The following is a 117,485-nucleotide window of genomic DNA, read 5'->3' as shown; positions in this document are numbered from 1 at the left end:
AGTATCAGACCTCAATTTCCTTCCCAAAAATCACTTCTTCAAGTATCATTCTTTTAATAACCCCCACTAATTTCAACACCCCCGAACAGTGAAATTTGTATTGCGAACAGTAGAATTTTATTACATAATCTGAAAGATGAAACCTTGAACTTCACAGGAAAAATACTCCCACTGCTGTGAAAAATCTTTTAAGAAAGTATCAGTTCATTATGTAAAGCCATTATTATAGCATTTTTTCAACTAAAATAGAATTTTCAGCTAAATGATAGCATCAAAGGCATAAACCTTGCTACTTAAAAGAAGCAAAAAATTCATATTTTTTCATTTTACTAATTACAAGATATTATTTAAACATATGTGTTTAAAATTTTGAAAAAACTACAAAATCCCAATTTGTGACAAAACCTCGAATTTGCTACTCAAATAAGTGATTTAAAAATCACTTATTTCAGTAAGTCCCCTGACTGATCATTAGCTCAGTAGTCAGTACATCGGTACCGACATGATTTGTAAAACTATCTAAAGTTTGCCTGTTTATATATAAAATTTTGAAATTATACTGAAATTGAGGTTTTTACTCCCTCAGAAAAATTTTTCCTAAGATGGATTTGGCTATATTTTTTTTAAAGTCCTTTTTGGTTTATAGCTCTTCCAACATTTTCAGTCCTCATACCTCCTTGGCTTTCCAATTTTTTGGCTTTGAGCATTCCTGATGAAGGCAAATCCAGAAAAGATCTTGAGACACATGAAAATCTAGACCAATTAGACAGTTTGATGCCCAATATTTCTTTTTTCTATGCAACAAGTCGCCATGGAGGCAAAAATAAAAAGAAACGTCATATTAACAGATGATGGAGGCAGTTTATTGTGTAATGTTAAACTGAAGCATGATTAAGGCTATTATCAATAAATATAAAAAATATACAAAAAATAATCAACAAAATGCAAAAAGCTGCAATAAATATAGGAAAAGTATACGAAAAATATCACAATACAATCACATTGATCTGAGGAAAGAAATTGTAATTTTTACTAAGTTTTGTATAACAAAGTAAGTGACCAAATCATTGAGCTGTAAAAAATAAATATGTTCTTTTGAATTTTGAAAGATTCTTAATGTACAATATATATGTATATATATATATATATAAATGACTGAATAAATAGTCAACGATTAATCTTGCAGGGTGATGTTCTCATCGCAAATAACTATTTTTATATGGCATATCTTTTTAATCTTTGCGCCGTGTTTGGAAATTTTAAAATTGTACCAGCGCCTGTGGTGTCCTTAAATTGTATAAACTTTCAAGATTTTGATAGTTTCTCAATTTGAATATATTGACATGATTCATTTGAAATCGTGCTATTACCGAAGAAGGATATTTGTTATCCAAAATATTTTGTATTTGTTCATTTTATAGTTATTTAATGGTGATGTTGTACCCTTTTTTTAATTTATATATATATATATATTTATATGTCTCCCTTGTATTTGTTAACGTCATACTATTGTTAACGTCAATCAATTGTTTTATTTATATACAAGTCACATTACCTGAAGATCTGCGGAAGCAGTGAAAGTACTAGTAAAAAAGTGATGCATTGAAACCGTTATTATCTTTTAATAATTTTCTTATATTTATATGTATATATATAAGTTTGTTTTTTTTCTACTTAATTTATACGTTTCTCATGCTTATTAGTTGAATCTAAAAAAAAAAGAGGAGGGCATCAACTCTTACTGTTATAATAATTTAAGTTTACCACCCTTGTATAAACGAGTTCTCAGCATTAGGGGAGTCACAAATAAACAGATTTGAGTTGCTAAAAAAAATATATTTATGAATAAACAATAATTTAAAAAAAAAAAAATTCCTCCAGTTATGTTTTGCTGCCTATAAAATGTATAAACTTACTTTTTTTTTTTAAATATATAATTATATGTAGTATAATAAGTTATCACTTGTATCTTTATACCAAGACTAATTGTTCCTCAGATCAATGCTTACAAAACAGAGTACAACAAAGGATAAATAAAAAAGATCCCAATAATTTGTCCAATTTATAATAAATAATTAATATTAACCCTTTCCTCCATAATGACGCCACCCCTTAACTCCATAATGATGCCATTTGACGCCTATGTAGTGCCTCAGTTGAAAGGTATTGCCTATGAAAAAACTTTATCAGACTTTAAAAAAATTGTATCTAATATAAAAAGGATATTCATAAGAATATCTGATTGGAAATTCACTCATGAAATATTTGTTTTAGCAATGCATTAATACTTTAAGTCTGATGATTTTTTTTTTATTGAAAAAATCCTATACAAATCAAGTATGTAAAAAAAATATTTCCATGGAGGAAAGGGTTAAAGAATATACATTTTCAAAGAAATTAATCTTGTGACCACTTAATTTTGTTCATTTATCACTAAGGAAAAAAAATCAAAGTATTTGCTATTTCTGACAGTAAGGTCATGTGACTATTCAGTTTCTGACAGTTGGGTCATGTGACTATTCAGTTTCTGACATATGGAGTCATGTGACCATACAGTTTCTGACAGTTGGAGTCATGTGACTATACAGTTTATGACAGTTGGAGTCATGTGACCATACAGTTCCTGACAGTTGGGGTCATGTGACCATTGTTCCTCACAGGTTGAGTCATGTAACCATACATTTCCTCACAGTTGGGTCATGTGACCATTTGATATCCTCAGATTCCTGATATGAAACTTCTTGCTTCAATATAACATGGTGCATTCAGAGTTCCTTATAATAGCACCATCCCATTAGGTAAACGTCAATCCAACAGCAACCCAACAAAACAAAATAAAGTATAAAAGATGTCAAAATGTAGTCTTCAATGGTACCTCTTATAGATTATCCCTGGTTTTTCTAGACAATAGGATGTTACTTAGCTACAATATGTTAATCTCACTGAAGGGTGAGAAACATCCTCAAGTTTGATAAACCATTGACAATCTGTGTAATGTCGTAGACCTAGGTATAAGACGTCATGCATTTTCTTTCTACTCAACAAAAAAAAATCATATCACTCAAGTATTCTGATAAGAAAAATTATCAAAAAACAAAAATTCAAAGCAAAATTTATATATTAGAATAGAGATAAGTAAGTTTACTTTAAACTACAGTGTGTTTATCTTACAAAATAACCTCTGAAATTTGTTTGTCTCCTTTCCATCTCAATTAATCCAAAAACCTGAGGAATTCGGTCAAAAAGACTGTATTATATGGAATCAGGCATACCACCATTGTAAAAGTAATAATTTCAGTCAACTGCAATTGTCTTCAAAAATCTGTTTTCTTTTCCTTCAAATTATTTCTTAATAAAGTCATAAAAATATGAAACATACACAAAAAAAACACAGAGAAATGTATAAAATACTGAACTATCTTTAAGTACAAATAACAATAGCCATCAACACGACAACAAAACTGAAAAAGACACAATTTCAATTATTGCTGATCACTTGTATTAGTGTATTCTTGCATTGATTCTGTCTTTTGTAACAAACTTGTGAAAGACCACTTATATTTTCCAATCCCTTATTTTGTTACAATTGAGCTTATTAAATATATAGCTGTCATTTCATATTAAACAAGAATGTGTCCCAAGTACACAGATGCCCCATCCACACTATCATTTTCTATGTTTAGTGGACCGTGAAAATGGGATAAAATCTCTAACTTGGCATTAAAATTAGAAAGATCATATCATAGGGAACATGTTTGCTAAGTTTCAAGTTGATTGGACTTCAAGTTCATCAAAAACTACCTCGACCAAAATCTTTAACCTGAAACAGGACAGACGGACGGACAAACAGACTGACGAAAAGACGGACGCAGACCAGAAAACATAATGCCCATAAATGGGGCATAAAAAACATTGTCAAATAAATTGGGAAAAACATCTTGCAGTAAATTTTAACCAGTGTCATTATTTAGAAAAAATGCAAACTTTAAGTCCTATTACAGTGACTTGACTGTTAGTGTTGCTCTCCACCAATTGCAACTCATTCAAAGTTTTGACCAAATTGCAATTTGTTTTATTTAATGAATGGCTTTTATTTATTTTGAATTTATTGAACCATAAAATTAATTTTTGACTCTTCACATTGAATAATCCGCGAAGCGGATTATGTTAAATGTGAACAGTCAAAAATTTATTTTATGGTTCAATAAATTCAAAATAAATTATTGCCATTCATTATAAATAAATTTCTATCAAAAATAATGCTCAAAGATATATATTAATACCAATAACAACGTACACAGATGTTTGCGTATGAATACACAACGTTAGAGTGGGCGTGTCTCCATAAAAATTGATAACATTGAAAATAAAGCCAATTCTTTTAGCCAATCAGAAGACAGTAAATACACCAAATGTATTTATTAAACCAAATTGTTCAACTGGTCAGAATATTGAACAAATTGTTCAGTCAAAATGTGAAAGTGCAAGCTGATAAAATAAAATATACTTACAATCCTATAAGACTTTAACTCCACTTTTATGATGTTGTGACAAAATTAGTTTATCAGTTTGTATAGTTATATTATAGTCATTTCCATGCTGAAGAGGAACTGTTTATTTTGAATTGCTATAAAATTGTCCAAACTAAGCTTTCATATAGTTTTTCTTTCTAAAAGTATTCTATATTTATAAGAATCAGATATCATTTTAAATAAAACATCATATATTCAGTACAATATGTGTGAAATAACAATATGCTATTGATAAGTTTTCAGGGGAGATAACCTAAAATATTATATTCCTTTGAATAAAGACTTTTTGAAGAAAAGTTATTATCTCCCCCATGGAAACTTCCTACAAACATATATTGCAATTTTACACATATTTTACTGAATATGAAATGTTTTAATTCACATAATGTCTGATTCTTATAAATATAGAATACTTTTAGAAAGAAAAACTATATGAAAGCTTAGTTTGGACAATTTAATAGCAATTCAAAATAAACAGTTCCCCTTCAGCATGGAAATGAATATAATATAACTATACAAACTGATAAACTAATTTTGTCACAACATCATTAAAGTGGAGTTAAAGTCTTATAGGATTGTAAGTATGTTTTATTTTATCACCTTGCACTTTCGTGACTTGGCTGTGACTTCTACAGCAGTTGGTTCAAATTTCTGACCAGTTGAACAATTTGATTTTATAAAACAAATTGCAATTTGGTCAAAATTTTGAATGAGTTGCAATTGGTGGAGAGCAACACTAACAGTCAAGTCACTGTAAATACATGCCAATATTTTCAGTTTGCAAGACAAGATGAATTTATCTTATTCTGACAAAAATTGGTCCACAAGTTTGAAACATATAAGATATTAAAATGTGTTAACAAATCATACAATGTATGTATAAGTTGATATGACTCCTATCAATGCTTACAAAAGGCCATCCTCTAACAAGTCGTGTTTGTCATGGAAAAGGTCAAAGAAAAGGTCATTGATGGATCCTTTTTTATGGTCACATTTAGTAAAACAATTATTTTGCTGTAGATAACATAAAGATGTCTCAACTTAACAATTTCAGATGCTGCTGATGCCAGAAACAGCATGCCTAAGTCGTGTTTCATCAACTCAGACATAGGGGAGACAAACAAAGTTGTTACAAGTATGAGCGATTACAAAGATATTTTACCATTTGAGACAATAAATACATATGATAATTTATGTAACACATAGAAAAAATTAATACAAACAAGAATGTGTCCACAGTACACGGATGCCCCACTCACACTATCATTTTCTATGTTTAAAGGACTGTGAAATTGGAATAAATTCTCTAATTTGGCATTAAAATTAGAATGATCTTATCAAAGGGAACATGTATACTAAGTTTCAAGTTGATTGGACTTCTACTTTATCAAAAACTACCTTGACCAAAAACTTTAACCTGAAATTTGCACTGTCATTTTCTATGTTCAGTGAACCGTAAAATTGGGGTCAAAACTCTAATTTGGCATTTAAATTAGAAAGATCATATCATAGGGCACATGTATACTAAGTTTCAAGTTGATTGGACTTCAACTTCATCAAAAACTACCTTGACCAAAAACTATAACCTGAAATTTGCACTATCATTTTATATGTTCAGTGAACCGTAAAATTGGGGTCAAAACTCTAATTTGGCATTTAAATTAGAAAGATCATATCATAGGGCACATGTATACTAAGTTTCAAGTTGATTGGACTTCAACTTCATCAAAAACTACCTTGACCAAAAACTTTAACCTGAAGCCAAAAACTTTAACCTGAAATTTGCACTATCATTTTCTATGTTCAGTGAACCGTAAAATTGGGGTCAAAACTCTAATTTGGCATTTAAATTAGAAAGATCATATCATAGGGCACATGTATACTAAGTTTCAAGTTGATTGGACTTCAACTTCATCAAAAACTACCTTGACCAAAAACTTTAACCTGAAGCCAAAAACTTTAACCTGAAATTTGCACTATCATTTTCTATCAGTGAACCGTAAAATTGGGGTCAAAACTCTAATTTGGCATTTAAATTAGAAAGATCATATCATAGGGCACATGTATACTAAGTTTCAAGTTGATTGGACTTCAACTTCATCAAAAACTACCTTGACCAAAAACTTTAACCTGAAGCCAAAAACTTTAACCTGAAATTTGCACTATCATTTTCTATCAGTGAACCGTAAAATTGGGGTCAAAACTCTAATTTGGCATTTAAATTAGAAAGATCATATCATAGGGCACATGTATACTAAGTTTCAAGTTGATTGGACTTCAACTTCATCAAAAACAACCTTGACCAAAAACTTTAACCTGAAGCGGGACAGACGGACGAACGAACGGACGAACGAACGGACGAACGAACGGACGAACGGACGCACAGACCAGAAAACATAATGCCCATAAATGGGGCATAAAAATTTAAATATTTACACACCTCATAATTTAACATTTATGCCATTTACAATTAGATCTTCTAAATTTAACAACAAGAAAAAAAACAATAACAATCAATAGTGGGAAAGTTATAAATAGGAGGAACAATATATTAATCAGAAATATACAACTTCCAAGTAAAGAGCTCACACAACAAATTTAACTTTATTTTCAGGAACCCAATCTGAATATAGATTTTTTTATTATGCAATTACTTTAAAAAAGACAAGTTTAAAATAACTTGAGACTGGCTTTTTTTCTATTTAGTGTTTTGATATCTTAAATCTTCTTAATCTTAATTATAAAGCTATCTTATATAAATTAACTCTTTTCGAGGGTTTTCCTCTCAAGTTCTAGATTTTTTCTTGTTCTTCATAAAACTACATTTCAATTTAACTCTTCTAAAAATTAATTAAATAATAAAACCGGACTGATGCTATATTTGTTTAGTGAGCTCCAAACTGTTTATATTGACTAACAAGGGAGGTAACACTAAAAATATTTAAACTTAACAGGTTATTTACAGGGAAATCTACAAAATTCTCCATTTTGTTCTTAGCTATATATAGGCTACAGTATTCGCTGAATCACCATATATTTCAAACAATAAATAACATGCATTGTCTCTAGAACAATAATTTTCTTTTCAAGACCTAATACTGAATCAATCATCATTCTTTTTGTATTACTAAATTATTTTTTTCATTACATTCAATCCATTTCCATCATTTTCTACACCAACTAGAGAATTTCTAAGAAATTAACACTAACAAATGTTGTTCTCGAGTATGTTGCTGTTAAATACAAAACGTGCAGTGACCTCGACTAAACCCAGAGGTCATATTTAATTGGTGAAGGGAACCAGAGTATAAATGGTGATTTCATTTTTACAATATTATTATATCACAAGAATTAATATTGACAAAGACTATGTATATTTGTAATGTTCTAAATATTTGTGCCAAAACTTGAAAGCACTCTCTCTCTCTCTCTTTGTCATGGTGAAATCTTATCTGTCATTAGTCAATGATATCAACAGTTAGAACATGCCAGGGCTGATCCATTAAAATGAATGTAGGAATGGATAGTTTATCTTTGGATATGGGTTATAGATCATGTATGTTTGCTTTCCCATTTGATGTTTACAAAATTACTCTAAAGTATGTCACTTGTGGACTTTTTAATAGTCCAATCATACTCTACTTTCCTAAATCTATTTTATTCTAATAGCTGTCATTTAGAAAAAGAGGTAGAGAATAATGATATTACACATTTTACAACTCAGTTTAAACAAAAATGTGTGTATTTATATAATATATTCATTAAATACTAGGTAACACATGCTATGGTATTCTATAGTAAAGGAATATATCCTATAGTAATTAAGGCAAAATTAACATGCAGCCATCAAAAGTTTGTTTAAACCAAAACTTCTTTTCATGTGGTCTATCATATTACATACAGAAAGTAAAATAATTCTGTGTTAATTTGAAAAAATACAATAATTATGTATTATAAGGGAAAAACCTGAACACATAGCACTACAAGTATAAAATTTAAAAATCCTTAACCATTCAATAGTTCATGTCTTATTCTTTGTTCATTATCTGGTTGGTTATCTTTGTTCGTAAATATTCTGTGTCAATTATTACTACTCTCCCTTGATTTCTCATCACTAGATGGAGCTGTTATGCTATCGTCTGTTAGCTGTAATATGTTGTCTGGTGAGTTGCTTTGGTCTGCTTGTGTGCTGAAAAGATAAAAAAAAAAAGTTTTCTTAATAAAGAATGAACACAAGAAAATAAAAAATATGTAAGGAACTAAAAAAAAATAATGAAACAATATATCAATTCTAATATTAATCATCAATGCTGTTACAACTCCCTTTTACTCACAAGTTTTACTTTAAATAATTTATAATTTGACCTATGTGGTTATCTTCAAAAGATGACAAGCAAATTCACACAATTTAATAAAAATACATTATTCAAAAATCAATATCCTATTACCTGAAAAGAAAACCTGTTTCAAAATTTTGGTAATCTAATTAAATTCTATATTCAATAAGAGCTTACTAGTATAACATATAGTTTTATATTCACATTTTACACTAAGTTTATATATCTGATATCTAGTATTGCATATATAGATTATGCCACTTTACTCCTTGACAAATTTAAAGTGTTGTGTATCAAAATTTGTACAACTTGTCAGACCTACTGATGGGGTAAAAAAACATCATTTATATACTCTGGCAATTTCCTGCATATATACTGACATCTCTGTGTTGTTATCCACCACACGTTACGTTTGAGTGAATTAATCCTACATTTGCCCAAAAAATCCAAGTTTGAGTGACAAAACACATTATGAGTGCACTAAATTTACCTGTTCAAAAGTCACTTCATTAGTGCAGATTAATTAACAAAATTAATTATTCCTGGACTTTTTGATAATTAACTGAGGCAAATGAAGCAAAAAAGTCCTGGATTTGTAATGGACATATTTTCTTTAATGATAGATGCTATGTTGAAACTAGAGGCTCTCAAGAGCCTGTGTCGCTCACCTGTTACTGTATTTACTGATGTCAGCCATCTTGGTTGGTAGGCGGGGTAATTAAGCACTTTTTTTTTTAAATAGATACCCTAGTAATGATTGTGGCCAAGTTTGGTTAAATTTGGCCCATAGTTTTAGAAAAGTTACAAAAATGACGAAAAGTTATTAAAATTGACTATAAAGGGCAATAACACCTTAAGGGGTTGACTGACAATTTTGGTCATGTTGACTTATTTGTAGGTCTTACTTTGCTGAACATTATTGCTGTTTACAGTTTATCTCTATCTATAATAGTATTCAAGGTAATAACTAAAAACTGCAAAATTTCCTTAAAATTACCAATTCAGGGGCAGCAACCCAACAACAGGTTGTCTAATTCGTCTGAGAATTTCAGGGCAGATAAATCTTGACCTGATCAACAATTTTACCCCTGTCAGATTTGCTCTAAATGCTTTGGTTTCAAAGATATAAGCCAAAATATACATTTTATCCCTGTGTTCTATTTTTAGCCATGGTGGCCTGCTTGGTTGGATGGCCAAGTCATCGAACACATTTTTTAAACTAGATATCCCAAGGACGATTGTGGCTAAGTTTGGTTAAATTTGGTCCAGTAGAAGATTTTTGTAAAAGTTTACAGACGACGGACGCAGGACGCTGGACGACGGACGCCAAGTGATGAGAAAAGCTCACTTGACCTTTCAGGTCAGGTGAGCTAATAATAAAGAAGTATATTTTAATATCTAATGTATTTGCGAACAAGTTTATATTAATTTTAAAACTAAAATCATGGAAATAATAAAGCTTGAGCTAGGGTAACGTTGTACCGATACAATAGGAGTAGTCTCCCTTGATATGAAATAAAATCTTAATGCAACATACAAAGCAGGACTAAGAAAATAGGACAGGTCTCAATCCAGGTTTACTCAAATAAGTTTGGTTTTTTCTCACAAAAATATCTGTAAGTATTATACTAAAGCTGTGACTGTTTGTATTTTTCTCAAAGTGACAGCACATATGATGAAAAAACAGCAAAAAACACACTAGTGACTTGTAGGCAGAATCTATAGAAAGCTTTATATTAATATAATTTAAATGGAACTTCTTATTCAGAACAGTTTATCATAAATCCTGTCATTATATACTGGGGATTCATTGATTTTCCTTTTTCTTGTGGAATGAGAAAAAAATCCATTTTTGTGGACATTTGATTCCTTGGTTTTTCACAGCTTCTGCATACTAGACTATACAACTTTATAAACATTTAAGTTCCTCATTCACTGTTATCCACAAATTCATCATATTTTAGTTTTCTATGGATAAAGAGGAATCCACAGTATTAAAAGATGCAAAGTACTACCACTAGGGGGTGTTTAAAGACTTCTAACTACCGCTAGGGAGTGTTTAAAGACTTCTAACTACCGCTAGGGAGTGTTTAAAGACTTCTAACTACCACTAGGGGGTGTTTAAAGATTTCTAACTACCACTAGGGGGTGTTTAAAGACTTCTAACTACCGCTAGGGAGTGTTTAAAGACTTCTAACTACCACTAGGGGGTGTTTAAAGACTTCTAACTACCACTAGGGGGTGTTTAAAGACTTCTAACTACCACTAGGGGGTGTTTAAAGACTTCTAACTACCACTAGGGGGTGTTTAAAGACTTCTAACTACCACTAGGGGGTGTTTAAAGATTTCTAACTACCACTAGGGGGTGTTTAAAGACTTCTAACTACCGCTAGGGAGTGTTTAAAGACTTCTAACTACCACTAGGGGGTGTTTAAAGACTTCTAACTACCACTAGGGGTGTTTAAAGACTTCTAACTACCACTAGGGGGTGTTTAAAGACTTCTAACTACCACTAGGGGGTGTTTAAAGACTTCTAACTACCACTAGGGGGTGTTTAAAGACTTCTAACTACCCATAACAGTTTTGCACAGTAAGACGCCCAGTAATAATATATAATGAACAGGTAGACATGATAACTGTACTGAATAAGAAAAGTAAGCACACACGCTATATATAGATAAAAAGGTGGAATAGATATTTAGTACCTCCAAATCACATTATATAATTCTGAAAATAAAACAACAACATTTCACAAACATGCAACATAACACACACAAACACACACATATATAGATACACATACTAAATGAAAGAGATACTGTAATTTTCACCAATATAAAGAGTATATTGTGTATAAAAAATATATACTGATATGTTCAAGTATAAAATAAAACAGTGTGAGAATACCTCCAATTTCTAACTGCAACAATGAAGAAAAACTTTCCAGTACTGCAATTTTATGTTTGCTAACATCATGAACATGTGTATTTCTTATACTTAAAAAAACTGAGAATGGAAATTGGGAATGTGTCAAAGAGACATAAACCCGACCAAAGGACAGAAAGCAGCCCCAAGCCACAAAAGGGTCTTCAAAACAGCAAGAAATTCCTGCAATGGATGGAGGCTTCAGCTGTCCTTTTTGGCATTTATTAACATTGCAATAAACTTCTTCCAATTGGACTGACCCATTTTCCCATTAAAGGGGGATTTACCCATGAGATAAGTTGACCTGACTTATGAATTCCTCATATTATATGAACTCATCAACCTCAAGTGAAGGAGTCAAAAATCCATTTGAATCATACATGTGGCCCAATTCAAATCATTATATTTGAAAAAAATATTATGATAACAAAATATTTCCAGTGTATTTTTCATAATATTTTGAAGAATATTAAGAATATATTGGATGTTAAAGTCTACTCTACTGTGACAACAACAAAAACGTACGTCATAATGATGATAACAACACTGGACATCAAATTTACATACCCTCCTAACATGGACAATTTTCCACTCTCTTTATGTATTAGTTAAATGTATTGTATTAGTAATGCAGCATCTAACAGTTTTTCATACAAACTGTCTTGTGTTTGGACATTATGATGTGAATCATGCAGATATAACCATGAGCTAGATATTTTTGTATTTTTTAGAATAAATGTAAATAACCGAATGATAATTCTTCATCAATTTTGAAATTAAGAGGCAAATTCAAACATGAAAAACATTCACCGTGGAGGTAAACTAACTTTCCAACGAATGCTATTTTAATAAAGTATATTCCAAAAAAACATACATAGGACCCAGGGAAGGCACTTTAAAAGTCATCTGTGCTGTGACTGTCAAGAACGAAGAAAATGATAGGAAATTAAAAATTGCCTTTATAGGTCACTTATTTTAAAGTGCCTTCCCTGGGTACCTATATATTTCTAAATGGAACAGTCTTTTAAAAATAAAAGAATGTAAACAATGTCAGAGCCTAAACATGCATTTATTGTTAAATCTGTAAGCCTTCAAGTAGTTAATGTCTTCTGGTAAATCAAGCACAGTATCAAACGACTAAAATATATCTAGATGATAAACAAACCTTTTATACAAGTTTATTACTCAATTCAAAGATATTGTGAAATAAAAGCAAATGTTAGTTTTTGGTTATGTTCTATATCAGAATATTGCTTTTTGTCCTACAATTCATGTAATTAGGTTACAGATACATGCCATATTAAACAGTAAAACTAAAAACATACATTCTAAGTTTCCTTTTTTTTTTAATTGTTAATCACTGTAGTTTAGTAAAATTAGTTGAAGCTAGTTATAAACTAAATACAACTAGTATGGACAAACATAAGCCTAACTGGCAAGGTTTCAGAAAAGTTTCGGTGCATGCTGTTTTATGAATATGTTTTTGTGAAATAATATTCAGGTTTGTCTTTATAAATATTTGTTACCTGTCAGGGCCCTCTGGGACAATCTGTACTATCTGTCCATCAGAATTACGTCCTACATGCTTAGGTATCCTCTGGTAATGGCTTCTGTGAAAAAAACAAGGAACTGAACATTTTAAAATGTATTGAATTAACAGAATTGATGTTGAATATCTATCACAAATGTGCCAGATATAAAACAGGATCTGCTTACCGTTTGGCAGCTCATTAGATCTCCCCGTTTTTTGTTGGGTTTGTTGTAACTTAGTTTTAAGTTTTATATGTTGTGTTTTGTATAATGTTGTTTGTCAATGCAATATCATTTTGTTTTTTTTAACTCACTAGTATGAATTTCCCTTTAGTAACGTGCACCTGTGATTTATCCAAAATAAATTATGGGAGACTCTAAAATTCTGAAAAACAATTTGCACAAATAGTCCTATAGTAGACTTTGGTTACAGAAAACTTTATATTTCGCTTTGTTACTTTTATGAATACTCTGTATTTCACTGGGTCATATTTGACCATGCTTTAGCATCTTTTAAAACTACTTCATTTCTAACAAAAATGTTAAAATCTCTTTATGAATTAGTATTTATAATTATTTGAGTAAATCATCGGAGTACAAACAAATTGCCTACAAGCTTAAAGGTTAGAGGTCAGAGGTCAAAATAAGTAGTCCCCCATTGCCTGGTTTTATCTATTAATTTTTAATGTAATAAGGTTGCTGTCTCTTTGACTTATACTTATCTCTATTTATTCATATTTAAAAAATTTGGAATTTATCAAGAATTTATTTATCTTATCTGGCAATCATAGTTTATACCTGTATCTTTGTTGTATGATGACAGATTTGTTGCCTCCCTTCTTTAGACGTTCATGTTCTTTATACGTCCTGTATTGATTTTGGATAACAACAGCTGCGTCACGACTCTTCTTGAACCGTTTCTGAGCATAATAACTTCTAAACTGACTTTGTATCAATACAGCTGCCTGGGTCATTTTCTTATAATACGCATACTACAAAATTAAAAGACCATGTTTTTACAATTAAATCAGGAAATAGTAGTTCTTGTACACCATTCAAGGGCTGTATCTTTTTATCCTCTGTATTACTTTATATATTTCAATACATAGAGAACTAACTAACCTGTTTATATCGCCTGTAATATTTCTGTATAAGAACTAACTGACCACTAACTGACCTGTTTATATCGCCTGTAATATTTCTGTATAAGAACTAACTGACCTGTTTATATCGCCTGTAATATTTCTGTATAAGAACAGCTGCCTCCATTTCTTTCTGTTGTTGAGTCATTTGTTGTTTGTTACGGAATTTTCTGTAAGTTTTTTGTATGCATTTAGCTGCCTCATAGAGTTTGCGTTGTTCTTGATCTAAAAAGAAATAGGTTCTACATGAAAGTAATGAGTCTTGGTAAACATCAACGTCAGCAACCAAACAATACAGAATTAAAGGAGAATTTCTGGTAAGGGCTAATTTTTGCCTAAAATTTTAAGTACATCTGATGAAAGATTTTTGACATTTTTTAAACACCTACAGTTGGGTGCAGACCAAGCATTACATGTAGACGGGCCGAAAAAGTTAACGCGGCGTTTACTCGCGTGCACTTCACGTAAACACCGCGTTAACTGTGCGTTAACTCCGAAATTGCAGTAGACATTAAAAGTAAACGGGCGTTTACTTTCGCGTTTACCTCCGCGTTAACGCAAAAACGGCGCGTCTTCTAATTTTGTAAAGAGTAAACGGGCGTTTACTTTCCCGTTTACCTCCGCGTTAACGTGGAAAAATGCGCGTCTTCTATTTTCGTAATAAGTAAACGCGCGTTTACTGTTTGTAGTAAACGCCCGTTAACGCAGATTATCATCGTAACCTGGATACATTGACATAAAATATGAAATGATAAGGAACATCAAAATTAATTGACCAACTTGTCATTTCCGCTTGACATATTGACGATTACAGTTATTTAAAAATGTTATCACACATTTGTATTTAATTGAACAATAATTATAGTAAATTTCTTGTTCTTCGCAAATAATAGTTTAAGTATGTTTATTCAAATAAATGTAATTTAATCCTCACCAAAATCAAACAGTTTTCTCATCTTAGACAGACTGACTCGTAAAATTAACCAAAACTGACAATATTTACCCTTTAACTGTTTAACAACTATCTTATTATATATAGTAGTAATTCAGTTATATTTTTATGCCATAATTGACCATATAATACAATTGACAGAAAAAATTTTACCAGCCTGACGGCCATGACCTCTTTTTATTTAAAATATTGAATAGTAAACAAAATTCAGTAGTTTTCATACATCAGACTTACTCGTAATATATAATTATTTGTTCGCAACAGCCAAAACTGACCATATAAGCAATTTATTATGTAAATCTATATAGCCCGCATAGTAAATGAGCTATATTTTGATATAAAGATTGATTGTTTAATAAAAAAGGAAGCAATATTTGAATATAATGACATAAAAATTTTGTTTGCATCAATTTAGAGTGCCAGCATGTTCTTTTTTATTCAAAATATTGAATCGCAAACATAATTCAATAGTTTTCTTACCTCAGACTGACTGATATAATAAAGTTATTTGCCAGCAACAACCAAAACTGACCATATATTTGAATATTATGACTCAAAAAATTTGTTCGCATCAATTAAGAGTGCCAACAAGTCCTTTCTTTATTCAAAATATTGAAGCGTAAACAAAATTCATTAGTTTTCATATCTTTGACTGACTCATATAATAAAATTATTTGTCCGCAACAACCAAAACTGACCATATCAGCATTTTATTATGTAAATCTATATAGCCGCATAGTAAATGAGTTATATTTTCATGTAACAATTGATTGTATAATAAAATAGGTAGCAATATTTGATTACTATGACTAAAAAATTTTGTTCGCATCAATTTAGAGTGACAGCATGTCCTTTTTTTATTCAAAATAATGAATCGTAAACAAAATTCAGTAGTTTTCATACCTCAGACTGACTGATATAATAAAATTATTTGTCCTCAACAACCAAAACTGACCATATAAGCATTTCATTATGTTCATCTATATAGCCGCATAGTAAATGAGTTATATTTTCATGTAAGGATTGATTGTATAATAAAAAAGGTAGCAATATTTGAATATTATGACTAAAAAATTTTGTTCGCATCAATTTAAAGTGCCAGCATGTCCTTTTTGTATTCAAGATATTGAATCGTAAACAAAATTCATTAGTTTTCATATCTCAGACTGACTCATATAATAAAATAATTTGTCCCCAACAACCAAAACTGACCATATAAGCATTTTATTATGTAAATCTATATAGCCACATAGTAGATGAGTTATATTTTCATGTAAGGATTGATTGTATAATAGAATAGGTAGCAATATTTGAATTTTATGACTAAAAAATTTTGTTCGCATCAATTTAGAGTGCCAGCATGTCCTTTTTTCTTCAAAATATTAAATTATAAACAAAATTCAGTAGTTTTCATACCTCAGACTGACTGATATAATAAAATTATTTGTCCATAACAACCAAAACTGACCATATAATAAAATTGAGAAAGGAAATGGTGAATATGTCAAAGCGACAACCACCCGACCATAGAGCAAACAACAGCCGAAGGCAACCAATGGGTCTTCAATGTAGCGAGATATACGCATTTTATTATGTAAATCTATATAGCCGCATAGTAAATGAGTTATATTTTCATGTAAGGATTGATTGTATAATAAAATAGGTAGCAATATTTGAATATTATGACTAAAAAATTTTGTTCGCATCAATTAAGAGTGCCAGCATGTCCTTTTTTTATTCAAAATATTGAATCGTAAACAAAATTCAATAGTTTTCATATCTTAGACTGACTCATATAATAAAATTATTTGTCCGCAACAACCAAAACTGACCATATAAGCATTTTATCATGTAAATCTATACAGCCTCATAGTAAATGAGTTATATTTTCATGTAAGGATTGATTGTATAATAAAATAGGTAGCAATATTTGATTATTATGACTGAAAAATTTTGTTCGCATCAATTTAGAGTGCCAGCATGTCCTTTTTTTATTCAAAATATTAAATCATAAACAAAATTCAGTAGTTTTCATACCTCAGACTGACTGATATAATAAAATTATTTGTCCGCAACAACCAAAACTGACCATATAAGCATTTTATTATGTAAATCTATATAGCCGCATAGTAAATGAGTTATATTTTCATGTAAGGATTGATTGTACAATAAAATAGGTAGCAATATTTGAATATTATGACTAAAAAATTTTGTTCGCATCAATTAAGAGTGCCATCATGTCCTTTTTTTTATTCAAAATATTGAATCGTAAACAAAATTCAGTAGTTTTCATACCTCAGACTGACTGATATGATAAAATTATTTGTCCGCAACAACCAAAACTGACCATATAAGCATTTTATTATGTAAATCTATATAGCCGCATAGTAAATGAGTTATATTTTCATGTAAGGATTGATTGTACAATAAAATAGGTAGCAATATTTGAATATTATGACTAAAAAATTTTGTTCGCATCAATTAAGAGTGCCAGCATGTCCTTTTTTTTATTCAAAATATTGAATCGTAAACAAAATTCATTAGTTTTCATATCTTAGACTGACTCATATAATAAAATTATTTGTCCGCAACAACCAAAACTGACCATATAAGCATTTTATCATGTAAATCTATACAGCCTCATAGTAAATGAGTTATATTTTCATGTAAGGATTGATTGTATAATAAAATAGGTAGCAATATTTGAATATTATGACTAAAAAATTTGTTCGCATCAATTTAGAGTGCCAGCATGTCTTTTTTTTCTTCAAAATATTGAATTGTAAACAAAATTCAGTAGTTTTCATACCTCATGCAGACTGACTAATATAATAAAATTATTTGTCTGCAACAACCAAAACTGACCATATCAGCATTTTATTATGTAAATCTACATAGCCGCATAGTAAATGAGTTATATTTTCATGTAAGGATTGACTGTATAATAAAATAGGTAGCAATATTTGAATATTATGACTAAAAAATTTTGTTCGCATCAATTTAGAGTGCCAGCATGTCTTTTTTTTCTTCAAAATATTGAATTGTAAACAAAATTCAGTAGTTTTCATACCTGAGACTGACTGATATAATAAAATTATTTGTCCGCAACAACCAAAACTGACCATATAAGCATTTTATTATGTAAATATATACAGCCTCATAGTAAATGAGTTTTATTTTCATGTAAGGATTGATTGTATAATAAAATAGGTAGCAATATTTGAATATTATGACTAAAAAATGTTGTTCGCATCAATTTAGAGTGCCAGCATGTACTTTTTTATTCAAAATATTGAATCGTAAACAAAATTCAATAGTTTTCATACCTCAGACTGACTCATATAATAAAATTATTTGTCCGCAACAACAAAAACTGACCATATCAGCATTTTATCATGTAAATCTATACAGCCGCATAGTAAATGGGTTATATTTTCATGTAAGGATTGATTGTATAATGAAAAAGGTAGCAATATTTGAATAGTATGACTAAAAAATTTTGTTCGCATCAATATTAAGAGTGCCAGCACGTCCTTTTTTTATTCAAAATATTGAATATTGAGACAAATTTCAGTAGTTTTCTAACCTCAGACTTATCGAATTATAACCAAAACAGACCATATTAGCACTATATATAGCTGCATAGTAAATTAGTTATATATCCATGTAAAGATAGCAATATTTGAACCTTTAAATTGACGAGATGGTACAAATGTACATACTTATATTACACTTTATTGATATCCCTTTCAATACACTGTACAATTTACGTTTTTTTATCATTTGTCATAATTTGCAAATGAACTTGAAGTTTATTTCTAAATTTACCCAATCAGTTAACGCGAAAAGTAAACGTGCGTTTACTTTCAAGTGCACGTAAAAATACACTTGTAAAATCTGTAGTAAACGCCCGTTTACTTTTAAGTGCACGTAAATATAAATTTGAAGAATTCTGAAGTAAACGCCCGTTTACTACTGACTAAACGGACACATAGTAAACGCCCGTTTACTAGGGTAGACATTAGAAATTTCCATTTCGACCACGTTAACGTAATTATTGTAAACGTGCGTTTACTAGTAAACGGGAGATTTGAAGTTAACTAACGAAATATGTGCACGCGGCGTTAACTTGCGTTTACTTTATGTAATGCTTGGTCTGCACCCAACTGTAAGTGTCTACTTCAGTCGATTCTATTAGTTTATATAAAAGATTTAAACTGTTTTGGTTAATAATGACACTCAAATTCAAGCTTAAGTATGAAGAATCTTTCAAACATGCCATAAAACATTTTAGATAGGTTTTGTCTAAAACAAAAAGTGGTTGCATTCTTGTTCAGTCTCAACCTTTATGTATGTTATGGATTACATGTATCATCAAATACAACATATATTAGAATATCAATACTGAACACAAGTGCGGCCACTACTATTTTAGGCAAAAAAAGTTAGAAAATTAAGTACAAATGCTAAAAAATTTGCATGAATTAACTATGCTAGTCTCTAATGCATGTGCAAGGTTTATCAAAAAGAGCCCATACTTGTGTAACAACATTACTATACTTTCCACTAAATAGCCAAAAGTTTACATTTTCAAAAAGTTTTTAAAATGCTATATTTTGGCCTTTTAAGGCCTAGCCAATTTAACTGAAACAATAATGTACAGCATTCTGATAATGTAAGAAGCGAGAAATCTTTCTCCATGAATTAAGCCGGAGCATTGAAGTATTCTGTGCATTAATTATTACCTGATAATGTAAGAAGTGAGAAATCTTTCTCCATGAATGTAGCCGGAGCATTGAAGTATTCTGTGCATTAATTATTACCTGATAATGTAAGAAGTGAGAAACCTTTCTCCATGAATGTAGCCGGAGCATTGAAGTATTCTGAGCATTAATTATTACCTGATAATGTAAGAAGAGAGAAATCTTTCTCCATGAATGTAGCCGGAGCATTGAAGTATTCTGTGAACTCTTCTGTGGTAGGAGGTGGAGAGTCTAGCTTGAAATCGTATGGACTGTAGGGACTAGGAATACAGGTAGACTCGGGACTGTTGAGAGAGGAAGCTGGTGTACCAAGGTCAGAATATCTGAAAAATACATAATGTCAATAAAATAATTGTCTGGTTAGTATTTTCATACAACAATACCATATTGTAAAAACAAAATTTTCTAGGGTTAAAATTTTTGTTTTTTTTGTCTATAACATTGATTGCGAGAGGATTATTTTTACAGGTTAAATTTTTTGTTTAGGTTTTCATTCCATAAAAAATCACTATCTGCAAAATAGGTGTATTCATAGCTGCTCAGAGGTTATATTAATAAGTGGAGCATTATAGACTTTTCAAGGCACTTGTGAAATCTTATCAACCACAAGTCTATCTAGCGTGTATGTTCAAGCTTATTGTAGTAAAGACTAAAAGCAACAATAATTTCTGCTTTCACAATATACCTGTACTCATCAAAAGCAAATCCGTCACCCATTGGAGTAGATATGCCAGAATCCTCTTCATACGACGAGGCATGGGGAGATGGCTGTGATGGTATGGAGCTGTATGAACTGCTCCTCTCACGGGCAGCAAACTCAGCAGTATCATCAACGCGACTGGGAGACAGTTTGATCCTCATTGGCATGGCGGCTATGATTTGTTGAGCTAGGTTAACCATCTGTCTTTTAGCATCCTCACTGCTGTCGCCACCTATAGGCAAATCATAAATTCAGTTTGAAAAAAAGATAACTCAAACCATCATGATAAAAAAAAAAACTATTTTTCAAAGGTATTACTTTAATTTTATACATTAAGTTATTGAAAATTATTACATTTACAGGAAATATAAATCAGATGTATTTTATATAGAGCAGTTTAATTGGAATTATTTTTTTCATGTGAGGAAAATAAGAAATCATCTTCTCTCCCTCAGATCTTTCATGAAAAAAATAAAATTTTAATAAATAACAGTCTATTGTTAACTTAATAATTATTGACGTTTGTTCTTGTAGGTTTAAATCAGTTGGTTGTCTCTGTTGTTATTCACTACTTGTCAATATTGCGTAGCATGCTTAACCAAGACATAGTTATTTGCCCTTTGTTGAAAGCCATACAATGCCATATAGTCGTTTATATCTTCATTCTTGGTCTGTTAAGTTGCTGTCTGATTGACATTAACCCTACATCTTTTTTCATATTAGAATATTTTTTTTATTCATTACAAATGTTCTATGTCCTGTGATTGTGTTACAAAGTCTGAAAGAGAAATTTTCAGAGTTTTGTCTGTTGTGTTTTTGTTCATCTGGATTTTATTCTCTCTTTCATAACGAGAGTTCTTATATTCAAAACCTACATATTTCATAAGCATTTCTTGGTAAAAAAGTAAATAGCACTAAATAGCATACATTAGTACCTCTTTATAAGCAGTTATAAGTATGTATAGCAAGGTATTAATGATTGTTAATCACACAGTGTAAATAACTCCCACACATTATATAACAAAATTCTAAATCATTCAAAAGAATATAACAACTTCTCAAGCAAATTAACCAAACACGTTTAAATCGACTGTAAGGAAAACCTCTGAAAACAGCGTAAAAATCTAAAAACATTAAAATTTCTTCAAGCAAGTTTTTTTTTAAAGTCATGTTAATAGCAAAAAGATAATTTAAGTATAATTTTAATAATAATGATCATGTTGTCAAGCTAAAGCAAGTTGGTGGCCAAATATAAAATCAGATTGTTCAGTAATATCTGAGATGAATATTATCGAAAATTTGTTGGGACTAACAAACAGACCAACCTACGGACAAGGTAAATGCAATATAGTCTCACTTTTAGATTGAGGTGTTAAATATTCTAAAAATTGTCCTTCAAGTCAAATTCCAATATAGTAAAGACTGTAATTTTAAATAAGATTAAGTAATAAAATCCTGTCAAACAGATATATATATCTCTTACTGATAGATAATCTATCTGTTCTGATTCTAGTCACACGCCCCTCGTCATCAGAAGACAAACGCTCCACATCAATGAGCGGGCTCCCTTGACTGGAGAAGGATACATCGGACATGTTGTCATCTAAATCTGAAATCAAGTGCATGCAGACACTTCAAACTGTTAATCAAGCATTGTCAAAAGAAATCTAATTAATTTTCACTATTTTAACGATTTTCTGTCAACCTTTCTATGTTTTTATTTTATTTACTATTAGACACTTATTTACTACTGAATACTGATATTGTTGACCTTTTGCTTCTATGCTGAGTTTACTGTCATTGTTTTTAATGTGTCATTTATTGATGTTATCTTATGCTACTATTTTTTGTAAGTGACCTCTACACTGTTATGTACTGTCAGTAACCTTTTTGTTGCTTATACATTTTCATTGATAGTTTGCTTCTAAAACCTATCAATGACCAATGTGCTGATATCTTCAGTCAGTACTCTTTTGTTGTTTATAAATGTCAGTGATCTTTTTTATGCTATAAACTGTCTGGGACCTATTTGATGTCAATTACTGTCAGTGACCTATTTGATGTCAATTACTGTCAGTGACCTATCTACTGCAATTAACTGTCAGTGAGCATTTTTATTACATTAACAGCCATTCTAATGCAACAACTATGTTACGTTTATTTTGATTGGATAACATCACTTCTTTACATGGCATCAATTGACAATTGATGTTATGGAACGTACGTGCAAGTGCAGATGGCATTCGACAGATTTAAAATACATGTTTTAAAGTTGTTTCCTGTCAGTTTCATTAGAATCAAGATTACAATATTGTATTTTAAGCTCCGACGGCATCAATTGGGGATTTGATGGTCACAAATACCTGTTTACTGTCTCTCTCAACATGTCGCCAGTAAACTTAATTTGCGACCATCAAATCCCCAATTGATGCTGTCGGAGCTTAAAGTATAATACAGTTATCTTCTTGCAACGATTTTTTTAATGCTATTAAGGATCAGTGACCTATATGCTGCTAACATTAAGTGACCTTTTATGCTATGACTTGTCAGTGACCTTTTAAAATAATTAATTGTCAGTGACTATTTTACACTATTAAAAATCAATGACCTTTTTGACAATGTTATGCTATTAACTGTTAGTAATTTATTTGCTGCCAATAACTGTCAATGAACTATTTATGTGTTACTATAAACTGTAGTGACCTATTTTCTGCTATTAAATGTCTGTGACCTATGTGCTGCAATTAACTGTCAGATTTACTGCTATTATCTGACAGTAACCAATTTGCTGTTATTTTCTATCAGTAACATTTAGCTGCCATAAATGATTTTCTCTTATTAAAAAAAATTAAAGAACTAGTAATGCTATTTTATACTGTTAGGGATTTCTTTCGATGTGTTGCTCGTAATAAGACACTTCACATGAATGCCAGCAATGCATGAAAACAAGGCCAGTCTATTGATTATGACAAAAATAGTGAAAATAGCTTCAATAATGACAATGTCTATATATCTAGCAAACACATGATATACTCATCACTAAAGTCACTTTGTTCTTTAAAACACTGATCAGCAGAATGAATTCTTGTAGTATAGCACTAGCACAATAATTACTTATACAAACTCATGCAATAAATGACCATAATTCAAATATCATAATGCTATGTGTATTACATCATTAAATATTTAGGATAAAACATGATGCTAAAAAGTATATCTGGTTCACAAACCAAGCTTAAAAATATCAAATGTGCTTCTTAAAGTCTTGTTTCACAAAACTATAGTTAGTAAATTTCAATTCACACGTGCTAATAAAGATGCAAATATACTAGTATATAAACCACAATGCAAAATTACCTGTATCCATTTCTACACAAGTAGTTCCTGTTACATGGACTGATGGTGTTTCAGTATGGTCCATTGCTGTTTTGTGGTCCTCGTCTGGTTTAATCAGTATGTCTGGTGAGGTCAGATCCCTCCCTGGATTGTAAAGCATTGGATTTTTTGTACTTGTCAAAGCACTGGAGACAGAACAGAGTCTGGGTTCAGAGTTTGTTTCCCGTACTGGCCTTTCGTACTGACTAGGTGGAGTATAACTGAAGTCTTCTGGTGTACAATCAATGGAGAAGTGTTTGGCAAGTTTACGTCGACTAGATTGTACGGAATGTTTGGGTCTATTGCTTTTCATTGACTGAACATACTGGCCTGGAATGTCTATATGTAGACTTCCCAACACAGAATTTGGTGACTTGAACACACTATTATCTTCCATTTTATCAGCAGGGGTATTAAAAGCCTTGGAAGAATCTTTTTGTTTTGAAGGGGAAGACAGGCTGCTAGATTTTCCTGTAAGGGAAGTCAACTCATTGACAACTGAGCTGTGACCAAATTTTTCAGCTACTGCAAAGGGAGACAATTGATCTTTGGTCATGATATGTATTGAATCAGGATTCCAATGGTAGAGGAATTGCACTGTTGATATGTAACCTTTTGCACATGCCCAGACCTGTAAAGTAAATAAATAACATAGAATGTAATACTTTGTCACATGTACATGAGAAAAAGAAGATTAAAATCAAAACAAAGTTATACTAAACAGGCAAAATTGTTGTGTCATTCAAAAGCATTTATAAAACATATCGAAACATAAACTACCCCAAAATCGTTGTTTCAAATCTGAATTGTACAAAGTCACAAAATAACCTTTGGTTTTCATTTATGTGAATTTCCTGTTTTGCCATTATCTTTACTCACCATAATCATACATGGAGTTTTGCAGAACTTTATTTAATCTTAAATTTATCGTTTTTTCCAAGCTATAATGTACAATTTCTTTTTTCAATATATTATAAAATTGAGAATGGAAATGGGGAATGTGTCAAAGAGACAACAACCCGACCAAATAAAAAACAACAGCAGAGGGTCACCAACAGGTCTTCAATGTAGCGAGAAATTCCCGCACCCGGAGGCGTCCCTCAGCTGGCCCCTAAACAAATATATACTAGTCCAGTGATAATGAACGCCATACTAATTTCCAAATTGTACACAAGAAACTAAAATTAAAATAATACAAGACTAACAAAGGCCAAAGGCTCCTGACTTGGGACAGGCGCAAAAATGCGGCGGGGTTAAACATGTTTGTGAGATCTCAACCCTCCCCCTATACCTCTAACCAATGTAGAAAAGTAAACGCATAACAATACGCACATTAAAATTCAGTTCAAGAGAAGTCCGAGTCTGATGTCAGAAGATGTAACCAAAGAAAATAAACAAAATGACAATAATACATAAATAACAACAGACTACTAGCAGTTAACTGACATGCCAGCTCCAGACTTCAATTAAACTGACTGAAAGATTATGATTTCATCATATGAACATCAGGCACAATCCTTCCCGTTAGGGGTTTAGTATCATACCATCATAACATATATGAGAAGAACATAACCCGTGTCATGCCAATAACTGTTTTTAGAATAAATGTGTTTAGCTCCGATGCAAAGACCTTATCAGTAAAATTAGTATTTTAAAAATAAAAGAGCTGAAGTTGTAAAGTTGCTGTGGTCAATTATGATATGACTGTCGCAAATATCTATGGCCAGTAAAACTGTTTTTGCTACCTTCAAATTTCCAACTGATGGCAGCAATTTCTCAACTACATTAATCGTTCAATGTGTGACTACTTACCAATGGTGTACACGACATATCATCTAATGCATGAGAATCTACTTGACAATCCAGTACCCAGGAGGGGTTATCTGTCCTGAAATTATACATCACACTTGTCATATACTAATAATACAACCTGTACTGGCCAAACACAAAGTAAGACCATCAGTGAAATAACATTGTATGTGACAAAACCAAATGTTAAACATTTTGGGATTGAAAGCTTTCAATAAATCGTGTAATGAGCACAAATATTCAATCTGCCTTGACTGCAGGATGCGAAATTTGGAAGTGAGATTTGCTTTTAAACATGAGACTTATAAAATGTACTGAAATGTGAAATTCATTACAGCAACTCAGATCTTTCAATAAATATATTGCAAAAAGAACGAGTGAAAAGCTGGCATTGCCGACTCGTGTACACTTAAATGCAAGTTTAATGAGAAAAAACATAGTTTATTTCAAAGGCATATGATACAAACATAAGTGGAAGGAAAATAGTCTATGTACTAATTTTTCTAAGTTTTTGCATTTATTGATGTTGCTTTATAATGTATGAGAAATGTTTACAAAATATCATCTAAAATACCGCTGGATTAACAACAACGCTTTAGTGAGCTGCAAGTTTATTATGCCGACTAGTTTCACCGATTAGATCGGCGTCTTCAGGACAAATTTTATATAATTTACAATGACTGAAGTACAAAAAAATGGTATCAAAATTATTACGTCATAAAGTATTTACTCCATTGTCTTTGTTGTTCCTGGTTACCAATGTATGAATGAATGAAATGAATAAATTACAAATGTATGTACATAAAGGTAGTAAATTAATGAAATAAAATGAAATAAAAAGTTAAATATTATTGTCAATTGTTTTTAAATACTGTAAATGTTGTGAATTTCCTTGACTGTTAACTGTTTGTTAAATTCCTCCTCACACGGATTTCTCTGGTTAGTACGTCCTTCATATGTTGTATAACTGTCCATAATTACTGGTGTGTCTATTTCCTCGACTACGTAACCGTAGCTGTTGGTGTGAAATTTGGGTGGTCCTGTGGTTTTGATATAGATCACTTCGTCATCCGAATCTTCCGATTCACTTATGTGTAGGTCTTCACTGCGGATGTCCACTGTAATTTCTTCTTAAAGTTTGGCTGGAGTTGGATATATATATTTTGACGGCCCTGCTACTATCTTGAATTTAGGTGTTAATTCCATTTTTGTTCGAGCTTCAACCGGTGGTGTCCACTTGACAATTGGCGTAGCTGCTTCTTTCGGTGTTGCCGTTTTCTCCATGTAATCCGTATCTAGTTTGTCTTGATGCTTCGTTGCAATATGCTTTTTTGCTGCATGTTTTCTTGTAAAGTTGGCTGGGCAGTGTAGACACTCGTAAATTGTAACGGTGGGTTCATGATAACTACGGCGGTGCCTGCGTAATGTGCTGACGCTTGCGAATTTTTTCTCACATTTGAGGCATTTTATTTTTGTCTTTAAATTTTTTCCACTGGAATTTCCGAAACATTCTGCTGGTCTTGGTGTGGTCTTTGTTCTTGCCATCTCAATTTCTTCTGTTTAAACCCCAGGGTTCAGCGGTTCCTAATTTGTGTATGATGCTTTCTTCAGTTCGTAATCTTATGTTTATGTCTTTTTTCATTGTTATGATTCCCTTAATAGTGACGTTCTCTGTATTGTGATTTTCCGACGTGAAATGGTTTGATACTGGTTTGTACTCGTTTTGTATGTTGATTACAAACAGTTAACAGTCAAGGAAATTCACAACATTTACAGTATTTAAAAACAATTGACAATAATATTTAACTTTTTATTTCATTTTATTTCATTAATTTACTACCTTTATGTACATACATTTGTAATTTATTCATTTCATTCATTCATACATTGGTAACCAGGAACAACAAAGACAATGGAGTAAATACTTTATGACGTAATAATTTTGATACCATTTTTTTGTACTTCAGTCATTGTAAATTATATAAAATTTGTCCTGAAGACGCCGATCTAATCGGTGAAACTAGTCGGCACAATAAACTTGCAGCTCACTAAAGCGTTGTTGTTAATCCAGCGGTATTTTATTTATTTTTTTATTAACAACCCTGCATACCATTGGGTATCCTCTTTAGTGACTCTACCTTCACTTCACCACTAAGGCGTTGGTTCAGCAGTTTTTTTATTTTTTATTTAAAATATCATCTAGTTACTACCTACCTCCATACAATGAGTGTATGAACCAATGCCTGATACCCAAGAGCTGCTGCTATTTGAAGTTACTACCTACCTCCATACAATGAGTGTATGGACCAATGTCTGATACCCAAGAGCTGCTGCTATATGAAGTTACTACCTACCTCCATACAATGAGTGTATGAACCAATGTCTGATACCCAAGAGCTACTGCTATATGAAGTTACTACCTACCTCCATACAATGAGTGTATGAACCAATGCCTGATACCCAAGAGCTGCTGCTATTTGAAGTTACTACCTACCTCCATACAATGAGTGTATGAACCAATGTCTGATACCCAAGAGCTGCTGCTATATGAAGTTACTACCTACCTCCATACAATGAGTGTATGAACCAATGTCTGATACCCAAGAGCTGCTGCTATATGAAGTTACTACCTACCTCCATACAATGAGTGTATGAACCAATGTCTGATACCCAAGAGCTACTGCTATATGAAGTTACTACCTACCTCCATACAATGAGTGTATGAACCAATGCCTGATACTCAAGAGCTGCTGTTATATGAAGTTACTACCTACCTCCATACAATGAGTGTATGAACCAGGGCTTCCAAAACGGTCATATATTCCGGTCATTTGTATAATGTCCGGTAAAAGTCCGGCTGGGCAAAGCATGAAACGGTCATATACTTTTTATTTTTCAAGGCTTTTTCGGTCATTTTTACATAATTCACGATCTTTTTGACCCAACCTTTTGCCTTTAACATCAACACGTTTCCGGTCATAAATGTGACATGATGATTAATTACTATCAAAACAACACCTACTTCAATACTTTCTAATTTTAATCAAGGCTAATTAGTAGTTGAACAGCTGAAATCTACCTGTTCAGGTGACAGGTGAACTATGATCAGTACCGGACATCGTATAAATTGATCGGTTTAATCACAAATATTTTCTTACATTTCAGCGGTTTGTATCTAATTGATTTCGTTCTAAAGATTAAAATTAATTAGAAATTAGTTTATCAAAATGATTTGATGAAAAATTTTAAGGTTTTAGATAAAAAATCGTCAGAACTATGTCGTATGAACTAGAACACGTGTGCGCATGTGCACAGGTGGGAAATTTAATAATGCATCCTACATTTCTTCAAAAATGCTAAAATTATCAATGATACCTGTATCTAACGTTCAATTCAAGTATTTTGTTGAAAAAATAACATGGAAAGAGCTTCTTCTCTCAGTCGTGCTTTGTAAAAATACACGGATTTTACGTATCCGTTTATGGTCCATGTTTTACCATTGTCAAGTCAACATCCGGTTGAAAACGAAAGTAGTTTTTGACAATGTCATTTTGCACAAATAAAAAGTCTATGGCAGATATGAGCACGCTGATGTGCACACTTTGAATGATGCACTGCCAATTTAATAGTAACATCCTAACATCAAATTCATATCAAAGTAAAGTTTAAAAGCGTTTTTTTTTTAATGTAATGTCAATCATTGGAATGGCCATCTGATTACCATAATTGCCTTTTGTGACTAAGTCTTAAGGGATTAAAATCGGGATCAGATATGAAATGTCCGGCTGGCTCAAATATTTTTTGGAAGCCCTGGTATGAACCAATGCCTGATACCCAAGAGCTGCTGCTATATGAAGTTACTACCTACCTCCATACAATGAGTGTATGAACCAATGCCTGATACTCAAGAGCTGCTGCTATATGAAGTTACTACCTACCTCCATACAATGAGTGTATGAACCAATGCCTGATACCCAAGAGCTGCTGCTATATGAAGTTACTACCTACCTCCATACAATGAGTGTATGAACCAATGCCTGATACACAAGAGCTGCTGCTATATGAAGTTACTACCTACCTCCATACAATGAGTGTATGAACCAATGCCTGATACCCAAGAGCTGCTGCTATATGAAGTTACTACCTACCTCCATACAATGAGTGTATGAACCAATGCCTGATACCCAAGAGCTGCTGCTATATGAAGTAATGTCATGTTACGCTTTCCTTGTTTCGGAAAAATTGTCATGTTGCCCCAAGGCTTGGAAATTAAGGATTTTACATATAAAACAACCTTTTTTTCAAAATGGTCTGCTTTTAGTTCTTCTTTCAGCTGTAACAGAAAACATAACTTATTGAATACCATTTTCATATCAATAATCAGATAAATACAATAACCATGGAGGACAAAAATGTGCAGCTTTTTTTTTTAATTTTATTTGATAATGTTATCTTTTTTAACTTTTATTTGTTGGGTCCACAGTCTTTTCTGCATTTCTTGTATAATCCACAAGACTTCAAGGTTAGCAAGCAGTATTCAATAATAGACAGGTGCCCTTTGAACAACATACCTTTTGTATAGGCTGACGTGACATTGTTTTCTTCAGTTTTTCCTGAATCACAAACAGTCTATCTAACAACAACAGCTTAAGCTCATCAACTACAAAACAAGGAAATTCTATTATAAAATTAAAGAACCTTAGTGAGCACGCTCACATACCCCACGTCCCCACATTGTCATTGGAGAAATTAAATAAGTGTAAGAAAAAAAAATTGTATAAGAAAAAATATTGAATAATAATTTCCTGTCAATATGCACATCAACATAGTATGTCCTTATTATCTACAAAATTTCATGAAATTCTGTTGTGTAGTTTCAGAGGAGTTGAGATGACAAACTGTTGCAGAAGTACATTGAAGCAAATAAGTTCAAAGGGGCGTAACTCCTAGAAAAAAAAATGGAATCGTAATTTCCTGTCGATATGCACATCTACATAGTATGTCCTTATTATCTACAAATGTTCATGAAATTCTGTTGTGTGGTTTCAGAGGAGTTGAGATGACAAACTTTGAAGTAGTACCTTAAAGCAAATAAGTTCAAAGAGATGTAACTCCTAGAAAAAAAATTGAATCTTAATTTCCTGTCGATATGCACATCTACATAGTATGTCCTTATCATCTTAAAAGGTTTCATGAAATTCTGTTGTGTAGTTTCAGAGGAGTTGCGATGACAAACTGTTGCAGTAGTACAATAAAGTAAATAAGTTCAAAGGGGGGTAACTCCTAGAAAAAAATTGAATCGTAATTTCCTGTCGATATGCACATCTACATAGTATGTCCTTATTATCTAAAAAGGTTTCGTGAAATTCTGTTGTGTAGTTTCAGAGGAGTTGCGATGACAAACTGTTGCAGTAGTACATTAAGCAAATAAGTTCAAAGGGGCGTAACTCTTATAAAAAAAATTGAATCGCAATTTCCTGTCGATATGCACAACTACATAGTATGCCCTTTTCATCTGAAAAGGTTTCGTGAAATTCTGTTGTGTGGTTTGAGAGGAGTTGCGATGACAAGAAACAGGACTGACGGATGGACGGACGGGTCATAAACATTATACCCTCCGCAGATTCGTTGCGTGGGGTATAAAAAACTTCTTGTGACAATTACAAATATATGATTTACAATAGATAATATACAATATGTATATTTGAAAAAAAATATTTGTGATTAGAATGTTTATACTAAAGTCAGAAATAATAAAAAAAAGTTTAAAATAAAAATCTCCTAACAAAAGTCCCTTTCTAAATATGATGGAATGTTTATAGCTAACATTGTCAATTTAAAAATGATGAATGATAATTCATTCAAACACAAAATATAATTTTGTCAGAAATGAGATCCCCCACTTTGAAGGTTTAAAAAGTTTTGAGATATCAACACATTAGACATTTTTGATGAGTAGAAATGTGTAAAAATAGGTCAATGAAATTATGTGTACTCTAATCATATAGAAAATAATTCTTACCAGAAATAGAGAACCAGTTATTTTTTTGTTTATTTTTATCATCATGTGACACATATTTAAATGGTACTGAGTTAGAGATCACATGACCATCACAGCTGACTTGTAATGATGCTACTCCGCCATTGTGAGCTGAAAATAAATATTTCTTGTATAATCATTAACTATTAAAAACTTATTTTGTCAGCTATATATGAAATTTCAACTCTCAAACTTGCTGTTTTGTAGTAAAAATCTCTTAGAAGGAAAACAACCATATATCCATTAGTGGTACAGAGTCAGATAGGATTTTTGAATCCTGTAAATGGGGATATTAAAACAATATACATGGGAGACAACTCAATGATGTATAATTAAGAAAATGAATACATTTTATCAACCTAAAATCAAGTTTAATAAAGGGGAGAGTTGCTGTCTCATTGCTATATACCCTATGACTCTTTTTATTTATAAAAGAAATATGAAAATGGTGACTGATAACTTAAACCTGTCCTTCTCAACCATTCAAATCTATTTTTCTCAACTTGGAAAGTTTATAAATTGTTGTATTTGACAAAAAACTTGACATTTATTTCTCTGAAGTGAACATCTTTTATCAACAAATCATTTTTGTTAAAATAAACAACATGCATGAAATATAATCTAATAAAAATCTAGCAATTACTTGAATTATGCCAAACTGTTTAATCGTATTATTCCTGTAAGGACTAACCTGGGGAAAAACACCTTAGTACACCTGGCTGTATTAATGTTGTTGGTACTGGTTTACTATCAAATAAACATAAGTAATGAGATGACAAGGAACACCATGGACCTACAACTAAAACTTTTTCTCCACCCTGCAAAATAAAATTTGACCATATCTAACATAAAGAATTCAATTTCTGAAAATAGGAACATATAAACATATTTTACACCTAAAATCAATTCATGATATCACATATATGGCAATTGCTGTGTCATTTTTTTCTTCTTTTCGACTTTAAATGTCCCTTTTGTACCTTTTGCCTCTCTTTTATCTATGAATTTTTTATTATCCCGTTGGTCTCTTCCTCTTTTTTACAATTTTCACCAAAGATTAACAATTTGCACGACACAGGTACAAAGTTTCATCTGAATTCTAACCATACTTTTGAAGACTTTGCATTCACAAAAAATAATGGTTAACAATCTGACGGACAAAGTGAATCCTACACTAAAGGGCTCTAACACTTCCTTGACCTTCATTCTTTTTGTATCTAACTTATTTGGAAAGTTATACTGGATATTTTGTATACATACATTTACTTTTGAATATGAGCATTTGTAGAGAAATGCCATAGTTTTTAGACACGAAACTTAATCAAAGAGCTGAAAGCTCTGAGGAAAAATGACGCCACTGTCTCTAATATTGGGATAGTTTTTATGCAAGTCTTGATTTTCACATACCTTAATTAGTTTAACAATGCAACATGTCTCGTAAGCATATAATTGATATTTGTATATGTGTGTGTGTGAAGTGAAGGTGACAACTGGCTGTGTTTTTTTTTAAGACAAATGAATAGGTCAAGACTACCTGAATTGTACAAATAAATACCGTAGAAAGGCTTGTATATTTCTCACTGGTACATAGTCTGAATCCGTGTTGTTCGCGCCCATTCACGTTTGCGCCCACTCATGTTCGCCCCCTTTCACTTTCACACCCTACATGTTCGCACCCAATCTTAATTGGTTTTGTGTTTAATAACTCTGTAAGCAAGTGTTTTCTTATAAGTATAATTGTTGTCATTGTCTCAAAAATAAAGTGTTGAATAAATCTTAATCATGTTTTGGATAGGGTATTGTTAAAAATAATAATAATCCTTTCTAAATAAAGTGGTATTTTGTCAACGTTTTATTTTGTATTGAATAACTCTTAATCATGTTTTTGTTAGTGTATTGCTATAACTTTGTTTCATTGACTGTTTCAAAATGAAGTGAGATTCTGACTATGTTTTTTTCTGTGTGTTGAATAAATTTTATCATGTTTTGGTTATAATAGTGGATTGCTATGTTTTAGTTCCTATATTTTATTGCTTCGTTGTTTCAGATCAAAGGGACCAAGCTGTTAAAAACAATTATCTTTTGTGTTTTTCCTTTTAAATCTTCAATGTTTTACTCATACAAAGCTATAAATACATTCAGTATTTACACCAAAGCAATTTAAAACAACAATCATGATTTTCCAATTATTCAACTTGAATTTGAATTAAAATTGGGCGCGAATGAGTAGAGTGCGAACGGACCTTGGGTGCGAACGTGCGAGCTGCGAACATGTAGGGTGCGAAAGTGTATTGGGCGCGAACAGACCTGATACCACAGTCTGAACCCCCTTCTCCCACAAAATATTAAGTAAATAATCTTTTTGTTACTGTTATCAAAGGTCTAATGAAACTCAGGTAATTTCAAACATTTGTCAAAGAATTCTAGTCAAACCGGTACCTGGTTAAATTGGCACCTGGACAAATCAGCACCTGGTTAAATCGACACCTGATATAGTCAATTTGTCACCCATGTTTAATATATATTTTTAACAGTATTTTAAGCAAAAAGAGTAAAAATAAGAAAGGGGTTGCCAGAATTTTTTTCAGTATTTAAATTCTGACTTTCACATTTTTGGGTGTTCATGTACATTTTGTATATATTTATTTTTCTCAACTAAATGACTTTTTTGGTGTATTTTTAATGATATATAATGTATATATGAGTAGTCCAAATAATTATTACGTCTGGCAAGGCTTTTTTTATTTCATTCTGGGACACCTTCCTATGACTGCAAGGCTATGTTAATTTTTTTCTGGGATGCCCAGAAAAAAATAATATCCTACCCAGACGTCATAATTATTTGGACTAATACACGAGATATTGGATATTTTTATGCATTATTTTAACCAGTTGAGCATTTTACAGGATTGTTGGTTTAATGCTGTTTAAATTTTACTGAAAAAACACCTTAAATTTGTTAATTATTTGGCATGAAAGTTTGATTTATTGAAAGGGACTCATAGTTTTCCATTTTATTTTAATAATTGTCTAATTGTTAAAACAACAGTTGGGTAAGGGATTCGTTGTTTACCTTTATACACAACAACATATTCACTTTGGTTTCCTTATTTACCTAAATACACAACAACATATTCACTATGTACTTAGTAACAGTTATTAATTAATTGAATAGAAAATATTATAACAAATATTATTAGGTGCCGATCTGACTAGATGCCAATTTAACCAGGTGCCGACTTAACTTGTACGTTTCAATTCCTCTGCGATCGTTTGCGGTATTTTCTTGAGAAAACCTATTTTCCATCATCAAAGAGAAGAAGAAACTGCTTGAAAATGATTCTGGAACGCTTCATGATTGTTAAAATAAGTTTAATTCACTCAAATAACAATTTTGAAACTTGCGATGTTTAAACAGGAAGTTTCAAAAGCACGTGTGAAAGAAGAAATTAACCGGTGAGAGTGGAAATCCGTACATGACAGATATCACTATAGTACGACTTTGAAAGTAAAACAGTTCCATCCTTTTGTAAAACAGTCTTTAATATACCTATCACATTAATGTTTGAAGGGTCTTAAGCTTATTCAAACCATATAAGTCGGTATGAAACACCAAAACGGAATGAACATTTCAATAACCGATTACGTTTTGTAGTTTACAAATTCTAAACTGGTTCCCGTCAAACTACAACACTTTGTTCGAGTGTAGTGGAATACAAGCAGGAACCAGTTTGTTTGTATAGTAAATTATGAAACCGAGTGTAAACTGGTTCCTGCTTGTATTCCACTACACAATGATCATGCATAATGATAACACAAGCAGATTCCAGTTTGTATGGAAAATAGTAAATACGAAACCAAGCGCGGTAGGCAGAGAAATGTTATGAAGTTCAGGTCGGCAGTTATGGAACAATGACTGCGTCATTTTCCAAAAATTTTACCATATAAGAGAGTTTAAAACTGAGAACTAGATCACACCCAAGATTATGATCCAGGATTTGTTCATAAATACTTGGGAATTTGACCACTCCAGAGTAATCCAGGATTTGTTGGTACATACCTGAGAATTTGACCACTCTGGAGAGTAATCCAGGATTTGTTGGTACATACCTGAGAATTTGACCACTCCGGAGAGTAATCCAGGATTTGTTGGTACATACCTGAGAATTTGACCACTCCGGAGAGTAATCCAGGATTTGTTGGTACATACCTGAGAATTTGACCACTCCGGAGAGTAATCCAGGATTTTGTGCTCCTCCCCTTTATGTCCTGACAACCCTTTACCATTATTTACAGTCTTATTATCACAGATTGTTGATATGTCTGGAAAATTTTGTTCAGGTTGAACTTGACATGACTGAACAAGGTCACTGTTAAATAAGTTAATTTCATTGGTTAATTCTTGATCACATGTATTATTTTTATGCATTCCATCCCCTTTTAAACTATTAGTATCTGGCTGTCTACTAAGATCATTGTAAAGTTTTTCTATTTCAGAAATCTCAAAATCTAAGTTATCCAGAATATTGTAGTCTGATGTTGTCAATGGCAACCCAGTATTGTTATTGTCATTCATTGCTTGTGGGAAGTTAGCGTAATTATTTGATGTTTCCACAGGAAATGATGAATGTATAAGGTCCTGTATATCATCGGCTGACACATTCCGTAGATGAGGAACGTGCCCAGTATCTGTTTTAGTCTGTGTACAGGAAGTAGGCATAAAATTCTGTGCCTCAGAATATACCATTTGTGTTTTATGAGGATCATGGTCTGTAGAGTTAGGATGAGCAAATAAATTGAGCTGCCCCGGAATATTATGAGGTACTTGGATAGGATGAGACATATGATGAATAGACTGGTCCAAAACATGAGGAATTGGTTGCTGTTGGCAACCCGATGTTACAGTGACAGATGAAACAGTGTTTGAGGCTACTCCTCCACTCAGCAGCAAATAACTCGTCGTTGGTAACTGACTCACACTGAGCAAAAAAGGAGCTTGAGTGAGATTTTCTGAGCAAGGAATAGAATCAGTGGCTTTAGGCTGGATATGTAAAACTCCTGAATGCCTTTGATGGGGTGCCTGAGGGAAAGACTGTTGAGTTTTAGCATTCAGTTGGCAAACTGTGTTCATTAATATGTCTTTACACTGAGAATCATCAGGAATAGAAGCTGAAGATGGATCCCCTGTTGAACTGGCCCCATCTTCTGGCTTGGAATGACAACTTATCTTCTTGTAACCTATATTTTGACCTTTGTTCTTGTCCTGACTTTCATGGTACTGTATAAGGTGCTTTACAAGTTTTTCTACTGTTTCTTCAAGCTGTAAATAAATTAATTCGTGTAAAAGATTGTTTTCTAAAAATCTTTCAAAAATATAATTTAAAGATATATATTTTACATAATTCCTTGTATATTTTGTTATGGAATTCTGGAACTATTTGTTTATCTTGTCAATCTAAATTCAGGGCTAGTGATATTCTATTAAAATATTACAAGAATAATTAATAAAACTGTCACCAAAATTTATCTGCATAATGTGTCTCCTGGAACTATGGTCATAACACTTTACTCAGTACTAGATGTATCAAATTTGTGCTTGTAATTATTTTGAGTGGTTTTTTTTGTGACTGTGTACAAATAAAAAAAATAGGATTGAAAGGCACTTATAAAGCTTTTACATATTAATGAGGAATGTTTTGTGCCACATAACAATCAATTTAACTATTTATATAATAAAACACTAACCATTTGATCTGAGCTTCCAGCAGAAACTGAAATGGAAAAAAAGTATGAAATGAGCTGTATGGATAGGAACTGTTTTGTTTTAAATATGAACTGAATGTGGAGTCTGTTCTTTGTGACTGGTGGTGTTGCATCTTTCAAAGTCTATGTAAATTATTTGCCCTAAACTTGCAACATAGTGAGCCTTTTTAGTTTGTTCTTTTTTACTAGACTAAACTAGTGCTGTTATATCTTTCAAAGTCTATGTAAATTATTTGCCCTAAACTTGCAACAAGGTGAGCCTTTTTAGTTTGTTCTTTTTTACTAGGCTAACCTGTTGGTGTTACATCTTTCAAAGTCTATGTAAATTATTTGCCCTACACTTTCAATGAGGCAGACTGTTTGGTCTGTGTTGAAGACCTCACTGCTGTTTTGAGATGAAAAGCAGCTAGTAATATATAAATGCACTTTTCCTTTGTTTTTGTGTTTTTCTGTGCATGTGGACATTTCATATCCTTTCTTTTCTAATTTATCCATAAATTGAAAACTTTAAAAAAAATATAACCAGTATTATTTTTTGTTTAATTATTGTGAAAACTAATCCTCAATAATTTTAGCCTTCTCATTAATGAAATGGTTGTTATATGTAATACATAACTCAGATATGTAATCTTAATTAATGAAGAGTTGAAATCTTAGAATATATCCATTTCATATTAAAGGTACACTGTTTAATCACATTTCAGTCAAAAGTTTACATTTTGCAACAATTTTCCATTTTTCAATAATTTATTATCTCCCTTTAAAATTTAAATTTTGATAAAACATTGAATAAAAATTTTTTCTTATGAAGAAAAAACATTCTACCCTAATTCTAAGATTTTAAAATTTAATGTTTTCATGTAGTTTGTGGGTTTAACTTCCAACAAAGTAAATTTTCTATAGGCTGGCAAAACCATGAAGTACAATTGTTCTTAGCAATCACAACCAGGTGCTCCGCAGGGCGCAGCTTTATACGACCGCAGAGGTCGAACCCTGAACAGTTGGGGCAAGTATGGACAAAACATTCAAGCGTGATACAGCTCTGAATTTGGATTGTGATCAAATTTTTGACATTACATGGGTTTTTTTACACAAAACAAATGTCAAGATTTTACAAATCAATTAAAGATTTCTTCTTATTTAAATCTAAAATTAAATAGTTGACACAGCATAGGTTTCTGACACAGAATGAATGTGGTCTAATGAACTTAAAAGTTTTTTTTTGCCTTTGAGCAATTCACTATGCTGTTGAATATTAATCCTCTCAAAAAAATGTTTGAAGAAATTTTCTTTTTATTTATGAAATCTGAAATGAGAAAAATTTAACCCCCCCCCCCTTTTTTTCACATCCCCGTTTCCCTTTTTCCAAAACTGATATTAATTCAAATTTCTAATGGAGTTTGCAACAATAACTACTCTTTTAAATACATCATAAAATATTTAAATGTAAAATAAAGTGCTTGTTATCACTGAATGGTAAAGATTGGTTGGTAGTAAAAGTGAATATACATTGTTTATTGTATAAAACAATAAAAAAAACTTCATCAGCAACATTTTATATTGGCAAATTTCCAATGAAGTTATTTAAATAAAGTTATTGGCAAATAAAAATAGAAAATGACATCATAGTCATGTCTGGCAAATTTCCAACATACATTATCTAAAACATTTTAGATAAGATAAGGAAAAAAAGCTTCATCAGCAACATTTTATATTGGCAAATTTCCAATGAAGTTATTTACATAAAGTTATTGGCAAATAAAAATAGAAAATGACATCATAGTCATGTCTGGCAAATTTCCAACATATATTATCAACTACTATTCTATACAAAGAAAGATAACTCCAATTGAAAATTAATTGCTATTGCACAATATTGTGCAATTAGATATTTCTTGCTATTGTGCAATACTGTGCAATTGAAAATTTCTTGCTATTGCACAATACTTGATATGGAATCCTGATTTGGACCAACTTGAAAACTGGGCCCATAATCAAAAATCAAAGTACATATTTAGATAAAGCATATCAAATAAGCCCAAGAATTTAATTTTTGTTAAAATCAAACTTAGTTTAATTTTGGACCCTTTGGACCTTAATGTAGACCAATTTGAAAACTGGACCAAAAATTAAGAATCTACATACACAGTTAGATTTGGCATATCAAAGAACCCATTTATTCAATTTTTGAAGAAATCAAACAAAGTTTAATTTTGGATCCCCATTTGGACCAACTTGAAAACTAGGCCAATAATTAAAAATCTAAGTACATTTTTAAATTCAGCATATCAAAGAACCCCAAGGATTCAATTTTTGTTAAAATCAAACTAAGTTTAATTTTAGACCCTTTGGACCTTAATGTAGACCAATTTGAAAACGGGACCAAAAATTAAGAATCTACATACATAGTTAGATTCGGCATATCAAAGAACCCCAATTATTCAATTTTTGATGAAATCACACAAAGTTCAATTTTGGACCGTTTGGGCCCCTTATTCCTAAACTGTTAGGACCAAAACTCCCAAAATCAAACCCAACCTTCCTTTTATGGTCATAAACCTTGTGTTTAAATTTCATAGATTTCTATTTACTTATACTAAGTTATGGTGCAAAAACTAAAAATAATGCTTAATAGGGCCCCTTTTTGGCCCCTAATTCATAAACTGTTATGACCTCAACTCCAAAAATCAATCCCAACCTTCCTTTTGTGGTCATAAACCTTGTGCTAAAATTTCATTGATTTCTATTTACTTATACTAAAGTTATTGTGCGAAAACCAAGAATAATGCTTATTTGGGCCCTTTTTTGGCCCTTAATTCCTAAACTGTTGGAACCAAAACCCCCAAAATCAATCCCAACCTTCCTTTTGTGGTCATAAACCTTGTGTCAAAATTTCATAGATTTCTATTCACTTAAACTAAAGTTATAGTGCGAAAACCAAGAAAATGCTTATTTGGGCCCTTTTTGGCCCCTAATTCCTAAAATGATGGGACCAAAACTCCCAAAATCAATACCAACCTTCCTTTTGTGGTCATAAACCTTGTGTTAAAATTTCATAGATTTCCATTCACTTTTACTAAAGTTAGAGTGCGAAAACGAAAAGTATTCGGACGCCGGACGACGACGACGACGACGACGACGCAGACGCCAACGTGATAGCAATATACGACGAAAAATTTTTCAAATTTTGCGGTCGTATAAAAATTGGTGTCCACGTAAAATAAAAGAATCCCCAGTATTCTATAATACCTACACATTGGTCTTAGCTGTTCTACTAGTTCTTCTTTCGTCCATTCTTTCTTCTCTACAGAACCTGGCATCATGGGAATTTTGACCTTGCCGTCATCAGGATAGGGGACATTTAAATAATGAATTAATACGATGTCAGGATTCTGAAAAAATACACATAAATCATGAAATCACATGGTCAGGATAGGGAACATTTAAATCATGAAATCACATGGTCAGGATAGGGAACATCTAAATCATGAAATCACATGGTCAGGATAGGGAACATTTAAATAATGAATTAACATGATGTCAGGATTCTGAAAAATACACATAAATCATGACATCAACATCATTACATGCTTCTTAAAGTCATAAGAAACCTCAAATTAAAAAAAATAATGCACATGTTTTTTTTATATCTCAATGGATAGTTTTCATTATAAAACTTATGTACATATACTTTTTTCTGAAGAAAATTTTTTAATTTGTTCGTATCAAGAAGAAGTTTATTTTATTTTAATTGCTTCCTTTCCAGGAAGCAATTCCTCGACATATTTTCCCGATGCAAAGTGACCTCAGTGTGACCCATCTTGTAAAAATCCAGTGATTGCAATATGCATGGATGTCCTTAAAATAAACTATTATCTGATTTTACATGTTAAACACGTGCTCAATATCCATGCATTTTTGTTGATTGTTGACAAACAGGTGGCAATCGTTAAACTTCCTTCAAAACACGAACTTTAATTACCTGCCACATTGTCAAAACAACACTGACCGATTAAAAGAAAATTGTCGATTGTACAAAATTTATGCGAAAAAAATGATAAAACGTTCACAGAAGACTAAGTTTATGATGTTTGTATGCACTGGTTCAAGAATTGAAATAACATTATTTTTCACCGGTCACTCGTTTCATAGGACTTTTTAACATACAAAGAAAACTGTGCAAATGAAAGTTTTGTTTGGATTAAATCTCTGTATTATTCAAGTTAAATAATCAAAGAGCTGAAAGCTCTGAAGAAAAATGACGCCACTGTCTCTAATATTGGGATAGTTTTTATGCAAGTCTTGATTTTCACATACCGTAATTAGTTTAACAATGCAACATGTATCGTGAGCATATAATTGATATTCGTATATGTGTGTGTGTGTGAAGTGAAGGTGACAACTGGCTGGTTTTTTAAGACAAATGAATAGGTCAAGACTAGCTGAATTGTACAAATAAATACCATAGAAAGGCTTGTATATTTCTCACTGGTACATAGTCTGAATACGGGTCTGTTCGCTTCCATTCACGTTTGCGCCCACTCATTTTCACCCCCTTTCACTTTCACACCCTACATGTTCGCACCCAATCTTAATTGGTTTTGTGTTTAATAACTCTGTAAGCAAGTGTTTTCTTATAAGTATAATTGTTGTCATTGTCTCAAAATAAAGTAAGACAGCAATTTTTTTTTTGTGTTGAATAAATCTTAATCATGTTTTGGATAGGGTATTGCTAAAAATAATAATAATCCTTTCTAAATAAAGTGGTATTTTGTTAACGTTTTATTTTGTGTTGAATAACTCTTAATCATGTTTTGGTTAGTGTATTGCTATAACTTGTTTCATTGACTTGTTTCAAAATGAAGTGAGATTCTGACTATGTTTGTTTCTGTGTGTTGAATAAATTTTATCATGTTTTGGTTATATTAGTGGATTGCTATATTTTGGTTTCTATGTTTTATTGTTTCGTTGTTTCAGATCAATGGGACCAAGCTGTTAAAAACAATTATCATTTGTGTTTTTTCCTTTAAAATCTTCAATGTTTTACTCATACCAAGCTATAAATACATTCAGTATTTACACCAAAGCAATTTAAAACAACAACCATGATTTTCCAATTATTCAACTTGAATTTGAATTAAAATTGGGCACGAATGAGTAGAGTGTGAATGTGCGAATGTGTAGGGTGCGAAAATGTATTGGGCACAAACAGACCTGATACCACAGTCTGAACCCCCTTCTCCCACAAAATATTAAGTAAATAATCTTTTTGTTACTGCTATCAAAGGTCTAATGAAACTCGGATAATTTCAAACATTTGTCAAAGAATTCTAGTCAAACCGGCACCTAGTTAAATTGGCACCTGGACAAATCATCACCTGGTTAAAATCGACACCTGATATAGTCAATTCGTCACCCATGTTAAATATATATTTTTAACAGTATTTTAAGCAATAGGGTAAAAATAAGAAAGGGCTTGCCAGAATTTTTTTCAGTATTAAAGCAAAAAGAGTTAAATACTAACTTTCACATTTTTGGGTGTTCATGTACATTTTGTATATATTTATTTTTCTCAACTAAATGACTTTTTTGGTGTAGTTTTAATGATATATATATATATATATGAGTAGTCCAAATAATTATTACGTCTGGCAAGGCTTTTTTAATTTTATTCTGGAACACTTTCCTATGATCGCAAGGCTATGTTAATTTTTTTTCTGGGACGCCTTCCTACGAACGTCGTAGGAAGGCGTCCCAGAAAAATAATAAAATAGCCTTGCCAGACGTCATAATTATTTGGACTAATACATGAGATATTGGGTATTTTTCTGCATTATTTCAAGGATTTGATTATTTTAACCAGTTGAGCATTTTACAGGATTGTTGGTTTAATGCTGTTTAAACTTTACTGAAAAAAAAACACCTTAAATTTGCTAATTATTTTGCATGAAAGTTTGATTTATTGAAAGGGACTCATAGTTTTCCATTTTATTTTAATAATTGACTTGTTTTTACAATTACACAAATTGTCTAATTGTTAAAACAACAGCTTTGGTAAGGGCTTCGTTGTTTACCTTTATACATAACAGGGCTCACGCTACCAGGCGACTTGGGCGAAGAAGTCGCCCTCCCGACCGTCACTTCGCTTTCCCCGACCCCCAAAAGCGAAAACAAGTCGCCCTGTTCTTGACGAAAGTCGCTTTCAGTCGCTTCCGTCATCGGACATTTTCAATTTTTACCAAGTTGATGACACATCAATTTTTTACTGATAATTAAAGAAATTCAGACATAAACTATTCATTATCTTTAGAAAAGAGGTTGAAGCATTGTCTTCGCAGTGTGTATCAGGTTATTTGATAAAAATACAACTTTTTATCACTTCGTGCATTTTCGCAAGTTCCGATGCTTGTTACTCGAAAACGTACATCAACCTAAATTTCGGCGGCAAAATAAGTTTGTTACTTCATTTAAACGTGATAAAAGTTGCCTCCAGTAAATGTTTAATCCATTTATTGCATTAAAACCGTCATGTTCCTTTCCAAATAACTTGTCAAACATCGTTTATTTTTGTAAATTTTCTTGCATCCGTCCGCCATTGACCGATTTCTAAACTACGGATCTGAACCGGACCAGCTATGGCCGAAATCCGTACTTTTACAATAATTACTACGGACGCACGGATGGAACAGCTGACAGAAGAATATTGATCCCAAAGGGAAAAATTACGCATCCCACACGCATTAAGAGACTTTTGGTTACATCTAATTGATTGGTGTATATAATTCCCTATATTTTTTATGAATGTTTCAAACTATTGATTAAAGTTGCTTAACTCTGAGACTATTATACTAATATCAATATATTATGGCCAAGCTTAATAACTTTAATATTTTTTTTATGAGAAACACTGAATTTCATACACAAGATAATTTTTAATTAAATTGTAATTGATATATTAATTTCTTTACATTTTTTAAAATATTTTTTTTTTTTTTTAGTGCTAGATATTTAGTTGGTAGTTTCTCACAAGAACTTTAGTAAAACTTAAACAACTTTTAATTTCAAATGTTACTTTAATTGTTATTTTTTACTCATATGAATTGAACAACATAAAAAGAACATTATTTACATATGGCCCTTTATACTATTGTAAAATCCAAACATTGTAGCGCACCCGCGCGAATGAGCACTTCTCTTTCAAATCTCACCACTTCTCCCTATCAGTTTCAAAAAGAGAAGTCACTTCTCCCTATAATTCTGAAGTAGTGTGAGCCCTGCATAACATATTCACTTTCGTTTCGTTGTTTACCAAAATACACAACAACATATTCACTATGCACTTGGTAACAGTAATTAATTAATTGAATAGAAAATATTATAACAAATATTATTGGATGCCGAATTGACGTCGAATAGGTGCCGATTTGACTAGATGCCAATTTAACCAGGTGTCGACTTGACTTGTACGTTTCAATTCCTCTGCGATCGTTTGCGGTATTTTCTTGAGAAAACCTATTTTCCATCATCAAAGAGAAGAAGAAACTGCTTTAAAATGATTCTGGAACGCTTCATGATTGTTAAAATAAGTTTAATTCACTCAAAAACAATTTTAAAACTTGCGATGTTTAAGCAGGAAGTTTCCAAAGCATGTGTAAAAGAAGAAATTAACCGGTGAGAGTGGAAATCCGTATATGACAGATATCCCTATAGTACGACTTTGAAAGTAAAACAGTTCAATCCTTTTGTAAAACAGTCTTTAATATACCTATCACATTAATGTTTGAAGGGTCTTAAGCTTATTCAAACCATATAAGTCGGTATGAAACACCAAAACGGAATGAACAATAACCGATTACGTTTTGTAGTTTACAAATTCTAAAACTGGTTTCCGTCAAACTACAACAATTTGTTCTAGTGGAATTCAAGCAGAAACCAGTGTAAACTGGGTCCTGGCTGATTTAATACTACACAATGATGCATAATGATAACACAAGCAGATTCCAGTTTGTATGGAAAATAGTAAATACGAAACCAAGCGCGGTAGGCAGAGAAATGTAATGAAGTTCAGGTCGGCAGTTATGGAACAATGACTGCGTCATTTTCCAAAAACAGAATATTTATTGTATGCACTTCTTCAAGAAATAAATTTATTTCAGATTTTTAGGATACACCAGACATGATTGATGCATGTTTTACTATACATATTAGTACAATGATCTACATCAATACTGTACAGAGATGTATTGTTGATTAAGTGACATCAACAGTGTGGAGAGTCAATTTCATATAATGTTGCCCTTCCAAAACATGAAATGGTGCTTCTACTATTTAACATATCATATATACCCTTCAAAATCTCCCAGTAGATATACTTATTTAAGTAATACTGATGTTTCATGTACAAAAAAATCATAGAATATATGAAAGAATTATCAGCAAACTCACACACTAAAACTTGTCCTTTTTTGGGTCCCTTTTTAAATGCTGTTTTGAAAGCAGTACTTTGAACTATAATGGTTTACTTTTACGAATTGTTATTTGTATGGTAAGTTGTATCATGTGCACTCATACCACATCTTTGTGAATCTATTTATTTACCTGTAACAACCAATAACATCTTCTATGGAAAGTGGGTAGAATATCTGAATGTACATAGGAACCATAAATACACTGAAAATAAAAAGATCATATATATCACAATATTTGGTAAAGGGAAACAAGATACTTCTTTATTAGGGATCATTGTGAAAAATATGTAATCTATGGTTACAAATTGCATGCAATGTTTTTTAAATTTAAGTTTGATATTGATGATTCTTGTCACAAAAATGTGAGAGACTTCCAAGATATGTGTGTCGATTGCCGTCTCCTCATAATATAAGCTGATATGGACAAATCTTAAAAAATCTCTGAGTATAAATTTAATAGTAGGTTGACAACTACATGTCCTATAGAAGAATTCCCAGCAAAGTTGGTATTTTGGAATTTTAAGGGACTGCCATACAAGTGAGAAGTTTAGCTAGCAATAAAACCAGGTTTAATTCACCATTTTCTACATAAGGAAATGCCAGTACCCTGTCAGGAATATGAAAATTGTTTACATTCATTAAATCTATTTGTTTAAGCTTTAGATTTTGCCATATTATGAAGAAAGTTCCTTGTAGTTCCTTGTAGTTCTTTTTTTTGATATTGTTTATTTACTATTTTACAGAGTTGTTCTCATAAAGTTGTAGATAAATAGTGTGATGCAGACATTGGAGAACATCTCAAGATGACATAAGTTATTCCTATGTATTGTTACAACCAACTGTCAGGTAAAACAATTTAATCAAATATTTGTCCCTCAGTGGTTGACGTTAGCTATATATATTGTTGCTGTGAACCATATTTTTTTCTTCATTATTTTGTACATTAATTAGTTAGTTTTTACATTTGTCATTTCCGGGGCCTTATACATCAAACTATGCGATATGGGCTTTGCTCTTTGTTGAATGCAGTACAGTGGCCTATAATTGTTAATTTATGTGTCATTTAGTCTCTTGTGGAGAGTTTTCTCATTGGTATTATTCCACATCTTCCTATTTTTAAACATTCTACAGATTTTGGTTTTCTTAAGTGAAATCTATGTGACTTGGGATCCTCTGTATGACATACCTTTAACCCTTGAACTTTGAGCTTCATATGGTCTTCTCGTATATTTGTAATACAGCATCTTCTTAAGGACTTACCTCTAACCCTTGAACTTTGAGCTTCATATGGTCTTCTTGTATATTTGTAACATAGCATCTTCTTAAGGACTTACCTCTAACCCTTGAACTTTGAGCTTCATATGGTCTTCTCGTATATTTTTTCCTCCTTTTCTTTTTTTCCAGCAATAACCATCTTTTTTGTATCTGACTTTCTTTCTGCTGTACAGTATCATAGAACCACTTGGGGGCCTACAAAGGACAAATAAATTATTCTTTCTGCTGTACAGTATCATAGAACCACTTGGGGGCCTACAAAGGACAAATAAATTAATTTTGGATGTAACAAGTCTGCTGATTGGCTGAAAGTTTTTTGTCTATCAGTTCATAGACATGATTTTGTCATGCGAAAGTGATGTCAGAAACCTTTTTTCATGATTTACCTGTGAGGCATTACTATTTCTGTCTTTTGGAAATCACCTCAAAAATGTGGTGCACACTTTTAAATAACCAGCTACATGGAATAACGTTCATGTGTACAGATATGTATGATTGATCACAAAGCATAAACAATTCAAACCTGACACTCTGCAAGTATTGAAAGATATTTTTTAGGTTTAAAATTGCGACAACCAATCAACAGACTTTTAATATGAAAGAGTCAGAAATATCTTCCAATCAGATAGTAAGAAAGCATTCAGTCTGAAAACTGTCAATCGTTAAACTTATTTAAAAGACAGTCTCCCACAAGACATTAATCTATTTTGATTTATCCTTAAATCTATAAGACATATTCACAGCATAATTTTAATATCATCCACAAAATTACTTTCTTTGCAGAAGTAGCTTTTAAAAAAAGCAAAATACAGCCTTGACAATCCAAGATAGATAACTCAATTTCTACATAATTCACTTAACCTTGGAATTTAAAAAACAACAAAATTATGTTGTTTCTGACACTAAAAACCTTGAATGCAAACACTTGATTTAACATAATGATAGGCATGGCTTTCATTAACGACTTTTTATTCACTTTCTGTGTTGAATGAAAAGACTAAGGAATATAATGCAACAAATGAGAAAAAGAAACTTTCCGAATAAGTTTGTTATGCACACTTAAAAGGAGTAGGTCCAGTAAGACCTCTTTTTGTCCCCAAAATATAGCAGTTTTACAAAATTGTTAAAATGTAAACTTTTATTTATTTATTGGACAGTAGAATGCTTCTGCTACATAAATATGGCCTGTTTTTGACAATACAATGCACATATATCGGGTACTAGAACCGTTAAGTCATGCTAAATTACTGAAATCTTCACTATTCAAGCATTATAGTTAAATTTTAGACGTTTTTCGTGTAAAACGAAAGTGGCCGCATTCGTGTTTATCCTTAATATTAAAATGTTAGTTGTATTTGATGATAATATATAACATATATAAATGTTGAGGATGAACACGGATGCAGCCACTTTCATTTATGACAAAAACCATCTGAAAAATGACATTTTTCAGCATATTTGGTAGATTTTTCCTATTAGAGCTTGAATCGGATCGTTTTTAATGACTAAATCAGTTAAAACTTTCTACATAAACTAATTGATTCAAATGAAATAGACACTTTAGTGTTTAAAAAGTGGTCAAAATCTTTCGTCAGATGAACCTGAAATTTGGGGCAAAAATCGGTCCTTACCGGACCTACTCCTTTATATTGTAAGAGAAACTAAGATACTCTTACTTCTAAAATCTTTCAATTTTCAGTTTTGGCAGTGGATTATAGACTTTAATGGGAATATTATATTGAATCTCTTGCCAAACCTACCTGATTTTGACTTCTAGTGACATCCATTCTTTATGCTTGTCAAATGCAGTCAACACAGCTGCCACCTCCTGAAACAAACAAAAGTGTTATTATATAACTAACACTTATGTAGATTAGATCGTTGGTTTTTCTGTTTGAATGGTTTTACACTACTTATTCTTGGGGTCTTTTATAGCTTGCTGTTCGGTGTGAGCAAATGCTCCATGCTGAAGACTGTACTTTGACTAATAATGGTTTACTTTTACAAATTATGACTTGGATAAAGAGTTTTCTCATTGGCACTCATACCACATCTTCTTATATCTACCTATTAATTAAGTAAAGCTAATGACTTTTTACCAGATCAACAGTAATACTTTGTACAGCTCATTATTCTGGTTAATAGATAAGTAAATCTTAATAAACCAGAAATATTGTGACAACACTATGTACTGTACATCTTATTTCAATAAATCAGCTTAGCTGGTCACCATGATAGAGCAAAGGTCATTGAAAGGGTCACTAACTAACACCAACAAACAAACAATTCTAAAAGACAAAATAGAACTCATCTGTTCTACCCATGCTAGAGTTCACGGGTCATGAACTTGCAGTAAGGCTAGACAGGTTACCTCAGGGTGAAGGACACTCTAGGACACTTGCTTTGAGGTTTTTTAAAGTCCTGAATAGATCCACTATATATCTGCTCTTTTCTATTACATTTACTAGTCAGACATCTAGGTTGAAAAGTGAAAAGTTCAAATTATGTCTGATTACGAAATGGTCTGTTTACACAAATGTAATATTATAAGTTTATTCAAGTTATTTTTTATTGGCTAACTAAGCCAGATTTTCTACATCTTGTTTGAAATATATTCTGTAACAGCTGCTGTTCCATGTATTACATAGCTTGTGAAAGTACTTACAAATAATCATATTAACTTGTTCTACACTTTGTACATAAGTAAGGTAAAAGCATTTTTATGTACCACAAACTATAAATGATCTATAACCACAGCACTGGTAGTCCAATAAACCATTTTTACTAGCAAATAACTAGGTTATTATAAATCCCATAAAATATTCTTATATCAATAAGAGTTTATCTTATACATACAGCAACAATCATCAATCCAACAATTTCAATGATAGTTAGTATATGTCATGGTTCCATATATTCAAAGAGATTTAAAATCTACATCAAAGAAACAGTAACCAAACAACCCTATAAATATCATAATTCTTTAGTATTGACTGCCATGAATATATCTATTTTCTATTCAAATAAACAAGGACATAAATTAATTGTGCTTTGATATCCAATGAGACAAGGTAACCCAAATGAGAGTGACCAAATTAAATGACAATGAAAGTGAAATGCTAGCATAATCACAAAGCTGACTGTTCATAATATGGCAGGCTCAGACAGAAAAGAATGTCCCACGAGGACAAAACTTTTACATTAGAAAAATGAAAATGGACAATTTAAAATAATGATTATATGTTGAGGCCAGGGATAAACATGTAAAAGACTAATTGTAAAAACATTTCAAATAGGGTCTTGCTCATTTTTGAAGGCTGCATGTACAGTGACATAGTTGTTAATTTCTGTGTCATTTGGTCTCTTAAGGATATAGTTGTCTCATTGGCTATCATACTACATCTTCTCTTTAATGTATTGACATATTTTAAAAGGAACTTACCATGTGAAATAGATTTTATAACACTTTAGATTATCATATAATTGAGATTTATGTAACACTGTTAAATTTGTTTATAACTAAATTAATTACTTATTATCTTCTTAATCTTGTCTACCTGTAAACTTGTGATAAGTTAAGCTCTATTAGAATCCAATTCATTATATCATGCTATGCATTATTATATATATAGTGAGTGAGTGAGAGTTAGAGAGAGAGTAAGAAAGAGAGAGAGGAGAGAAGCAGAAGGACAAAATAGAGATTTTGAAAAGATTTAAATTTTAGTTTTTCATATCTTTGTAAAACAGTAGTCTTTTGTCTTTATTCTTAAAACCCTGTAACACCATAGCCAGGTGCTGCTGAAAGGTTGATGTAAAATCCTGACTTTTGAAAAATATATATAAACAAAAAGTTTAATCTCATTTTAACAATGCACCATGGGTAGTTAATATGATTGTCATCATTTAGCACCTCGTTGGTATAAAGAGTTTTGACAAACTCCAAGCCTAAGTGACAGCACAAACAAGCATGTTACTTTTAAAACTTGAATTGGCAAGGTTTTAAAACCTCAAGTACATGACCTCAGTATTCTTTAAAAAAACTTAAACTAACCCAACAGCCATCAACCCAAGCTGAGACTACCTAACCACCAGTTGATTCAAACTCCAATTTGACTGACAGTAAATCGGTCATAACTGAAATCAGCAACAGCTAAAGACTGTTTTTTAGAGAACAATGCTCTAACTTCCTGGTCAGATAACTGCCAAAATAAGTCTGATTTATAAACTGTTTAAACCTCAGGTTATCAGACCTACCTGAAACTGGCAACAATGAAATGTACAAGCACCTGTCAGACTTAATTTATCACTGTTTATTACAGTTTACAATCAATCTACTTTTCTTATAACAATGTTTATACTACCTTCTCTTTCTACCTGTAAAACAATCCATTAGATATTCACTTACATAATATCTCTACAAATACAATCCTTGTTACAGAAACAAAAGCCAAGAGGAAAACCATTAATTCGTGCTTCTAAACAATTCAAAGACATAAAGTACTGTAAAGCATTGACAGTAAGACAAATAATATCCTTGAAACAATTATTGCAACTCTTATTGACTGGAGAAACAATCTCAAGGCAGCAATTAAAACTGATATATGATTAAACATTGATGTCAAAATATGATCTTTACTCAATTACTCACAGTACCAAACAAAAACATTATTGTAATTCAGATTTCACCCTACTTTCTTGGATCTAGTTGCCTTATTTTTCTTCTATATATAAAACAAACCTAGTTGTGAAAACATTAAAAACATCAAAAACACTTTTGCATTATATGTTAACTACTAAAAATTACAAAACCACAACTATATATGCAGAACTATTTTTTTTTTCAAATAGGAGATGAGATTTTTAAGACAGGTAAAATAAAACAAATTAAAATATTCGACAGTATTGGTCTTTTATCATATATAAATGTTTTTGTTATTTGGTATGCAACACTTTAGGACTTTCCTTTCACAAGCGTGCACACACTGAAATGTCTCGCCTTCTTTACTTATCATTGATATTATGTTGATAGTCCTTAAAGTATAAAGCTTTATTACAACTGTCACCAATGAACCATGAAAATGAGGTCAAGGTCAGATGAACTATGCCAGGCAGACATGTACAGCTAACAAAGCTTCCATACAACAAATATAGTTGACCTACTACTTACAGTTTAAGAAAAATAGACCAAAACACAAAAACTTAACACTGTGCAATGAACCGTGCAATTGAGGTCATGGTCAAATAAAACCTGCGGGACTGACATATAGATCATAATATAATTCCATACACCAAATATAGTTGACCTTTGGCATATAATATTAGATAAAAAGACCAAAACTTAAAAACTTATCTTTGACCACTGAACCATGAAAATGAGGTCAAGGTCAGATGACATCTGCCCGCTAGACAGGTACACCTTACAATCATTCCATACAACAAATATAGTAGACCTATTGCATAAAGTATAAGAATCAAAGAGCTGAATAGCTCTGAGGGGAAAGACGGCCCTTGTTTCTATTTCATTTTTTTTGGAGAGGGGGGGGGGGGTGGTATTGTTTGATAGTTTTCATATAAAGAATGAAAAAAAGAACAGCTAGAAACATGTAGAAAGGTTGACAATATTGAAATCAATTGTTGTTTAATGTAATTTCGTTTCTTTAGTTTAGGATTCAATTTAGACCAATGGAAGAGATCTACATCTTCTAAATCTAAACATTCAATTAAAGTTGATAGTTAATTATCTAAAATTCAACTAGTTGAATTTGGTCATTTAACAACAACTACAATATTTTTTGAAATCTTAATAGTGTACACTATTAAGATTTCAAAAAATATGTACATGTACGACTGAACTGCAGGCTAGCGCCATTTTCCATTTTTTGTGACAGTACTCTTAAGATTTTTATTTTTTTTCTTAAGAAAGTTAGGACTGAAAAATCTATTCAGTTTTAAATTTCCAGTGATAAAGTTCCCAGTTAACTCTCATCACACGGGTACAGGTACTAATAAAAAAAAACAATATGATTAATGTAAACTGTGTGAAGCTTGTTTCCAAATACTACGTTTTAAAATATTTGTAAAATTTCATGAATAAATAGGTTTAAACAACAAAATGCAACATTTGGAATTTAATTTTTCTTGTCACCATTACAATGATTATGTTGGTACACACAATTAAGTTTTAATGGAAGACTATATATAGCTACTTATCATATACTAAATGTTACATTTTAAGTGTTTATTTTAGTGGATAATTACTCATAAATTGAGGTGCTCCTGATTTGGAGGAAGATTCTCAAAACAAAGTTTTGCAGAAAAAAATGAAAAAAATCGTTTCTCTCTCCAATCTCATGTAGCCCTCGGACTTTGTTTACTTTGAAAGTTGATGACCTACAAATTAAAGTATTGCATATTGATGTTTGAATTATTTACAGCAAACATAATTATGTTTCAATTAAACAAATACGATTTTTTAATTAGTGCACAATCTTTGAGGATGTCTGTCATGTCTGAGACATGTGACAGAGTTGTCAAGTCACAACTGGAGATTTAGAAATTTTCAGCTGGAGTTTGTGCCTCATAGTGGGTCTCATTGGGGTCTAAGCGTGACGCGGGATTGCCGATTTTTTGTAAGCGTGACACGTGAAAGTCAAATTATTGTGTCGGGAAAACGGGAAATGAGGTCTAGCGGGACCCGGGAAATGACAAAAAAATAGAATTGCTTACGTACATAGTGTAAGCGGGATATGGGAATCGGACAAAACAGTAAGCGGGATCCGGGATCGAAACCCCCCAATGAGACCCCCCTCATAACTGGAGATTTTTTATCAACATTTTTATTGACGTACGCAATGGTTTTTTGGCTATTAAACTGCATATTTTCCTTTTTTGTTAATGATTCTATAACCAGCTGATAACTCCATAGCCATTTTTACTTGATAGAAATAGAAGATAAGGGTTTTTTTTAAATATTTATTTATTATATATAAAGTTCAAGATAGAGTGATTAGCCATCATATTTAGTAAAAAGTATCTCTGCTTAAGCTACATTGTCAATTTTGGTACCACTATTAAACTGAACAGTGGTGTTGACTTGATAGAGTTGTGAGCTTACTGGTGGGTTTGCTGTATCCATATGTTTGGTCAAGTCATTAAGGTCACAATAGTCAGCTTTGCAACAAGTGTAGTAGGCATACATATCATATTTGAGATCATTAAGTCATTTGTCTTGAGGTTAAGTAATATAACTGTTCAATGTTTTTAACAGTACACAAAAAAGTCGTTGTTTATACAACTTTAATTAATCCATTGTCAGTATTTCACTTTTAATCATCCAGACATGTGTCCTAAACTTGCTAGTTGATCACCAATTGCCAATACTCTTTTATTGCTGTTTTAAAATATACAGTCTAATCCTTGACACCTTCATAGATAACTCAAGGCTATTTTACCTTTTGACATCAAAACAGTTAAAGGAAACTTCCGTTTTTCTCGGATTTTTCCGATATGAATTTTGATGTTCTCGGACTTTTTCCCTGTCAGTATCAATTTTGTAAACAAAAATTTCTACTGAAGATTTTTCGAGGTTGACATTCTCAAAAAGCGGAAGATTTCAAATTTTAACGGGAGGGACGGAAGAGGGTCTTAAAAGCGGAAGATTTTGATTCCCGCCGGAAGAATCACATGCAATCATTCAATGATTTAAATAACCAGTGAAGGATATCCCTGCTTCAACGTAGTGTGGCATTCCAACAATGACGTCACTATAAAATATAATGTAGGTTGGATATATTTAGAATATCTCGTCATACTGATTTTTCCGGATTGTAAAAGAAACGTAAATAGTGTAAAGGAGAGCTCAATAAACGATAATTTCAAGAGAAACAGAAGGGAAATGTGTAAAAAAAGTGTTTACAGTCAATCTATTCATTTGTGTCTCCCTTTCTCATCAATCTCAGTAAGATTTGTTGGGGGGGTTTTCCACACTATAAAAACAAAATGAATGATGTGAGGGAATGTCACTCTTGTCAACCCCATTGGGGATTGACGGCTTGAAGCCGTCTTCCCCAAAAACAGACCAAAACACAAAAACTTAACTATAACCACTGAACAATGAAAATGAGGTCAAGGTCAGATGACACCTGCCAGTTGGACATGTACACCTTCCAGTCCTTCCATACACCAAATATACTAGCCCTATTGCTTATAGTATCTGAGATATGGACTTGACCTCCAAAACTTAACATTGTTCACTGATCAGTGAATTGAGGTTGAGGTCAAGTGAAAACTGTCTGACGGGCATGAGGACCTTGCAAGGTACGCACATACCAAATATAGTTATCCTATTACTTATAATAAGAGAGAATTCAACATTACAAAAATTCTGAACTTTTTTTTCAAGTGGTCACTGAACCATGAAAATGAGGTCAAGGACATTTGACATGTGACTGATGGAAACTTCGTAACATGAGGCATCTATATACAAAGTATGAAACATCCAGGTCTTTCACCTTCTAAAATACAAACCTTTTAAGAAGTTAGCTAACGCCGCCACCGTAGCCGCTGCCGTAGCCGCCGCCGGATCACTATCCCTATGTCAAGCTTTCTGCAACAAAAGTTGCAGGCTCGACAAAAATTACCACTGTACCAGCCCTCCAGATGGTGTTTGTAATTCGGTCATTCAATGTTACAGTAAGTGTCTGATCAAATGAGAATTTTGTTTGTCAAGTGAAAATTGTCAGTAAGCCAGACTGTTTTCAGACTAAAGATTCTAATCATCCTAACAAATCTTCTTAGTAATAAGATGACATTCTCAATCATCTTTGCTACAGTTTATCACATTTATACTGGCACTTTTATATTAACTTTCATATTAATAAAGTGTCTGATAGACAGATAATCTACAAAACAAAGTTTTCTTCTCATTTTTTTGTACTAAGATATGTCAATCAAATGCCAATTTCAAACACATATTAAACTGTAACCTCTATTATAGGTATAATTATTTTAATATAAGTAAATGATAAGTCTCAATATTAACCAGATGCTCCGCAGGGTGCAGCTTTATACGACAGCAGAGGTCGAACCCAGAACGGTTTGGGCTAGTATGGACACAACATTTAAGCTGGATACAGCTCTGAATTTTGGATTGTGATTAAATAGTTGACACAGCATAGGTTTCTGACACAGAATGAATGTGGTCTAATGGACTTACAATTTTTTTTTTTGCTTTTGAGCAATTCACTTTGCTGTTGAATATTTATCCTCTAAAAAAAAAAATATTTGAAGAAATTTTCTTTTTAGTTTCTGAAATCTGAAATGAGAAAAATTGAACCCCCTCCCCCCCCCAATTTGTTCACCTCCCCCTTTCCCTTATTCCACAAATGATCTCAATTCAAATTTCTAATGGAGTTTGCAACAATAACTACTCATTTAAATACATCATAAAATATTAAAATATAAAATGCCATACAGTCATGGTTAAAATTAATATTAACAAGTTAAACTGCGAGCTACTGCTCACTGATGATACCCCCGCCGCAAGTGGATAATTTTAATAGTGTAAAAATATGCAAGTGTTCGGTAAACAGGAAGTTGTTGAGTGATGAATCTGAAAACGCATTACAAGGTATAGCTGACTTGTATAAATCCTGAAACCAAATTTAAGAAATCCTTGTATAGTAATTCCTGAGAAAAATGTGACGAAAATTTTCAACTTGGCTATCATATGTAAAATCATACAAGTGTTCGGTAAACAGGAAGTTGTCGAGTGATGAATCTGAAAACGCATCACACAGTATTGCAGACTTATATAAACCCTGAAACCAAATTTCAGAAATCCTTGTATTGTAGTTCCTGAGAAAAATGTGACAAAAATATTCAACTTGGTTATTATGTGTAAAATAATACAAGTGTTCGGTAAACAGGAAGTTGTCGAGTGATGAATCTGAAAACGTATCACACGGTATAGCTGACTTATATCAAGTCTGAAACCAAATATCAGAAATCCTGGTAGTGCAGTTCCTGAGAAAAATGTGACGAAAAATTTTCAACTTGGCTATCAGGTGTAAAAATGATACAAGTGTTCAGTAAACAGGAAGTTGTCGAGTGATGAATCTGAAAACGCATCACACAGTATAGCTGACTTATATCAAGCCTGAAACCAAATTTCAGAAATCGTGGTAGTGTAGTTCCTGAGAAAAATGTGACGAAAAATATTTATGGGACGGATGGACTGACTGACAGACTGACGGACTGACGGAAGGACAGACAGAGGTAAAACAGTATACCCCCCTTTTTTTCAAAGCAGGGGTATAATTAATAGTAACTTCTAAAAAACAATTTATGGGGAATATGTCCAAAGGGACACAGATGATGCCCTCGCTAGCATATAACTAATAAAGGGACAGAACTCAAGAACTGTAAAAGTGAAGCTGCCAAAAATTGAACTTAAACTGAGTTTTTAGGTAATATAAGCATTATATGCACATTTCATTAAATTTAGTTGAGACAAACTTAATTTAAGAGAACAGAAACTGAATAATTCTTCAATTTTTCCATTTGTAAAGGTGCATAACCCTAGAATGGTAATCAAAGTGCTTGTAATCACTGAATGAGATTACTCCAATTTCCAAAGAAGATTTCATAAAGCATTGGTTTTAGGTGATTCAATATTTTTTCCATTCTGGACAAAGAAACATAACTCAAATTTATTGTCTTGAAACTTCAAAAATGCTTGTTTTTGGCCCCTTTTTGGCCCTTTGGGGATCATTTTAATCAAAGTCTTCCATGACAATGAGAGCTATATAAGTATTTACAATCTTGGTATATGCCTTGATCATGGCTTGATAAATACAGGGACTAAATATAACAGTTATCCAAGTTCAAAGCCCAGAAAGTCCAATCATAAATTGATACAATTCACCAAAGTTTTTGATAGGGTTAACCCTTTCCTCCATGGAATTTTTTTTTACATACTTGATTCGCATAGGATTTTTTCAATGAAAAATAATCATCAGGTTTAAAGTATTAATGCATTGCGAAAACAAATTTTTCATCAATGAAATTCCAGTCAGATGTTCTCATGAATATCCTTTTTATATTAGATACATTTTTTTTAAAGTCTGATGAAGTTTTATCCTAGGTAATACGTTTCAACTGAGGCACTACACAGGCGTCAAAAGGCGTCATTATGGAGTAAAGGAGGTGGCGTCAAAAGGTGTCATTATGGAGGAAAGGGTTATAGATCTTAATATTGAATGAAGTAAACACATTGAATTCGAAAATTGAATCATTAATATATAAAACAAAATCAATAAGGTTTCCTTTATACTAGATATATATATTTCTTTTTATACAATACAAAATCAATTGGGTTTTTATACTATACACAATTAATCTGCCTTTTTAATATTTCATAAAAATAATATATATCTCATGAAAGTTGACACTAAGTTCACCAAAATAAAGATATGAAAAGCTTACATTTTTTCAATCATAAATTTACCACATATATAATTCTTTTCAAATATCAATAAACATATCAAAAGTCTAAAAGGATTGGAGAATTTTACTTTCATTTTTCTATTTCAGGAATAAAGGAAGAATTAAGTACCGGTAAATGGACTGATTTTTCTGTTACACATGACAATTCAAAATACTCAGGTCTTCAAAATTACTGAACTTTTCCTCTGTCTCAATATTAGCAATTAGACCAGTTGTTTAATATATATGTAAATTCCTCATAGAAATCTGAACTACACCACCTAACCATTAGTTTCTAATGATAAATGGACTTAAATGTGATGACATGTTGAGTGTTTGACCTGTCACCAGTTAATAGCATAGTCTAGTTCTATATATATGAGATTGCTCTCTATCTTTTCCAATAAAATAGCAAGATTTTTGTTCATTTTTGTAACATGTAATTAACATGCTTCTCAACATGCTGTAAATAGAGGGTTGCTTTTAAAAAGTTTAAACTTTGAGAGTTGCTGTTTTGGAGGTTTTATTCTTTAAATTTTCTTGTACACTATTTGAGTCTTCTTTGAAAAACAAATTTAAGCAAAAGTAAATTTTAGTGATTCTATCTTCATGAAATTATGTACCGTTGGCGTTTACGAAATAAAATACATTTTCCTAGATCTTTTCTTTTTATTTAATGCCTTTATAGTGACAACTCTTTCAACATCTATTTAAAATTAATCATATATAAGCAAAGATCATCATTTGTTAAAAAGTTCATCCTATCATATATTTATACCATTCCCTAATAAGAGCATTCAGGAAATGTGATTAGATATCTTAAAGATCTTAGAAAATTTTGTCTTCAATATAGCTTTATATGAACCATTCTCGATCACAACAAAAGAAGCTGCCTATGTTACATTAGCACTACTTCCTGACAAAACTCTGTAATTACTGGATGTTAACGTCTAACATCATGTGATTACGGTGATTTCCTGTTTCATTACGGACAGGAGTTAATATGACAGGATGCCATGTATGTTCTACACCCAGCTCTTCATTCCATTATGTCTGGAGTATTCTGTAACAACTAATTATTACTGTTTGATGGTAATAGAGAGGTGAAGGATGTTCAGATTATATACTCTGTTCTCTATACTCCTTTGTTTCACATTTTTTACAGTCACTATAGGATTGGGTGCACAATCCGATCAAAATACAGAGACTATGTACATATTTTGCTTGCATAATGATCTGACAACATTACAATCTACTTTTTGATCTAGATTTTATAACATCCACCAATGAAATTCCTGCCTACAAACTTTTAAAGGTGAATATCATTATGACAAAACCTGAGGATCTCGCAAGGTCTTTAAAGCAGAAAGTGGAATGAAATTATCAGATTATTGTAAGGCAAAAGTGGACATGTAGGATATGCTTTTTAGTCATATTAATGAGTGCACAGACTGTTTCATTCAATAAATATGGTACCAATATTGCACTTGTGGCATTTTGAAAAAAAGCACAAAGAAATTATCTCCCTTGGGTAGCTTGGTCACAATATAACTAATGAACTTCTACTATTATAGACACGACTAACAAATCTTTATCTCTTAGTTAAGCTCATAATTTTTGGAGAAGATAATTGAAGAATTATCGAAACAGGGGTTTGCAATTCTGTGCAATATTGACCAGAATTTATTTAAAAGTATGAAACAAAGTCATCATTAACTTTAGGAAAATGTCAAGTTAATTTCTAATCAATTCAAACAATTGTTGTTTTCCTATAATTGTATATAGTAATACATACAAATCTCTTAGTCGACTGAGCGCATTGTAATAAACCATCATGCATCAAAACCAAAATAGTATTCCCACTCAATAAGATGGGTTATAAACATTATAGTTATCATCCCCACTCAATAACCACAATAAGATGGGCTATAAACATTATATTAATCCCCAGCAGTTATTAACTAGCTGTGACATAATTAATGACATACTACAATCAGATCTTACTTCATTGGAATTCCAGCGGTGTCGGAACAACGGAAATTCATTTGCAGACGGGATTTCATCAAGCTGCTTCGGAAGTTTGGGGAAATCACAACCTGCAATAGATTAATCAATTCATGAATAAACTTAGTTGGACAAATTCTTTACAACTAAAATCAGAATTTTATGAATAACCCTTAGAGAATGGTATTTCATTAGGCTGTTACCAATAGAACATACATTGCTATTACAGAATCAAAAAAAGACATTTGTAAATGAAGGTTCATTTCCCTCCACTATAGTTTTGATTAATTTAATCATTAATGTATTTGGTTTTTTTAAATATGGGTTAATGCATCTCATCATCATTAGTCAAGGTATCAGGAGGACATAAGGTTATAGACAACATCACTGAAGAGAAATTAATGAAATAACTAAAGACAAAATAAGTCAGATTGTCATCTAGGTTCACTAATGATACATACCACCATTACAAGAATTCGGTAATCATGATGAGTGATCGATGTGAAAAAACACATAACCCAGTAAAGCAAGCTCACATGAACCTTGATACTAAAGTTCAAGAAAGCTCTAAATTGTAATTCATCAGAGAGATGCAACAAAACTTTCGTTGGGACATAAAGACAAACAATCATAAAGAATACTTTTAAAAACTTAATATGATCAGTTGGGTAAAATGGAAATTATAAGTATATAAGGTGTAAGACGGATCTTAACAAACTAAAAACTTCATTAAGTCAGTATTTTTGTATATACTATACTATACTATTAATTTGACATTTACTCGGATCATTCATGTTGAATTTTAACAATATTTTGGAAAAGAAGACCTGAAAAGAGTATGAATGTTTTAAACATATATCCTTGTTCTTCTAGTCAGATAAGCCAGAAATGAAGACAATTAATAGTTTTCTTTCATTCATTCTGACTACATAAATCAATGATTTAATGAATTTGGAGATGGATTAATTAGAAGTTGTTTATTTATCATAAATCTATATGTTATGTATTGAAGTATCTTTTAATACATAAAGTTCGAGAGGTTTGTAGAATATAAAATCTTTGTTAACTGACTATATATAATCGAGAATCTATACTGTAATGAAGTGTTTTAATCATCCCTAACTTGACTTTATTTATAGCAAGAAGGAAGACATTATAAGGTATCTGATTAATGAAAGGAAATATCAATTATATCACTTCCCTAGTGCAGCCAAGTCAAGGGTTTCTTTCTTACAGAAATATACCATTAATGTAGGTAATGGATATACTAATTTGAAACTTTCCATTCTTAAGATGGCGATATCAAGTTAGGTTTTAATATTGTATAAGGACATATATAAACTATGAATATAAAGGTTACAAAGTGAAAGTAATAGGCAAAATTGGATAGCAAAATAAAGAAATACATGCTAAATAAATTGAAAAAGATAAATGATACATTTTGTGCATTATTCATTCATTTCTTTATCAATTCACCCATATAAAACAGCTTAGACTGGATTCTTGTAAGCTCTCCATTATATAAACTAAATACCTCAAAACAAGCTTTCAAGGAACTTTAAATGGAATTTAAGTAACAATACAAAGCTCACTGATGGTGTTACCCCAGCCAAAATGTAAGTGTTTGGTTAACATGAAGTTGTTGAGTGATTAAACTGAAAATGCATCACATGGTATAGCTGACTTATAGAAACCAAATTTCAGAAATCCTTGTATTGTAGTTCCTGAGAAAGATGTGACCAAAATTTTCAACTTAACTTGGATGTCATGTGTAAAATGAAACCAGCGTTCAGTAAACAGGAAACTGTTGATTGATGAATCCAAAAATGCAACACATAGTAAATCTGTATTATACAAACCCTGAAACCAAATTTCAGAAATCTTTCTGATGTAGTTCCTGAGAAAGATGTGACAAAATATATTCATAAGACTGATGGACCGATAGACAGACAGATGTAAAACAGTATAGCCCTGCTTTTTTAAATCAGGGGTATAATAAAAAAAAAATGGAGAATGTGTCCATGAGACACAAATGATCCCCCTGCTTGCATATAATGTTATAAAGGGACATAACTCTATCACTCCACTCTACTGAGAAAGGAAATTATCAATCAGAAAGATCAAAATTTCGTAAAATAGTGATAATTCATATTATTTGGTTGAGACAAACTTAAGTTTGAGAACAGAAACCAATTTCAGGAAATTCTTGTGGATTCACAGAAACAAGTACCGAAATTTAAGGCAAAGGTAACACTGCAGTTGGGGCATAAAAAATAACAGTCTATTTCTCAGAAATATGGGATAACTTAATTTATATACCTCCGATGGAAGAAAGAGTAAGCACTTTATAAAGAATTCACCATTAATTAACTGGAAGTGTTATGTAGGTCTGATGTTTCTGTCAATAATATCTTTATATATTCCGATACTTTGATACTTGTTAATTCTGATGTTTCTGTCAATAATATCTTTATATATTCCAATACTTTGATACTTGTTAATGACCGGAAAAAAGGAATGGGAATTGGTTATTAAACCTGGGTAAATTACGACAATAACCAGACTTGTCAAGCTGACAGCCATTTAAACCCAGGGATAGGAAAGATACATATTTCATAGTGATCAATTGATCTCCTATTCAAATTAATCGTTATTCTGTCTCTATGCTAAGTCTTGCTTATCAAATATGATAATATTCGTTATTTGAGTGTTGAAGTCTACAAATTTTAAATAATGGATTTATCATCATAACTTTGACGAAAATCACAAATTGTGAAATTATTGATATATATATATATATATGCTATTTTTTATTGCTTTTTCTGTGAACTGAATAAAAAAACAATGCTGTTTATAGATCAGATCAAATTATGTACATTTTTGCAGATTTTATGAAATATTCATAACAGCACTATTTAATGTAATATAAGCAATACCACATCACTTGATATTTAGAAATAAGGTCAACATGATTTATATTGATATTGTAGTAACTAAACTAAGGTTAAGAATCAGGTTTCTCAATACAATGTTTCATATTTTTGAATGTCAGGGCCTTTAACAGGCCTCTTTACATAATTGTTTTTTCTTATTGATGAATAAAATTGAGAATGGAAATGGGGAATATATATGTTAAAGAGACAATAACCCAAAGAGCAAATAACAGCTGTAGGCCACCAATGGGTCTTCAACCCAGATTGAAAATCCCAAACCCAGAGGTGGGCCTCAACTGGTCCCTAAATAAAAATGTGTACTTCTTCAGTGAAAATGGACGTCGTAATGAAGTATGTACAGTGGCCTATAATTGCTTACATTTTGTGGTGGGTAGTCGTCTCATGGCAATCATACCACATCTCTTTATTCTATTAGAATGAAATAATTTAATATTCTGTAGCTCTGAAACAAAGTGGAGATAACTCTGTACAATGAGAGATAACTTACTTGGAACTCTGACATGATGGTTGCAAGGCGATGGATAGTCCATCTTCATTGAATCTGTATATCACATGATCATCTGAAAAAAATAAAAGGAATTATCTGTAATCAAGCTTCGTTATAACTAAATAACAATTTCTTTCCTCATTGACACTTGATGTTTGTAAAAATGATCTTCATATAGAAAGAAAGTATAAGCGCAAATAAAATAATGGCAAATAGAAAAATAAGTAAGGCCTTCTCAAAATCAGGCATTAATTAAGTTGCAAATACACTATAGTGGGTCTTCTGTTCCCTATCTGATAATAATCTCAGTTACAAAAAAACATTAATGGGCATAGTGCATACTTTTCCTGGAGTTCCTGAATGTTCTCTAAGTTAGGAAAGACACTTGTAGACTTGCTGGAGTCAGTTTCACCAAAAAAACTTGATCATACTTATGACTAATATTAATCTCTTCTTTTTTTGTGAAACCAACTCCAATCTCCTAATTTAGGACACAAAGTGGGCCTCCTGTTGCCATAAATATTATAGCACAGTTGATTATATTACCATTTTTAAGACTAGTTCAATAATTCCTTTGTATGACACCAGTAAATATGGACAACACTAAAACAAGTATATCTCAAATCAATCATCATTTTAACATCATTACCCAGAATTCAGACAAAAAAGTGAGCAATAATCAGTAAAATAACCATATCTCTATGTCTCTCCTATTAAAACCATAAAATCAATAAGATTAACACAAAAATGTATCAGCAATTATACCATATGTAACTAGCAATTATTGCTATGTATATTTTCTGCTTTATATTTTATTACTCTATTGAACAAAATCCATATCCAATTAATGCAAACAAACAAAATTTGAAAAGTAGAATGCGTAACATCATGTTTGTTATATATGCTTCAAATTATAACACTTCTAAAACTGATTTAAATTAGTTTTCATCTCAGTCACAACATTAAGTTCTTCAAACTAAAATCTCCTGTAGCCTTAAAGTCTGACAGTAAATGGAAGGGAACCACAGTATTTGGAGCTTTTAGTAATGGAGTTTTATACATGTTATAATTATGTCATCAATATACTATAATCTGGATACTTCAAATTCATCATTTATATTATCATAATTGTACACTTTGGTTTCTTAAAAGCCTTTTCATTTTAACAAACATGATAAAGAAGAAATAGAACATTTTTATTAACCATTCGTTGTACAAAACAACAGAGAACCATAAACTGAGCAAACTTTCAATAAGTTTTAAATTTGCATATGGCATTGAGACTTAGTGTTTTCCATAAAGGAAAATGCTTGGGGTTGAAGCTGTAATATTAACTTTCAAAACATAGCTTATAAACATTTTGATAAAGGTAATTCTTTTGTAATTCAGCATTATAGTTTCTGAAGATGGTGAAAACAATTAAAGGTCAAATTTAGAACATGACCTTGACCTCACATTTTTTTTGGATGTCAGAAAATAAAAGGAAATGAAATAATGATCAAAACAAAACCAAGAGGTTTTTCCACTGATAAAGAGAAACAATATAAATGTTTAGCTGACTTCGCATTTATTCAATGCAATAAGGAATATGTATCATAAATAATTAAACAATCAAAATATTAATGTCCTTATAGCTTATTTCTCAATATATATTAGGGGTCATCCATAATTGTCAACCATTTTCCAAAGTGTACAAAACGTACACTTGGGGGGAGGGGGTTAAAAAATCAACATTTTTACCGTACGCTTTTTTTTTTAATCTCCGGAATTTATATCGTTTCCGTAGGGAAAGTCGATTTATAAAATCGAGAATTGGCTTGGGTATGTTTCTCTTCTTATTTCTTCTTTATTATTTTCACTTGATGATATTGATTTCGATATCATAATTCTACTCAATCGGGATTGAACGATTAAAAGATCAAATCATATGAAAACTAAATCTTTCAAAAATGTGAACTAGTAAAATTATTTAAACAAAAAGTTTGCAAGCATTTCTCAGTACCCCCGATTGTCAATTTCACCTGCTTTGTCGTTATCGTTATCGTTTTACTCTGTTTAATAAACAAAATTGATGGAAACACTAAATTCTTTGAATTTTTTGATTTTGACAAGACGCCATTTTGTGAAAAGATTTTAAACTGGTCTTTAGATTAATTTCCTTGTAATGCATTCCAAAATAGTAAACCAGTAAACCGGAAGTAAACTTATTTTTCTTAGTATAAGCCTCCTTTAATAAGAAGCACCCCCATATGAAGTCTAACCTTAACTTAAAAAATATCCAATATATGTACACGTTACAGTATATATATATATATATATACATCAACGATAATAGTGCCATGAATGGCATATTTACAGGGACCTATTAAATAGAAATACAGGCGGGAAATTTAAAAACTCAAAATGTTTTAAAACATTACACTTTTATTGATTGATGTCTTGAGCTTTGATTCCATCAACAACTGTCAGTCCATACTTTACCAATGCAATATAACCATGCATTTCCCTTTCTTTGATTCTTAGCATAATTTATGTGCCCCTTTGTTAATCTTTTGAATGCTCTAGGTGCCCTTTTTATTGGAGTTACCATTCCCACTGTGTGATAGGGGAAACACTAATCTTTGTACCTTATTCTGACAAAACACAAGCATCACAGATAGATGTCATCAAATAAAACAGTCAGATATATTTTAGTTTTTTTCAATGCAAATTTCGAAATTAAACTAAAATATAATGGACAGGATCCGGATCTTCTTTTTATTAAGAATGACTGATTCTTCTCTTGAAATCTGAAAATGGTTGATGTACACTTTTTGAGGGAGGGTGGGGGGTCTGAAAAAGTGTACGCTTTGTACACTTTGGAAAATGGTTGACAATTATGGATGACCCCTTAACATGTTTAATGTAACAGAGATTCTTCGATCTGTTACACTAAAACAGGAAGAAAACTTATTGTAGGGGTAAATTCAGTAAAAAATCTCCCATTGACTTTAATGCTAATCACTGTATGGAATTAAATTCATACCTGATTTACCTTTAGAAATTAGAAACTTTCATATATATATCGATCTTTCATGAAAGTACAAATGTAGCCTATCTTTTGCAACAATAAAAACATAGGGTCATGCTGCATTTTTGGGCATTCACATGGCCTTGTTTACAATTAACAATGTAGATTCACACTGAATTCTTATACTGACCCCCATTACTTTTCAACCCTGTAGTAAAAACAAGTGAAACTGTGAGCTACTGCTCACTGATGATACCCCCGTCGCAAGTGGATAATATAAATAGCGTAAAAAAATGCATGTGTTCGGTAAACAGGAAGTTGTTGAGTGATGAATCTGAAAACGCATCACACAGTATAGCGGACTTATATCAAGCCTGAAACCAAATTTTAGAAATCCATTTAGTATATAGTTCCTGAGAAAAATGAGATGAAAACTTTTTTTTTTAAACTCTAGTTTTGATCCATCTACCAAAAAATATATATATCAAACATTATCTACAAATCAGAAGAGCACATGAAAGCTTTCCCCCGAATGGGAGGTCCCTGATGACGTATATTTATTTACTGAATTTACCCCTGTAAAACATCTACATCAAGCACTTCTCATTGTACTGTATAAACAAGAATGCATGCCCACTCCTCCACATCGTTGTCACAAAAACTTAAGATAAATTTAAAAATTGTTGATCTGAACAAAGATGATCCCTGGAGTAAATCTAAATTTTATTGTGGTGAATTCAATGAATATTTTATGACATCAAATACAATAAACAAGAAACATAATATAACAAAACATTATCATTGTGGTGTAAATAAATGAGAAACAACATATAACATAGTCGTTAACATGTTAAACAATATATCTATACCAGCAACACAATATAACATGTTAAACAATATATCTATACCAGCAACACAATATAACAAACCTTTTAACTCAAAAAATATGAAGGGATTATGTTTCATAGCCTTCCGTAATTTTGTCACAATGCAGATTAAATTTTTTTCTGACAAGTAACACTATGTCTTATTTTCCTCTGACACGTAGGCTATTAAAAATTTATTAAAAATTTGTAATGTTTTATTTTCTTAAAATATTGATTGCAGTTTCTTTATTTCAATTTTATTAGAATTTAAGGTAAATGACACTTAGATAAAATAGGATTCCCCACTCTTATTTCAAATAAATTTCGAACAATAGCATCCAATTATTATCATTACAGATCTTTGAAATAAAATATTTCTGTTATTGACATTTTGAATCTGACATAAGGTTTATTGAGAAACAAAACTTTAGCAGACAGTATTTAGTGATATATGAAAGTAGTATTAACCCACATGCAATCATTGGTACTTCTCATTTTTCAAAATAGCTAGATCATAAAATATATCTTTTTTGAATTACAATAATTGCTACAATTAAGCCATGTTGATTGATGGCATCAAGACCTAAAATATATGCACATAATATTGATACCTTATTAGGACTTCACATATTATGTTATTTGTTTCTTATGGAACTTTAAATTGTGGTTAATATTCAATATGGTTTAGCAGTGACTGCCCCTATAATAAATTTTTGAACATTTAATAACTTTATAAAAAAGTCTATGATATAAATAGCCAAGGATATATAACTATTGTTAGTTAATCTTATTATTAAACAGACTTTCAACAGGTGTACAAAATGTCCAGTATTACATACATGTACTATAAAAAGAAACATTTAACCATGCAGTTGTATCATTTGATTAGTATACATTTGAAACTCAAAGTTTTGAAACTTTCATAAAGGCAAATTGTACTAAAGCATTCTTAGAATCATAATCATATGCAACTATAAAATTGCATTTTGTAGCTTTTGAGAACAAGTTTGTATTCTAGGTGGTATCAATGATTTGTCAATTCTTTGAAAAAATAGCAAATAATAAAAATAAATACAATTTTAATGAAATTTTATAAACTATCATCTGAAATTCAGCAAACGCGTCTGAGTGCTTGTCACATTGACCAGTGTATACCAAATATCTTCTATATATATATATGATTGTCATTGACCAGTGTATACCAAATATCTTCTATATATATATATGATTGTCATTGACCAGTGTATACCAAATATCTTCTATATATATATATGATTGTCATTGACCAGTGTATACCAAATATCTTCTATATATATATGATTGTCAGGCTAAACATAGATGTAATGGGTATTACATCTATGGGCTAAATAATGACAGTAAATGTATATTTCTTTGCCAGGATTGTTTTAGTGATATTACTCCATGGCTAACATTAATCATGTTCTTTAATTCACAGTTAATGCAGTTTATGCAGTTTGTCAAGACTTCCTCTCTTTAAAGGGGTCATCTTAAACTTGCAGTGAGGTGAGAGTTTTTGTTCTGTGTTGAAGGCCTCATGATAATTGTGATTTTGAGGTGAAGGACAGCAATACATTTAGTGCAGTTCCTAATTGCTGTTATTTTTTTTTCTGTGTGCATATATATACTGATTTGTTATGTCTACTATGAGGGAGAGGACAGGGGGTACCCTTCTCCCTTCTCCCACCCCTCTTCTCCTTTCTCCTACCCCTCTTCTCCTTATTTTTTTTTTTAATTTACCGGAAAAAAAAGAGATATTTTATTTTTTCATATTTTATTTTTTTCTCCAACTTTTTCTCCTTTCTCCCAGCCTTCCTCTCCTTCCCCCTTTCTCCTTTCTCCCTGTCTCCCTTACCCCTGTCCTCCCCCTCTACTATGGATCCCCGGATTATATCTTTTTTTTTTTTAATAGGTGGAATTTTAGCCAAAAGAAAGATATAACTATGGTTCATGAAGTCCATACTTACATAAGTAATGTGTTGAATAACTAAACTAAAAGCTTGTAGTACATTTAGTTATGTTTTATCAATGAATTGTCTATAAAAATTTAAAACATAACGAACAAACAGATTCTGAATGATACTTTGCCTCAGACATACTAATAATATAGTGTGTTAGACACAATTATATCTGATTAAGTTAATTAACTAGGAGTTATAATTTGTACTGATACATGTACTATGCACATTATCTAATTATTCTATTATACTGTCTGCATAACTAAATATTCTCTCTTAGTATTTCTGATACCTACAATAATTAATAAGTGTTTGGGAATCTAATTCATTTTAGGTTCATCATCAGTAATGTTGTTATTGGTCAATAATTTCCTGAAGTGAATACTGCGCATATGTACTATAAATTTCAGCCTTAAAATTAAAGACCATTAATCCATTTTGCCACAGAGACGGTCTATTTTAATTGGCTTCTGAAGTTCTGTAAAATTTCATAAATCCAACAAAGGTTGGACAAAGTTCTTGATGTCTAAAAATCTTTAACCATGGACTAAAAAAAATCCTAAATGTTGATGCCCCTACACTGTAGGCAGATATAGGCTGTAGTCTGCTGTACATGTGAGACAACGGATTCTAAGATTGCTATGTCTCACTTTCTCCTCATAAAATGCAGGCTTGACAAAAAGCACATAATTAATTTATGATATACAATGTTGCATAACATAAATATTTTGTAATACATTAGTCATTGGGTCAAAAAATCTATTGCTAGCTAGTATTATACAATTCGACAAAAATAATCATATAATTTCCTCAAAATAGACATCTTAGTATTATGATGAAAACAATTTTGTTGGTAACAAAATATGTGCACATATTAGTACAAAACTTTGCACAGGACAAACACTAAACGCTGATGTAACAGTATAATACTCAATAACAAAAACAAAAACATGATGGCACAAACAAAACAATAATAAACTATATATATACTACAAAGTGTGTCATTTGTTGCTGTATATCATATTTGTTTTTCGTTCATTATTTGTTCATAAATCAGTTTCTCGTTTCATTTGTTTTACATTTGTAATTTGGGGCCTGTATAGCTGACTATGTGAAATGGGCTTTGCTCATTGTTGAAGGCCTAACACAGTGACCTATAGTTGTTATCTAATCTATGTCATTTGTTCTCTTGTGGAGAGTTGTCATCTTATTGGCAATCATTACAGTAACCACATCTTGTATAATCTTTATGTTATTGAGCCAGCTCAAACTAAAATTACCAGTATAATAGAATCATGCCATTTTACTATCCTGAAATAATTCGTTTCGTCTTTAACTATAACTTACCACAAAGTTTTTTTAATATACATTGTACATCCTAGAAAAACAGAATAGTATATTCCAATGCATTATAATACTTCCTACAGAAAACAGTCTTGAGTCTATTCTAATGCATTATATACTTCCTACCAAAAAAAGAATAGTATATTCCAATGCATTAAATAAATTCCCTATTCACACAAAACATTTGCAACTGAGCAATAATTGAAATCAAAATGTGCAATCTGTTACATTTGTTCATTTACAATAAGTGCAGACATTTCTTTACAGTATTTTATGGATCATAGTCCCTAAAGAATAAATATTATGAAAATATATATAAATAAAAAGTCTGAACATTAATGAATAGTTATCCTTATTACTTAAATCCATACAAATTAAAATACCATTATATAGTATCAAATATTAAGTGTTATATAAAAGCTACATACTTATTAATCTATAGAAGTTTCTGCGACCCTATATGATGGTAATGAATACCTATAATGATATAGATATAATGTATTTGTAGGACTGTAGAAGGCTATTGGTTAATCAGCCACTTAACCAAGCTAACACGGCAATCATAACTGTATTCAGACTTTTACAATTATTATTGATATCTACAAAATATCTATTTGATTCTATGTATAAGAAGTAAAAACTCATCAGGGATACAAGTGTTATGATTGATTACTTGTACATTGTTCATGTATCCTGTCTTTTGTACCTACAATGCCTTATATTCACCAATTCCAAGTATTATATAACCCTAGACCAGATGAAAATTCTGTCAAACAACCATCAGCACAATTAATTATGTACATATATATAATTATGTAAAAAAAAATGAAATAATTTTTTGCAAGGCAATTAGACGAGCCTCATGGAACTAGCTAGAGATGGAAATAAATATTCTATCCACAGACAAATCTCCTGCCCAACCCCAGGGCCAACACCAGGCCCAACATCAAAATTGTAACCTCCTTACCTTAAAAACGTTTTACAGGAAATTACAGCTATAAGATTGATGTCACTTTTAAATATACATCCTATACTAATTATTGCATTCACATGCATGTTTTATTGTATACAGATATATCATGTATATATACAAATAATGTGTATTCTCTGTGTACTCTCAGAATGATTTAATGATTGGTGAATGAATTTTGTTGTAAATACACAGCATTCTAACATATATATATATACAACTCGTCTAAACATCAACCCAACAATGTTAGATCTGTAAATTTGCTTTCGCAAATTTTTTGTTCTTGACCCTCGCCGGGATTTGAACCCATATATATATAGCAGTGCAAATAAAAGAATCATTTGTTCAAAATGTTTTAAATTTCATTTAAATTTTGTCCAAGTAAATTAAAACTTATAGATTTTAATGTATCACCATCACAAACTGAGAGAAAAACGATAGCTCTCTGTTAAAACTATAATGTAATTGTCACGATTGTCTGATCAATTAAAAGTATCTACTAGATCCCACTGGTTCAATATGATACAGAATGCTTATTTATAAACTGTGTTAGGGTAAAAGTTTAAAAAGAATAAATATAACAGTATCCAAATAAAATCAAAACCAAATCAATAGCCAAGAGATATTTGAGTGGTTTTAATGACCACAGTCATCACAACCACAATAATCAAATCACTCAATGTTACTACTTCTCTGCATACTGATGGGAAATGTTATCAATGAAAGTGCTGATGAAAGTGCCGCTAAGGATATGACGACTTCCATATAAGTCTGATCAAAGCTGGAAATTATACAAAGCATCTAAAATCAATGTTGGGTAGATATAAACAATAGACTATTCAGATGGGAGACAATATGGTTATGTTTAAACTGTTATGATAGCCCCAATACCCTCTATATAACTAGATATGGGAAATCATATATAATTTATCCCTGACAGTTAACATTGCCATTGTCAGTTGTCTAAAATTTCTTTACGCAAATAAACCAATAAAACATATTCCTGATAACCAAGTTTGGCACTAACAAATATAGTCAAATGTCTGATATTATTACTTAATACCAGGTTTGCATGTCTTAAAAGACGGAAACTCAGTCTTTCTACAAACTTTAATATCCCAATTTATTTCATGTAAATAAAATGCTAGGAATTATGTCAGAAGTAAGATGGATTGTGTCTGAAAATGTATTGATTTCACTGTATACATGATTATATAGTACAACGTCCTATTTATTGCAGTTCTTTATTAAGTTTTTACTTATTGAGCTCCATGGGGTTAACAGTATACCATAGAAATGCTTTTATGACCTGCTTTAAGTGTATACTTGAGCTTCAGTAAAGATGTATTTCCTAAACTGCTCATTTAGGTTTTATGGTATGGTCCTAATGGCCATTTATGTATAAGGAACAGAGAAAACCATTAATAAACGTTACTTCACAAATTAAGTCACAATTGATTATGAGAACTTTTCAAAGAAAATGAGCAACAACCAACTTCATTTTTTGGCTGATTCATTTGTCTGTCCTAGTTTAACATTGTGTGCTGATGACAGCAAGTGTAGAACTATATGATAATGGAAGGATGTATCTATTTATATATGTCCACTCATAAATCTGTTTATAGTGACCTGGGTGACATAAACTTCATCTTCATTTGCCAAGGGTTACAATCTTGTTCCCTCCTGTGGAGAGGAGGAATCCTACAGATCCTGGCTAGAGAGGAAACCTCAACCTTTGTCTGGCTATCTGGACCATGCACAATTCTTTGTAGACTGTCTTAATTGATTGTAACATATTGTCCAGTCGTCAAGAGTTGACTGTGGGTGCTGTCAGATGTGCCGTCACATTTTAGATATTTCTTCATTCATATTTGTGTATACATATGTATAACCATTATATTCATGTCTTAAAGCCTAAGAATAAAAATAAAATAGAGATATGAAATGGGGTACATTTCAAACAGACAACAATCTGACCTTAGAGTAAAATATCAACAGCCAAAGGCAACCTATAGGTCTTCAACACAGCAAGAAAACCCTGCACCCAAAGGTAAATTCAAGTTCATTCTAAGATATAATGTTAGGTGCAGTTCAAGAGCACCTATTATCTTTTCCTTAAAGATTTGTCACAATATCATGGATTAAGTGAGAAACAGTAACAATAGTAAAATTGAGGTGAACAAAAGAAACAAGAGAAGCATGGAGGAAGTGAGAAGAATTTGAAAGGTTATACTAATTAGCCTGATCATAGAGGTTCTTGCCAACTGCTTAAGTAATTATGCACACATGTGTTTCTTAATTAGATTAATCATCTATCAGCAGGTTAGATTATTTCTCCATTAATCTTCTTTTTAAAAATCTACCTGCTGTAATCAAATTATCATCTTTTTAAAAATATCAATTTACATGATATATCAATTTGTCTTTCATGCTTTCTCTAATAGATATAGCATGTACATGTATAGATCAAAGACTCAAACATCTGGGTTGTACAGAATGTTTCTAAAACAATGATGAAAGCTCTATACTGAACATTTATATATTTGAAAAATACCATTAGATCCTAAGTCAGGAAAAATGAGAACAATTTTTTAAAAGCAGGTGCACAACTTCAACATGTGGGCAATCTTCCTCAATAGATTGTTTCAGGGATTTGGGTTGAAAACTGTAGGACAAGTTTTATCCACAATTAATAAACCAACATGTTCATGCCTTACCCATGCAACCTCACTATACTATAAGCTTGTGTTGGACTTCAGGAAACCCAGCAGTTACCATGTCATGCATGTTTGTATCAAAAATCAGACTTTCCTCTAAACTAGCCCTTTTTTCAACTATAGATGTATTGAGTTTTATCACTTGCAAAACATACAATAATGAGTCATCAGGGATAATACTAGTAGTTGGTTTCTTACAAATATTCCATCCTTTATGGGCCTTCATAACATGATATTATAGTTGAGTCTAAGAATGGAAATAGGGAATATGTCAAAGGGACAACAACCCAACCAAAGAGCAGATGACAGCCAACTCAGGCCACCAATGTGACTTCAATGATGCATTAGCTAGTTTCCACAAATCAAATTCACACAGCATCATTGATATTGTTACACCACTCTCTTTCTACATGAATATAACATTATGCTATTACAATACCTATGTAAAAGATATAATACAGAAAATTGAGAATGGAAATGGGGAATGTGCCAAAGAGACAACAACCCGACCATAGAAAAAAACAACAGCAGAAGGTCACCAACAGGTCTTCAATGTAGAGAGAAATTCCCGCACCCGGAGGCGTCCTTCAGCTGGCCCCTAAACAAATATATACTAGTTCAGTGATAATGAACGCCATATTAATTTCCAAATAGTACACAAGAAACTAAAATTAAAATAACACAAGACTAACAAAGTCCAGAGGCTCCTGACTTGGGACCGGCGCAAAAATGCGGTGGGGTTAAACATGTTTGTGAGATTTCAACCCTCCCCCTATACCTCTAGCCAATGTAGAAAAGTAAACGCATAACAATACGCACATTAAAATTCAGTTCAAGAGAAGTCCGAGTCTGATGTCAGAAGATGTAACTAAAGAAAATAAACGAAATGACAATAATACATAAATAACAGCAGACTACTAGCAGTTAACTGACATGCCAGCTCCAGACATCAATTAAACTGACTGAAAGATTATGATTTCATCATATGAACATCACATGTACAGTACTACAGACACCCATTAAACTCATGACATTATAATACATGTACAGTACTACAGACACCCATTAAACTCATGAAATTATAATACATGTACAGTACTACAGACACCCATTTAACTCTGTCATGACATTATAATTGTTGTATACTTATAAGATATAATACATGTACAGTACAACAGACACCCATTAAACTGTGTCATGACATTATAATTGTTGTATACTTATAAGATATAATACATGTACAGTACAACAGACACCCATTAAACTCATGACATTATAATACATGTACAGTACTACAGACACCAATTAAACTCATGACATTATAATACATGTACAGTACTACAGACACCCATTAAACTCATGACATTATAATACATGTACAGTACTACAGACACCCATTAAACTGTGTCATGACATTATAATTGTTGTATACTTATAAGATATAATACATGTACAGTATAACAGACACCCATTAAACTCATGACATTATAATACATGTACAGTACTACAGACACCAATTAAACTCATGAAATTATAATACATGTACAGTACTACAGACACCAATTAAACTCATGACATTATAATACATGTACAGTACTACAGACACCCATTTAACTCTGTCATGACATTATAATTGTTGTATACTTATAAGATATAATACATGTACAGTACAATAGACACCCATTAAACTGTGTCATGACATTATAATTGTTGTATACTTATAAGATATAATACATGTACAGTACTACAGACACCCATAAAACTCATGACATTATAATACATGTACAGTACTACAGACACCCATTAAACTCATGACATTATAATACATGTACAGTACTACAGACACCCATTTAACTCTGTCATGACATTATAATTGTTGTATACTTATAAGATATAATACATGTACAGTACAACAGACACCCATTAAACTGTGTCATGACATTATAATTGTTGTATAATTATAAGATATAATACATGTACAGTACAACAGACACCCATTAAACTCATGACATTATAATACATGTACAGTGCTACAGACACCCATTAAACTCATGACATTATAATACATGTACAGTACTACAGACACCCATTAAAATCATGACATTATAATACATGTACAGTACTACAGACACCCATTAAACTCATGACATTATAATACATGTATAGTACTACAGACACCCATTAAACTCATGACATTATAATTGTTGTATACTTATAAGATATAATACATGTACAGTACTACAGACACCCATTAAACTCATGACATTATAATACATGTACAGTACTACAGACACCCATTTAACTCTGTCATGACATTATAATTGTTGTATACTTATAGTTTATTACACTAAACACTTACTTTCTGCTCTTATATAACAGTAAGTAATTATTGAAAGTAATGAGTTCATACTTATCAAAATTATCATGATTCAATCTATAATATTCTGACTCCTTTATACTACAGTCCTCCCCATTAAACAATACAAGACGTTACCTTGTCAGATTATTACATTGGTTAAACAAAGATGTCTTAAACATTTTAAGCAACTGCGGTCTGAGAATGATTCTGGCTTAAGTCTTTAACTTATACAATTCTATTAGAAATGATTAGATGATATTATAAAATATATAAAAAAGAAGATGTGGTATGATTACCAATGAGACAACTCTCCACACGAGACCAAATGACACAGAAATTAATAAACAACTATAGGTCACTGTTTGGTGTACAGCATTCAACAATGAGCAAAGACAGTCTCAATTACACTGAAGTTTATCGTTTTTCTTTTTTATGACCACCGATATAAAACAATTGTACAGTATAGGAGAGTAATGTGAACCATACAAAATATGAAATATGAAAAAGACAAGATAACATGATCAATTGCCTTTGATGTGATACCGCAGAAAGGCTTGTATATAAAACCAACATGTAAAGATGGAAAACTTTTCAACAGTGGACTAAAATCAATTCTAACAAAATGTTAAATTGTAATATTCATGGTTTTATTAAATAATACTATTGGTCACTAAAATTCCTTCCTTTATTATACAGCAATGTCGACTTTATTATTTATAAGTAAATTTAATTCGTTTAAGACTATCTTTGCCAACACTGTTAACCAATTATGAGAGATTACTTTTCATAGTAAAAAATTTACAACCTTCCACACTAGATATTGAAAATCAAAAGTAGAATAGTTAACCAATTTACAGCAGTTCAGTGGTGACAGGCTTACATGTAGACTTTACTTAACCCTTTCCTCCATAAACGACGCCTTTTGACGCCACCCCCTTTACTCCATAATTAGCCTTTTGACGCCTGTGTAGTACCTCAGTTGAAATGCTTGGACCATGAAATGTCTGCATCAGTCTTAATAAAATTTGTATCCAATATGAAAAGAATATTCAATATATTAATATTCATATTAAATTTATTTGATGAAATATTTGTTTTCGCATTGCATGAATACTTTAAAGCATATTTTCAAGATTTTATTGAAAAATCCTATGTGAATCAAGTATGCAAAAAAAATATTTCCATTGAGGAATTTTAATATGTGAGGCATATGTATAATACAATTGTAACAAACTTTTTAAATATCCGGTCCTCATGATCAATTCTGCTCCAAAGACTCCATATGAGAGTTATTTCCCCTTATATATCAAAATAAGTGAAATATAACTGTTGAAGAATCAGAGAAAAACACTTGTTAATCTGATAATTATCCTGACACAAAAGTTGACAAACAATGTATCTAGAATGGTAACAGAATTACTCCTTAAATTGTCAAGTGTCAAATGGACAACTAGTAACCCATCCAAGAACTCTGACAGAAAATCTTAAGAATCTGATCGGTATCGGTGTAATTATGTCAGTTTCTATGATGAAATAATATTTATGCATGTCTAACAATATACAATGGTATTTATTTTGGGTTAATGACTGGCTGTGCATGACTTAAGCATATTTCCTGCTTAACAGATGATGATTAATTTAATTAGTGTCACAAAGTAAAGATTTCTGTCCTATCTGCTTATAATTTCTACGATTGAAGGTTTCCAGGCACATGTAACTTCAGGGAGTCATGGAGTTTGCATGCAGTCATGATTTATAAAAACATATATTTCTGTTTCAATTTAAAACTCTTCCTTCTTCAAGTATGACACCAGAAAGCTGTGAAAGACTAGTCATGCATGTCAGGGTTCTCCCAAACTGAAGTGGAGTACAAGAGTCCTGGACACATGAAAATCTGTCTGGACTGACCATTTTCAAACTGGTGAGTCCATACGGCATCAAGATTGTAAAATTGTGTATGACTGAACACACATTTAAAAGTAGTCTGAATTTAATGTCATTTCATTGGCTCATTGCTCAATTAATAAAATCAAGGAGTAATAATAATTCATATTGTAATAAAATACCTTCATCTTTATGTTGGACTATCCATTACCAAAAATGATTAGTCTCTGGACTTGTCTTCATAAAGCCTTAGTGAGAACCATGGTTTCATATCACATAAATTTACCCACTGCTATTAAAGACCCAACCCAACTTTTCTATAAAACTTGATTGAGTTGCAAGGTTCTGCTGAATATAAAAAAGAAGATGTAGTATGATTGCCAATGACATGAATGAGACACCTATCCACAAGAGACAAAATTGACACCGAGATTAACAACTATAGGTCACTGTACGGCCTTCAACAATGAGCAAAGCCCATACCGCATAGTCAGCTATAAAAGGCCCTGATATGACAATTGTAAAACAATTCAAACGAGAAAACTAATGGCCTTATTTATATATGAAGCCTGTATATTCTACACCACATACAAGTGACATGGAGTTTTCATTCACTATAGATTTCACTTCTTTAAAACATAATTGTTTTAATGTAAAGAAACAGGTTTTCTTATCTTTCAACTAGTAAAGTTAAAAAATGTCCCTATTTTTCAATTTCCCACACATACAGTGCATTAGTGTCTTGTGCAGTTGATGCACTTGACGTTTACACATGGATCGAAGACATGAACTTGTTAAGAATTAAATAGTCTAATTACTGGATATAAAATCAACAAAACTAATAATGACAATACTACAGACACATGTGTTACAGTTATTAACAAATCAATATTTATATATATAATAATGGAACATGCATTCATTTACCACACATTCACTAGTATGTAAAATAAATATGGTGTTTTGGTAGTACTATTATATTAGTACTACAATATAAAAAAAAGATGTGGTAAGATTGCCAATGAGACAACTTTCCACAAGAGACCAATGACACAGAAATAAGCAATTATAGGTCAGCATATGGCCTTCAACAATGAGCCAAGCCCATACCGCATAGTCAGCAAGTTCCTTTTGGAAAGCAAATGATTATGAATAACATAAATGACATTTTGTTTCTTGTGTGACCTGATGCTTTAGTTCTGACAAGAGTAATTGTTAACTACTGTGTTTTCTATTATTTTGTTTATATTATTTTCAGGTACATGTTACTTGGTGGGTTTAGTTTATAGTTTAGTAAAGACATTAGAATAGACAATAGAATTATATTGAAGCCATAAATAGCCAATCAACAGTGGTAGCAGAGCTTATAAAGATGGCAACAGCACCTAGTTACAAGAACCCACCAGGTTTGACCAAAGATAAAAGTTATCAACAATGGAAAAATGAAGTTAAAATGTGGCAACTCGTGACAGATCTTGACAAGAAGAAGAGAGGTTTGGCTTTAGCTTTGTCGCTACAAGGAAAACCAAGGGAAGTAGCCCTAGAAGTAGATCCCACTGATTTAAATGTTGATGAAGGAGTAGATAAGCTGATAACTGAGTTGGACAAGCTTTTTGAGAAGGATAAAATAGATCAGGCTTATGCTGCATATACTGTATTTGATAAGTTCCACAGAATAGATGATGTAAGCATGTCTGATTATATCATTGAGTTTGAGCAGAGATGCAATAAATGTAAGAAATATGAAATGGTACTCCCAGATGCAATTCTAGCTTTTAAACTTCTTGACAATGCTGGGTTAAGTCAAAGTAATCGTCAGCTGGCATTAACTGCATGTTCTGACCTTAAATTCGACACAATGAAATCTGCTTTGAATAGGATATTTGCATCAAAATCTCAAAATTTTCCTGGAGAACAAGACTCTGTTGTAACTGTTAAAGAAGAATCAGCTTTTGTCAGTGATGGGTATTATCAGAGAGGTCGAAGTTCAAGAAGAAATTTTCCTCGTAATCGAGCTGATAGATCAACCAACTCTAGTAGACTTAAGACTAAAATGAATCCAGTCTTTAATGGAAATGTCTCAAGATGTAAAATATGTGATTCCAAATTTCATTGGGTCAAGGATTGTCCTCACAAGCAGCTAGATGTGAATTTAACAGAACATGAGAGTGATGAGTTAAATGAAATTGTAAATATAACATTATTTACCTCCGCACAAGAATTTAAGCCTCTAACAGTGTTTGTTGCAGAAGCCTTCAATGCTGCAGTTATTGATACTGCATGTTCCAAGACAGTGTGTGGTTCTAAATGGTTATACGAATTTGTAGAATCACTTGATCCAGGACTTGATCAACTTACTTGTAATGAAAGTCATGTACCATTCAAATTTGGTGATGGACAAACAGTATATTCATATCAGAAAGTGAAAATTCCAGCACTTATTGGATCAGTTAAGTGCTCAATTGAAACAGAAGTGGTGGATTGTGAAATACCGTTATTGTTAAGTAAAACCTCTCTGAAAAGAGCAAGCACTATCCTAGATCTCAAAAATGACAAGGTTACCATGTTTGGACAATTAGTGGATGTAAACCTAACTTCAAGTGGTCATTACTGTATCAACATTAAAGACAAGCAATTCACAAACAGAAATAAGAATGAGAGTGAGGAGGTTTTGATCATTGACACAAAATTATCTTTTAAGAAGAAAAAGGAGATTCTTTTAAAGTTGCATAAGCAGTTTGGACATGCATCATCAGATAAACTTTTATCCCTGTTGCAAAGTACTGGTTCTGTTGATTCTGAAACAAAGACCATTCTTAAAGATATCTGCACAAAGTGTTTAATTTGCCATAAGTTCAAGCATCCAAAAGCTAAACCAGTGGTTGCCTTTTCACATGCAAATGATTTCAATCAAATTGTGGCAATGGACCTTCATGAAATTGACCATAACTTTTATTATCTACATGTTATTGACTTATTTAGCAGATTGAGTGCAGCTGCAATCATCAGAAGAAAGGACTCTAAAGTCATTGTAGATAAGTTCATGCAGATATGGGTTGGCGTTTATGGTGCACCTGAAATTGGTGTTTACACAGATAATGGAGGTGAATTTAATTCACAGATATTTAGAGACATGGCAGAAAACTTGAACATGTCAGTTAAAACAACAGCAGGATATAGTCCTTGGTCCAATGGTGTAGTGGAAAGACACAACGCAACGCTTACAGAAACAATCAATAAAATGAGAGAAAGCTCTAACCTTTCATGGGAGACTTCCGTCAGTTGGGCAGTTCATGCTAAGAACAGTTTGTTGAATGTCTATGGCTACAGTCCATATCAAATAGTTTTTGGAAGGAACCCAAACATGCCATCGTCTATAGTTAACAAGCCTCCTGCATTAGAAGGTACAACAATTAGTAATGTTATGGGAAAGCATTTAGTTGGCTTACATGAAGCTAGAAAAGCATTTATTGCCGCAGAATCCTCTGAGAAAGTAAGAAGGGCACTACGTAAGCAAATCCGGCCTTCAGGAGAAAAATTCAAAAATGGTGACAAAGTTTTCTTCCTACGAGACAATCAGTGGAAAGGACCAGGCTGGGTAATTGGTCAAGATAACGTAGTTGTTTTTGTAAGATATGGAGGTACATATGTGCGTGTACATGAAAGTAGAATAAAAAGAGACATTGATGTTGAAAGAAAACAAAAGATTATTCATAAGCATACAGCAAAGTCAACTCCTGTGCGTAAGCCTCAAGCTGCAACATATAACAACACTGAACCAGATCATGACTTAGTATACTATGAGAGTGACGATGAAGAGCCTCATCAAAATGATACTGAGAATGATGAAAATCAAGAAAATGTTGTAGAATCTGCAGACGAAAATGCTGATCAAGATGATAGTCATGCTGGTAGCTTGAATGGTAGTTTGAATGGTGAAGATGGTCCTGAGTCTGAAGGGAGAGACAGTTTTGATTTGGAAAATCAGGCAGATAATGATATACATGAGGAAAGTATGGAACATAATCCTGAGTCCCAGGAAAATGATTGTATGAAATTAAAGAAGGATCAGATAGTGAATTTTAAAATCCCTGGTGAAAATGACACAAGAGAAGCAATAATTTTAGGCAGGGCAGGAAAGGCTACAACTGTTAAAAAGAGCTGGTATAATATAGAATACAATCAGCCAGAAAATATGAGAGGTGATCAGATATCAATTGATCTAAGAACAGTCAATGATTTGAAAGTTGTTAACCAGTCAGATGACTTGAATGAAGATGTACTTTTAAGTGATATTGATTTTACTGAGGCTAGAGAGGCAGAACTGGATAACTGGAGAAAGCACAATGTTTTTGAAGAAGTTGAAGACAATGGTCAAAACTGTATTTCAACAAGATGGGTTTACACTATGAAAGAATTAGAGAACGAATTTCATAGAAAAGCTAGATTGGTAGCAAAAGGTTTTGAAGAAGACAGTCTAGATGAGATACCAAAGAATTCACCAACATGTGAAAAGCAGTCTCTACGACTAATTTTATCAATTATTGCTAGTAAAAGATGGTCAATTAATTCTGTGGACATTAAAACTGCTTTTCTTCAAGGAGAGAAAATGCAAAGAGAAGTCTACTTGAGACCTCCTAAAGAAGTTAAAGCAACTGGTAAAGTCTGGCGCCTTAACAAATGTGTATATGGTCTTGTTGATGCATCCTTAAAGTGGTATGAAAAAGTTAAAGCAACATTGCTAGATTGTGGAGGAACAGTGTCCAAAATTGATTCAGCAGTTTTTTATTGGTATAATGAAAAAGGTTTGACTGGTGTCCTAGCAGTTCATGTAGATGACTTTCTTTGGGCAGGATCCAGTACCTTTGAGAAAAGTGTTGTGTCCAGAATTAGGGATATGTTTAAGGTAGGGAAAGAATCCTGTGAGTCTTTCAAATATTTAGGTCTTGACCTCAGCCAAGAAAATGAAACTATTGTTCTCAGCCAGCAAGACTATGTCAGAATGTTAAAGACTGTTTTAATAGATAAAGACAGAGTTAAAACATCTCCTCTTTCATCATCAGAACAGACACTATTGAGGTCAAAAATAGGACAATTATTATGGTTAGCAAGACAAACACGTCCAGACATTGCATTTGATGTTGCTGCTATTTCATCAAAAATTAAGTCTAGCACTATTGAAGATCTAAAGAAAGTCAATAAAATAATTAGGAAGGTGCAAAACGATCCCGTTTCACTGCAATTCCAGAATCTTGGACATGATGTGAAATTTATTTTGTTCAGTGATGCATCATTTGGAAATCTTCCAGATGGTGGAAGTCAGGGTGGTTATGTTGTGTTTTTGATGGGCGATGATGGTAAAGTGAACCCAATCACTTGGCAGTCTAAGAAATTAAGAAGAGTTGTACGTAGTACTTTAGCAAGTGAAGCCTTGGCCTTAGCTGATGGTGTGGACTGTGTTATATCTTTAGCAGCTCTGTTGAAGGAATTAATGCATAATGAGAACGATTTGATGCATACTCCAGTAGATTGTTTCGTTGACAACAAAGACCTTTATCATGCAATATACTCTGATAAACCTGTTGGAGAAAAGAGATTGAGGGTGGAGATCAATGTAATAAAGCAATTACTTCAAGGTGGAGAGCTTAAAGAAGTAAAATGGATTCAGACAAATGAACAAATCGCCAATATTCTTACAAAGCATGGTGCTTCTGGACAAGACATTTTACGTTGTTTTGAAAAAGGACTTTTGAATTCAAGCCTTTTGTAATTAGTGCAACTGACAATAAAAAAAAAAAGGAGAAGAAAGATCAGATAAATACTTGATACTATGACATTTTAATTGCCTTCATTTTCATTTTTATTTGGACATTAACATTTCTAGTGAAAAGAGAAAAGGATTAGATTGTTAACTACTGTGTTTTCTATTATTTTGTTTATATTATTTTCAGGTACATGTTACTTGGTGGGTTTAGTTTATAGTTTAGTAAAGACATTAGAATAGACAATAGAATTATATTGAAGCCATAAATAGCCAATCAACAGTAATGGCTATATGTGTTATCTCCCTTTTTTATCCAGAGATTAACTTATTCTAATTACTCCGCATGTGGAGCAGGATCTGCTTACCCTTCCGGAGCACCTGAGATCACCCCTAGTTTTTGGTGGGGTTCGTGTTGTTTATTCTTTAGTTTTCTATGTTGTGTCATGTGTACTATTGTTTTTCTGTTTGTCTTTTTCATTTTTAGCCATGGCGTTGTCAGTTTGTTTTAGATTTATGAGTTTGACTGTCCCTTTGGTATCTTTCGTCCCTCTTTTATAAACTTTCTGATGTGTTTTTCATGAAATAGAGGGGTACTTTTATTTACTATGAGTATTATGGAAAAAAGTATGATATTAAATGATAAAACCAAAACATGTTTTTCGTTTTTCATTTAAAAGAAAATATTGAAATATTAAAGCCATTTGCACAAAGGACATTCCACAATAATAATTAACAATCAACCAATCATTTTCAAAACTTGAAATAATTCATTTGGTAAAATTAGAAAAATTAAAAACAACAAAGCGACCAACTCAACAACACTTTTTTTATTCAAAATCTAGAAAATATATTTCTTTGGCCTATATAGCTAACCATAAATTATAAAACTGTCTTCTCCCACAAGAAAAACAGATTTCAAAAACAGTTCAAAGAGTAAAATTACTTAGAAATTTATTTTCTTAACTGTAAAAATGTAAAATTGATCTGAAGATTATTATTACTTACCATGCTTACAAGTTGTTAAATTTCCTTGTAGTCAACCTAAATCTTCTCAGACAAAATATTGCACTTAGAGACTTGTAAAAAGATTTATTTATATAAACCTTCCTATCTATCAATAAAACAAATCAATTGAAAATTCAACTGTTTTTAATAAATACAGCTGTAAATCATTGTACTTTCTATAATGCCCTATTGGTTTTGTACTTAGCCAGTATTATAGTGTTGAGATAAAAATGAATTCCACAATGGTGTGACATATGTGTCTTGTTAAATATTAAGTTGACAGCACAGTATGAGCACAAGAGTTTGCTCATGGTATACTTTATAATTTCAGTACTTTTAGATAAATTATAGAATGGTTTGACACATGCATCAATATTAAGTTGACAACTCAGTAAGAGCACAACAGTTAGCTATAGGTATAATTTCAATACTTATCATAATCATAATGCCTGGCAGGATCTTTGAAATCCATTCTATCCTCTACTATTCAGGCCATTAAATTTTCTCATATGTCACAACCTTTGATAGCTATCTATACATAATGGAGGTTTCTCATTGTTAAAGGTGGATGGATGACAAAACTTGCATCCACTAAATTGGTATGTGGTGGCTAGTTGTGGCATTTTATCACATTATTTTTGTATGAAAGACTAACTTTTATATAGCAAGGTATTGATGTGTATATAAAGGTATTGTTTTAACACATATTATAAACATAAAGGTCTTTTTTCTTCACTCTCCAAATGTTTAAAACTGCTGGTTTTACAGGAAAGGTAACTTTTGTCATTTCTGGTACATGTACTAGATTTCCTATTACTTTTATTTAAGACAATGATGACCAATAACATTAAGCCATATTGTTCGTTATATAACAAACAGATTTTTTAAAGTTATTTCAAAACTCAAATTAGTATTAGTTAATACACACCTAGGCAATTTATCAAAAGTTTTCTTCTATTAGAAAGTTTGAAAGGATAGATAATAAAAAATGTTTCGGCAGATACAATGTTTTACATAATATCAATCAAAATAACCCAAAAGATATACAAAAGACTATTATAAGGTTACAAAGAGTAGTCAGAACAGCTCTTAAATCAATACAACTTAATATTAGTTAAATCATAATCAAAATCAAATAATTTTATTGCCATATAAATCAAAAACATGATCTGTGACAAACATAACATATATACAAAAATAAACAATATACAATATTGAAATACAAAATGTATCAGTTCAAATTATTGTTTGGGTCCCCAGTGATACATATGAAAAACCACTCAAATCACATATATCTAGTTACACTGCTTCACACGGGCGTATGACATTTGCGCCGATTTTGAAAATTTCCATTCTTTCATTTGCGCCGATTTCATTTTTTCATTTGCGCCGATTTTATAATTTCTCCTAATTGGATTTACAGGTAAAAATAAGTTAATACTTTTACATGTACTATAAAACTTGAAGGTTTATTGGTATATCTGATTATAAACGTTGTTCACTTATGTTTAATAGATATAGGAAGATGTGGTATGAATGCAAATGAGACAATTCTCCATCCAAGCTGATTGGAAGACTATTTATGAAAGTAAACCATTTTTAAGTTTATTTTGATTCTAATTGTTCTGGAAATTCGTTGTAACACGATGGACATATTGTAACGACCCGATGAGTCAATTCTTTAATCTTCGACAGCCATACATATCGGAGGGTCAGTGTCCAGAAAAATAACATATCTTACCGATGTACCATTAAATCGTGTAAAGCCAGAGTCACAACGGATTCTGATTGGGAGACTATTGTCAAAACACAGAAAGAACATAACCATGTGGCAGTTGACCGAAAGACCGAGGCTGAAGATGTATCTTCAAAGACTGGGATGAAAAGTTATCTCATTGGCACTAATACCATATCCTCTTATATCTGTTTACCTGTAATTTACCTGTAATTTACCTGTAAAAAAATCGGCGCAAATGAAAAAAAAAATCGGCGCAAATGAAAGAAAAAATCGGCGCAAATGAAATGCAGATCGGCGCAAATGCAAAACGCCGCTTCACACAGATACAATCAGGGTTCAAATAAATCTGATTGATTGATTGATGTTAGCTCTACAGGGACTCTTATAAAAGGCTAAACAGAAGGGATTTAGCACATTTATATATATATGTTATGGCAAAAGGTGTTGTTTATTTAAATCTGAAATAAAGCAACCTTCATAATATTAACATTAGAGTTAATGTTCAATAAGACTTAACAGTTAACTTAGGAGAATCAAAGAGCTGAAAGCTCTGAGGAAAAATGACGCCACTGTCTCTAATATTGGGATAGTTTTTATGCAAGCACATACCGTAATTAGTTTAACAATGCAACATGTCTCGTAAGCATATAATTGATATTCGTATATGTGTGTGTGTGAAGTGAAGGTGCCAACTGGCTGGGTTTTTTTTAAGACAAATGAATAGGTCAAGACTACCTGAATTGTACAAATAAATACTGTAGAAAGGCTTCTATATTTCTCACTGGTACATAGGCTGAATCCGGGTCCGTTCACGCCCATTCACGTTTGCGCCAACTCATGTTCGCCCCCTTTCACTTTCACACCCTACATGTTCGCAACTAATCTTAATTGGTTTTGTGTTTAATAACTCTGTTAGCAAGTGTTTTCTTATAAGTATAATTGTTGTCATTGTCTCAAAATAAAGTGAGACAGCATTTTTTTTTTGTGTTGAATAAATCTTAATCATGTTTTGGATAGCGTATTGTTAAAGATAATAATAATCCTTTCTAAATAAAGTGGTATTTTGTCAACGTTTTATTTAGCGTTGAATAACTCTTAATCATGTTTTGGTTAGTGTATTGCTATACTTTGTTTCATTGACCTCTTTCATAATGAAGTGAGATTCTGACTAATATTTTTTCTGTGTGTTGAATAAATTTTATCATGTTTTGGTTATAATAGTGGATTGCTATATTTTGGTTCCTATATTTTATTGTTTCGTTGTTTCAGATCAAAGGGCTTAAAAACAATTATCTTTTGTGTTTTTCCTTTAAAATCTTCAATGTTTTACTCATACCAAGCTATAAATACATTCAGTATTTACACCAAAGCAATTTAAAACAACAATCATGATTTTCCAATTATTCAACTTGAATTTGAATTAAAATTGGGCGCGAATGAGTAGAGTGCGAACGGACCTTGGGTGTGAACGTGCGAGGTGCGAAAGTGTATTGGGCGCAAACAGACCTGATACCACATAGTCTGAACCCCCTTCTCCCACAATATATGAAGTAAATTAAAAACAAATTGTTCAGAGAACAATTGAAGTCTTTCCACTAGAAAAGATCTATTTTTATATTGAAATATGAAAAATCAGTTTAAAATGTTAGTTCCTATGGCTTTATGACGTCCTATTAACCTATGACCTTGACCTCAATTTCAAGGTCACAAACCATGGACCTTGAATCAAAATATCCTAGGTCTTTAATATGTTTGGTTAATGAGTACTACCACTTGACGCGTAATTTTAAATGTAAGATGGACAAAAACTCCCTTTTATTGTATGCGCAGCCTTTCAACCAAAATATACAAGTAAGGACATGTCGCAACTAATAATTTATGAAAAATTATTTGTCAAAATGTCATACAGTATTTGAAAAGAAGTGAAAATAAGCCAAAATCAAAATTTATAATATGACCTTGACCTTTGACATTGACCTCATTTTCATTTTTAGTACCAATGACCTCATGAAGACCCTAGGTCTCTATCAGTTATGGTTTACCAGTTGAAAATGCATATCGCTTGAATCAAATGAAAAAGGGGGAATAACTCTCATATGGCTATGGTTCAAACGAATATTCTTATCCTAAATATGTAACGAGCAATTTGGTAAAATAAAATCTTTTACGGTTACGAAGGAGAGGTGGCCACAAGAAAAACAGTGTTTGGGGAGATAACTCTTACAACGTAATGTATTTTGTTATAATTACATTTGATATATGTTTCATTATAATACTTTATTCTGATTGGCTAACTGCACATCACATGTTATTCCTCAAGCAATTGCATCACTCAATAAAACTTTTCATTCATGATAACACGTGGTCCCACAATAAAGTGCACAGATGAATTGAATAAAAAAGTTATAAAATTCGTGTTTTCATGATCCTAGCTAAAAAAAGTAATTATAAGTATTGAATGTTTCTTTTTGTAACCTCATAGGGTTGCAAAAGCGTTGACCATGTGCACATTTTTAGAATGAAGCGCTATGCTTACGCGCTTCATACAAAAAGTACTTAGGTCAACGCTTTTACACCTCAATGAATTTACAAAAAAAAAGCATTCAATACTTAAATGCAGTTGTAAATTTTTAAAGCAAAAAGAGTTAATACTAACTTGCACTTTTTTGGATGTTCATGTACATTTTGTATGTATTTATTTTTCTCAACTACATGAATTTTTTGGTGTATTTTTAATGATATATATGAGTAGTCCAAATAATTATTACGTCTGGCAAGGCTTTTTAAATTTTATTCTGGGACACCTTCCTATGACCACAAGGCTATGTTAATTTTTTTCTGGGACGCCTTCTTAGGAAGCCTTCCTACGAACGTCTTAGGAAGGCGTCCCAGAAAAAAATAAAATAGCCTTGTCAGACGTCATTATTATTTGGACTAATACATGAGATATTGGATATTTTTATGCATTATTTAACCAGTTGAGTCTTTTACAGGATTGTTTGTTTAATGCTGTTTAAACATTACTGAAAAAAAACCACCTTAAATTTGCTAATTATTTGGCATGAAAGTTTGATTTATTGAAAGGGACTCATAGTTTTCCATTTAATTTTAATAATTGTCTAATGGTTAAAACAATAGCTTCGTTGTTTACTTTTATACACAACAACATATTCACTTTGGTTTCGTTGTTTACCTAATATTCACTATGTACTTGGTAACAGTTATTAATTAATTGAATAGAAAATATTATAATAAATATTATTGGAAGCCGAATTGACGTCAAATAGGTGCCGATTTGACTAGATGCCAATTTAACCAGGTGCCGACTTGACTTGTACGTTTCAATTCCTCTGCGATCGTTTGCGGTATTTTCTTGAGAAAACCTATTTTCCATCATCAAAGAGAAGAAGAAACTGCTTGAAATGATTCCCGAACGCTTCGTGATTGTTAAAATAAGTTTAATTCACTCAAAAAACAATTTTAAAACTTGCCATGTTTAAACAGGAAGTTTCAAAAGCACGTGTAAAAGAAGAAATTAACCGGTGAGAGTGGAAATCCGTACATAACATATATCACTATAGTACGACTTTTAAAGCAAAACAGTTTCATCCTTTTGTAAAACAGTCTTTAATATACCTATCACATTAATGTTTGAAGGGTCTTAAGCTTATTCAAACCATATAAGTCGGTATGAAACACCAAAACGGAATGATAATAACCGATTACGTTTTGTAGTTTACAAAATTCTGGACTGGTTCCTGTCAAACTACAACACTTTGTTCGACTGTAGTGGAATACAAACAGAAACCAGTTAGTTTGTAAACTGGTTCCTGGCTGATTACTACACAATGCTCATGCATATTAATGATAACACAAGCACATTCCAGTTTGTATTGAAATTAGTAAATACGAAACCAAGCGCGGTAGGCAGAGAAATCAGGTCGGCAGTTATGGAACAATGACTGCGTCATTTTCCAAAAACAAAATTCAATAACTAAGACTTTTGGATAAAAAATTCAAACAATAAACATGTTTACAATATTCATGATATTCATACAATTAGATTCCAATATCCATTTAAAATAAAACAATCCTATGGTCTGACATAAACAGAAATAAATCACACATTGTTTAAATAAAAATATTTCTGCTACTTTCACAAAATCAATATATTCAACTAAAACATGTTTTGATTGTATTACTTGCAATTACAAGGTTGAATTTTAAAAGGATTTGTATGTTATTCTAGTCAGACCTCAATTCAGATTCTAGAATTACCAAGATGATATTTCCTGAATATAAATAATTAAAGTTTTAAATGAAATTGAAAAGATCTAGATATATTTTTCAGATTATTTGTACAGTCTTTAACTGAGTAAAAGCCCACATAATGCAGCTATAAATTTGGACTTTGTTACTTTATACATATCAATTGGATAATACATATCTTTCTCAAAGTAAACTTTAAAATTCTCCATGCAACAAATATATGCACACTGCAAAAAAAAAAAAGTTATTGATAAAAGTTTAAAAGAATATCAATATTTGCACTGGCGTCATTTATTAATCATATTCATTAAAACTTCATCCTATTGAGTTTATGTAAATAATCACCTGTATTGAAGTTCATTTTGATTTTTTTTAACTTCAGTGAAGACAAAATTTATTTTCATGCATATATGTTATAAAGATTTTGTATTTTTTCACATGTTTCATTTATGAGGCCCTCATAATATAGCTAACTGTTTGGTGTGAGCCCTAAGGCTAAATTTTGAAGGCCTTACCTTGACCTATATGGTTTTTCTTTTACAAATTCTGACTTGGATGGAGAGTTGTCTCATTGGTACTCATACCAGATCTTCTTATATATTTTATAAGGCCAGAACTGGCCCTGCAGTTACATGCATCCATACTCTGGTGGAAAGTTGTCTCTTTGAAAACATACTATATTTCCTTATTTTTATATTCATCTATATAATCCACTTATTTTCCACTTTGCTAGTTATATAATCAAGAGTCATCTTATTGAAATTATCTAACCATAAACCTGTCTAGACCGAAAATTTCATCTTTCCATCAAATAATAATTATTTTGATATTTACAATTCTTCATAGGCTCATATATATATTACCATAAACATACTGGAAAAAATTGGTACCCTTTGTTTTATCATGTTTATCAGTAGGTTGTTTTTTTTCTCTGCACAAATAAATGTGCAAAATTATGACGATTCAAGTCAGTTTCAACTGATTTTTTACATTCTTGTATGGAATTGTTCCCACTTTGTTATGTCTGCCTATTATAGCTATACATAATTGGGTTTTGCTTTTTGATGAAGGCCATACATTGTAAGTTGAACAATACAAATTTTCTGAAGCCCTTGATTTGGATAGTTGTCTCATTGGCAGTCATACCACATCTGATTATTGTATATAAAGTTTCAAATGAATAAAAAGATGTGAGGCATATAAATCAAATCGACAGCAACCCAGGCCAATGGTTAAAATCAATAGTTTAAGTTGTTATTCTCCAGGATAAATACAATATATATGAATGATATGATTACATATGTCATGTGTATGGTCAAATTCTTATCCATCAAATTTGACCCTAACTATATATCTTATTCTATTCAAGCATACATGTACATGCTTAACAACTAAATATCATCATATGTACTGTGGATTCATTATTTTTCATTGGATACCAATTGTCATGGATTTTGTTGGTACAGTTGAACCATGAATTTAAATGTTTAACGAATTACAAATTTTCTATTAGGTATATATATATGTAATCAGACTTGGGGTAATTGTAATTGTAATCGTTAATCAGCTGTAATTGATTACAATTTTTCAAGTAATCATCGTAATCATTAATCAGCCAAAAATCTGATTACATGTAATTTAATTTAATCAATTACTTTTCAAAATGCCCTGTAATCCTGATTACTTTATGATTACATTCTGATTACAATGGAAAAAATCTTGAACTGTGTTATGGTCAATAAATGATCCTTTTTGTTATTCTTATTTAATGAATATTTAACAAGTTAAGATAGTTTGGTTTACTTTATAAAGCATGTTAATTGATTTGTATACTTCAGTGAAATATAAACTGTTACAGTATTGAAAAGTCATCATTAGCCTAAGAAGAGACATATATAATTCAATTTTATGTCTCTTGCCATAGTAAAAGATATTGCTCATATATTCACGATTTTAAGATGTAAATATATATATTTGGTAAAAACCTGTTTTATTTAAGTTATATTATACTTTTCTTTAACCCTGCATTATAATCTTTTGTTAATATTGTGATTTTTGTTAACTCTGAATTGACAGGTAGGAAACCAATTAAGGTTTGTTTTTATTGCAATTTCCAATTGAGTATAGCTGTAGGACAATATATATATATGATAAAAGATTAATCAGACATGTGAAAATGTATCTAATTAGCACAAACTAAATTAAAAGTTGGCCAAATATCTTGTTTAAAATAAGTAAATTTTTGGTATGTACTTGGACTGGACATGTAAAATGCATTGATTTATAATACATGTATTTTGTTTACAATCTGTTTGAACAATTCTATTAAAATTTTACATAGTTTTTATCTGGTAACTATATTTCATCCATATTTTAACTTCCACAAACTGCACCTTGAAATACATATATAGTTTGGAAGAGGTCAGAAGACAAACAGCAAACTTTTTATAAAGCCATATTCAATTGAAGTCAAAATAATTCAGAGATCAATGATGATTAAGTGTAATGGGTGACACAATGTTCATGTATGTATGTAGTGAACTTTTGTGGTTTATTAAATAGATGAAGTTTGAAGTTATCATTTTAAAATATATAAAACAAAATCCTTTCTAAAAAGCGCTATAGTTATATTTAACGTTAATAGACCACTTTCGAGTTCATCCGTCACCGGAAAAAACTTGTCAATTATACACGCTTTTATCACCGTCATTTGTGCGTTTTGGGGCGTCGTCACTTCCCTTCCAATGTTGAGCGAGTGGTTGGAAAACTATAATTCTATATTATACGAATTTTTTCGGCAAATTGAATTCTCAAAATTGACAATCAACACTGCTGTCATTAGGGAATTGTCAGTAAGTACCTACAGAGCAACCATTATTTCTAGTTTATCCTGCACAAAGACGATCACTAAGACGCTTGATGAACGTAAATAGTGCAGGGATACAGGCGACCCCCTCTATCTGGTAAATGACGTCATAAAGGCGTGCATAATTGACGAGTTTTTGCCAGTGACGGATGAACTCGAAAGTGGTCTATTCATTCACATCATTTAAAATGTTTTTGTTTTTTTAGTTCATTGTAATCAGATGTAATCATGATTACTTTTCCAATGTAATCATTAATTTAATTAGAGACTTTCAGAAATGATGTAATCATTAATTTAATTTAATCGTACAAATGACAAAGTAATTGTAATTTAATCAATTACATTGAAAGTAATTGGACCCATCTCTGTATGTAATGTACAGACTTTGGCAAAACCACAAAATTAAATTAATGTCCATGAAAATACAAGTTTTCATCAATCCACGAAAATTGGTACCCACGAAAATAATTGAATCCACATGTACAGTATATAAGAAAATCAAAAGTCAAGATGGACAATCTACAATTCATGGAATTGTAAAAAAAATAAACATTGCTGCAATTGGTGCCATTTAATTAACCACTGACATGACCTTGGAAGACTGTAGATGGGCATGTGGTCCAAATAATTAAAGACAGATATATATATATCAGTGGTCTCGCTAGCCCAAAATAGAAGGGCGCCGCGCCCTGGGTGCCCTCAGCCGCGCCCTGGGTGCCTTCATCCGCGCCCTGCTGCCCTGACGTCTTTTTCCAAAATTATCTTGTGCCGTTTTGGTAAAATTTTAATTCATCGATTTCTGATTTCCAAGTTAATTACATACATGACACCTGTGTGATTGCCCCCAGGTTAATCATGTCATTACAATCAATTACAATGATAAAGACTTCAAAGGTGTTAATAACTAGGTTATTTAATTAGGACAATGTATCTTTTTGTCATACTTTTGATGAATGTGTCAGCGAGTGTGTTTAGCTTGGGTCGGCATTTTCGATCTCCAAGTCACAATGGAAGAGCGTATATAAATGAAGACTTTCATGACTTTAGAATTGAATTTAAGTCATCAAAATAAAACTATGCCTTTACAGAAATGCCTTCCATCTCAACTTGTTAGCAACAAGCACAGTTTTTAATTAACCCAAACGTGGTGGAAATTGATTTTGGAGTTACTTCCCCTGTTTTAGCTTATTACAAATTTGTGCTCTAAAATTATTATCTAGTATCAAAAAAAGGAATAAATCACCAATTGAATATATTATAACATAATAATGTTACCTTAAAGATATTAACTGTCTTTGAACATATTAAAAAATATATATTGCAATTTCTACTTGATAATTATACTTTTAGCAATCCATGTTCTAAACATTGTTAAGTTAGTAATGCTCTCAGTCTCGAAAAAAAATCCACATATTCTTTAATAATGGGTAGAGTGAAGTTAAACTGTAAAAACCTAATATGTTGATGAAGATGTACTATATCATTCATAACTACACAAACAATGAAATAAAGACTATAGTTGAAAAGCATCTTTATTTAAAAATAAAAACATATACAGTAAAAAAAAAGAAAGAGATTCGTTAACTCGTGATACACACAGAAACGTAGACAAAAAAAATGAGCAGTGCCTTTTCTTATCATAAAAAGTGCCCTGCCCTCCACTGGCACCCTGCCCCTTTTGATTTCTAGCTAGAGCACTGTATATATATATAAATAGTATGTGCAATAGTATAATGAGGATTTTACCATTGCATTTCATCATGTTTACAAAAGAAATGAACACATCCTAGATCTTTAACCAATTTGATGAACATCATCTCTGAATTAACAGACCTGTAACCTGTACAAGAATCATTATTATATTGTTGGACCAAATCGGTCTTTGTCTTTGCTTTACCAGTTTTCCTTTTATATTTGACATTATATTCATGTGAAGCAAATGCTCCCTCTAGGTCAAAGTATACATGTACATGTATAAAAAAAAATATAGGTCACATGCAGATGGATATAAATGAGGTTAACAATAATGATCAGCAAAGTTAATGGATTTTTTTGACAATATATAGAACCAAATAGACTAAGCTAATAACACATGATTATGCCATTATGATTTATTAGTATGCTTTAATGTATGAATCACGTAAAATTCACTTTTCATTACGAAATTCAAATTATACTGTCGATTATACATGTTATATATTGCAAATGCAGGCTCTTTAAAACTATTAAGGGTAATTCTCTATATATCTATTATAAGGTTTCCTCTAGAAAAGTGGCTCTGATATTAAAATATTTTCCCATTCAAAACATCAATAGCATGCACTTATGAAGCATATGACTTATTGTTTTCCATAAATCATCTAATACGCCAATAATTATCATGATTTACACTCACGTTTATCTACATAAACACATCATCAATTCAATGATTGAACAAAATTATATTTAATAATGTGATAATGAAAGTTTATATCCTACCTTGTTTTCTTAATGAAGTGAAAATAATGGTATAAAACAGTTATTTATTATAGATACTCCAACAGTGAATGTATTGTACAGACAGTATTTAATGTCCAGTAACTCAGGCTGTGCAGTCAATTGTCCAAAGAATGTAAATGTAGGATGAGACAGGCTAATGGATTTGCCAACTAGCATGACTAGCTTATATCTTCAGTATCAATCCACCACTCTTTAAACATCGGACAAATAACACAGGCAGCAAACAATGTTTGTTATTGAGAACAAATGTATTAGAAAAACAAAACATCTAATGGATCCTGTTTATCTCATACTGAGTATCTTCAAATAAAATTAACAAAACAAAATTCTACCCTCCTCTTATCTAGTAGAAATATATTCCTCAGTCAATGTAAATAGATTCCTTGATGACCTACCACAACAGCAAAAGCCAAAAAGTAAGATAAATACCAAATTAAATACCACTTTTCCATGAAAACCTATTAGGTCAATCACTGCCAACACATTCAAACCATTATCATTTTAAACTGTTCATATATAAAGGACAAATGTAGGACTTTTAAAAAGAAATCATGAAATCTAGCTATTGTCCATAACAAAAAAAACATAAATCACACACAAATACAGTTTCTCTCCTGTGTGTCATTTCAACCCCATAGTGACCCCCCTTTTACAACATGTGCAATAATTTCAATTTCCTGGAAAACCTGTTAAAACTCAATTACAAAAATGTACAGACATGTATAAATTCACTATATAACTGATAAACTGTCACATGCAGAAGACAAAATATCTAAGTAAATCTTACAGTTTGATGTATCCACTGTCTTCAACAAGAATAATACACAATATAGTCCCTGCCTATCCTGCTCCGTAATCTGGATTCCAATAAATACTTGTCACCAATCGTGGAATATAACTGTGTCATTCTACCACTTGATCACATCTTCTAAGATTTACATCTGACCTGTACACACAAAAATCAATACATCATCCACAAATATATATATAGATACTTATGTTTCACTCATTAAATATATCAAATCTTCAGATTTCATTAGAATTTCCTGTAATATCAAATTCTTATAATTACCACCTGAAATTATTAGTCAGAAGTTGAGCTGTAATCAAGTTTTAACATATAACAGTAAATCAGTTCTTTCTGGTTCTTAATTAAGGCTATCATTCAACATCAAAAGATTTAAGATTCAAGTCTAAAATAGGTCATAAAAATTAATTTCTGTTCAAGTCTATGTACATGTATCTATGCTTGTTGTTTTGTTATCATTATATTAAAGGACATGTGGGGTACATGTATATACATTTATAGCAGAGTGACAGCAACCCAAGCAAAATAAAAGGAGAGTATTTTGTATTTAAGTGTCAGACACAGATTGCAGTGTTTTCCCCAGGATTTTTTGATAGCGCTGTGGTAAGCGCGTAATTTTCGACAATTCTCAGTAACTTTAAAGCGGCGCTCGTTTTGTTTGTAATTGATTTGATGTGTTTTTATTATATTATGCTATTGATGTTTTCTCTTGTAATGATGTCCTCATCATGCTCATGATAGTTACAATAATTAATGTACCCCTTTGTTTGTTAAAGTTTTTGTCTGGATACACATGATACAGAAGAAGAGTCTTTTTTTTCCTCCATTGTAAATTCATATATTAAATCCTCATACTGTCAGTGTATAAAACTGAAGGAGAAGTCTTTTTCCATGATGGGTCTACACCCGACTACCTACATTTGTATGTGAAGATTTCTTAGCACTAACAGGTAATGTTGCAGAACATGTAGGACCAACAATAAAGTCATTGTCAGCTTCTGTTTGGTTTTGTAACCCACTGTAGCAGTGTACAGTTTACCTTACGACGTTTGTTTTCAAATGGTAGAATTTCTGACTAAACAATTATAAGTTTGAATAGGTGATAATTAATACTTCAAAGACTTGCTCATTTTCGGGGTTCGTATGGATAGTAAACCCGGCAAATAATTTGTAACAAACTCCGGTGTTTGATCACAGGCACTTGTTTCTATCCATTTTTATTAGACTGGTCCCCCGGAGTTACTTTAATACAACGGAAATAATTCATTCAAAAATCGTAAACCAGTCAATCACGTGATCCGAAGAGTAAAATAAGCGGGAAATTTGAAAAAATGCGAAAAAAAATATAGCAACGCGGTTGAGTGGGATAGCACTAGTACTGCGGTAAGTGCAATAGGACAGCGGGAAATTGAAATAGCGCTGAAAATCGCGGCACTAAAACCGCCTGGGGAGAACACTGGATTGTAATGTATAGATGTTTCAGATACAGTTGGGGTATCTAATATAAAGTGCTTATACATGTAGATGCTTCTCTCCATATTACATTTACTTTTGTACTTTTAAATAGATTTTTACCATTTGCTCCTAAAAGGGTGACACATACATTTTAGTACAGGAGTAGAAATAGAGATACATGTACATTGTTTTGTCTTTCTGCTAAAAATATAAGTTTTGTGGATTTCAAAATAAAGACATGCATATGTTTTTAATACTAAGATACATTAATGTGCATGTGAAAGTTTATTATAAATCTTTATCTATTTTTTTAGTGTTTTTAAATGTTTTGGATTCAAATTGTATAAATTACTTAAATACATGTAGGATTATTGATCTAAGCCAATGGCAATTTTTCATCACTTTCTTGGCTACAGTGTATTTCCTTCAACTCTCTAGGCTATTACAAATTTAAAAGACAATGTACCTACAATGTACTTTACACATGTACATATGTACATGTATATCCATGCCAATAATTCCAACAATAATGCGTAGGTGGTCAATGTCTCATACTAAACAAATGCTAAACAAATGGGGAATGTGTCCACTGACCACAAATGATGCCCTGTTTGCATGGAACGTTATAAAAGGATCATGAGGATATAAGTCAAGAACAAATATTCCATGAATTTTCCCAATTTGTAAAGGGGCACAACCTTACATGTATATATATAATTAGAACTGTAAAAGTGACCCCACCAAAATTCAAACTTGATAGGTGTTTTATGGTTATAAGCATTGTGTAAAAGTTTCATAACATTTGGTTGAGGATCTGAAAACCGGATCCAGACTCCTATGGAATGCTTGATAAATCCATGACTAGTATAGAAATGAAATGAAAATTAAAATTTTCAGAAAACAAGTTTTTTCTAATAAGTCTTTGAATTTGGCTGACTTTGATGTAAATTTGTACACTAATGCTTTAAGAGTACACAATTTAGCATGTTCACGACATGGCACTTTTGAAAATGGAGGTTAAAGTGCCCAACCAGACTATTTTAGCAGCTTTTTTTACTCTAAAAGCAGTCAGACAATTTATTGCTTTTCTTATGATGGACTGTTGATTGGCTAAATGTACATTTTGTTGTAGTAAGTCTTTATCTTTTAATTTACATCACGCTTGTACTGATTACACATTGTACTTCTAGAGTAGACTTGTTTGTGTACAAATAACCAGTCAGGGGTGCTAATTAAACAAGTGATTTGAATCATTTCATTATCACCTATTTCAGTGATTTGAAAAATTCAGTTATCACCTATTTAAGTGATTTTGGTGTTTCCTTTGATCTTCAAATGCTAATTTCATTGATTTTCCATATTTTCACAAACTTTTCTATAATTTTCCTACATAGATCAATTATCCCTTTTGGTGTGGATATTAACTTCACCAGTGGGCTTGGGCAGTAAGACTTTAACAGGTTGGGCTCAAGTCATGAAACATGGGGTGGTCCCAGGTTTGTGGGATAAACACGTTTTTCTGGGGTCGAAAAAACCCACAAAACTGGGGTAAAAAACTTCGTTCATAGTTTTCACATAAACTGTGAAAAACCGCACCATGTCAGCTGTTGCGGTAATCTTTATCCAACATGAACTTTTGTTTACGTTAAGTTGTTTGCCATGGCAATATTTATTCTTTTGTGCAAGTCTCAGGACAAATGGGCTTCATAACCGGAAGTGTCAAAATCAAGTCATTTATCAATAATACCATATCATTTCTTTACTTTCTAGACAAATTGTCTTTCTCACTAACTTTGCCGACTAACATTACTCCATCTTGAACAACAATGCATGAGCAGTATGAAACAAAGCTTTCTATTGGTTGATTTATCTTTTGACTTTTGTTAAATTCTATGGAGGGCATAATTAACAAAACAATACCAAAAACTGTTTTTCATTTTGTATCGGAGATGCTGAAATTATCTCCCTTTGCAAGAATAAAGAATGACTCAAAATGAACTATATTACTGTGTAAGAACAGAATAATTAAGTGAAGATGTAAATGAAACTATCTTATGATGATTTAAAATACAGTTTCCAACTTACTATATATTTTATAGAATACTTTGCTATTCTTATGGAAGAATTATACCTTTTAAATGAACTTGTTAAAATAGAGTTATAATAGTAACGTAAATAAAAGTTCATGTTGGATAAAGTTTACCGCAACAGCTGACATGAGGGGGGATAGGAGGGGTCCTGATCCCGAAATCCCGGACTTAAAAAAACGAAATCCCGAGGTCCCGAATTTAAATAAAGGAAATCCTGACGTCCCGAAATCAGAAAAAAGGGATTCCCGGATCCCGAAAGGGTCAATCCCGAAATCCCGAGCTTAAAAAAACCCGATCCCGGAGTCCTGATAAAGGTCCTATCCCCTCTTGACATGGTGCGGTTTTTCACAGTTTATGTGAAAACTATGAACGGTTTTTCACAGTTTATGTGAAAACTATGAACGTTGTTTTTTACCCCAGTTTTGTGGGGTTTTTGACCCCAGAAAAACGTGTTCATCCCACAAACCTGGCACCACCCCATGTTTCATGACTTGAGCCCAACCTGTTTAAATGTATGTAAATGGTACACTTAAAGTGTGGCCTCTGCGCAAATAAGGCCCATAGAGTGAAGCCAATTGTAATACCCTTTCAGAAATTACCTAGCCTTTTGCAAGAGCCCAGGAAACAATAGTCAATAAAAATATTATGTGGATATGTCAATTTTTAAGAGATTTTTGCATAAAATTTATTTTTAACGTTATAAATGCAAATATTGTTTAATTTTCTTGTACCAGACATTTCAAAAGGGCTTCAGAAATTTGATTTGTCATGCCTTTCATGCACAACGTAACTGAAAGAAGAAGAAACATTAAAAATGTAATTTTTACCTGCTAGCGGTTTATTGACAATTTAGAGTTCACTGCGCATGTAAAGACGGAAGTGATCTTAACTTCCTGTAAACAAAAAAGGTTTCCAAAGGGTATATAGTTCAAAAAGTTATTTATGCGGGAAATTCAAGTTTTACTTTTACATAATATTAGGCAATTTACAGTCAAATTAATTTTCTTGGTACATCGTCACATGAAAAATATAAGCAAATCCAAAGAAACTATAAAAAAAAAAATAGAGAGCAAAGGTGCAAAAGTATAAAAAAAAATAAATAGAAAAAATAGAAAAAACAGAACTAGGTAATACAATATTGATTAAAGAAATAAACATAAGTCATTTCAAAATCAGAATATTTTTTTCATCAATTCGGAAAACAGAATATCTTTTTTTTTTTTTTTTAAAGCATACCCCCCTTTTTGGAGTTAAAAATGGTTGTTCCCTCAAATGCCTCAAATCATATTTTGTGAGAATTTGAGAATTTTACATAATTTACAACCGTTATCTCAGTCGTTCTGGACGCCTCCACTGATTTGGGACACATCTTCTTCAAGTCGTGTGCTTGACAGTCTCACGAAGAATGAGGTCTTATTTTAAAATTGAGAATGTGTTAAAAATACATTGTATGTTGTACATATATCATGGTTTATGTGGCACAAAATAGTGTTAATATAAATGGCCCATATTTTGATATTGGCTGGGTGTCAAGTGCATTTCAGTTATTCTTCAGTTTATTGAATAATTCACTATATTGACACTTTAAAACGGTTTTCATAACGCTTATAAGCTTTTAAATCGTTTAGTTTTGCTTTTACTAGAAATTCCTCATGATTTTAACTTGCTGAGTGTATGATGATTCCAAATCATCAACCAAATTGTACAGGAATACCAGTTGCTATTTTTTTGTCTTTTGAACATTTTTTACAAGTCATATTTTTGTGAGAAATTTACATAATATACAACCGTAAAACATTCTTTTGAACTGGCCCATATTTTGATATTGGCTGGGTGTCAAGTGCATTTCAGTTATTCTTCAGTTTATTGAATAATTCACTATATTGACACTTTAAAACGGTTTTCATAACGCTTAGGCTTTTAAATCGTTTAGTTTTGCTTTTACTAGAAATTCCTCATGATTAACTTGCTGAGTGTATGATGATTCCAAATCATCAACCAAATTGTACAGGAATACCAGTTGCTATTTTTTTGTCTTTTGAACATTTTTTACAAGTCATATTTTTGTGAGAAATTTACATAATTTACAACCGTAAAACATTCTTTTGAACTGCATGTTATGTTAATGCAAGTAGAATTTTTGTGACTGACACGACCCTAATTCTAGTGATTTGAAATCGTAGTCTCGTTGTAATAAATCTCGCCCCTACTGTCCCATGAACCTTTTCCAGGTGATTAATAATGCTACAGGTACATACATATCATATATACAATTGCTCTATGTTAAAAATTCCTCCAAAACAAGGCCGTAGGGCAGGTCTGTTTAAATTGAGGCAATTCGCCTTTTTTTTTAGGGTGGTTCGGGTGCCTGACATGTGCGGGAGAAGCTTTTTCCAGCATTACCATCTATAATAAAAAATAAAAAAATATAACAGAAATGCGGTTTTTTTTATTAACTAGCCTAGTAAGTAACAAATCAAGTTTCAATATTAAAGTTAATCTCTGTTGGTCAACTAAAACTTTCCTTTTCTCCTGTGACCTGTACTGCTTCAACACACGTTCTTGACTTATGTATATATATATAAAATATATGTATGTCCAACATCAAGTTATAAGCTTCTATAAGACGAGCATCAATAAGAATATATTTATTATACATAATCATTAACCATAAGAATAGGTACAGAGAAAAATAGACCAACATTGTTACTTAACCGGATTTTTGACGTTCTAATGTCACAAGTGATCACAAGTTATCTGTAAACATTCCGCTGGAAGACCTATCTGAACACATTATTCTGATGGAAGACCTTTACTTGGACACATTATTCTATCATTTTTTAAGTCATTGGTTTGACCTACCGCGGTTCGAACCCACGACCTACCGCACTAGAATCAATGGAACACGCTTGCATACAACCAGACAATGCTGATCATAAACAGAAAAAGAAACACGAAAAAAATTATTTTCAAACAATACCAAAAATATATCATTCCTACTTTTACTAAAGATAAATAAAAATCAAGAATTGCCTTATACATTTTTAAGACTTCCATAGAAAAGGCGCTTCATGATTTTGTTTAAATTAATTATGAATAATTATTATATTTTTGGCCAATGAATTATTTTACTGTAAAGATTAATAACTATAATCGATTTAAAAATAAACCAAGGAAAGTATTAAGCCAGCATATTTATAGGGGTGTTTGTATACTCATGAGTTACCTGTTTCATATTTTTCTCTTTAAAATACCCATCTTCAACCAGTTTTGTAACGACATTAAGATTTGTTTCAATTTTTTTTATTTTGATTTGTATTCGGAACACTTATTTTTTTACCGTCATCGATTCGCTATGGTAAAAGCTGCAATCGCTGCTGCAGATTGAACATATTGGATGTAGTAGTGTGCTGGTAGATAATTTGAAACGCAAAACTTGCATATTAATAATGTAAAATCTATAATTAAAAAAAAATGACACTTTAAAAGTTTGGTCGTCGTTTCAAAAGTGAGGCATTTGCCTCATTTGCCTCCATTACGCTACGGCCCTGCAAAACCATTACGCCATCTAATTTTTTACAATCCTTAAAATGGAAACTTTGGTAGTGGTGACGCGCTGTAAATTTATGTCTTTGTTGAGTGTCTACTTCTTTGCCGAATTAGAAAAGATGAACATATCATATGAACACTCATTCATTGCAATAAACAATGTTGACCTCTAGATGTATTTCTATGGTTTTCTAGTGTTACTGTGTTGTTGTTCGTTGATGTTTACCCCGTTCCCCGTATCATTTCCCTTCTAGTGTTACTGTGTTGTTGTTCGTTGATGTTTACCCCGTATCATTTCCTTTCTAGTGTTACTGCATGTGTTGTTGTTCGTTGATGTTTACCCCGTATCATTTCCTTTCTAGTGTTACTGTGTTGTTGTTCGTTGATGTTTACCCCGTATCATTTCCTTTCTAGTGTTACTGTGTTGTTGTTCGTTGATGTTTACCCCGTATCATTTCCTTTCTAGTGTTAGGGAGCTACCATTTGATTTTTATGGGGGGGGGGGGGGCTAGGATGAAATTTGAAAAAAATAGGCAGGACAGGAGTTTTGAGTAAAAAAAAAGTCGGGACGACAATTTAGGTTAAAAAAAAAGTCAGGATAAACTAAAATAAAAGGCAGGACCGATTAGAGTGAAAAATAAAAAGGCAGGACAGAGATTACAGCTAAAAAAAAATGTAGGACAAAATTTTTCATCCTAGCCCCCCCCCCCCCATAAAAATCAAATGGTAGCTCCCTTACTGTGTTGTTGTTCGTTGATGTTTACCCCGTATCATTTCCTTTCTAGTGTTACTGTGTTGTTGTTCGTTGATGTTTACCCCGTATCATTTCCTTGTGATGTATTATCATATTATCGACCATGTTATTAAACAAGAGGCTCTCAAGAGCCTGAATCGCTCACCTTAAATTGTTTTGCTTAAATCTTCCATGAATGATTATTTTGGGTTTTCAATTTATATAAATGGTTCTTCGATTCTGTCATATCATCTTCAAAAGCAAAAAAAAACAAGAGTGGACACACTGAAATGTCTCGTTTGTCTCGTGTTCATAATATAATTTATGATGAAAGTATAAAAAAAACATTGTATACCCCAAGCATTACATTATTGCTGTTTAGAGTTTATCTACATCTATAATAATATTCAAGATAATAACCAAAAAACAGCAAAATTTCCTTAAAATTAACAATTCAGGGGCGACAACCCAACAACGGGTTGTCCGATTCATCTGAAAATTTCAGGGCAGATAGATCTTGACATGATAAACAATTTTATCGCATGTCAGATTTGCTTTCAATGCTTTGTTTTTTGAGGTTTAAGCTAAAAACTGCATTTTACCCCTATGTTCTATTTTTAGCCATGGCGGCCATCTTGGTTGGTTAGCCGGGTCACCGGACACAATTTTTAAACTAAATACCCTAAAAATGATTTTGGCCATGTTAGGTTAAATTTGGCCCAGTAGTTTCAGAGGAGAAGATTTTTGTAAAAGATAACTAAGATTTACGGAAAATGATTAAAAATTGACTATAAAGGGCCATAACTCCTAAAGGGGTCAACTGACCATTTCGGTCATGTTGACTTATTTGTAAATCTTATTTTGCTGAACATTTTTGCTGTTTACAGTTTATCTCTATCTATAATAATATTCATGATAATAACCAAAAACAGAAAAATTTCCTTAAAATAACCAATTCAGAGGCAGCAACCTAACAATCGGTTGTCTGATTCATCTGAAAATTTCAGGGTAGATAGATCTTGACCTGATAAACCATTTGACCTCAGTCAGATTTGCTCTAAATGCTTTGATTTTTGAGTTATAAGCCAAAAACTGATTTTACCCCTATGTTCTATTTTTAGCCATGGCGGCCATGTTTTTTGATGAAATTGGAATTAAAACACAAACTTTATTCTAGATACCATAGGAATCAATCAGATGAAGTTTGGTTTGAATTGGTGCAGTAGTTTCAGAGGAGAAGATCTTTGAAATAGTTTACGACGACGACGACGGACGGACGGACGATGACGACGGACGACGACGACGGACGCCAAGTGATGGCAAAAGCTCACATTTCCTTTTGGAAAGGTGAGCTAAAAAAAGTCACATCGCGATCCAAACAATATGGTCCAGGACAACTAAACCTTTCAGAAGGGAGGATATACGTACAAAATTATATCGAATCAACTACAGTGTATAATAATGTAAAAGCATGCGAAGGAGTATCAACTGTATATCAATTTAGGGTAAAGTGACAGATGTATTATCGTCTACAAAAAGTTCAAGCAGCCATAGACAAGAAAAATCACAAAAATACTGAACTCCGATGAAAATTCAAAACGGAAAGTCCGTAATCAAATAACAAAACCAAATGACAAAACACATCAAACGATTAGACAACAATTATTATATTCCTGATTGTGTACCGGCACTTTCAATTGTAGAAAATGGTGGACTGAACCTGCTTTTATAGCGCCATACCTCTCACTTGTATGACAGTAGCATAACATTCCATTATATTACCAACATCATAATAGCTCATCTTCAATCCAACATGCAGAACCGAAAAGGATCTATCAAAGACTTCTAGCGTATAGAGTTTCATCCTTTTTAAAAGTTCATTACATGTATTAATTGAATTTATGAATTCCGGTCTTTAATATAATTAGACAAAAGTCATGAAAGATTTGAGGTGAACAACAAAACACATAAATGTGTAAACATAGAAAATAAAACACATTTTAATTCAAGAAATAGTATTGTAAAGAACGTTTGAACTTTCACCGAATTCATTTAGGTAAGTGATAAGATAAGAAAATACGGTAAAAACTAGAGCGACAAAGATGTCTGTGTATGCAATTTTGGCATTTTGTTGCATGCCATTGGTGTACACTGAAGACACTACACTACAACATGATGTTGACACCTTGCGTGCTATGGTACAAGTATTGACTACCGAAAATAAATTATACAAAACCGAAATGGAACTGATGACGGAGAAAATGAGACAGCTGGAATCCAAATTCGATAGAGAACTTTCTGGACAAAAACACAAAGGTGAATTAAATAGTATTATAATTATTTGGCCTTTTACATATTTGTTTATTCGAGCGTCACTGATGATTCTTTTCTAGACGAATTGCGCGTCTGGCGCAAATATAAAATTTCAATCCTGGTATCTATAATGAGTTTATTTATAATTAATTTGTTAATTTATGCAAATGAATACACTGAATTAAAACGTCAATGACGACTTATCTGGTATAAACCGTCACATCTATAGTGAAAATATGACATAGCAAGAAATGTTCAAAACTTTTAGATCTTCAATCGTTAAATACGCCAAGTACATGTGCTGTACATTTATCATGCAGTACTATGATTTGTGTGCAAAATATTCTGTAGTGGATCAGTAATTAAGTATTCGCACTTTCATGGAAGTTTCCTACTTGAAGTATAGTACTAATGAACTACTGTATATATAATAATACATTAATAAATGTGAATTTCGTCTAAAGGTCGGGGTAGCATATGTATCATACATTTTATGTTTTCATTACTTATAGATAAAAGACTTCTGATAACAGACCAACCACCAGTATCTGCATCCCACCATGTTGCATTTTATACCCAGTTGACAAAAACTTTACATCTAGCGACTCAGCAGATGGTTGTATTTGACCACATAGAACTTAATCATGGTAATGCGTACAGTTCTCTAGATGGAGAATTTGTGTGCACCGTGCAAGGAACGTATGTCTTGTCTTGGACAATCACCTGCTCAGACAATACAGCTATCGAGACGGAGTTGGTTGTAAATGGCATCGTAAAAGGACACATTTTCACAGACGCTGGAAACCATGCAGACTATGAAACCAATTCGGCAACGGCTGTACTAGATCTTAAAGTTGGCGATCGTATATGGATCAGAGTTGGAAGAGTATTTAGTGGACAGATAGTTGGATCAAATTACGGATCTTCAACGTTTTCCGGATTTCTTGTCAACTAACAGGCTGTGTGAATTAAAGTTGAAATGTGAGACTATTTTGATCGATCGACAATGTTCTATTACTGTTTTATAACTGATAAATAGCAATTAACAAAAATACTTAACTCTGAGGAAACTTTTAAAGAACAGAAAGTCCAACAAAGGCTCAAATAATCTAGCTCCTATACAAAGTTTGCTTAAAATTAAGAAACAAACAAGTCATCAAGAAAAGAACCACCATTTGTTTCTTTTGAAATGCTTGTATATTACTGTTTCCTTATTTAGATTTAAAATTAAATTTTCGTCTGTAGTCTATCCGTTTAGACCAGAAATACATGACATATACAATTATTTGTTATTTAATGATTCCCACTTTGAATACACTGCTCATCGTGTATTATTTAACCTGACTTCTCACGTCAAGAACACTATAGGCGAGTGATTTATTTCAAAAAGACGCTTAGTTAACGACTTTAATGCACCCACCTAACACACGGCTGTATTATATATCATTCGAAAGCTGTTAATCTGTACTTTCTGTTTTGCCCGGTCGTAAAAAAATCGTACGGTGCAATTTTTGTTAAATCAAGGTCAAAGGTCATGAAAAAACATTCCAATTTTTGCGATTACTAAATAAAACGCCATTTTCTAATTCTTGTACCATAAAATTTTCCAAAAGATCATATGAACTTTATGGAACATGACACATAATTTCCAAATCAAACAAAAAATAAGAGATTCCATGCGCAAAATTTTCCGAAAATTGAAATTTATCACAAATCCTAAAAAAAATAAAAATTATTCAAAAAGCAAAATATATCTTGGGGAATCGATATTTGTATGCTAAAAAAATGAATAAATGTATATGTTTTAGGTCAAGGAATATTTGTTTTGTAATTTTAAGATGCAATTATTAATTATTGTTCATGGAACAGCCTTCTATTGAAGTGTTTGCAGTTGCCCAAAAATCTGCCATCTGCAAATAGCGATCATTTTGTTAATCTATGTTAAAATAGCACATCGCTAATTGTGAATATCAGGGAGGAGAATGATTTTCTATAATAAAAGAAGGGGTATTTAAAGTAAGAAAAGAATATATGCAGGGTAATTGAGGTTTAAATATGTTTTTTACGAAGTCAAACTTTTTTACTTTTTGTAATCATGTTTAAATGCAAACATTACTTTGCGACTAAATGTAGGCAACATTGAAATAAGTAACCTTGTTTAGAAACACTTGGTTGTATTAAGCGGGATGTAAACGAACTAAATAAAATGCGGCTGCTTCTTATTTAGTTTAAAATCGTGTTATAGTAAGTCATATTTAATGTGTTTAGAAGTTTAATCGCTTTAATTATTTGAATAAAAGATGCTTTGAGTATTTTCTACATAAGCTTTAAAAATACAAATGCATGTCATTGTGTATGTAAAACACTATAATAAGTTTTGAAATAACAAAATGAAAAAGTCAAATACCCTTCCTGACCTCATAAGATCATTCGCTGTTTTAGGAGTGTTCGTTTTCATGGTATGCTGTGTTTTTTGGACTGTTGTTCGTCTCATGGACTTTGATTTTATTTTGTTCATGGTTTTAATTAACTTTATTTGATTCATGGTTTGTGATGTTGATTGTCCCTTTGGTATTATTTTACTTTAAAGACATTGACTTGCAGTATCACCTCAAATTAAAGTGAAGAAGATTAACGCAATAAGACAAATATCCGCGAAAATAACTTAATTTGCTCACGGTGATATATATATAGAACCAAATCGTTATCATGATACATTTAGCTACACTGATCTATAATTTTTGAACTTTTTACTACTTGAATAGTGACGAAATATGTCAAAGGGACATCAAACTCATAATTAAAAACGAACAAGACAACGAACAGTATACAAAACACAACATATAAAACTACAGATTGAGTAACACAAACCCCCAAATTTTTTTTGAGTGAACTCAGGGGCTCCAAAAAGGTAGACAGATCAAGTTCCACATGTGACACCCGTCTTAGTTTAAACATATTTATTTATAGTGGATTGGGAAACAAGTTTTGCAACTTAAATTAATCGCTTTCCACTTTGCGGGTGCGAGTGCTGCCTTGTATCGGCATTAGCCTGCTCTTTTTCGAAATCTACAAAGGTGTGTTTAACGTGCAAGAGATATGGCTCTCTCTTAACACGGGTCAGCCATTTATCGTCCCCTTCCGACGGACTTTTATCGTTTTCTCAAGACCATACTCACAAATGGTGTCAAGTAAAGAGCCGAAAATTCAGTCCCTGAAATTTTCATCACGGAACGGGAATCGAACCAGGAACCTTTGTGTTGGTAGTCCGATGCACTAACCACTACACCACGGCACTCTTTTACCCGTCTTGTGGCTCATGTATTTCCTAACTCGGTGCCAAGCCTTATTCGGTTGGTGACATTCACGGCAGAAATGACGGCAATTTGGTTACGTCGATGGAACTTATCAGTCGTCATTTGGCAAAACAGATATCTCATAATTGTCAACCAACTCGTAGTGACGTCCATGAAATTTTGCTTTTGAACTCTGGTTTAAAACATGTTTAAACCACCATTTTTCTTCAAATGACCTGTACCAAGTCAGGCATATGGCAGTTGGTATCGAATAATCTGTTTCTTTGTATGTTGGCGTTTGTTTTTGTAGCAGTTCTGTGTTTCTGTTATATCGTTGTGTTCCTCTTATAGTTGATGCGTTTTCCTAGTTTTTGCTTTGTGACCCGGATTTATTTCAGTTACTAGTAAATCGATTGATGACTATTGAATAGCGGTATACTATAGTTGCCTTTATTTCAGAGGAGTTGAGGCTCAATGAAATCGGTCTCCTCCTTTAGTAGTATAGATATGCAGGCGTTGCTATAATGTTGTTACATAGAAATGAAAAGTTTATAATTGAATTGGTAGTACATGTAAGGGGTGTTTTTATGGGTTGTTTTATGCTCATCTCTTTTGTCGTAAAACATGTTCTCAACCATCCCTCATCATCGATTTCTAGATACGTGATAGAGTAAACTATATATTTTGAGTCTTTTATTTTCAATTTCAATGGAAAATACGAGTCCAACATTGTCACAAATTTTGCACTATTCAGTGAGATGACATCATCTATATAATGGAAAGTGAAGTTTAAAGTTTAAAGATAATGATAGCTTCTTTTCAGTCGTCACCAGAAACTCTTGCATGAAGTCATCTTCGTATGAAAAATGAACTAGTCATTCAAGCTATTCAGGTCTTGATTTGACGGAAATTGCACCGTACGATTTTTTTACGACCGGGCAAAACAGATAGTACAGATGTGTAGCTTTCAAATGATATATAATTTAGCCGTGTGTTAGGTAGGTGCATTAAAAATTAAATTTTGTGGTTAAAGTCACTCGCCTACTAGTCAGTTTATCTTGAGCATTCAAATTTTGGCATTACATGTATTTGTAAAATTGAGAAAGGAAATGGGGAATGTGTCAAAGCGACAACAAGCCGACCATAGAGCAGACAACAGCCGAAGGCCAACAATGGGTCTTCAATGTAGCGAGAAACTCCCGCACCCGGAGGCGTCCTGCAGCTGGCCTCTTAAAAAATATGTATACTAGTTCAGTGATAATGGACGTCATACTAAACTCCGAATTATACACAAGAAACTAAAATTATATTTCTGTTGAGATGTGTTCTGCTTTGTAAATGTTGAGCTGAACATATCATGATAAATTATGAACACTTTTCCATCAGTCAAACTGCAGTAAACAGTGTTGACTACCAGATGTAAATTTGTGGTTTTCTGGTGTTACTGTGTTGTTGTTTCGTTCGTTGATGTTATTGTCATAAATCCGCCCCAAGTTGTAGATTGATGATCATATCACAACATTTTCTTTTTGCATATGCAAATAAAACCGAGTTGACAAAAATCTTTCTAGGGGATGTAGATTCAAAATTATACCAAATCAATTATGATCCTATAGAGGAATGTAAAGACGTCCCAATTGTTAATCAATCTTGAGTAGAATGACAGATATATTATCGTTTACACAATAAAATAGATACAAATTGTAATTTTTTAAAGATAGAAACATCAATGAAGGCAGCGTTACACTAATTTTTCTGTTGTCAAAACGCTAAAATTCGGGAAATTGTAAAGCCAAAACATATACCAAAATGAACAATCTTTATAGAGTAAATAAAATTGTGAATGGAAATGGGGAATGTGTCAAAGAGACAACAACCCGACCAAATAAAAAACAACAGCAGAGGGTCACCAACAGGTCTTCAATGTAGCGAGAAATTCCCGCACCCGGAGGCGTCCTTCAGCTGACCCCTAAACAAATATATACTAGTCCAGTGATAATGAACGCCATACTAATTTCCAAATTGTACACAAGAAACTAAAATTAAAATAATACAAGACTAACAAAGGCCAGAGGCTCCTGACTTGGGACAGGCGCAAACATGCGGCGGGGTTAAACATGTTTGTGAGATCTCAACCCTCCCCTATACCTCTAACCAATGTAGAATAGTAAACGTATAACAATACGCACATTAAAATTCAGTTCAAGAGAAGTCCGAGTCTGATGTCAGAAGATGTAACCAAAGAAAATAAACAAAATGACAATAATACATAAATAACAACAGACTACTAGCAGTTAACTGACATGCCAGCTCCAGACTTCAATTAAACTGACTGAAAGATTATGATTTCATCATATGAACATCAGGCACAATCCTTCCCGTTAGGGGTTTAGTATCATACCATCATAACATATATGAGAAGAACATAACCCGTGTCATGCCAACAACTGTTTTTAGAATAAATGTGTTTAGTTCCGATGCAAAGACCTTATCAGTGACTCAATATTAACGCCAAAATATGCAATCTTTAATGACTTGACAACAGTATCGTAATTATGTCCCTTCTTAATAAGTCTATTCAAAGGTTTTGTAAGCTTCTGAGGTGAATACTGACACCTTTGTGCAGTCTGCATGTTGAGTTATATTTACGAATGATGTCTTTATACCGATGATAAAATTTAGTAAATGTTTTGACTAGTTTGTGATATCGAAAACCCTGGTGTAATAATTTTTCAAAAAATGTTCATGCTTCATTCTTACCGCCCTTTGTATGTGTTATTCGACTGTATAGTTTTATTCTATTCTTGATGCCATATGTCGTGCCTTGTCGTGCATGGCTGCTTATTTTGTGACATTTCATAAAATTGAAAAATAGAAAATATCAAGAGTTAATTAACACTTATACATGAGAGACCTTTAACATAAAAAGCTTATTTTTTATTTATATTTTCCCCAATGATTCATGTCAGGAAAAAGTAATATAACAAAATCACCGAAATCCGAGAAGAATTTAAAACGGAAAGTTCGTAATCAAATGGCAAATGCCGCCAGTTCTTATGCAGAAAACGGAAGATTACATCTGGTTTTGAAGCTAGCTATTAAACCTCTTACTTGTAGAACAGTCGCATCAAATTCCATTATATTGACAACGATATGTGAACAAAACAAATAGACATGATAGGTACAAATGTTAAAATAGGGGTACAGTAGTCAACGCTGTGTTATAATCGTAATCACTATTAAGCAAACAAATGTGTAACAAAGAAACACAAAAAGGCATATAGAAAAAGCACATTTGCAAAAATGAGAGACAAAAATTCAAATGTTTGACCTAAGCACAATAAAACAATGACAGAATGTATCAGTGCATAGCCACGTCAAATGGATATCACCAACACAGGCTAAACAGTAAAAGTAATATTCATAAAGACAAATAAAAGGTTATTATAATACCTAATTAAAATGTTAAAAACGCCAGTAAATAGAATCTATACCTGAAGACCATAGTTTATTATTTGTGAAGTTGATATGGAATATTTATCAACGAGGTCTTGGTACCTTCCAATAAACCAAACTTTAGTCTAAAGTATATTGGACAAAAAAGTGGGTTTTTTTTACCTTCACTTGCTTTAATATTTTTCTATGATCTGAAGTGAACTAAGAACAAATTAAATGTGTAAAAAATGAAATCAAAGAAACGCAATCAAATTCAAATTATTAGTATTGCAAGGACGTTCGAACTTTTACCATACTTATTTAGGTAACTGATAAGATAAGAAAAAACGGAAACAAACTAAAGGCACACAGATGGCGTTGGCAATTGTCGCATTTGTTTTTGTTGACATTGGCGTACGCTGTGGACGAAACTCGAATTCAAATACAACAACATAATGATGACACCTTTCGCTTTATAGTACAAAAGAGGGACGAATGATACCAAAGGGACAATCAAACTCATAAATCCAAAAACAAACCTGACAACGCCATGGCCAAAAACGAAAAAGACAAACAAACAACAGCACACATGACACAACATAGAAAACCAAAGAATAAACAACACGAACCCCACCAAAAACTATGGGGTGATCTCAGGTGCTCCGGAAGGGTAAGCAGATCCTGCTCCACATTTGGCACCCGTCGCGTTGCTTATGTGATAACAAATCCGTTAAATAGTCTAATTCGGTAGGTCACATTCATGAAAGGGAAGGGGATTGTTCTTACGACGTAAGGAACATATCCTATATCATTTGTACAACAGTTGACCACCGAAAATTTGTTATACAAAACCAAAATGCAACTGATGGCTTAGAAAATAAGACAACTGGGAGCCAAATTCGAAAAAGAGTTTTGATTCAGTTTTCTCTACATAAAAATGAAGGTGACTAAAATATTATTGTAATTAAGTTAAAGAAACTGTATATTTAGTGCTTAACAATGAAACCACAACGGTTTGGTGAAGAAAATAGAGGCTCTCAAGAGCCTGTGTCGCTCACCTTGGTCTATGTGCATATTAAACAATGGACACAGATAAATTCATGACAGAATTGTGTTTTGGTGATCATGATGTGTTTTAGATCTTACTTTACTGGACATTCTTCTTGCTACAATTATCTCTATCTATAATGAATTTGGCCCAGTAATTACAGTGGAAAATATATTCTAAAGATTTACAAAAATTTATGAAAATTGTTAAAAAAATGACTATAAAGGGCAATAACTCCTTAAGGGGTAAACTGACAATTTTGGTCATGTTGACTTATATGTAGATCTTACTTTGTTGAACATTATCGCTGTTTACAGTTTATCTATATCTATCATAATATTCAAGATAATAACCAAAAACTGCAAAATTTTATTTAAATTACTGATTCTGGGGCAGCAACCCAACAACAGATTGTCTGTTTTGTCTGAAAATTTTAGGACAGATAGATCTTGACCTAATAGATTATTTTACCCCATGACAGATTTGCTCTAAATGCTTTTGTTTCAGAGATATATATAAGCCAAAATCTACATTTCGCCCCTATGTACTATTTTAAGCCATGGCGGCCATCTTGGTTGGTTGGCAGGGTCACGCTACACATTTTTAAAACTGAATACCAAAATGATGATTGTGGCCAAGTTTCGTTAATTTTGGCCCAGTAGTTTCAGAGGAAAAGATTTTTTTAAAGAATACTAAAATTTTAGAAAAATGGTTAAAAATTTACTATAAAGGGCAATAACTCCTTAATGGGTCAACTGACAATTTTGGTCATGTTGACATATTTGTAGAACTTACTTTGCTGAACATTATTGCAGTTTATCTCTATCTATAATAATATTCAAGATAATAAGCAAAAACTGCAAAATTTTATTTAAAATTACTTATTAGGGGGCAGTAACCCAACAGGGGGGTGTCTGATTTGTCTGAAAATGTCAGGGCAGATAGATCCTG

At 32.0% G+C, this 117,485-nt stretch overlaps 2 protein-coding genes across 5 annotated transcripts; one reads left to right on the top strand and one right to left on the bottom strand.

Moving 5' to 3' along the window:
• Positions 1-6,953: 6,953 nt before the first annotated feature.
• On the bottom strand, positions 6,954-103,053 carry LOC143057911 (calmodulin-binding transcription activator 2-like). 4 transcript variants are annotated; one of them, XM_076231370.1, is made up of 24 exons: positions 102,988-103,053; positions 98,595-98,753; positions 64,541-64,613; positions 61,100-61,191; positions 49,372-49,439; positions 47,671-47,806; positions 46,467-46,538; positions 41,122-41,260; positions 37,851-37,876; positions 36,316-37,425; positions 32,797-32,923; positions 32,088-32,216; positions 30,637-30,725; positions 30,214-30,398; positions 26,069-26,144; positions 24,239-24,887; positions 22,365-22,490; positions 20,867-21,113; positions 20,320-20,504; positions 14,546-14,691; positions 14,123-14,316; positions 13,321-13,404; positions 11,575-11,596; positions 6,954-8,721 (listed from the first exon to the last, which is right to left on the bottom strand). In XM_076231370.1, exons 3-23 carry the CDS (start codon positions 64,587-64,589, stop codon positions 11,587-11,589), a joined length of 3,939 nt encoding a protein of 1,312 aa, XP_076087485.1. In that variant the 5' UTR covers positions 64,590-64,613; positions 98,595-98,753; positions 102,988-103,053; the 3' UTR covers positions 6,954-8,721; positions 11,575-11,586. The 4 variants fall into 4 exon arrangements, with proteins under 4 accessions (XP_076087485.1, XP_076087484.1, XP_076087486.1 ...); XM_076231369.1 differs by lacking the exon at positions 11,575-11,596; XM_076231371.1 differs by lacking the exons at positions 11,575-11,596; positions 22,365-22,490.
• A 5,476-nt stretch (positions 103,054-108,529) lies between these two features.
• LOC143057881 (complement C1q-like protein 4) lies at positions 108,530-109,809 on the top strand. The gene is made up of 2 exons (XM_076231334.1): positions 108,530-108,758; positions 109,268-109,809. The coding sequence occupies exons 1-2, from the start codon at positions 108,545-108,547 to the stop codon at positions 109,708-109,710; spliced, it is 657 nt and encodes a 218-aa protein (XP_076087449.1). The 5' UTR covers positions 108,530-108,544; the 3' UTR covers positions 109,711-109,809.
• The last annotated feature ends 7,676 nt before the right edge of the window (positions 109,810-117,485 follow it).

The sequence above is a fragment of the Mytilus galloprovincialis genome, chromosome 13, assembly GCF_965363235.1.
Source record: "Mytilus galloprovincialis chromosome 13, xbMytGall1.hap1.1, whole genome shotgun sequence".
NCBI lineage: Eukaryota > Metazoa > Mollusca > Bivalvia > Mytilida > Mytilidae > Mytilus > Mytilus galloprovincialis.
This window is presented reverse-complemented; position numbering and strand designations above follow the sequence as displayed.

Excerpts from the sequence above, each read along its gene's own strand:
- LOC143057911 (XM_076231369.1), bottom strand. The coding sequence starts at position 64,589 with ATGAAGATGGACTATCCATCGCCTTGCAACCATCATGTCAGAGTTCCA. Across the intron at positions 32,217-32,796 it reads ACTAAGGTGTTTTTCCCCAG|CTCACAATGGCGGAGTAGCA; the intron begins GTTAGTCCTTAC and ends ATTTATTTTCAG. Across the intron at positions 26,145-30,213 it reads CATACACTCATTGTATGGAG|GACAGATAACCCCTCCTGGG; the intron begins GTAGGTAGTAAC and ends GTATAATTTCAG.
- LOC143057881 (XM_076231334.1), top strand. The coding sequence starts at position 108,545 with ATGTCTGTGTATGCAATTTTGGCATTTTGTTGCATGCCATTGGTGTAC. Across the intron at positions 108,759-109,267 it reads TTCTGGACAAAAACACAAAG|ATAAAAGACTTCTGATAACA; the intron begins GTGAATTAAATA and ends CATTACTTATAG.